Source organism: Eurosta solidaginis, unplaced genomic scaffold (genome assembly GCF_040869045.1).
Source record: "Eurosta solidaginis isolate ZX-2024a unplaced genomic scaffold, ASM4086904v1 ctg00001458.1, whole genome shotgun sequence".
Taxonomy (NCBI): Eukaryota; Metazoa; Arthropoda; class Insecta; order Diptera; family Tephritidae; genus Eurosta; species Eurosta solidaginis.
In genome coordinates, this window is record NW_027137137.1 from 1 (window position 1) to 144179 (window position 144179).

General features: G+C 32.9%; 2 protein-coding genes, 26 non-coding genes and 11 pseudogenes across 28 annotated transcripts; 26 read left to right on the forward strand and 13 right to left on the reverse strand.

Annotated features, from left to right (window-relative positions):
* The first annotated feature begins 333 nt into the window (after positions 1–333).
* Positions 334–452, forward strand: LOC137236221 (5S ribosomal RNA). The gene has a single exon (XR_010948317.1). It is a non-coding gene; the product is annotated as a 5S ribosomal RNA (ribosomal RNA).
* A 3813-nt stretch (positions 453–4265) lies between these two features.
* Positions 4266–10130, reverse strand: LOC137236191 (uncharacterized; annotated as a pseudogene).
* On the forward strand, positions 5787–5905 carry LOC137236195 (5S ribosomal RNA). The gene has a single exon (XR_010948291.1). It is a non-coding gene; the product is annotated as a 5S ribosomal RNA (ribosomal RNA).
* Positions 10131–11240: 1110 nt separating the features above from the next.
* On the forward strand, positions 11241–11359 carry LOC137236206 (5S ribosomal RNA). Its single transcript, XR_010948302.1, has one exon. It is a non-coding gene; the product is annotated as a 5S ribosomal RNA (ribosomal RNA).
* Positions 11360–15173: 3814 nt separating this feature from the next.
* LOC137236190 (uncharacterized) lies at positions 15174–21038 on the reverse strand (annotated as a pseudogene).
* Positions 16695–16813, forward strand: LOC137236217 (5S ribosomal RNA). Its single transcript, XR_010948313.1, has one exon. It is a non-coding gene; the product is annotated as a 5S ribosomal RNA (ribosomal RNA).
* Positions 21039–22148: 1110 nt separating the features above from the next.
* LOC137236222 (5S ribosomal RNA) lies at positions 22149–22267 on the forward strand. The gene has a single exon (XR_010948318.1). It is a non-coding gene; the product is annotated as a 5S ribosomal RNA (ribosomal RNA).
* Positions 22268–26081: 3814 nt separating this feature from the next.
* Positions 26082–31946, reverse strand: LOC137236189 (uncharacterized; annotated as a pseudogene).
* Positions 27603–27721, forward strand: LOC137236223 (5S ribosomal RNA). The gene has a single exon (XR_010948319.1). It is a non-coding gene; the product is annotated as a 5S ribosomal RNA (ribosomal RNA).
* Positions 31947–33045: 1099 nt separating the features above from the next.
* LOC137236196 (5S ribosomal RNA) lies at positions 33046–33164 on the forward strand. The gene has a single exon (XR_010948292.1). It is a non-coding gene; the product is annotated as a 5S ribosomal RNA (ribosomal RNA).
* A 3813-nt stretch (positions 33165–36977) lies between these two features.
* On the reverse strand, positions 36978–42847 carry LOC137236186 (uncharacterized; annotated as a pseudogene).
* LOC137236197 (5S ribosomal RNA) lies at positions 38499–38617 on the forward strand. Its single transcript, XR_010948293.1, has one exon. It is a non-coding gene; the product is annotated as a 5S ribosomal RNA (ribosomal RNA).
* Positions 42848–43957: 1110 nt separating the features above from the next.
* On the forward strand, positions 43958–44076 carry LOC137236198 (5S ribosomal RNA). Its single transcript, XR_010948294.1, has one exon. It is a non-coding gene; the product is annotated as a 5S ribosomal RNA (ribosomal RNA).
* A 3807-nt stretch (positions 44077–47883) lies between these two features.
* LOC137236185 (uncharacterized) lies at positions 47884–53758 on the reverse strand (annotated as a pseudogene).
* On the forward strand, positions 49405–49523 carry LOC137236199 (5S ribosomal RNA). Its single transcript, XR_010948295.1, has one exon. It is a non-coding gene; the product is annotated as a 5S ribosomal RNA (ribosomal RNA).
* Positions 53759–54867: 1109 nt separating the features above from the next.
* Positions 54868–54986, forward strand: LOC137236200 (5S ribosomal RNA). Its single transcript, XR_010948296.1, has one exon. It is a non-coding gene; the product is annotated as a 5S ribosomal RNA (ribosomal RNA).
* A 3822-nt stretch (positions 54987–58808) lies between these two features.
* On the reverse strand, positions 58809–64680 carry LOC137236184 (uncharacterized; annotated as a pseudogene).
* LOC137236201 (5S ribosomal RNA) lies at positions 60329–60447 on the forward strand. The gene has a single exon (XR_010948297.1). It is a non-coding gene; the product is annotated as a 5S ribosomal RNA (ribosomal RNA).
* A 1109-nt stretch (positions 64681–65789) lies between the features above and the next one.
* On the forward strand, positions 65790–65908 carry LOC137236202 (5S ribosomal RNA). Its single transcript, XR_010948298.1, has one exon. It is a non-coding gene; the product is annotated as a 5S ribosomal RNA (ribosomal RNA).
* A 3822-nt stretch (positions 65909–69730) lies between these two features.
* LOC137236183 (uncharacterized) lies at positions 69731–75602 on the reverse strand (annotated as a pseudogene).
* Positions 71251–71369, forward strand: LOC137236203 (5S ribosomal RNA). Its single transcript, XR_010948299.1, has one exon. It is a non-coding gene; the product is annotated as a 5S ribosomal RNA (ribosomal RNA).
* A 1109-nt stretch (positions 75603–76711) lies between the features above and the next one.
* LOC137236204 (5S ribosomal RNA) lies at positions 76712–76830 on the forward strand. Its single transcript, XR_010948300.1, has one exon. It is a non-coding gene; the product is annotated as a 5S ribosomal RNA (ribosomal RNA).
* A 3821-nt stretch (positions 76831–80651) lies between these two features.
* On the reverse strand, positions 80652–86528 carry LOC137236194 (uncharacterized). The gene is made up of 3 exons (XM_067758806.1): positions 86130–86528; positions 81260–81290; positions 80652–81064 (listed from the first exon to the last, which is right to left on the reverse strand). The coding sequence occupies exons 1-3, from the start codon at positions 86526–86528 to the stop codon at positions 80652–80654; spliced, it is 843 nt and encodes a 280-aa protein (XP_067614907.1).
* LOC137236205 (5S ribosomal RNA) lies at positions 82176–82294 on the forward strand. The gene has a single exon (XR_010948301.1). It is a non-coding gene; the product is annotated as a 5S ribosomal RNA (ribosomal RNA).
* A 1109-nt stretch (positions 86529–87637) lies between the features above and the next one.
* Positions 87638–87756, forward strand: LOC137236207 (5S ribosomal RNA). Its single transcript, XR_010948303.1, has one exon. It is a non-coding gene; the product is annotated as a 5S ribosomal RNA (ribosomal RNA).
* A 3826-nt stretch (positions 87757–91582) lies between these two features.
* Positions 91583–97454, reverse strand: LOC137236182 (uncharacterized; annotated as a pseudogene).
* Positions 93103–93221, forward strand: LOC137236208 (5S ribosomal RNA). The gene has a single exon (XR_010948304.1). It is a non-coding gene; the product is annotated as a 5S ribosomal RNA (ribosomal RNA).
* A 1109-nt stretch (positions 97455–98563) lies between the features above and the next one.
* LOC137236209 (5S ribosomal RNA) lies at positions 98564–98682 on the forward strand. Its single transcript, XR_010948305.1, has one exon. It is a non-coding gene; the product is annotated as a 5S ribosomal RNA (ribosomal RNA).
* Positions 98683–102504: 3822 nt separating this feature from the next.
* Positions 102505–108375, reverse strand: LOC137236187 (uncharacterized; annotated as a pseudogene).
* Positions 104025–104143, forward strand: LOC137236210 (5S ribosomal RNA). Its single transcript, XR_010948306.1, has one exon. It is a non-coding gene; the product is annotated as a 5S ribosomal RNA (ribosomal RNA).
* A 1113-nt stretch (positions 108376–109488) lies between the features above and the next one.
* Positions 109489–109607, forward strand: LOC137236211 (5S ribosomal RNA). The gene has a single exon (XR_010948307.1). It is a non-coding gene; the product is annotated as a 5S ribosomal RNA (ribosomal RNA).
* Positions 109608–115713: 6106 nt separating this feature from the next.
* Positions 115714–123870, reverse strand: LOC137236181 (uncharacterized). Its single transcript, XM_067758803.1, has 3 exons — positions 123472–123870; positions 120846–121587; positions 115714–116126 (listed from the first exon to the last, which is right to left on the reverse strand). Exons 1-3 carry the CDS (start codon positions 123868–123870, stop codon positions 115714–115716), a joined length of 1554 nt encoding a protein of 517 aa, XP_067614904.1.
* Positions 117234–117352, forward strand: LOC137236212 (5S ribosomal RNA). Its single transcript, XR_010948308.1, has one exon. It is a non-coding gene; the product is annotated as a 5S ribosomal RNA (ribosomal RNA).
* Positions 123871–124979: 1109 nt separating the features above from the next.
* On the forward strand, positions 124980–125098 carry LOC137236213 (5S ribosomal RNA). Its single transcript, XR_010948309.1, has one exon. It is a non-coding gene; the product is annotated as a 5S ribosomal RNA (ribosomal RNA).
* A 3822-nt stretch (positions 125099–128920) lies between these two features.
* On the reverse strand, positions 128921–134776 carry LOC137236188 (uncharacterized; annotated as a pseudogene).
* On the forward strand, positions 130441–130559 carry LOC137236214 (5S ribosomal RNA). The gene has a single exon (XR_010948310.1). It is a non-coding gene; the product is annotated as a 5S ribosomal RNA (ribosomal RNA).
* A 1109-nt stretch (positions 134777–135885) lies between the features above and the next one.
* LOC137236215 (5S ribosomal RNA) lies at positions 135886–136004 on the forward strand. Its single transcript, XR_010948311.1, has one exon. It is a non-coding gene; the product is annotated as a 5S ribosomal RNA (ribosomal RNA).
* A 3803-nt stretch (positions 136005–139807) lies between these two features.
* LOC137236192 (uncharacterized) overlaps positions 139808–144179 on the reverse strand; it is a 5853-nt pseudogene continuing 1481 nt past the window's right edge.
* LOC137236216 (5S ribosomal RNA) lies at positions 141328–141446 on the forward strand. Its single transcript, XR_010948312.1, has one exon. It is a non-coding gene; the product is annotated as a 5S ribosomal RNA (ribosomal RNA).

Consider the following 144179-nt stretch of genomic DNA (forward strand, 5'->3'; position numbering starts at 1 on the left):
TATGTAGTATGTATGTATGAATGTTCGTTTACACTAAGTAGCATACGTATGTATGCATAATGAAAACTCATGCAAATGAATATACCCCGACACAAGCCAAGCGATATAAATATGTGTATAATAGCAGGCTTATTTTACAAAAAGTGCATAAGTTCATTTTTGTAAAAAATCGGATTTAAGTAGCAAAAGTATCTGAATACACTAAACTATAAAGTATATAACAAAATTTACTTAAGTCGACTTATATCATTTAAAAAAAAAAGGACAAATTCACAACTGCAAGTATACACATTAAAGTAGCCATGCTTATACCGATTTAGGCAAACAAAATTTGCCAACGACCATACCACGCTGAATACATCGGTTCTCGTCCGATCTCCGAAATTAAGCAGCGTCGGGCGCGGTTAGTACTTAGATGGGGGACCGCTTGGGAACACCGCGTGTTGTTGGCATATCCAACTTTTTCTTTTATTTTATGTATATATGTACATCGATTTTTTTTTTTTTTAATTAAATTGCATTTAATTGAATAAATACTTGGAATACAATTTAAAATTTCTATAGACTCAATGGAAAAATTTCATACGCGCGCATACATTTACGTGCATAATAATATTAGTTATAATTTGTTACCATATCAATTATTGATTTAAAGCTTATAAGCATTCATCATATTAAATTCAAAAGGAATCTACGTAGTACAAATTCATACTCATCCACCTAGTATAGTACTTAAAATGGACTCTGATGTCCGATTATGTTCAAATATGTATATTACAATCATATTGATAATTAATAAGCATTTAATGAGAATTTTTTTTTGAATGTCATGAAATGTCATTTAAATATACATACATATAAGTTGTAGACATCCAATATCAATAATCAATTCAGACTAAAATTCAAAACTTTAGATGCCTTCAAGTGAAGCCACATAGAGTTACTCTAGTGTTGCAATAGAAACATTTAAATATTTTTTAAAATAAAATATTGTTATTAAAACTTAACGAAGATAAGTTTTTTTGATTTCTAATATAATATATTTTATATATTTGAATGAAAATTTTGATTAGTACAAATATATTTTAAGAAAATTCACTTTATTGAGAAAAAATTCGATTTTATCAGTACAAAGTTTTGATTAAAATCCCTGACACTCCGAAAATATGAAATTCATCAATTTAAATGAACTCATATATTAAACTAGCACATTTCAGCTATCTAATTTTATATGAATATTTGCAATACCTTTAATATCTGAATTTTAATTAATTTATTAAAATGAAAAGTTTATCAAATGTAAATGGTACGTAGCACTGAAATGGGAATATTTGTCATCCATCTTTTCGCTGCGCTTCTCAAATTTTAAACAGAGTATCGTTTTCTTTGCGCTCGTATAAAAAAGTATAAATAGTGAGTTTGTGCTTTGTGTGCTTAATATTGATATATTTTCAAGTGTTAATAAACGTTTAAATAAAATAATTAAGTGAAGATGTCTGACACAATCGCTGTTGCAAATGTTAGCTCACCAGTAGCTGCTTCTGCTGCTGTTGCTGAGAAGAAAGTTGCTGCTAAAAAAGCAACTAAACCCAAAAAACCATCGGTTGCTCCCACTCATCCACCAACTCAACAAATGGTAGATGCATCCATTAAGAATTTGAAGGAACGTGGTGGCTCATCACTTTTGGCAATTAAGAAATATATTAGTGCAACATATAAATGTGACGCCCAAAAATTGGCACCATTTATTAAGCGCTATTTGAAATCGGCTGTTACTAGTGGAAAATTGATTCAAACCAAAGGAAAGGGGGCATCTGGTTCATTTAAATTATCAGCTGCAGCCACTAAATCTAGTGATGGTAAGTCAAAATCTGTGAAATCGGTTGATAAATCAAAAGCCAAAAAAGATAGTGCAACATTAAAGAAAAAATCGTCGAGTGGTGTCAAAAAGGCAAGTGGTGAGAAAAAAGTGAAAAAAGCTGTTGCCACTAAGAAAACCGCCGAAAAAAAGAAAAGTGAGAAATCTAAGGCTAAAGACGCAAAAAAGACTGGCGCCGTTAAAGCCAAACCAACCAAGTCGAAATCTGCCAGCGCTAAGCCAAAGGCAACAAAAGCAACTGCTGCCAAACCAAAAAAGGCTGCAACTAAAAAGCCAACCACAAAAAAGGCATCAGCTAAAAAATAAATATGCTGCGTTTTTTGTGATAATTTACAAGGACACAACATTCATTAATGTTGAATTATCAATAAGCCCTTTTCAGGGCTACAAAATATACAAACAAAAAGATCAAAAATTTATTCAATTAATTATTTACCCAATACGTCTGACTAAACGCTTCTACAGTTTTGCTTCGCCATAATACTTGAGTATAAGTATAAAAAAATTTCAATTGCGCCCTAGCTAGCGTGCTGACCAATTTCGAAATTGATGTTTCAATTGCAAAACAAAATTAAAAATTTTCATCGACTTAGAAATTTCATATCTCTTTGTTAATTTATATTTTGTGGCCCTGAAAAGGGCCTTTTTGTTAACATTTTTCACTTTTATGCATATTTTCCTCAGTCGCACAAATTACTTGGAGCTTGTGTATTTGGTAACAGCCTTAGTACCCTCACTGACGGCATGCTTAGCCAATTCACCAGGCAACAATAGGCGTACGGCAGTTTGAATTTCGCGACTAGTAATTGTTGAACGTTTATTGTAATGAGCTAAACGTGATGCTTCAGCAGCAATACGTTCAAAAATGTCATTAACAAAACTGTTCATGATACTCATGGCTTTCGACGATATACCAGTATCAGGATGCACTTGTTTCAACACTTTATAAATGTAGATGGCATAACTTTCCTTCCTCTTACGCTTCTTCTTCTTGTCGTTTTTAGTAATATTCTTCTGAGCCTTTCCGGCCTTCTTAGCTGCTTTACCACTAGTTTTAGGAGGCATATTTAATTTTCACAAAATCACTTCACTATCACTAACACTTTTTAATATTTTCTAAGTGTTAAAATGCACACCTTTAAGTATATTTTTTCCGACAAACCATTCAAGCTATTCGTAACGATTCGTTAAAAATTGCTGGCAATAATTTGATAACATGCGATTGGGGTAGCTCAATGTACAAACGAAAAAGTATATAAGCGCAGCACAATTTGTGTTTAGGGAATAAAGTGTCAAAGCTATTCAGCTAGTGTGTGTATTTGTGAAAAAGTGTATTAAGTGAAATATATAACAACAATGTCTGGTCGCGGTAAAGGTGGTAAAGTAAAGGGAAAGGCAAAGTCACGTTCAAACCGTGCTGGCCTTCAATTTCCTGTCGGTCGTATTCATCGTTTGTTACGTAAAGGCAATTATGCTGAACGTGTTGGTGCCGGTGCTCCAGTATATTTAGCTGCTGTTATGGAATATTTGGCAGCTGAAGTTCTTGAATTGGCTGGTAATGCTGCACGTGATAATAAAAAAACTAGAATTATTCCACGTCATTTACAATTGGCTATTCGTAACGATGAAGAATTGAATAAACTATTGTCTGGAGTTACCATAGCTCAAGGTGGTGTTTTACCAAATATTCAAGCTGTACTTTTGCCAAAGAAGACCGAAAAGAAAGCATAAGTGATGTAATCGTCGATTTATATTCTTACGACGCCATATTTAAAACCGTCCTTTTCAGGACGACAAAATATATATACAAAGAGATTAATTATATTGTCATATATATGTATTTATCTATTTTAAAACAATTTTTTGAAAGAAAAATTTAAAAGAGCATAAGTAAACTTTTAGAAATTTTTTTTTTTTAACGAAATCTGCGTTAACAACTACTTCAATTAATAAAATAGTGTTTGAAAATGTTCATAAAAAAGTTGACTTATATCATTTTCCAGAAAAAAAAACAGCAACATTAAAAAAGTACAGTATGCGCGCATACTACATATTGTATGTATATATGTACGTATGTTTGCATGAGCATCTCGACAAAGGCGCAAAAAGTTGTGGCTTGTATTCATACGTACCAAAGGTACAACCGTGCATACATACATACATATGTGTTTAGCAAATAAATGTGTATATACTCGTGAGTAGGTATACACACCATATTAAGGGTAAAACTACAGCTGCTACTATCAAAGATAGCAAGAATACGAATTTTCATTTTATTATTATAAAAATTGATAGTTGCTTCAGTTATTTTTGATCTTTGTTGTTTAAAAAATTTGTGGTCCTGAAAAGGACCGTTTATAATGTTTATTTTTATTAAAATATGGAATTAAGCACGTTCACCACGTATACGTCTAGCCAATTGAATATCTTTTGGCATAATTGTGACACGTTTTGCATGAATGGCACACAAATTTGTATCCTCGAACAAACCAACTAAATATGCTTCACTTGCTTCTTGTAATGCCATCACAGCTGAACTCTGGAAACGTAAATCAGTTTTAAAATCTTGAGCAATTTCACGTACCAAACGTTGGAATGGCAATTTACGAATCAACAGTTCGGTACTCTTCTGATAACGACGAATTTCACGCAAAGCGACTGTACCGGGACGATAACGATGCGGTTTCTTCACTCCACCAGTTGCCGGCGCACTTTTGCGAGCAGCTTTAGTGGCCAACTGTTTACGTGGCGCTTTACCACCAGTCGATTTACGGGCTGTTTGCTTTGTACGAGCCATTTCTCACTTTTATTTTTCACAATTTAAAATAAACACTGATCACTGAACACTTCACTTAATAAACCTAGTGCTGACATGTGTGAAAATACATATAATAAAATACATAAAAACGTTTCATATGTTCATTTTTTTAGGGTTGCAATATTGTGCGAGTTAAAATGAGATAGAAATATTTATGGCACATAATGGTAGCTCACTCAATGTTGTGGATTTTTGTATAAATAGCAGCTACTTTCGGTAAACCAGCTATTAGTTGTGAAGTGAAGTGATCAAGTGAAGTGTTCTTGTGAAAGCTAAAAAAAGTGCTAAATAGAAAAAATGACTGGTCGTGGCAAAGGTGGAAAAGGATTAGGTAAAGGTGGCGCCAAACGTCATCGCAAAGTTTTACGTGATAACATCCAAGGTATCACAAAGCCAGCTATTCGACGTTTAGCACGTCGTGGTGGCGTAAAACGTATATCTGGTTTAATATATGAAGAAACTCGTGGTGTTCTAAAAGTATTTTTAGAAAATGTTATCCGTGATGCAGTCACATATACTGAACATGCTAAAAGGAAAACAGTTACGGCTATGGATGTTGTATATGCATTGAAGAGGCAAGGTCGTACATTGTATGGTTTCGGCGGTTAAATTCATTTTTACGGACATATTAAAACAAAATAAATACCCATTCAAACAAACGGTCCTTTTCAGGACCACAATATTTTTTAACAAAGATTTCAAAATTTCTCTAATACAATACATAAAAGAAAGATATATTATTAAGATGTACATGCATATGTAGTATGTATGTATGAATGTTCGTTTACACTAAGTAGCATACGTATGTATGCATAATGAAAACTCATGCAAATGAATATACCCCGACACAAGCCAAGCGATATAAATATGTGTATAATAGCAGGCTTATTTTACAAAAAGTGCATAAGTTCATTTTTGTAAAAAATCGGATTTAAGTAGCAAAAGTATCTGAATACACTAAACTATAAAGTATATAACAAAATTTACTTAAGTCGACTTATATCATTTAAAAAAAAAAGGACAAATTCACAACTGCAAGTATACACATTAAAGTAGCCATGCTTATACCGATTTAGGCAAACAAAATTTGCCAACGACCATACCACGCTGAATACATCGGTTCTCGTCCGATCACCGAAATTAAGCAGCGTCGGGCGCGGTTAGTACTTAGATGGGGGACCGCTTGGGAACACCGCGTGTTGTTGGCATATCCAACTTTTTCTTTTATTTTATGTATATATGTACATCGATTTTTTTTTTTTTTAATTAAATTGCATTTAATTGAATAAATACTTGGAATACAATTTAAAATTTCTATAGACTCAATGGAAAAATTTCATACGCGCGCATACATTTACGTGCATAATAATATTAGTTATAATTTGTTACCATATCAATTATTGATTTAAAGCTTATAAGCATTCATCATATTAAATTCAAAAGGAATCTACGTAGTACAAATTCATACTCATCCACCTAGTATAGTACTTAAAATGGACTCTGATGTCCGATTATGTTCAAATATGTATATTACAATCATATTGATAATTAATAAGCATTTAATGAGAATTTTTTTTTGAATGTCATGAAATGTCATTTAAATATACATACATATAAGTTGTAGACATCCAATATCAATAATCAATTCAGACTAAAATTCAAAACTTTAGATGCCTTCAAGTGAAGCCACATAGAGTTACTCTAGTGTTGCAATAGAAACATTTAAATATTTTTTAAAATAAAATATTGTTATTAAAACTTAACGAAGATAAGTTTTTTTGATTTCTAATATAATATATTTTATATATTTGAATGAAAATTTTGATTAGTACAAATATATTTTAAGAAAATTCACTTTATTGAGAAAAAATTCGATTTTATCAGTACAAAGTTTTGATTAAAATCCCTGACACTCCGAAAATATGAAATTCATCAATTTAAATGAACTCATATATTAAACTAGCACATTTCAGCTATCTAATTTTATATGAATATTTGCAATACCTTTAATATCTGAATTTTAATTAATTTATTAAAATGAAAAGTTTATCAAATGTAAATGGTACGTAGCACTGAAATGGGAATATTTGTCATCCATCTTTTCGCTGCGCTTCTCAAATTTTAAACAGAGTATCGTTTTCTTTGCGCTCGTATAAAAAAGTATAAATAGTGAGTTTGTGCTTTGTGTGCTTAATATTGATATATTTTCAAGTGTTAATAAACGTTTAAATAAAATAATTAAGTGAAGATGTCTGACACAATCGCTGTTGCAAATGTTAGCTCACCAGTAGCTGCTTCTGCTGCTGTTGCTGAGAAGAAAGTTGCTGCTAAAAAAGCAACTAAACCCAAAAAACCATCGGTTGCTCCCACTCATCCACCAACTCAACAAATGGTAGATGCATCCATTAAGAATTTGAAGGAACGTGGTGGCTCATCACTTTTGGCAATTAAGAAATATATTAGTGCAACATATAAATGTGACGCCCAAAAATTGGCACCATTTATTAAGCGCTATTTGAAATCGGCTGTTACTAGTGGAAAATTGATTCAAACCAAAGGAAAGGGGGCATCTGGTTCATTTAAATTATCAGCTGCAGCCACTAAATCTAGTGATGGTAAGTCAAAATCTGTGAAATCGGTTGATAAATCAAAAGCCAAAAAAGATAGTGCAACATTAAAGAAAAAATCGTCGAGTGGTGTCAAAAAGGCAAGTGGTGAGAAAAAAGTGAAAAAAGCTGTTGCCACTAAGAAAACCGCCGAAAAAAAGAAAAGTGAGAAATCTAAGGCTAAAGACGCAAAAAAGACTGGCGCCGTTAAAGCCAAACCAACCAAGTCGAAATCTGCCAGCGCTAAGCCAAAGGCAACAAAAGCAACTGCTGCCAAACCAAAAAAGGCTGCAACTAAAAAGCCAACCACAAAAAAGGCATCAGCTAAAAAATAAATATGCTGCGTTTTTTGTGATAATTTACAAGGACACAACATTCATTAATGTTGAATTATCAATAAGCCCTTTTCAGGGCTACAAAATATACAAACAAAAAGATCAAAAATTTATTCAATTAATTATTTACCCAATACGTCTGACTAAACGCTTCTACAGTTTTGCTTCGCCATAATACTTGAGTATAAGTATAAAAAAATTTCAATTGCGCCCTAGCTAGCGTGCTGACCAATTTCGAAATTGATGTTTCAATTGCAAAACAAAATTAAAAATTTTCATCGACTTAGAAATTTCATATCTCTTTGTTAATTTATATTTTGTGGCCCTGAAAAGGGCCTTTTTGTTAACATTTTTCACTTTTATGCATATTTTCCTCAGTCGCACAAATTACTTGGAGCTTGTGTATTTGGTAACAGCCTTAGTACCCTCACTGACGGCATGCTTAGCCAATTCACCAGGCAACAATAGGCGTACGGCAGTTTGAATTTCGCGACTAGTAATTGTTGAACGTTTATTGTAATGAGCTAAACGTGATGCTTCAGCAGCAATACGTTCAAAAATGTCATTAACAAAACTGTTCATGATACTCATGGCTTTCGACGATATACCAGTATCAGGATGCACTTGTTTCAACACTTTATAAATGTAGATGGCATAACTTTCCTTCCTCTTACGCTTCTTCTTCTTGTCGTTTTTAGTAATATTCTTCTGAGCCTTTCCGGCCTTCTTAGCTGCTTTACCACTAGTTTTAGGAGGCATATTTAATTTTCACAAAATCACTTCACTATCACTAACACTTTTTAATATTTTCTAAGTGTTAAAATGCACACCTTTAAGTATATTTTTTCCGACAAACCATTCAAGCTATTCGTAACGATTCGTTAAAAATTGCTGGCAATAATTTGATAACATGCGATTGGGGTAGCTCAATGTACAAACGAAAAAGTATATAAGCGCAGCACAATTTGTGTTTAGGGAATAAAGTGTCCAAGCTATTCAGCTAGTGTGTGTATTTGTGAAAAAGTGTATTAAGTGAAATATATAACAACAATGTCTGGTCGTGGTAAAGGTGGTAAAGTAAAGGGAAAGGCAAAGTCACGTTCAAACCGTGCTGGCCTTCAATTTCCTGTCGGTCGTATTCATCGTTTGTTACGTAAAGGCAATTATGCTGAACGTGTTGGTGCCGGTGCTCCAGTATATTTAGCTGCTGTTATGGAATATTTGGCAGCTGAAGTTCTTGAATTGGCTGGTAATGCTGCACGTGATAATAAAAAAACTAGAATTATTCCACGTCATTTACAATTGGCTATTCGTAACGATGAAGAATTGAATAAACTATTGTCTGGAGTTACCATAGCTCAAGGTGGTGTTTTACCAAATATTCAAGCTGTACTTTTGCCAAAGAAGACCGAAAAGAAAGCATAAGTGATGTAATCGTCGATTTATATTCTTACGACGCCATATTTAAAACCGTCCTTTTCAGGACGACAAAATATATATACAAAGAGATTAATTATATTGTCATATATATGTATTTATCTATTTTAAAACAATTTTTTGAAAGAAAAATTTAAAAGAGCATAAGTAAACTTTTAGAAATTTTTTTTTTTTAACGAAATCTGCGTTAACAACTACTTCAATTAATAAAATAGTGTTTGAAAATGTTCATAAAAAAGTTGACTTATATCATTTTCCAGAAAAAAAAAACAGCAACATTAAAAAAGTACAGTATGCGCGCATACTACATATTGTATGTATATATGTACGTATGTTTGCATGAGCATCTCGACAAAGGCGCAAAAAGTTGTGGCTTGTATTCATACGTACCAAAGGTACAACCGTGCATACATACATACATATGTGTTTAGCAAATAAATGTGTATATACTCGTGAGTAGGTATACACACCATATTAAGGGTAAAACTACAGCTGCTACTATCAAAGATAGCAAGAATACGAATTTTCATTTTATTATTATAAAAATTGATAGTTGCTTCAGTTATTTTTGATCTTTGTTGTTTAAAAAATTTGTGGTCCTGAAAAGGACCGTTTATAATGTTTATTTTTATTAAAATATGGAATTAAGCACGTTCACCACGTATACGTCTAGCCAATTGAATATCTTTTGGCATAATTGTGACACGTTTTGCATGAATGGCACACAAATTTGTATCCTCGAACAAACCAACTAAATATGCTTCACTTGCTTCTTGTAATGCCATCACAGCTGAACTCTGGAAACGTAAATCAGTTTTAAAATCTTGAGCAATTTCACGTACCAAACGTTGGAATGGCAATTTACGAATCAACAGTTCGGTACTCTTCTGATAACGACGAATTTCACGCAAAGCGACTGTACCGGGACGATAACGATGCGGTTTTTTAACTCCACCAGTTGCCGGCGCACTTTTGCGAGCAGCTTTAGTGGCCAACTGTTTACGTGGCGCTTTACCACCAGTCGATTTACGGGCTGTTTGCTTTGTACGAGCCATTTCTCACTTTTATTTTTCACAATTTAAAATAAACACTGATCACTGAACACTTCACTTAATAAACCTAGTGCTGACATGTGTGAAAATACATATAATAAAATACATAAAAACGTTTCATATGTTCATTTTTTTAGGGTTGCAATATTGTGCGAGTTAAAATGAGATAGAAATATTTATGGCACATAATGGTAGCTCACTCAATGTTGTGGATTTTTGTATAAATAGCAGCTACTTTCGGTAAACCAGCTATTAGTTGTGAAGTGAAGTGATCAAGTGAAGTGTTCTTGTGAAAGCTAAAAAAAGTGCTAAATAGAAAAAATGACTGGTCGTGGCAAAGGTGGAAAAGGATTAGGTAAAGGTGGCGCCAAACGTCATCGCAAAGTTTTACGTGATAACATCCAAGGTATCACAAAGCCAGCTATTCGACGTTTAGCACGTCGTGGTGGCGTAAAACGTATATCTGGTTTAATATATGAAGAAACTCGTGGTGTTCTAAAAGTATTTTTAGAAAATGTTATCCGTGATGCAGTCACATATACTGAACATGCTAAAAGGAAAACAGTTACGGCTATGGATGTTGTATATGCATTGAAGAGGCAAGGTCGTACATTGTATGGTTTCGGCGGTTAAATTCATTTTTACGGACATATTAAAACAAAATAAATACCCATTCAAACAAACGGTCCTTTTCAGGACCACAATATTTTTTAACAAAGATTTCAAAATTTCTCTAATACAATACATAAAAGAAAGATATATTATTAAGATGTACATGCATATGTAGTATGTATGTATGAATGTTCGTTTACACTAAGTAGCATACGTATGTATGCATAATGAAAACTCATGCAAATGAATATACCCCGACACAAGCCAAGCGATATAAATATGTGTATAATAGCAGGCTTATTTTACAAAAAGTGCATAAGTTCATTTTTGTAAAAAATCGGATTTAAGTAGCAAAAGTATCTGAATACACTAAACTATAAAGTATATAACAAAATTTACTTAAGTCGACTTATATCATTTAAAAAAAAAAGGACAAATTCACAACTGCAAGTATACACATTAAAGTAGCCATGCTTATACCGATTTAGGCAAACAAAATTTGCCAACGACCATACCACGCTGAATACATCGGTTCTCGTCCGATCACCGAAATTAAGCAGCGTCGGGCGCGGTTAGTACTTAGATGGGGGACCGCTTGGGAACACCGCGTGTTGTTGGCATATCCAACTTTTTCTTTTATTTTATGTATATATGTACATCGATTTTTTTTTTTTTTAATTAAATTGCATTTAATTGAATAAATACTTGGAATACAATTTAAAATTTCTATAGACTCAATGGAAAAATTTCATACGCGCGCATACATTTACGTGCATAATAATATTAGTTATAATTTGTTACCATATCAATTATTGATTTAAAGCTTATAAGCATTCATCATATTAAATTCAAAAGGAATCTACGTAGTACAAATTCATACTCATCCACCTAGTATAGTACTTAAAATGGACTCTGATGTCCGATTATGTTCAAATATGTATATTACAATCATATTGATAATTAATAAGCATTTAATGAGAATTTTTTTTTGAATGTCATGAAATGTCATTTAAATATACATACATATAAGTTGTAGACATCCAATATCAATAATCAATTCAGACTAAAATTCAAAACTTTAGATGCCTTCAAGTGAAGCCACATAGAGTTACTCTAGTGTTGCAATAGAAACATTTAAATATTTTTTAAAATAAAATATTGTTATTAAAACTTAACGAAGATAAGTTTTTTTGATTTCTAATATAATATATTTTATATATTTGAATGAAAATTTTGATTAGTACAAATATATTTTAAGAAAATTCACTTTATTGAGAAAAAATTCGATTTTATCAGTACAAAGTTTTGATTAAAATCCCTGACACTCCGAAAATATGAAATTCATCAATTTAAATGAACTCATATATTAAACTAGCACATTTCAGCTATCTAATTTTATATGAATATTTGCAATACCTTTAATATCTGAATTTTAATTAATTTATTAAAATGAAAAGTTTATCAAATGTAAATGGTACGTAGCACTGAAATGGGAATATTTGTCATCCATCTTTTCGCTGCGCTTCTCAAATTTTAAACAGAGTATCGTTTTCTTTGCGCTCGTATAAAAAAGTATAAATAGTGAGTTTGTGCTTTGTGTGCTTAATATTGATATATTTTCAAGTGTTAATAAACGTTTAAATAAAATAATTAAGTGAAGATGTCTGACACAATCGCTGTTGCAAATGTTAGCTCACCAGTAGCTGCTTCTACTGCTGTTGCTGAGAAGAAAGTTGCTGCTAAAAAAGCAACTAAACCCAAAAAACCATCGGTTGCTCCCACTCATCCACCAACTCAACAAATGGTAGATGCATCCATTAAGAATTTGAAGGAACGTGGTGGCTCATCACTTTTGGCAATTAAGAAATATATTAGTGCAACATATAAATGTGACGCCCAAAAATTGGCACCATTTATTAAGCGCTATTTGAAATCGGCTGTTACTAGTGGAAAATTGATTCAAACCAAAGGAAAGGGGGCATCTGGTTCATTTAAATTATCAGCTGCAGCCACTAAATCTAGTGATGGTAAGTCAAAATCTGTGAAATCGGTTGATAAATCAAAAGCCAAAAAAGATAGTGCAACATTAAAGAAAAAATCGTCGAGTGGTGTCAAAAAGGCAAGTGGTGAGAAAAAAGTGAAAAAAGCTGTTGCCACTAAGAAAACCGCCGATAAAAAGAAAAGTGAGAAATCTAAGGCTAAAGACGCAAAAAAGACTGGCGCCGTTAAAGCCAAACCAACCAAGTCGAAATCTGCCAGCGCTAAGCCAAAGGCAACAAAAGCAACTGCTGCCAAACCAAAAAAGGCTGCAACTAAAAAGCCAACCACAAAAAAGGCATCAGCTAAAAAATAAATATGCTGCGTTTTTTGTGATAATTTACAAGGACACAACATTCATTAATGTTGAATTATCAATAAGCCCTTTTCAGGGCTACAAAATATACAAACAAAAAGATCAAAAATTTATTCAATTAATTATTTACCCAATACGTCTGACTAAACGCTTCTACAGTTTTGCTTCGCCATAATACTTGAGTATAAGTATAAAAAAATTTCAATTGCGCCCTAGCTAGCGTGCTGACCAATTTCGAAATTGATGTTTCAATTGCAAAACAAAATTAAAAATTTTCATCGACTTAGAAATTTCATATCTCTTTGTTAATTTATATTTTGTGGCCCTGAAAAGGGCCTTTTTGTTAACATTTTTCACTTTTATGCATATTTTCCTCAGTCGCACAAATTACTTGGAGCTTGTGTATTTGGTAACAGCCTTAGTACCCTCACTGACGGCATGCTTAGCCAATTCACCAGGCAACAATAGGCGTACGGCAGTTTGAATTTCGCGACTAGTAATTGTTGAACGTTTATTGTAATGAGCTAAACGTGATGCTTCAGCAGCAATACGTTCAAAAATGTCATTAACAAAACTGTTCATGATACTCATGGCTTTCGACGATATACCAGTATCAGGATGCACTTGTTTCAACACTTTATAAATGTAGATGGCATAACTTTCCTTCCTCTTACGCTTCTTCTTCTTGTCGTTTTTAGTAATATTCTTCTGAGCCTTTCCGGCCTTCTTAGCTGCTTTACCACTAGTTTTAGGAGGCATATTTAATTTTCACAAAATCACTTCACTATCACTAACACTTTTTAATATTTTCTAAGTGTTAAAATGCACACCTTTAAGTATATTTTTTCCGACAAACCATTCAAGCTATTCGTAACGATTCGTTAAAAATTGCTGGCAATAATTTGATAACATGCGATTGGGGTAGCTCAATGTACAAACGAAAAAGTATATAAGCGCAGCACAATTTGTGTTTAGGGAATAAAGTGTCCAAGCTATTCAGCTAGTGTGTGTATTTGTGAAAAAGTGTATTAAGTGAAATATATAACAACAATGTCTGGTCGTGGTAAAGGTGGTAAAGTAAAGGGAAAGGCAAAGTCACGTTCAAACCGTGCTGGCCTTCAATTTCCTGTCGGTCGTATTCATCGTTTGTTACGTAAAGGCAATTATGCTGAACGTGTTGGTGCCGGTGCTCCAGTATATTTAGCTGCTGTTATGGAATATTTGGCAGCTGAAGTTCTTGAATTGGCTGGTAATGCTGCACGTGATAATAAAAAAACTAGAATTATTCCACGTCATTTACAATTGGCTATTCGTAACGATGAAGAATTGAATAAACTATTGTCTGGAGTTACCATAGCTCAAGGTGGTGTTTTACCAAATATTCAAGCTGTACTTTTGCCAAAGAAGACCGAAAAGAAAGCATAAGTGATGTAATCGTCGATTTATATTCTTACGACGCCATATTTAAAACCGTCCTTTTCAGGACGACAAAATATATATACAAAGAGATTAATTATATTGTCATATATATGTATTTATCTATTTTAAAACAATTTTTTGAAAGAAAAATTTAAAAGAGCATAAGTAAACTTTTAGAAATTTTTTTTTTTTAACGAAATCTGCGTTAACAACTACTTCAATTAATAAAATAGTGTTTGAAAATGTTCATAAAAAAGTTGACTTATATCATTTTCCAGAAAAAAAAAACAGCAACATTAAAAAAGTACAGTATGCGCGCATACTACATATTGTATGTATATATGTACGTATGTTTGCATGAGCATCTCGACAAAGGCGCAAAAAGTTGTGGCTTGTATTCATACGTACCAAAGGTACAACCGTGCATACATACATACATATGTGTTTAGCAAATAAATGTGTATATACTCGTGAGTAGGTATACACACCATATTAAGGGTAAAACTACAGCTGCTACTATCAAAGATAGCAAGAATACGAATTTTCATTTTATTATTATAAAAATTGATAGTTGCTTCAGTTATTTTTGATCTTTGTTGTTTAAAAAATTTGTGGTCCTGAAAAGGACCGTTTATAATGTTTATTTTTATTAAAATATGGAATTAAGCACGTTCACCACGTATACGTCTAGCCAATTGAATATCTTTTGGCATAATTGTGACACGTTTTGCATGAATGGCACACAAATTTGTATCCTCGAACAAACCAACTAAATATGCTTCACTTGCTTCTTGTAATGCCATCACAGCTGAACTCTGGAAACGTAAATCAGTTTTAAAATCTTGAGCAATTTCACGTACCAAACGTTGGAATGGCAATTTACGAATCAACAGTTCGGTACTCTTCTGATAACGACGAATTTCACGCAAAGCGACTGTACCGGGACGATAACGATGCGGTTTCTTCACTCCACCAGTTGCCGGCGCACTTTTGCGAGCAGCTTTAGTGGCCAACTGTTTACGTGGCGCTTTACCACCAGTCGATTTACGGGCTGTTTGCTTTGTACGAGCCATTTCTCACTTTTATTTTTCACAATTTAAAATAAACACTGATCACTGAACACTTCACTTAATAAACCTAGTGCTGACATGTGTGAAAATACATATAATAAAATACATAAAAACGTTTCATATGTTCATTTTTTTAGGGTTGCAATATTGTGCGAGTTAAAATGAGATAGAAATATTTATGGCACATAATGGTAGCTCACTCAATGTTGTGGATTTTTGTATAAATAGCAGCTACTTTCGGTAAACCAGCTATTAGTTGTGAAGTGAAGTGATCAAGTGAAGTGTTCTTGTGAAAGCTAAAAAAAGTGCTAAATAGAAAAAATGACTGGTCGTGGCAAAGGTGGAAAAGGATTAGGTAAAGGTGGCGCCAAACGTCATCGCAAAGTTTTACGTGATAACATCCAAGGTATCACAAAGCCAGCTATTCGACGTTTAGCACGTCGTGGTGGCGTAAAACGTATATCTGGTTTAATATATGAAGAAACTCGTGGTGTTCTAAAAGTATTTTTAGAAAATGTTATCCGTGATGCAGTCACATATACTGAACATGCTAAAAGGAAAACAGTTACGGCTATGGATGTTGTATATGCATTGAAGAGGCAAGGTCGTACATTGTATGGTTTCGGCGGTTAAATTCATTTTTACGGACATATTAAAACAAAATAAATACCCATTCAAACAAACGGTCCTTTTCAGGACCACAATATTTTTTAACAAAGATTTCAAAATTTCTCTAATACAATACATAAAAGAAAGATATATTATTAAGATGTACATGCATATGTAGTATGTATGTATGAATGTTCGTTTACACTAAGTAGCATACGTATGTATGCATAATGAAAACTCATGCAAATGAATATACCCCGACACAAGCCAAGCGATATAAATATGTGTATAATAGCAGGCTTATTTTACAAAAAGTGCATAAGTTCATTTTTGTAAAAAATCGGATTTAAGTAGCAAAAGTATCTGAATACACTAAACTATAAAGTATATAACAAAATTTACTTAAGTCGACTTATATCATTTAAAAAAAAAAGGACAAATTCACAACTGCAAGTATACACATTAAAGTAGCCATGCTTATACCGATTTAGGCAAACAAAATTTGCCAACGACCATACCACGCTGAATACATCGGTTCTCGTCCGATCACCGAAATTAAGCAGCGTCGGGCGCGGTTAGTACTTAGATGGGGGACCGCTTGGGAACACCGCGTGTTGTTGGCATATCCAACTTTTTCTTTTATTTTATGTATATATGTACATCGATTTTTTTTTTTTTTAATTAAATTGCATTTAATTGAATAAATACTTGGAATACAATTTAAAATTTCTATAGACTCAATGGAAAAATTTCATACGCGCGCATACATTTACGTGCATAATAATATTAGTTATAATTTGTTACCATATCAATTATTGATTTAAAGCTTATAAGCATTCATCATATTAAATTCAAAAGGAATCTACGTAGTACAAATTCATACTCATCCACCTAGTATAGTACTTAAAATGGACTCTGATGTCCGATTATGTTCAAATATGTATATTACAATCATATTGATAATTAATAAGCATTTAATGAGAATTTTTTTTTGAATGTCATGAAATGTCATTTAAATATACATACATATAAGTTGTAGACATCCAATATCAATAATCAATTCAGACTAAAATTCAAAACTTTAGATGCCTTCAAGTGAAGCCACATAGAGTTACTCTAGTGTTGCAATAGAAACATTTAAATATTTTTTAAAATAAAATATTGTTATTAAAACTTAACGAAGATAAGTTTTTTTGATTTCTAATATAATATATTTTATATATTTGAATGAAAATTTTGATTAGTACAAATATATTTTAAGAAAATTCACTTTATTGAGAAAAAATTCGATTTTATCAGTACAAAGTTTTGATTAAAATCCCTGACACTCCGAAAATATGAAATTCATCAATTTAAATGAACTCATATATTAAACTAGCACATTTCAGCTATCTAATTTTATATGAATATTTGCAATACCTTTAATATCTGAATTTTAATTAATTTATTAAAATGAAAAGTTTATCAAATGTAAATGGTACGTAGCACTGAAATGGGAATATTTGTCATCCATCTTTTCGCTGCGCTTCTCAAATTTTAAACAGAGTATCGTTTTCTTTGCGCTCGTATAAAAAAGTATAAATAGTGAGTTTGTGCTTTGTGTGCTTAATATTGATATATTTTCAAGTGTTAATAAACGTTTAAATAAAATAATTAAGTGAAGATGTCTGACACAATCGCTGTTGCAAATGTTAGCTCACCAGTAGCTGCTTCTACTGCTGTTGCTGAGAAGAAAGTTGCTGCTAAAAAAGCAACTAAACCCAAAAAACCATCGGTTGCTCCCACTCATCCACCAACTCAACAAATGGTAGATGCATCCATTAAGAATTTGAAGGAACGTGGTGGCTCATCACTTTTGGCAATTAAGAAATATATTAGTGCAACATATAAATGTGACGCCCAAAAATTGGCACCATTTATTAAGCGCTATTTGAAATCGGCTGTTACTAGTGGAAAATTGATTCAAACCAAAGGAAAGGGGGCATCTGGTTCATTTAAATTATCAGCTGCAGCCACTAAATCTAGTGATGGTAAGTCAAAATCTGTGAAATCGGTTGATAAATCAAAAGCCAAAAAAGATAGTGCAACATTAAAGAAAAAATCGTCGAGTGGTGTCAAAAAGGCAAGTGGTGAGAAAAAAGTGAAAAAAGCTGTTGCCACTAAGAAAACCGCCGAAAAAAAGAAAAGTGAGAAATCTAAGGCTAAAGACGCAAAAAAGACTGGCGCCGTTAAAGCCAAACCAACCAAGTCGAAATCTGCCAGCGCTAAGCCAAAGGCAACAAAAGCAACTGCTGCCAAACCAAAAAAGGCTGCAACTAAAAAGCCAACCACAAAAAAGGCATCAGCTAAAAAATAAATATGCTGCGTTTTTTGTGATAATTTACAAGGACACAACATTCATTAATGTTGAATTATCAATAAGCCCTTTTCAGGGCTACAAAATATACAAACAAAAAGATCAAAAATTTATTCAATTAATTATTTACCCAATACGTCTGACTAAACGCTTCTACAGTTTTGCTTCGCCATAATACTTGAGTATAAGTATAAAAAAATTTCAATTGCGCCCTAGCTAGCGTGCTGACCAATTTCGAAATTGATGTTTCAATTGCAAAACAAAATTAAAAATTTTCATCGACTTAGAAATTTCATATCTCTTTGTTAATTTATATTTTGTGGCCCTGAAAAGGGCCTTTTTGTTAACATTTTTCACTTTTATGCATATTTTCCTCAGTCGCACAAATTACTTGGAGCTTGTGTATTTGGTAACAGCCTTAGTACCCTCACTGACGGCATGCTTAGCCAATTCACCAGGCAACAATAGGCGTACGGCAGTTTGAATTTCGCGACTAGTAATTGTTGAACGTTTATTGTAATGAGCTAAACGTGATGCTTCAGCAGCAATACGTTCAAAAATGTCATTAACAAAACTGTTCATGATACTCATGGCTTTCGACGATATACCAGTATCAGGATGCACTTGTTTCAACACTTTATAAATGTAGATGGCATAACTTTCCTTCCTCTTACGCTTCTTCTTCTTGTCGTTTTTAGTAATATTCTTCTGAGCCTTTCCGGCCTTCTTAGCTGCTTTACCACTAGTTTTAGGAGGCATATTTAATTTTCACAAAATCACTTCACTATCACTAACACTTTTTAATATTTTCTAAGTGTTAAAATGCACACCTTTAAGTATATTTTTTCCGACAAACCATTCAAGCTATTCGTAACGATTCGTTAAAAATTGCTGGCAATAATTTGATAACATGCGATTGGGGTAGCTCAATGTACAAACGAAAAAGTATATAAGCGCAGCACAATTTGTGTTTAGGGAATAAAGTGTCCAAGCTATTCAGCTAGTGTGTGTATTTGTGAAAAAGTGTATTAAGTGAAATATATAACAACAATGTCTGGTCGTGGTAAAGGTGGTAAAGTAAAGGGAAAGGCAAAGTCACGTTCAAACCGTGCTGGCCTTCAATTTCCTGTCGGTCGTATTCATCGTTTGTTACGTAAAGGCAATTATGCTGAACGTGTTGGTGCCGGTGCTCCAGTATATTTAGCTGCTGTTATGGAATATTTGGCAGCTGAAGTTCTTGAATTGGCTGGTAATGCTGCACGTGATAATAAAAAAACTAGAATTATTCCACGTCATTTACAATTGGCTATTCGTAACGATGAAGAATTGAATAAACTATTGTCTGGAGTTACCATAGCTCAAGGTGGTGTTTTACCAAATATTCAAGCTGTACTTTTGCCAAAGAAGACCGAAAAGAAAGCATAAGTGATGTAATCGTCGATTTATATTCTTACGACGCCATATTTAAAACCGTCCTTTTCAGGACGACAAAATATATATACAAAGAGATTAATTATATTGTCATATATATGTATTTATCTATTTTAAAACAATTTTTTGAAAGAAAAATTTAAAAGAGCATAAGTAAACTTTTAGAAATTTTTTTTTTTTAACGAAATCTGCGTTAACAACTACTTCAATTAATAAAATAGTGTTTGAAAATGTTCATAAAAAAGTTGACTTATATCATTTTCCAGAAAAAAAAAACAGCAACATTAAAAAAGTACAGTATGCGCGCATACTACATATTGTATGTATATATGTACGTATGTTTGCATGAGCATCTCGACAAAGGCGCAAAAAGTTGTGGCTTGTATTCATACGTACCAAAGGTACAACCGTGCATACATACATACATATGTGTTTAGCAAATAAATGTGTATATACTCGTGAGTAGGTATACACACCATATTAAGGGTAAAACTACAGCTGCTACTATCAAAGATAGCAAGAATACGAATTTTCATTTTATTATTATAAAAATTGATAGTTGCTTCAGTTATTTTTGATCTTTGTTGTTTAAAAAATTTGTGGTCCTGAAAAGGACCGTTTATAATGTTTATTTTTATTAAAATATGGAATTAAGCACGTTCACCACGTATACGTCTAGCCAATTGAATATCTTTTGGCATAATTGTGACACGTTTTGCATGAATGGCACACAAATTTGTATCCTCGAACAAACCAACTAAATATGCTTCACTTGCTTCTTGTAATGCCATCACAGCTGAACTCTGGAAACGTAAATCAGTTTTAAAATCTTGAGCAATTTCACGTACCAAACGTTGGAATGGCAATTTACGAATCAACAGTTCGGTACTCTTCTGATAACGACGAATTTCACGCAAAGCGACTGTACCGGGACGATAACGATGCGGTTTCTTCACTCCACCAGTTGCCGGCGCACTTTTGCGAGCAGCTTTAGTGGCCAACTGTTTACGTGGCGCTTTACCACCAGTCGATTTACGGGCTGTTTGCTTTGTACGAGCCATTTCTCACTTTTATTTTTCACAATTTAAAATAAACACTGATCACTGAACACTTCACTTAATAAACCTAGTGCTGACATGTGTGAAAATACATATAATAAAATACATAAAAACGTTTCATATGTTCATTTTTTTAGGGTTGCAATATTGTGCGAGTTAAAATGAGATAGAAATATTTATGGCACATAATGGTAGCTCACTCAATGTTGTGGATTTTTGTATAAATAGCAGCTACTTTCGGTAAACCAGCTATTAGTTGTGAAGTGAAGTGATCAAGTGAAGTGTTCTTGTGAAAGCTAAAAAAAGTGCTAAATAGAAAAAATGACTGGTCGTGGCAAAGGTGGAAAAGGATTAGGTAAAGGTGGCGCCAAACGTCATCGCAAAGTTTTACGTGATAACATCCAAGGTATCACAAAGCCAGCTATTCGACGTTTAGCACGTCGTGGTGGCGTAAAACGTATATCTGGTTTAATATATGAAGAAACTCGTGGTGTTCTAAAAGTATTTTTAGAAAATGTTATCCGTGATGCAGTCACATATACTGAACATGCTAAAAGGAAAACAGTTACGGCTATGGATGTTGTATATGCATTGAAGAGGCAAGGTCGTACATTGTATGGTTTCGGCGGTTAAATTCATTTTTACGGACATATTAAAACAAAATAAATACCCATTCAAACAAACGGTCCTTTTCAGGACCACAATATTTTTTAACAAAGATTTCAAAATTTCTCTAATACAATACATAAAAGAAAGATATATTATTAAGATGTACATGCATATGTAGTATGTATGTATGAATGTTCGTTTACACTAAGTAGCATACGTATGTATGCATAATGAAAACTCATGCAAATGAATATACCCCGACACAAGCCAAGCGATATAAATATGTGTATAATAGCAGGCTTATTTTACAAAAAGTGCATAAGTTCATTTTTGTAAAAAATCGGATTTAAGTAGCAAAAGTATCTGAATACACTAAACTATAAAGTATATAACAAAATTTACTTAAGTCGACTTATATCATTTAAAAAAAAAAGGACAAATTCACAACTGCAAGTATACACATTAAAGTAGCCATGCTTATACCGATTTAGGCAAACAAAATTTGCCAACGACCATACCACGCTGAATACATCGGTTCTCGTCCGATCACCGAAATTAAGCAGCGTCGGGCGCGGTTAGTACTTAGATGGGGGACCGCTTGGGAACACCGCGTGTTGTTGGCATATCCAACTTTTTCTTTTATTTTATGTATATATGTACATCGATTTTTTTTTTTTTTAATTAAATTGCATTTAATTGAATAAATACTTGGAATACAATTTAAAATTTCTATAGACTCAATGGAAAAATTTCATACGCGCGCATACATTTACGTGCATAATAATATTAGTTATAATTTGTTACCATATCAATTATTGATTTAAAGCTTATAAGCATTCATCATATTAAATTCAAAAGGAATCTACGTAGTACAAATTCATACTCATCCACCTAGTATAGTACTTAAAATGGACTCTGATGTCCGATTATGTTCAAATATGTATATTACAATCATATTGATAATTAATAAGCATTTAATGAGAATTTTTTTTTGAATGTCATGAAATGTCATTTAAATATACATACATATAAGTTGTAGACATCCAATATCAATAATCAATTCAGACTAAAATTCAAAACTTTAGATGCCTTCAAGTGAAGCCACATAGAGTTACTCTAGTGTTGCAATAGAAACATTTAAATATTTTTTAAAATAAAATATTGTTATTAAAACTTAACGAAGATAAGTTTTTTTGATTTCTAATATAATATATTTTATATATTTGAATGAAAATTTTGATTAGTACAAATATATTTTAAGAAAATTCACTTTATTGAGAAAAAATTCGATTTTATCAGTACAAAGTTTTGATTAAAATCCCTGACACTCCGAAAATATGAAATTCATCAATTTAAATGAACTCATATATTAAACTAGCACATTTCAGCTATCTAATTTTATATGAATATTTGCAATACCTTTAATATCTGAATTTTAATTAATTTATTAAAATGAAAAGTTTATCAAATGTAAATGGTACGTAGCACTGAAATGGGAATATTTGTCATCCATCTTTTCGCTGCGCTTCTCAAATTTTAAACAGAGTATCGTTTTCTTTGCGCTCGTATAAAAAAGTATAAATAGTGAGTTTGTGCTTTGTGTGCTTAATATTGATATATTTTCAAGTGTTAATAAACGTTTAAATAAAATAATTAAGTGAAGATGTCTGACACAATCGCTGTTGCAAATGTTAGCTCACCAGTAGCTGCTTCTGCTGCTGTTGCTGAGAAGAAAGTTGCTGCTAAAAAAGCAACTAAACCCAAAAAACCATCGGTTGCTCCCACTCATCCACCAACTCAACAAATGGTAGATGCATCCATTAAGAATTTGAAGGAACGTGGTGGCTCATCACTTTTGGCAATTAAGAAATATATTAGTGCAACATATAAATGTGACGCCCAAAAATTGGCACCATTTATTAAGCGCTATTTGAAATCGGCTGTTACTAGTGGAAAATTGATTCAAACCAAAGGAAAGGGGGCATCTGGTTCATTTAAATTATCAGCTGCAGCCACTAAATCTAGTGATGGTAAGTCAAAATCTGTGAAATCGGTTGATAAATCAAAAGCCAAAAAAGATAGTGCAACATTAAAGAAAAAATCGTCGAGTGGTGTCAAAAAGGCAAGTGGTGAGAAAAAAGTGAAAAAAGCTGTTGCCACTAAGAAAACCGCCGAAAAAAAGAAAAGTGAGAAATCTAAGGCTAAAGACGCAAAAAAGACTGGCGCCGTTAAAGCCAAACCAACCAAGTCGAAATCTGCCAGCGCTAAGCCAAAGGCAACAAAAGCAACTGCTGCCAAACCAAAAAAGGCTGCAACTAAAAAGCCAACCACAAAAAAGGCATCAGCTAAAAAATAAATATGCTGCGTTTTTTGTGATAATTTACAAGGACACAACATTCATTAATGTTGAATTATCAATAAGCCCTTTTCAGGGCTACAAAATATACAAACAAAAAGATCAAAAATTTATTCAATTAATTATTTACCCAATACGTCTGACTAAACGCTTCTACAGTTTTGCTTCGCCATAATACTTGAGTATAAGTATAAAAAAATTTCAATTGCGCCCTAGCTAGCGTGCTGACCAATTTCGAAATTGATGTTTCAATTGCAAAACAAAATTAAAAATTTTCGTCGACTTAGAAATTTCATATCTCTTTGTTAATTTATATTTTGTGGCCCTGAAAAGGGCCTTTTTGTTAACATTTTTCACTTTTATGCATATTTTCCTCAGTCGCACAAATTACTTGGAGCTTGTGTATTTGGTAACAGCCTTAGTACCCTCACTGACGGCATGCTTAGCCAATTCACCAGGCAACAATAGGCGTACGGCAGTTTGAATTTCGCGACTAGTAATTGTTGAACGTTTATTGTAATGAGCTAAACGTGATGCTTCAGCAGCAATACGTTCAAAAATGTCATTAACAAAACTGTTCATGATACTCATGGCTTTCGACGATATACCAGTATCAGGATGCACTTGTTTCAACACTTTATAAATGTAGATGGCATAACTTTCCTTCCTCTTACGCTTCTTCTTCTTGTCGTTTTTAGTAATATTCTTCTGAGCCTTTCCGGCCTTCTTAGCTGCTTTACCACTAGTTTTAGGAGGCATATTTAATTTTCACAAAATCACTTCACTATCACTAACACTTTTTAATATTTTCTAAGTGTTAAAATGCACACCTTTAAGTATATTTTTTCCGACAAACCATTCAAGCTATTCGTAACGATTCGTTAAAAATTGCTGGCAATAATTTGATAACATGCGATTGGGGTAGCTCAATGTACAAACGAAAAAGTATATAAGCGCAGCACAATTTGTGTTTAGGGAATAAAGTGTCCAAGCAATTCAGCTAGTGTGTGTATTTGTGAAAAAGTGTATTAAGTGAAATATATAACAACAATGTCTGGTCGTGGTAAAGGTGGTAAAGTAAAGGGAAAGGCAAAGTCACGTTCAAACCGTGCTGGCCTTCAATTTCCTGTCGGTCGTATTCATCGTTTGTTACGTAAAGGCAATTATGCTGAACGTGTTGGTGCCGGTGCTCCAGTATATTTAGCTGCTGTTATGGAATATTTGGCAGCTGAAGTTCTTGAATTGGCTGGTAATGCTGCACGTGATAATAAAAAAACTAGAATTATTCCACGTCATTTACAATTGGCTATTCGTAACGATGAAGAATTGAATAAACTATTGTCTGGAGTTACCATAGCTCAAGGTGGTGTTTTACCAAATATTCAAGCTGTACTTTTGCCAAAGAAGACCGAAAAGAAAGCATAAGTGATGTAATCGTCGATTTATATTCTTACGACGCCATATTTAAAACCGTCCTTTTCAGGACGACAAAATATATATACAAAGAGATTAATTATATTGTCATATATATGTATTTATCTATTTTAAAACAATTTTTTGAAAGAAAAATTTAAAAGAGCATAAGTAAACTTTTAGAAATTTTTTTTTTTTAACGAAATCTGCGTTAACAACTACTTCAATTAATAAAATAGTGTTTGAAAATGTTCATAAAAAAGTTGACTTATATCATTTTCCAGAAAAAAAAAACAGCAACATTAAAAAAGTACAGTATGCGCGCATACTACATATTGTATGTATATATGTACGTATGTTTGCATGAGCATCTCGACAAAGGCGCAAAAAGTTGTGGCTTGTATTCATACGTACCAAAGGTACAACCGTGCATACATACATACATATGTGTTTAGCAAATAAATGTGTATATACTCGTGAGTAGGTATACACACCATATTAAGGGTAAAACTACAGCTGCTACTATCAAAGATAGCAAGAATACGAATTTTCATTTTATTATTATAAAAATTGATAGTTGCTTCAGTTATTTTTGATCTTTGTTGTTTAAAAAATTTGTGGTCCTGAAAAGGACCGTTTATAATGTTTATTTTTATTAAAATATGGAATTAAGCACGTTCACCACGTATACGTCTAGCCAATTGAATATCTTTTGGCATAATTGTGACACGTTTTGCATGAATGGCACACAAATTTGTATCCTCGAACAAACCAACTAAATATGCTTCACTTGCTTCTTGTAATGCCATCACAGCTGAACTCTGGAAACGTAAATCAGTTTTAAAATCTTGAGCAATTTCACGTACCAAACGTTGGAATGGCAATTTACGAATCAACAGTTCGGTACTCTTCTGATAACGACGAATTTCACGCAAAGCGACTGTACCGGGACGATAACGATGCGGTTTCTTCACTCCACCAGTTGCCGGCGCACTTTTGCGAGCAGCTTTAGTGGCCAACTGTTTACGTGGCGCTTTACCACCAGTCGATTTACGGGCTGTTTGCTTTGTACGAGCCATTTCTCACTTTTATTTTTCACAATTTAAAATAAACACTGATCACTGAACACTTCACTTAATAAACCTAGTGCTGACATGTGTGAAAATACATATAATAAAATACATAAAAACGTTTCATATGTTCATTTTTTTAGGGTTGCAATATTGTGCGAGTTAAAATGAGATAGAAATATTTATGGCACATAATGGTAGCTCACTCAATGTTGTGGATTTTTGTATAAATAGCAGCTACTTTCGGTAAACCAGCTATTAGTTGTGAAGTGAAGTGATCAAGTGAAGTGTTCTTGTGAAAGCTAAAAAAAGTGCTAAATAGAAAAAATGACTGGTCGTGGCAAAGGTGGAAAAGGATTAGGTAAAGGTGGCGCCAAACGTCATCGCAAAGTTTTACGTGATAACATCCAAGGTATCACAAAGCCAGCTATTCGACGTTTAGCACGTCGTGGTGGCGTAAAACGTATATCTGGTTTAATATATGAAGAAACTCGTGGTGTTCTAAAAGTATTTTTAGAAAATGTTATCCGTGATGCAGTCACATATACTGAACATGCTAAAAGGAAAACAGTTACGGCTATGGATGTTGTATATGCATTGAAGAGGCAAGGTCGTACATTGTATGGTTTCGGCGGTTAAATTCATTTTTACGGACATATTAAAACAAAATAAATACCCATTCAAACAAACGGTCCTTTTCAGGACCACAATATTTTTTAACAAAGATTTCAAAATTTCTCTAATACAATACATAAAAGAAAGATATATTATTAAGATGTACATGCATATGTAGTATGTATGTATGAATGTTCGTTTACACTAAGTAGCATACGTATGTATGCATAATGAAAACTCATGCAAATGAATATACCCCGACACAAGCCAAGCGATATAAATATGTGTATAATAGCAGGCTTATTTTACAAAAAGTGCATAAGTTCATTTTTGTAAAAAATCGGATTTAAGTAGCAAAAGTATCTGAATACACTAAACTATAAAGTATATAACAAAATTTACTTAAGTCGACTTATATCATTTAAAAAAAAAAGGACAAATTCACAACTGCAAGTATACACATTAAAGTAGCCATGCTTATACCGATTTAGGCAAACAAAATTTGCCAACGACCATACCACGCTGAATACATCGGTTCTCGTCCGATCACCGAAATTAAGCAGCGTCGGGCGCGGTTAGTACTTAGATGGGGGACCGCTTGGGAACACCGCGTGTTGTTGGCATATCCAACTTTTTCTTTTATTTTATGTATATATGTACATCGATTTTTTTTTTTTTTAATTAAATTGCATTTAATTGAATAAATACTTGGAATACAATTTAAAATTTCTATAGACTCAATGGAAAAATTTCATACGCGCGCATACATTTACGTGCATAATAATATTAGTTATAATTTGTTACCATATCAATTATTGATTTAAAGCTTATAAGCATTCATCATATTAAATTCAAAAGGAATCTACGTAGTACAAATTCATACTCATCCACCTAGTATAGTACTTAAAATGGACTCTGATGTCCGATTATGTTCAAATATGTATATTACAATCATATTGATAATTAATAAGCATTTAATGAGAATTTTTTTTTGAATGTCATGAAATGTCATTTAAATATACATACATATAAGTTGTAGACATCCAATATCAATAATCAATTCAGACTAAAATTCAAAACTTTAGATGCCTTCAAGTGAAGCCACATAGAGTTACTCTAGTGTTGCAATAGAAACATTTAAATATTTTTTAAAATAAAATATTGTTATTAAAACTTAACGAAGATAAGTTTTTTTGATTTCTAATATAATATATTTTATATATTTGAATGAAAATTTTGATTAGTACAAATATATTTTAAGAAAATTCACTTTATTGAGAAAAAATTCGATTTTATCAGTACAAAGTTTTGATTAAAATCCCTGACACTCCGAAAATATGAAATTCATCAATTTAAATGAACTCATATATTAAACTAGCACATTTCAGCTATCTAATTTTATATGAATATTTGCAATACCTTTAATATCTGAATTTTAATTAATTTATTAAAATGAAAAGTTTATCAAATGTAAATGGTACGTAGCACTGAAATGGGAATATTTGTCATCCATCTTTTCGCTGCGCTTCTCAAATTTTAAACAGAGTATCGTTTTCTTTGCGCTCGTATAAAAAAGTATAAATAGTGAGTTTGTGCTTTGTGTGCTTAATATTGATATATTTTCAAGTGTTAATAAACGTTTAAATAAAATAATTAAGTGAAGATGTCTGACACAATCGCTGTTGCAAATGTTAGCTCACCAGTAGCTGCTTCTACTGCTGTTGCTGAGAAGAAAGTTGCTGCTAAAAAAGCAACTAAACCCAAAAAACCATCGGTTGCTCCCACTCATCCACCAACTCAACAAATGGTAGATGCATCAATTAAGAATTTGAAGGAACGTGGTGGCTCATCACTTTTGGCAATTAAGAAATATATTAGTGCAACATATAAATGTGACGCCCAAAAATTGGCACCATTTATTAAGCGCTATTTGAAATCGGCTGTTACTAGTGGAAAATTGATTCAAACCAAAGGAAAGGGGGCATCTGGTTCATTTAAATTATCAGCTGCAGCCACTAAATCTAGTGATGGTAAGTCAAAATCTGTGAAATCGGTTGATAAATCAAAAGCCAAAAAAGATAGTGCAACATTAAAGAAAAAATCGTCGAGTGGTGTCAAAAAGGCAAGTGGTGAGAAAAAAGTGAAAAAAGCTGTTGCCACTAAGAAAACCGCCGAAAAAAAGAAAAGTGAGAAATCTAAGGCTAAAGACGCAAAAAAGACTGGCGCCGTTAAAGCCAAACCAACCAAGTCGAAATCTGCCAGCGCTAAGCCAAAGGCAACAAAAGCAACTGCTGCCAAACCAAAAAAGGCTGCAACTAAAAAGCCAACCACAAAAAAGGCATCAGCTAAAAAATAAATATGCTGCGTTTTTTGTGATAATTTACAAGGACACAACATTCATTAATGTTGAATTATCAATAAGCCCTTTTCAGGGCTACAAAATATACAAACAAAAAGATCAAAAATTTATTCAATTAATTATTTACCCAATACGTCTGACTAAACGCTTCTACAGTTTTGCTTCGCCATAATACTTGAGTATAAGTATAAAAAAATTTCAATTGCGCCCTAGCTAGCGTGCTGACCAATTTCGAAATTGATGTTTCAATTGCAAAACAAAATTAAAAATTTTCATCGACTTAGAAATTTCATATCTCTTTGTTAATTTATATTTTGTGGCCCTGAAAAGGGCCTTTTTGTTAACATTTTTCACTTTTATGCATATTTTCCTCAGTCGCACAAATTACTTGGAGCTTGTGTATTTGGTAACAGCCTTAGTACCCTCACTGACGGCATGCTTAGCCAATTCACCAGGCAACAATAGGCGTACGGCAGTTTGAATTTCGCGACTAGTAATTGTTGAACGTTTATTGTAATGAGCTAAACGTGATGCTTCAGCAGCAATACGTTCAAAAATGTCATTAACAAAACTGTTCATGATACTCATGGCTTTCGACGATATACCAGTATCAGGATGCACTTGTTTCAACACTTTATAAATGTAGATGGCATAACTTTCCTTCCTCTTACGCTTCTTCTTCTTGTCGTTTTTAGTAATATTCTTCTGAGCCTTTCCGGCCTTCTTAGCTGCTTTACCACTAGTTTTAGGAGGCATATTTAATTTTCACAAAATCACTTCACTATCACTAACACTTTTTAATATTTTCTAAGTGTTAAAATGCACACCTTTAAGTATATTTTTTCCGACAAACCATTCAAGCTATTCGTAACGATTCGTTAAAAATTGCTGGCAATAATTTGATAACATGCGATTGGGGTAGCTCAATGTACAAACGAAAAAGTATATAAGCGCAGCACAATTTGTGTTTAGGGAATAAAGTGTCCAAGCTATTCAGCTAGTGTGTGTATTTGTGAAAAAGTGTATTAAGTGAAATATATAACAACAATGTCTGGTCGTGGTAAAGGTGGTAAAGTAAAGGGAAAGGCAAAGTCACGTTCAAACCGTGCTGGCCTTCAATTTCCTGTCGGTCGTATTCATCGTTTGTTACGTAAAGGCAATTATGCTGAACGTGTTGGTGCCGGTGCTCCAGTATATTTAGCTGCTGTTATGGAATATTTGGCAGCTGAAGTTCTTGAATTGGCTGGTAATGCTGCACGTGATAATAAAAAAACTAGAATTATTCCACGTCATTTACAATTGGCTATTCGTAACGATGAAGAATTGAATAAACTATTGTCTGGAGTTACCATAGCTCAAGGTGGTGTTTTACCAAATATTCAAGCTGTACTTTTGCCAAAGAAGACCGAAAAGAAAGCATAAGTGATGTAATCGTCGATTTATATTCTTACGACGCCATATTTAAAACCGTCCTTTTCAGGACGACAAAATATATATACAAAGAGATTAATTATATTGTCATATATATGTATTTATCTATTTTAAAACAATTTTTTGAAAGAAAAATTTAAAAGAGCATAAGTAAACTTTTAGAAATTTTTTTTTTTTAACGAAATCTGCGTTAACAACTACTTCAATTAATAAAATAGTGTTTGAAAATGTTCATAAAAAAGTTGACTTATATCATTTTCCAGAAAAAAAAAACAGCAACATTAAAAAAGTACAGTATGCGCGCATACTACATATTGTATGTATATATGTACGTATGTTTGCATGAGCATCTCGACAAAGGCGCAAAAAGTTGTGGCTTGTATTCATACGTACCAAAGGTACAACCGTGCATACATACATACATATGTGTTTAGCAAATAAATGTGTATATACTCGTGAGTAGGTATACACACCATATTAAGGGTAAAACTACAGCTGCTACTATCAAAGATAGCAAGAATACGAATTTTCATTTTATTATTATAAAAATTGATAGTTGCTTCAGTTATTTTTGATCTTTGTTGTTTAAAAAATTTGTGGTCCTGAAAAGGACCGTTTATAATGTTTATTTTTATTAAAATATGGAATTAAGCACGTTCACCACGTATACGTCTAGCCAATTGAATATCTTTTGGCATAATTGTGACACGTTTTGCATGAATGGCACACAAATTTGTATCCTCGAACAAACCAACTAAATATGCTTCACTTGCTTCTTGTAATGCCATCACAGCTGAACTCTGGAAACGTAAATCAGTTTTAAAATCTTGAGCAATTTCACGTACCAAACGTTGGAATGGCAATTTACGAATCAACAGTTCGGTACTCTTCTGATAACGACGAATTTCACGCAAAGCGACTGTACCGGGACGATAACGATGCGGTTTCTTCACTCCACCAGTTGCCGGCGCACTTTTGCGAGCAGCTTTAGTGGCCAACTGTTTACGTGGCGCTTTACCACCAGTCGATTTACGGGCTGTTTGCTTTGTACGAGCCATTTCTCACTTTTATTTTTCACAATTTAAAATAAACACTGATCACTGAACACTTCACTTAATAAACCTAGTGCTGACATGTGTGAAAATACATATAATAAAATACATAAAAACGTTTCATATGTTCATTTTTTTAGGGTTGCAATATTGTGCGAGTTAAAATGAGATAGAAATATTTATGGCACATAATGGTAGCTCACTCAATGTTGTGGATTTTTGTATAAATAGCAGCTACTTTCGGTAAACCAGCTATTAGTTGTGAAGTGAAGTGATCAAGTGAAGTGTTCTTGTGAAAGCTAAAAAAAGTGCTAAATAGAAAAAATGACTGGTCGTGGCAAAGGTGGAAAAGGATTAGGTAAAGGTGGCGCCAAACGTCATCGCAAAGTTTTACGTGATAACATCCAAGGTATCACAAAGCCAGCTATTCGACGTTTAGCACGTCGTGGTGGCGTAAAACGTATATCTGGTTTAATATATGAAGAAACTCGTGGTGTTCTAAAAGTATTTTTAGAAAATGTTATCCGTGATGCAGTCACATATACTGAACATGCTAAAAGGAAAACAGTTACGGCTATGGATGTTGTATATGCATTGAAGAGGCAAGGTCGTACATTGTATGGTTTCGGCGGTTAAATTCATTTTTACGGACATATTAAAACAAAATAAATACCCATTCAAACAAACGGTCCTTTTCAGGACCACAATATTTTTTAACAAAGATTTCAAAATTTCTCTAATACAATACATAAAAGAAAGATATATTATTAAGATGTACATGCATATGTAGTATGTATGTATGAATGTTCGTTTACACTAAGTAGCATACGTATGTATGCATAATGAAAACTCATGCAAATGAATATACCCCGACACAAGCCAAGCGATATAAATATGTGTATAATAGCAGGCTTATTTTACAAAAAGTGCATAAGTTCATTTTTGTAAAAAATCGGATTTAAGTAGCAAAAGTATCTGAATACACTAAACTATAAAGTATATAACAAAATTTACTTAAGTCGACTTATATCATTTAAAAAAAAAAGGACTGCAAGTATACACATTAAAGTAGCCATGCTTATACCGATTTAGGCAAACAAAATTTGCCAACGACCATACCACGCTGAATACATCGGTTCTCGTCCGATCACCGAAATTAAGCAGCGTCGGGCGCGGTTAGTACTTAGATGGGGGACCGCTTGGGAACACCGCGTGTTGTTGGCATATCCAACTTTTTCTTTTATTTTATGTATATATGTACATCGATTTTTTTTTTTTTTAATTAAATTGCATTTAATTGAATAAATACTTGGAATACAATTTAAAATTTCTATAGACTCAATGGAAAAATTTCATACGCGCGCATACATTTACGTGCATAATAATATTAGTTATAATTTGTTACCATATCAATTATTGATTTAAAGCTTATAAGCATTCATCATATTAAATTCAAAAGGAATCTACGTAGTACAAATTCATACTCATCCACCTAGTATAGTACTTAAAATGGACTCTGATGTCCGATTATGTTCAAATATGTATATTACAATCATATTGATAATTAATAAGCATTTAATGAGAATTTTTTTTTGAATGTCATGAAATGTCATTTAAATATACATACATATAAGTTGTAGACATCCAATATCAATAATCAATTCAGACTAAAATTCAAAACTTTAGATGCCTTCAAGTGAAGCCACATAGAGTTACTCTAGTGTTGCAATAGAAACATTTAAATATTTTTTAAAATAAAATATTGTTATTAAAACTTAACGAAGATAAGTTTTTTTGATTTCTAATATAATATATTTTATATATTTGAATGAAAATTTTGATTAGTACAAATATATTTTAAGAAAATTCACTTTATTGAGAAAAAATTCGATTTTATCAGTACAAAGTTTTGATTAAAATCCCTGACACTCCGAAAATATGAAATTCATCAATTTAAATGAACTCATATATTAAACTAGCACATTTCAGCTATCTAATTTTATATGAATATTTGCAATACCTTTAATATCTGAATTTTAATTAATTTATTAAAATGAAAAGTTTATCAAATGTAAATGGTACGTAGCACTGAAATGGGAATATTTGTCATCCATCTTTTCGCTGCGCTTCTCAAATTTTAAACAGAGTATCGTTTTCTTTGCGCTCGTATAAAAAAGTATAAATAGTGAGTTTGTGCTTTGTGTGCTTAATATTGATATATTTTCAAGTGTTAATAAACGTTTAAATAAAATAATTAAGTGAAGATGTCTGACACAATCGCTGTTGCAAATGTTAGCTCACCAGTAGCTGCTTCTGCTGCTGTTGCTGAGAAGAAAGTTGCTGCTAAAAAAGCAACTAAACCCAAAAAACCATCGGTTGCTCCCACTCATCCACCAACTCAACAAATGGTAGATGCATCCATTAAGAATTTGAAGGAACGTGGTGGCTCATCACTTTTGGCAATTAAGAAATATATTAGTGCAACATATAAATGTGACGCCCAAAAATTGGCACCATTTATTAAGCGCTATTTGAAATCGGCTGTTACTAGTGGAAAATTGATTCAAACCAAAGGAAAGGGGGCATCTGGTTCATTTAAATTATCAGCTGCAGCCACTAAATCTAGTGATGGTAAGTCAAAATCTGTGAAATCGGTTGATAAATCAAAAGCCAAAAAAGATAGTGCAACATTAAAGAAAAAATCGTCGAGTGGTGTCAAAAAGGCAAGTGGTGAGAAAAAAGTGAAAAAAGCTGTTGCCACTAAGAAAACCGCCGAAAAAAAGAAAAGTGAGAAATCTAAGGCTAAAGACGCAAAAAAGACTGGCGCCGTTAAAGCCAAACCAACCAAGTCGAAATCTGCCAGCGCTAAGCCAAAGGCAACAAAAGCAACTGCTGCCAAACCAAAAAAGGCTGCAACTAAAAAGCCAACCACAAAAAAGGCATCAGCTAAAAAATAAATATGCTGCGTTTTTTGTGATAATTTACAAGGACACAACATTCATTAATGTTGAATTATCAATAAGCCCTTTTCAGGGCTACAAAATATACAAACAAAAAGATCAAAAATTTATTCAATTAATTATTTACCCAATACGTCTGACTAAACGCTTCTACAGTTTTGCTTCGCCATAATACTTGAGTATAAGTATAAAAAAATTTCAATTGCGCCCTAGCTAGCGTGCTGACCAATTTCGAAATTGATGTTTCAATTGCAAAACAAAATTAAAAATTTTCATCGACTTAGAAATTTCATATCTCTTTGTTAATTTATATTTTGTGGCCCTGAAAAGGGCCTTTTTGTTAACATTTTTCACTTTTATGCATATTTTCCTCAGTCGCACAAATTACTTGGAGCTTGTGTATTTGGTAACAGCCTTAGTACCCTCACTGACGGCATGCTTAGCCAATTCACCAGGCAACAATAGGCGTACGGCAGTTTGAATTTCGCGACTAGTAATTGTTGAACGTTTATTGTAATGAGCTAAACGTGATGCTTCAGCAGCAATACGTTCAAAAATGTCATTAACAAAACTGTTCATGATACTCATGGCTTTCGACGATATACCAGTATCAGGATGCACTTGTTTCAACACTTTATAAATGTAGATGGCATAACTTTCCTTCCTCTTACGCTTCTTCTTCTTGTCGTTTTTAGTAATATTCTTCTGAGCCTTTCCGGCCTTCTTAGCTGCTTTACCACTAGTTTTAGGAGGCATATTTAATTTTCACAAAATCACTTCACTATCACTAACACTTTTTAATATTTTCTAAGTGTTAAAATGCACACCTTTAAGTATATTTTTTCCGACAAACCATTCAAGCTATTCGTAACGATTCGTTAAAAATTGCTGGCAATAATTTGATAACATGCGATTGGGGTAGCTCAATGTACAAACGAAAAAGTATATAAGCGCAGCACAATTTGTGTTTAGGGAATAAAGTGTCCAAGCTATTCAGCTAGTGTGTGTATTTGTGAAAAAGTGTATTAAGTGAAATATATAACAACAATGTCTGGTCGTGGTAAAGGTGGTAAAGTAAAGGGAAAGGCAAAGTCACGTTCAAACCGTGCTGGCCTTCAATTTCCTGTCGGTCGTATTCATCGTTTGTTACGTAAAGGCAATTATGCTGAACGTGTTGGTGCCGGTGCTCCAGTATATTTAGCTGCTGTTATGGAATATTTGGCAGCTGAAGTTCTTGAATTGGCTGGTAATGCTGCACGTGATAATAAAAAAACTAGAATTATTCCACGTCATTTACAATTGGCTATTCGTAACGATGAAGAATTGAATAAACTATTGTCTGGAGTTACCATAGCTCAAGGTGGTGTTTTACCAAATATTCAAGCTGTACTTTTGCCAAAGAAGACCGAAAAGAAAGCATAAGTGATGTAATCGTCGATTTATATTCTTACGACGCCATATTTAAAACCGTCCTTTTCAGGACGACAAAATATATATACAAAGAGATTAATTATATTGTCATATATATGTATTTATCTATTTTAAAACAATTTTTTGAAAGAAAAATTTAAAAGAGCATAAGTAAACTTTTAGAAATTTTTTTTTTTTAACGAAATCTGCGTTAACAACTACTTCAATTAATAAAATAGTGTTTGAAAATGTTCATAAAAAAGTTGACTTATATCATTTTCCAGAAAAAAAAACAGCAACATTAAAAAAGTACAGTATGCGCGCATACTACATATTGTATGTATATATGTACGTATGTTTGCATGAGCATCTCGACAAAGGCGCAAAAAGTTGTGGCTTGTATTCATACGTACCAAAGGTACAACCGTGCATACATACATACATATGTGTTTAGCAAATAAATGTGTATATACTCGTGAGTAGGTATACACACCATATTAAGGGTAAAACTACAGCTGCTACTATCAAAGATAGCAAGAATACGAATTTTCATTTTATTATTATAAAAATTGATAGTTGCTTCAGTTATTTTTGATCTTTGTTGTTTAAAAAATTTGTGGTCCTGAAAAGGACCGTTTATAATGTTTATTTTTATTAAAATATGGAATTAAGCACGTTCACCACGTATACGTCTAGCCAATTGAATATCTTTTGGCATAATTGTGACACGTTTTGCATGAATGGCACACAAATTTGTATCCTCGAACAAACCAACTAAATATGCTTCACTTGCTTCTTGTAATGCCATCACAGCTGAACTCTGGAAACGTAAATCAGTTTTAAAATCTTGAGCAATTTCACGTACCAAACGTTGGAATGGCAATTTACGAATCAACAGTTCGGTACTCTTCTGATAACGACGAATTTCACGCAAAGCGACTGTACCGGGACGATAACGATGCGGTTTCTTCACTCCACCAGTTGCCGGCGCACTTTTGCGAGCAGCTTTAGTGGCCAACTGTTTACGTGGCGCTTTACCACCAGTCGATTTACGGGCTGTTTGCTTTGTACGAGCCATTTCTCACTTTTATTTTTCACAATTTAAAATAAACACTGATCACTGAACACTTCACTTAATAAACCTAGTGCTGACATGTGTGAAAATACATATAATAAAATACATAAAAACGTTTCATATGTTCATTTTTTTAGGGTTGCAATATTGTGCGAGTTAAAATGAGATAGAAATATTTATGGCACATAATGGTAGCTCACTCAATGTTGTGGATTTTTGTATAAATAGCAGCTACTTTCGGTAAACCAGCTATTAGTTGTGAAGTGAAGTGATCAAGTGAAGTGTTCTTGTGAAAGCTAAAAAAAGTGCTAAATAGAAAAAATGACTGGTCGTGGCAAAGGTGGAAAAGGATTAGGTAAAGGTGGCGCCAAACGTCATCGCAAAGTTTTACGTGATAACATCCAAGGTATCACAAAGCCAGCTATTCGACGTTTAGCACGTCGTGGTGGCGTAAAACGTATATCTGGTTTAATATATGAAGAAACTCGTGGTGTTCTAAAAGTATTTTTAGAAAATGTTATCCGTGATGCAGTCACATATACTGAACATGCTAAAAGGAAAACAGTTACGGCTATGGATGTTGTATATGCATTGAAGAGGCAAGGTCGTACATTGTATGGTTTCGGCGGTTAAATTCATTTTTACGGACATATTAAAACAAAATAAATACCCATTCAAACAAACGGTCCTTTTCAGGACCACAATATTTTTTAACAAAGATTTCAAAATTTCTCTAATACAATACATAAAAGAAAGATATATTATTAAGATGTACATGCATATGTAGTATGTATGTATGAATGTTCGTTTACACTAAGTAGCATACGTATGTATGCATAATGAAAACTCATGCAAATGAATATACCCCGACACAAGCCAAGCGATATAAATATGTGTATAATAGCAGGCTTATTTTACAAAAAGTGCATAAGTTCATTTTTGTAAAAAATCGGATTTAAGTAGCAAAAGTATCTGAATACACTAAACTATAAAGTATATAACAAAATTTACTTAAGTCGACTTATATCATTTAAAAAAAAAAGGACAAATTCACAACTGCAAGTATACACATTAAAGTAGCCATGCTTATACCGATTTAGGCAAACAAAATTTGCCAACGACCATACCACGCTGAATACATCGGTTCTCGTCCGATCACCGAAATTAAGCAGCGTCGGGCGCGGTTAGTACTTAGATGGGGGACCGCTTGGGAACACCGCGTGTTGTTGGCATATCCAACTTTTTCTTTTATTTTATGTATATATGTACATCGATTTTTTTTTTTTTTAATTAAATTGCATTTAATTGAATAAATACTTGGAATACAATTTAAAATTTCTATAGACTCAATGGAAAAATTTCATACGCGCGCATACATTTACGTGCATAATAATATTAGTTATAATTTGTTACCATATCAATTATTGATTTAAAGCTTATAAGCATTCATCATATTAAATTCAAAAGGAATCTACGTAGGAATCTACGTAGTACAAATTCATACTCATCCACCTAGTATAGTACTTAAAATGGACTCTGATGTCCGATTATGTTCAAATATGTATATTACAATCATATTGATAATTAATAAGCATTTAATGAGAATTTTTTTTTGAATGTCATGAAATGTCATTTAAATATACATACATATAAGTTGTAGACATCCAATATCAATAATCAATTCAGACTAAAATTCAAAACTTTAGATGCCTTCAAGTGAAGCCACATAGAGTTACTCTAGTGTTGCAATAGAAACATTTAAATATTTTTTAAAATAAAATATTGTTATTAAAACTTAACGAAGATAAGTTTTTTTGATTTCTAATATAATATATTTTATATATTTGAATGAAAATTTTGATTAGTACAAATATATTTTAAGAAAATTCACTTTATTGAGAAAAAATTCGATTTTATCAGTACAAAGTTTTGATTAAAATCCCTGACACTCCGAAAATATGAAATTCATCAATTTAAATGAACTCATATATTAAACTAGCACATTTCAGCTATCTAATTTTATATGAATATTTGCAATACCTTTAATATCTGAATTTTAATTAATTTATTAAAATGAAAAGTTTATCAAATGTAAATGGTACGTAGCACTGAAATGGGAATATTTGTCATCCATCTTTTCGCTGCGCTTCTCAAATTTTAAACAGAGTATCGTTTTCTTTGCGCTCGTATAAAAAAGTATAAATAGTGAGTTTGTGCTTTGTGTGCTTAATATTGATATATTTTCAAGTGTTAATAAACGTTTAAATAAAATAATTAAGTGAAGATGTCTGACACAATCGCTGTTGCAAATGTTAGCTCACCAGTAGCTGCTTCTACTGCTGTTGCTGAGAAGAAAGTTGCTGCTAAAAAAGCAACTAAACCCAAAAAACCATCGGTTGCTCCCACTCATCCACCAACTCAACAAATGGTAGATGCATCCATTAAGAATTTGAAGGAACGTGGTGGCTCATCACTTTTGGCAATTAAGAAATATATTAGTGCAACATATAAATGTGACGCCCAAAAATTGGCACCATTTATTAAGCGCTATTTGAAATCGGCTGTTACTAGTGGAAAATTGATTCAAACCAAAGGAAAGGGGGCATCTGGTTCATTTAAATTATCAGCTGCAGCCACTAAATCTAGTGATGGTAAGTCAAAATCTGTGAAATCGGTTGATAAATCAAAAGCCAAAAAAGATAGTGCAACATTAAAGAAAAAATCGTCGAGTGGTGTCAAAAAGGCAAGTGGTGAGAAAAAAGTGAAAAAAGCTGTTGCCACTAAGAAAACCGCCGAAAAAAAGAAAAGTGAGAAATCTAAGGCTAAAGACGCAAAAAAGACTGGCGCCGTTAAAGCCAAACCAACCAAGTCGAAATCTGCCAGCGCTAAGCCAAAGGCAACAAAAGCAACTGCTGCCAAACCAAAAAAGGCTGCAACTAAAAAGCCAACCACAAAAAAGGCATCAGCTAAAAAATAAATATGCTGCGTTTTTTGTGATAATTTACAAGGACACAACATTCATTAATGTTGAATTATCAATAAGCCCTTTTCAGGGCTACAAAATATACAAACAAAAAGATTTATTCAATTAATTATTTACCCAATACGTCTGACTAAACGCTTCTACAGTTTTGCTTCGCCATAATACTTGAGTATAAGTATAAAAAAATTTCAATTGCGCCCTAGCTAGCGTGCTGACCAATTTCGAAATTGATGTTTCAATTGCAAAACAAAATTAAAAATTTTCATCGACTTAGAAATTTCATATCTCTTTGTTAATTTATATTTTGTGGCCCTGAAAAGGGCCTTTTTGTTAACATTTTTCACTTTTATGCATATTTTCCTCAGTCGCACAAATTACTTGGAGCTTGTGTATTTGGTAACAGCCTTAGTACCCTCACTGACGGCATGCTTAGCCAATTCACCAGGCAACAATAGGCGTACGGCAGTTTGAATTTCGCGACTAGTAATTGTTGAACGTTTATTGTAATGAGCTAAACGTGATGCTTCAGCAGCAATACGTTCAAAAATGTCATTAACAAAACTGTTCATGATACTCATGGCTTTCGACGATATACCAGTATCAGGATGCACTTGTTTCAACACTTTATAAATGTAGATGGCATAACTTTCCTTCCTCTTACGCTTCTTCTTCTTGTCGTTTTTAGTAATATTCTTCTGAGCCTTTCCGGCCTTCTTAGCTGCTTTACCACTAGTTTTAGGAGGCATATTTAATTTTCACAAAATCACTTCACTATCACTAACACTTTTTAATATTTTCTAAGTGTTAAAATGCACACCTTTAAGTATATTTTTTCCGACAAACCATTCAAGCTATTCGTAACGATTCGTTAAAAATTGCTGGCAATAATTTGATAACATGCGATTGGGGTAGCTCAATGTACAAACGAAAAAGTATATAAGCGCAGCACAATTTGTGTTTAGGGAATAAAGTGTCCAAGCTATTCAGCTAGTGTGTGTATTTGTGAAAAAGTGTATTAAGTGAAATATATAACAACAATGTCTGGTCGTGGTAAAGGTGGTAAAGTAAAGGGAAAGGCAAAGTCACGTTCAAACCGTGCTGGCCTTCAATTTCCTGTCGGTCGTATTCATCGTTTGTTACGTAAAGGCAATTATGCTGAACGTGTTGGTGCCGGTGCTCCAGTATATTTAGCTGCTGTTATGGAATATTTGGCAGCTGAAGTTCTTGAATTGGCTGGTAATGCTGCACGTGATAATAAAAAAACTAGAATTATTCCACGTCATTTACAATTGGCTATTCGTAACGATGAAGAATTGAATAAACTATTGTCTGGAGTTACCATAGCTCAAGGTGGTGTTTTACCAAATATTCAAGCTGTACTTTTGCCAAAGAAGACCGAAAAGAAAGCATAAGTGATGTAATCGTCGATTTATATTCTTACGACGCCATATTTAAAACCGTCCTTTTCAGGACGACAAAATATATATACAAAGAGATTAATTATATTGTCATATATATGTATTTATCTATTTTAAAACAATTTTTTGAAAGAAAAATTTAAAAGAGCATAAGTAAACTTTTAGAAATTTTTTTTTTTTAACGAAATCTGCGTTAACAACTACTTCAATTAATAAAATAGTGTTTGAAAATGTTCATAAAAAAGTTGACTTATATCATTTTCCAGAAAAAAAAAACAGCAACATTAAAAAAGTACAGTATGCGCGCATACTACATATTGTATGTATATATGTACGTATGTTTGCATGAGCATCTCGACAAAGGCGCAAAAAGTTGTGGCTTGTATTCATACGTACCAAAGGTACAACCGTGCATACATACATACATATGTGTTTAGCAAATAAATGTGTATATACTCGTGAGTAGGTATACACACCATATTAAGGGTAAAACTACAGCTGCTACTATCAAAGATAGCAAGAATACGAATTTTCATTTTATTATTATAAAAATTGATAGTTGCTTCAGTTATTTTTGATCTTTGTTGTTTAAAAAATTTGTGGTCCTGAAAAGGACCGTTTATAATGTTTATTTTTATTAAAATATGGAATTAAGCACGTTCACCACGTATACGTCTAGCCAATTGAATATCTTTTGGCATAATTGTGACACGTTTTGCATGAATGGCACACAAATTTGTATCCTCGAACAAACCAACTAAATATGCTTCACTTGCTTCTTGTAATGCCATCACAGCTGAACTCTGGAAACGTAAATCAGTTTTAAAATCTTGAGCAATTTCACGTACCAAACGTTGGAATGGCAATTTACGAATCAACAGTTCGGTACTCTTCTGATAACGACGAATTTCACGCAAAGCGACTGTACCGGGACGATAACGATGCGGTTTCTTCACTCCACCAGTTGCCGGCGCACTTTTGCGAGCAGCTTTAGTGGCCAACTGTTTACGTGGCGCTTTACCACCAGTCGATTTACGGGCTGTTTGCTTTGTACGAGCCATTTCTCACTTTTATTTTTCACAATTTAAAATAAACACTGATCACTGAACACTTCACTTAATAAACCTAGTGCTGACATGTGTGAAAATACATATAATAAAATACATAAAAACGTTTCATATGTTCATTTTTTTAGGGTTGCAATATTGTGCGAGTTAAAATGAGATAGAAATATTTATGGCACATAATGGTAGCTCACTCAATGTTGTGGATTTTTGTATAAATAGCAGCTACTTTCGGTAAACCAGCTATTAGTTGTGAAGTGAAGTGATCAAGTGAAGTGTTCTTGTGAAAGCTAAAAAAAGTGCTAAATAGAAAAAATGACTGGTCGTGGCAAAGGTGGAAAAGGATTAGGTAAAGGTGGCGCCAAACGTCATCGCAAAGTTTTACGTGATAACATCCAAGGTATCACAAAGCCAGCTATTCGACGTTTAGCACGTCGTGGTGGCGTAAAACGTATATCTGGTTTAATATATGAAGAAACTCGTGGTGTTCTAAAAGTATTTTTAGAAAATGTTATCCGTGATGCAGTCACATATACTGAACATGCTAAAAGGAAAACAGTTACGGCTATGGATGTTGTATATGCATTGAAGAGGCAAGGTCGTACATTGTATGGTTTCGGCGGTTAAATTCATTTTTACGGACATATTAAAACAAAATAAATACCCATTCAAACAAACGGTCCTTTTCAGGACCACAATATTTTTTAACAAAGATTTCAAAATTTCTCTAATACAATACATAAAAGAAAGATATATTATTAAGATGTACATGCATATGTAGTATGTATGTATGAATGTTCGTTTACACTAAGTAGCATACGTATGTATGCATAATGAAAACTCATGCAAATGAATATACCCCGACACAAGCCAAGCGATATAAATATGTGTATAATAGCAGGCTTATTTTACAAAAAGTGCATAAGTTCATTTTTGTAAAAAATCGGATTTAAGTAGCAAAAGTATCTGAATACACTAAACTATAAAGTATATAACAAAATTTACTTAAGTCGACTTATATCATTTAAAAAAAAAAGGACAAATTCACAACTGCAAGTATACACATTAAAGTAGCCATGCTTATACCGATTTAGGCAAACAAAATTTGCCAACGACCATACCACGCTGAATACATCGGTTCTCGTCCGATCACCGAAATTAAGCAGCGTCGGGCGCGGTTAGTACTTAGATGGGGGACCGCTTGGGAACACCGCGTGTTGTTGGCATATCCAACTTTTTCTTTTATTTTATGTATATATGTACATCGATTTTTTTTTTTTTTAATTAAATTGCATTTAATTGAATAAATACTTGGAATACAATTTAAAATTTCTATAGACTCAATGGAAAAATTTCATACGCGCGCATACATTTACGTGCATAATAATATTAGTTATAATTTGTTACCATATCAATTATTGATTTAAAGCTTATAAGCATTCATCATATTAAATTCAAAAGGAATCTACGTAGTACAAATTCATACTCATCCACCTAGTATAGTACTTAAAATGGACTCTGATGTCCGATTATGTTCAAATATGTATATTACAATCATATTGATAATTAATAAGCATTTAATGAGAATTTTTTTTTGAATGTCATGAAATGTCATTTAAATATACATACATATAAGTTGTAGACATCCAATATCAATAATCAATTCAGACTAAAATTCAAAACTTTAGATGCCTTCAAGTGAAGCCACATAGAGTTACTCTAGTGTTGCAATAGAAACATTTAAATATTTTTTAAAATAAAATATTGTTATTAAAACTTAACGAAGATAAGTTTTTTTGATTTCTAATATAATATATTTTATATATTTGAATGAAAATTTTGATTAGTACAAATATATTTTAAGAAAATTCACTTTATTGAGAAAAAATTCGATTTTATCAGTACAAAGTTTTGATTAAAATCCCTGACACTCCGAAAATATGAAATTCATCAATTTAAATGAACTCATATATTAAACTAGCACATTTCAGCTATCTAATTTTATATGAATATTTGCAATACCTTTAATATCTGAATTTTAATTAATTTATTAAAATGAAAAGTTTATCAAATGTAAATGGTACGTAGCACTGAAATGGGAATATTTGTCATCCATCTTTTCGCTGCGCTTCTCAAATTTTAAACAGAGTATCGTTTTCTTTGCGCTCGTATAAAAAAGTATAAATAGTGAGTTTGTGCTTTGTGTGCTTAATATTGATATATTTTCAAGTGTTAATAAACGTTTAAATAAAATAATTAAGTGAAGATGTCTGACACAATCGCTGTTGCAAATGTTAGCTCACCAGTAGCTGCTTCTGCTGCTGTTGCTGAGAAGAAAGTTGCTGCTAAAAAAGCAACTAAACCCAAAAAACCATCGGTTGCTCCCACTCATCCACCAACTCAACAAATGGTAGATGCATCCATTAAGAATTTGAAGGAACGTGGTGGCTCATCACTTTTGGCAATTAAGAAATATATTAGTGCAACATATAAATGTGACGCCCAAAAATTGGCACCATTTATTAAGCGCTATTTGAAATCGGCTGTTACTAGTGGAAAATTGATTCAAACCAAAGGAAAGGGGGCATCTGGTTCATTTAAATTATCAGCTGCAGCCACTAAATCTAGTGATGGTAAGTCAAAATCTGTGAAATCGGTTGATAAATCAAAAGCCAAAAAAGATAGTGCAACATTAAAGAAAAAATCGTCGAGTGGTGTCAAAAAGGCAAGTGGTGAGAAAAAAGTGAAAAAAGCTGTTGCCACTAAGAAAACCGCCGAAAAAAAGAAAAGTGAGAAATCTAAGGCTAAAGACGCAAAAAAGACTGGCGCCGTTAAAGCCAAACCAACCAAGTCGAAATCTGCCAGCGCTAAGCCAAAGGCAACAAAAGCAACTGCTGCCAAACCAAAAAAGGCTGCAACTAAAAAGCCAACCACAAAAAAGGCATCAGCTAAAAAATAAATATGCTGCGTTTTTTGTGATAATTTACAAGGACACAACATTCATTAATGTTGAATTATCAATAAGCCCTTTTCAGGGCTACAAAATATACAAACAAAAAGATTTATTCAATTAATTATTTACCCAATACGTCTGACTAAACGCTTCTACAGTTTTGCTTCGCCATAATACTTGAGTATAAGTATAAAAAAATTTCAATTGCGCCCTAGCTAGCGTGCTGACCAATTTCGAAATTGATGTTTCAATTGCAAAACAAAATTAAAAATTTTCATCGACTTAGAAATTTCATATCTCTTTGTTAATTTATATTTTGTGGCCCTGAAAAGGGCCTTTTTGTTAACATTTTTCACTTTTATGCATATTTTCCTCAGTCGCACAAATTACTTGGAGCTTGTGTATTTGGTAACAGCCTTAGTACCCTCACTGACGGCATGCTTAGCCAATTCACCAGGCAACAATAGGCGTACGGCAGTTTGAATTTCGCGACTAGTAATTGTTGAACGTTTATTGTAATGAGCTAAACGTGATGCTTCAGCAGCAATACGTTCAAAAATGTCATTAACAAAACTGTTCATGATACTCATGGCTTTCGACGATATACCAGTATCAGGATGCACTTGTTTCAACACTTTATAAATGTAGATGGCATAACTTTCCTTCCTCTTACGCTTCTTCTTCTTGTCGTTTTTAGTAATATTCTTCTGAGCCTTTCCGGCCTTCTTAGCTGCTTTACCACTAGTTTTAGGAGGCATATTTAATTTTCACAAAATCACTTCACTATCACTAACACTTTTTAATATTTTCTAAGTGTTAAAATGCACACCTTTAAGTATATTTTTTCCGACAAACCATTCAAGCTATTCGTAACGATTCGTTAAAAATTGCTGGCAATAATTTGATAACATGCGATTGGGGTAGCTCAATGTACAAACGAAAAAGTATATAAGCGCAGCACAATTTGTGTTTAGGGAATAAAGTGTCCAAGCTATTCAGCTAGTGTGTGTATTTGTGAAAAAGTGTATTAAGTGAAATATATAACAACAATGTCTGGTCGTGGTAAAGGTGGTAAAGTAAAGGGAAAGGCAAAGTCACGTTCAAACCGTGCTGGCCTTCAATTTCCTGTCGGTCGTATTCATCGTTTGTTACGTAAAGGCAATTATGCTGAACGTGTTGGTGCCGGTGCTCCAGTATATTTAGCTGCTGTTATGGAATATTTGGCAGCTGAAGTTCTTGAATTGGCTGGTAATGCTGCACGTGATAATAAAAAAACTAGAATTATTCCACGTCATTTACAATTGGCTATTCGTAACGATGAAGAATTGAATAAACTATTGTCTGGAGTTACCATAGCTCAAGGTGGTGTTTTACCAAATATTCAAGCTGTACTTTTGCCAAAGAAGACCGAAAAGAAAGCATAAGTGATGTAATCGTCGATTTATATTCTTACGACGCCATATTTAAAACCGTCCTTTTCAGGACGACAAAATATATATACAAAGAGATTAATTATATTGTCATATATATGTATTTATCTATTTTAAAACAATTTTTTGAAAGAAAAATTTAAAAGAGCATAAGTAAACTTTTAGAAATTTTTTTTTTTTAACGAAATCTGCGTTAACAACTACTTCAATTAATAAAATAGTGTTTGAAAATGTTCATAAAAAAGTTGACTTATATCATTTTCCAGAAAAAAAAAACAGCAACATTAAAAAAGTACAGTATGCGCGCATACTACATATTGTATGTATATATGTACGTATGTTTGCATGAGCATCTCGACAAAGGCGCAAAAAGTTGTGGCTTGTATTCATACGTACCAAAGGTACAACCGTGCATACATACATACATATGTGTTTAGCAAATAAATGTGTATATACTCGTGAGTAGGTATACACACCATATTAAGGGTAAAACTACAGCTGCTACTATCAAAGATAGCAAGAATACGAATTTTCATTTTATTATTATAAAAATTGATAGTTGCTTCAGTTATTTTTGATCTTTGTTGTTTAAAAAATTTGTGGTCCTGAAAAGGACCGTTTATAATGTTTATTTTTATTAAAATATGGAATTAAGCACGTTCACCACGTATACGTCTAGCCAATTGAATATCTTTTGGCATAATTGTGACACGTTTTGCATGAATGGCACACAAATTTGTATCCTCGAACAAACCAACTAAATATGCTTCACTTGCTTCTTGTAATGCCATCACAGCTGAACTCTGGAAACGTAAATCAGTTTTAAAATCTTGAGCAATTTCACGTACCAAACGTTGGAATGGCAATTTACGAATCAACAGTTCGGTACTCTTCTGATAACGACGAATTTCACGCAAAGCGACTGTACCGGGACGATAACGATGCGGTTTCTTCACTCCACCAGTTGCCGGCGCACTTTTGCGAGCAGCTTTAGTGGCCAACTGTTTACGTGGCGCTTTACCACCAGTCGATTTACGGGCTGTTTGCTTTGTACGAGCCATTTCTCACTTTTATTTTTCACAATTTAAAATAAACACTGATCACTGAACACTTCACTTAATAAACCTAGTGCTGACATGTGTGAAAATACATATAATAAAATACATAAAAACGTTTCATATGTTCATTTTTTTAGGGTTGCAATATTGTGCGAGTTAAAATGAGATAGAAATATTTATGGCACATAATGGTAGCTCACTCAATGTTGTGGATTTTTGTATAAATAGCAGCTACTTTCGGTAAACCAGCTATTAGTTGTGAAGTGAAGTGATCAAGTGAAGTGTTCTTGTGAAAGCTAAAAAAAGTGCTAAATAGAAAAAATGACTGGTCGTGGCAAAGGTGGAAAAGGATTAGGTAAAGGTGGCGCCAAACGTCATCGCAAAGTTTTACGTGATAACATCCAAGGTATCACAAAGCCAGCTATTCGACGTTTAGCACGTCGTGGTGGCGTAAAACGTATATCTGGTTTAATATATGAAGAAACTCGTGGTGTTCTAAAAGTATTTTTAGAAAATGTTATCCGTGATGCAGTCACATATACTGAACATGCTAAAAGGAAAACAGTTACGGCTATGGATGTTGTATATGCATTGAAGAGGCAAGGTCGTACATTGTATGGTTTCGGCGGTTAAATTCATTTTTACGGACATATTAAAACAAAATAAATACCCATTCAAACAAACGGTCCTTTTCAGGACCACAATATTTTTTAACAAAGATTTCAAAATTTCTCTAATACAATACATAAAAGAAAGATATATTATTAAGATGTACATGCATATGTAGTATGTATGTATGAATGTTCGTTTACACTAAGTAGCATACGTATGTATGCATAATGAAAACTCATGCAAATGAATATACCCCGACACAAGCCAAGCGATATAAATATGTGTATAATAGCAGGCTTATTTTACAAAAAGTGCATAAGTTCATTTTTGTAAAAAATCGGATTTAAGTAGCAAAAGTATCTGAATACACTAAACTATAAAGTATATAACAAAATTTACTTAAGTCGACTTATATCATTTAAAAAAAAAAGGACAAATTCACAACTGCAAGTATACACATTAAAGTAGCCATGCTTATACCGATTTAGGCAAACAAAATTTGCCAACGACCATACCACGCTGAATACATCGGTTCTCGTCCGATCACCGAAATTAAGCAGCGTCGGGCGCGGTTAGTACTTAGATGGGGGACCGCTTGGGAACACCGCGTGTTGTTGGCATATCCAACTTTTTCTTTTATTTTATGTATATATGTACATCGATTTTTTTTTTTTTTAATTAAATTGCATTTAATTGAATAAATACTTGGAATACAATTTAAAATTTCTATAGACTCAATGGAAAAATTTCATACGCGCGCATACATTTACGTGCATAATAATATTAGTTATAATTTGTTACCATATCAATTATTGATTTAAAGCTTATAAGCATTCATCATATTAAATTCAAAAGGAATCTACGTAGTACAAATTCATACTCATCCACCTAGTATAGTACTTAAAATGGACTCTGATGTCCGATTATGTTCAAATATGTATATTACAATCATATTGATAATTAATAAGCATTTAATGAGAATTTTTTTTTGAATGTCATGAAATGTCATTTAAATATACATACATATAAGTTGTAGACATCCAATATCAATAATCAATTCAGACTAAAATTCAAAACTTTAGATGCCTTCAAGTGAAGCCACATAGAGTTACTCTAGTGTTGCAATAGAAACATTTAAATATTTTTTAAAATAAAATATTGTTATTAAAACTTAACGAAGATAAGTTTTTTTGATTTCTAATATAATATATTTTATATATTTGAATGAAAATTTTGATTAGTACAAATATATTTTAAGAAAATTCACTTTATTGAGAAAAAATTCGATTTTATCAGTACAAAGTTTTGATTAAAATCCCTGACACTCCGAAAATATGAAATTCATCAATTTAAATGAACTCATATATTAAACTAGCACATTTCAGCTATCTAATTTTATATGAATATTTGCAATACCTTTAATATCTGAATTTTAATTAATTTATTAAAATGAAAAGTTTATCAAATGTAAATGGTACGTAGCACTGAAATGGGAATATTTGTCATCCATCTTTTCGCTGCGCTTCTCAAATTTTAAACAGAGTATCGTTTTCTTTGCGCTCGTATAAAAAAGTATAAATAGTGAGTTTGTGCTTTGTGTGCTTAATATTGATATATTTTCAAGTGTTAATAAACGTTTAAATAAAATAATTAAGTGAAGATGTCTGACACAATCGCTGTTGCAAATGTTAGCTCACCAGTAGCTGCTTCTGCTGCTGTTGCTGAGAAGAAAGTTGCTGCTAAAAAAGCAACTAAACCCAAAAAACCATCGGTTGCTCCCACTCATCCACCAACTCAACAAATGGTAGATGCATCCATTAAGAATTTGAAGGAACGTGGTGGCTCATCACTTTTGGCAATTAAGAAATATATTAGTGCAACATATAAATGTGACGCCCAAAAATTGGCACCATTTATTAAGCGCTATTTGAAATCGGCTGTTACTAGTGGAAAATTGATTCAAACCAAAGGAAAGGGGGCATCTGGTTCATTTAAATTATCAGCTGCAGCCACTAAATCTAGTGATGGTAAGTCAAAATCTGTGAAATCGGTTGATAAATCAAAAGCCAAAAAAATTAGTGCAACATTAAAGAAAAAATCGTCGAGTGGTGTCAAAAAGGCAAGTGGTGAGAAAAAAGTGAAAAAAGCTGTTGCCACTAAGAAAACCGCCGAAAAAAATAAAAGTGAGAAATCTAAGGCTAAAGACGCAAAAAAGACTGGCGCCGTTAAAGCCAAACCAACCAAGTCGAAATCTGCCAGCGCTAAGCCAAAGGCAACAAAAGCAACTGCTGCCAAACCAAAAAAGGCTGCAACTAAAAAGCCAACCACAAAAAAGGCATCAGCTAAAAAATAAATATGCTGCGTTTTTTGTGATAATTTACAAGGACACAACATTCATTAATGTTGAATTATCAATAAGCCCTTTTCAGGGCTACAAAATATACAAACAAAAAGATCAAAAATTTATTCAATTAATTATTTACCCAATACGTCTGACTAAACGCTTCTACAGTTTTGCTTCGCCATAATACTTGAGTATAAGTATAAAAAAATTTCAATTGCGCCCTAGCTAGCGTGCTGACCAATTTCGAAATTGATGTTTCAATTGCAAAACAAAATTAAAAATTTTCATCGACTTAGAAATTTCATATCTCTTTGTTAATTTATATTTTGTGGCCCTGAAAAGGGCCTTTTTGTTAACATTTTTCACTTTTATGCATATTTTCCTCAGTCGCACAAATTACTTGGAGCTTGTGTATTTGGTAACAGCCTTAGTACCCTCACTGACGGCATGCTTAGCCAATTCACCAGGCAACAATAGGCGTACGGCAGTTTGAATTTCGCGACTAGTAATTGTTGAACGTTTATTGTAATGAGCTAAACGTGATGCTTCAGCAGCAATACGTTCAAAAATGTCATTAACAAAACTGTTCATGATACTCATGGCTTTCGACGATATACCAGTATCAGGATGCACTTGTTTCAACACTTTATAAATGTAGATGGCATAACTTTCCTTCCTCTTACGCTTCTTCTTCTTGTCGTTTTTAGTAATATTCTTCTGAGCCTTTCCGGCCTTCTTAGCTGCTTTACCACTAGTTTTAGGAGGCATATTTAATTTTCACAAAATCACTTCACTATCACTAACACTTTTTAATATTTTCTAAGTGTTAAAATGCACACCTTTAAGTATATTTTTTCCGACAAACCATTCAAGCTATTCGTAACGATTCGTTAAAAATTGCTGGCAATAATTTGATAACATGCGATTGGGGTAGCTCAATGTACAAACGAAAAAGTATATAAGCGCAGCACAATTTGTGTTTAGGGAATAAAGTGTCCAAGCTATTCAGCTAGTGTGTGTATTTGTGAAAAAGTGTATTAAGTGAAATATATAACAACAATGTCTGGTCGCGGTAAAGGTGGTAAAGTAAAGGGAAAGGCAAAGTCACGTTCAAACCGTGCTGGCCTTCAATTTCCTGTCGGTCGTATTCATCGTTTGTTACGTAAAGGCAATTATGCTGAACGTGTTGGTGCCGGTGCTCCAGTATATTTAGCTGCTGTTATGGAATATTTGGCAGCTGAAGTTCTTGAATTGGCTGGTAATGCTGCACGTGATAATAAAAAAACTAGAATTATTCCACGTCATTTACAATTGGCTATTCGTAACGATGAAGAATTGAATAAACTATTGTCTGGAGTTACCATAGCTCAAGGTGGTGTTTTACCAAATATTCAAGCTGTACTTTTGCCAAAGAAGACCGAAAAGAAAGCATAAGTGATGTAATCGTCGATTTATATTCTTACGACGCCATATTTAAAACCGTCCTTTTCAGGACGACAAAATATATATACAAAGAGATTAATTATATTGTCATATATATGTATTTATCTATTTTAAAAAAATTTTTTGAAAGAAAAATTTAAAAGAGCATAAGTAAACTTTTAGAAATTTTTTTTTTTTTAACGAAATCTGCGTTAACAACTACTTCAATTAATAAAATAGTGTTTGAAAATGTTCATAAAAAAGTTGACTTATATCATTTTCCAGAAAAAAAAACTGAGCAACATTAAAAAAGTACAGTATGCGCGCATACTACATATTGTATGTATATATGTACGTATGTTTGCATGAGCATCTCGACAAAGGCGCAAAAAGTTGTGGCTTGTATTCATACGTACCAAAGGTACAAATACACAACCGTGCATACATACATACATATGTGTTTAGCAAATAAATGTGTATATACTCGTGAGTAGGTATACACACCATATTAAGGGTAAAACTACAGCTGCTACTATCAAAGATAGCAAGAATACGAATTTTCATTTTATTATTATAAAAATTGATAGTTGCTTCAGTTATTTTTGATCTTTGTTGTTTAAAAAATTTGTGGTCCTGAAAAGGACCGTTTATAATGTTTATTTTTATTAAAATATGGAATTAAGCACGTTCACCACGTATACGTCTAGCCAATTGAATATCTTTTGGCATAATTGTGACACGTTTTGCATGAATGGCACACAAATTTGTATCCTCGAACAAACCAACTAAATATGCTTCACTTGCTTCTTGTAATGCCATCACAGCTGAACTCTGGAAACGTAAATCAGTTTTAAAATCTTGAGCAATTTCACGTACCAAACGTTGGAATGGCAATTTACGAATCAACAGTTCGGTACTCTTCTGATAACGACGAATTTCACGCAAAGCGACTGTACCGGGACGATAACGATGCGGTTTCTTCACTCCACCAGTTGCCGGCGCACTTTTGCGAGCAGCTTTAGTGGCCAACTGTTTACGTGGCGCTTTACCACCAGTCGATTTACGGGCTGTTTGCTTTGTACGAGCCATTTCTCACTTTTATTTTTCACAATTTAAAATAAACACTGATCACTGAACACTTCACTTAATAAACCTAGTGCTGCCATGTGTGAAAATACATATAATAAAATACATAAAAACGTTTCATATGTTCATTTTTTTAGGGTTGCAATATTGTGCGAGTTAAAATGAGATAGAAATATTTATGGCACATAATGGTAGCTCACTCAATGTTGTGGATTTTTGTATAAATAGCAGCTACTTTCGGTAAACCAGCTATTAGTTGTGAAGTGAAGTGATCAAGTGAAGTGTTCTTGTGAAAGCTAAAAAAAGTGCTAAATAGAAAAAATGACTGGTCGTGGCAAAGGTGGAAAAGGATTAGGTAAAGGTGGCGCCAAACGTCATCGCAAAGTTTTACGTGATAACATCCAAGGTATCACAAAGCCAGCTATTCGACGTTTAGCACGTCGTGGTGGCGTAAAACGTATATCTGGTTTAATATATGAAGAAACTCGTGGTGTTCTAAAAGTATTTTTAGAAAATGTTATCCGTGATGCAGTCACATATACTGAACATGCTAAAAGGAAAACAGTTACGGCTATGGATGTTGTATATGCATTGAAAAGGCAAGGTCGTACATTGTATGGTTTCGGCGGTTAAATTCATTTTTACGGACATATTAAAACAAAATAAATACCCATTCAAACAAACGGTCCTTTTCAGGACCACAATATTTTTTAACAAAGATTTCAAAATTTCTCTAATACAATACATAAAAGAAAGATATGTTATTAAGATGTACATGCATATGTAGTATGTATGTATGAATGTTCGTTTACACTAAGTAGCATACGTATGTATGCATAATGAAAACTCATGCAAATGAATATACCCCGACACAAGCCAAGCGATATAAATATGTGTATAATAGCAGGCTTATTTTACAAAAAGGGCATAAGTTCATTTTTGTAAAAAATCGGATTTAAGTAGCAAAAGTATCTGAATACACTAAACTATAAAGTATATAACAAAATTTACTTAAGTCGACTTATATCATTTAAAAAAAAAGGACAAATTCACAACTGCAAGTATACACATTAAAGTAGCCATGCTTATACCGATTTAGGCAAACAAAATTTGCCAACGACCATACCACGCTGAATACATCGGTTCTCGTCCGATCACCGAAATTAAGCAGCGTCGGGCGCGGTTAGTACTTAGATGGGGGACCGCTTGGGAACACCGCGTGTTGTTGGCATATCCAACTTTTTCTTTTATTTTATGTATATATGTACATAGATTTTTTTTTTTTTAATTAAATTGCATTTAATTGAATAAATACTTGGAATACAATTTAAAATTTCTATAGACTCAATGGAAAAATTTCATACGCGCGCATACATTTACGTGCATAATAATATTAGTTATAATTTGTTACCATATCAATTATTGATTTAAAGCTTATAAGCATTCATCATATTAAATTCAAAAGGAATCTACGTAGTACAAATTCATACTCATCCACCTAGTATAGTACTTAAAATGGACTCTGATGTCCGATTATGTTCAAATATGTATATTACAATCATATTGATAATTAATAAGCATTTAATGAGAATTTTTTTTGAATGTCATGAAATGTCATTTAAATATACATACATATAAGTTGTAGACATCCAATATCAATAATCAATTCAGACTAAAATTCCAAACTTTAGATGCCTTCAAGTGAAACCACATAGAGTTACTCTAGTGTTGCAATAGAAACATTTAAATATTTTTTAAAATAAAATATTGTTGTTAAAACTTAACGAAGATAAGTTTTTTTGATTTCTAATATAATATATTTTATATATTTGAATGACAATTTTGATTAGTACAAATATATTTTAAGAAAATTCACTTTATTGAGAAAAAATTCGATTTTATCAGTACAAAGTTTTGATTAAAATCCCTGACACTCCGAAAATATGAAATTCATCAATTTAAATGAACTCATATATTAAACTAGCACATTTCAGCTATCTAATTTTATATGAATATTTGCAATACCTTTAATATCTGAATTTTAATTAATTTATTAAAATGAAAAGTTTATCAAATGTAAATGGTACGTAGCACTGAAATGGGAATATTTGTCATCCATCTTTTCGCTGCGCTTCTCAAATTTTAAACAGAGTATCGTTTTCTTTGCGCTCGTATAAAAAAGTATAAATAGTGAGTTTGTGCTTTGTGTGCTTAATATTGATATATTTTCAAGTGTTAATAAACGTTTAAATAAAATAATTAAGTGAAGATGTCTGACACAATCGCTGTTGCAAATGTTAGCTCACCAGTAGCTGCTTCTGCTGCTGTTGCTGAGAAGAAAGTTGCTGCTAAAAAAGCAACTAAACCCAAAAAACCATCGGTTGCTCCCACTCATCCACCAACTCAACAAATGGTAGATGCATCCATTAAGAATTTGAAGGAACGTGGTGGCTCATCACTTTTGGCAATTAAGAAATATATTAGTGCAACATATAAATGTGACGCCCAAAAATTGGCACCATTTATTAAGCGCTATTTGAAATCGGCTGTTACTAGTGGAAAATTGATTCAAACCAAAGGAAAGGGGGCATCTGGTTCATTTAAATTATCAGCTGCAGCCACTAAATCTAGTGATGGTAAGTCAAAATCTGTGAAATCGGTTGATAAATCAAAAGCCAAAAAAGATAGTGCAACATTAAAGAAAAAATCGTCGAGTGGTGTCAAAAAGGCAAGTGGTGAGAAAAAAGTGAAAAAAGCTGTTGCCACTAAGAAAACCGCCGAAAAAAAGAAAAGTGAGAAATCTAAGGCTAAAGACGCAAAAAAGACTGGCGCCGTTAAAGCCAAACCAACCAAGTCGAAATCTGCCAGCGCTAAGCCAAAGGCAACAAAAGCAACTGCTGCCAAACCAAAAAAGGCTGCAACTAAAAAGCCAACCACAAAAAAGGCATCAGCTAAAAAATAAATATGCTGCGTTTTTTGTGATAATTTACTAGGACACAACATTCATTAATGTTGAATTATCAATAAGCCCTTTTCAGGGCTACAAAATATACAAACAAAAAGATCAAAAATTTATTCAATTAATTATTTACCCAATACGTCTGACTAAACGCTTCTACAGTTTTGCTTCGCCATAATACTTGAGTATAAGTATAAAAAAATTTCAATTGCGCCCTAGCTAGCGTGCTGACCAATTTCGAAATTGATGTTTCAATTGCAAAACAAAATTAAAAATTTTCATCGACTTAGAAATTTCATATCTCTTTGTTAATTTATATTTTGTGGCCCTGAAAAGGGCCTTTTTGTTAACATTTTTCACTTTTATGCATATTTTCCTCAGTCGCACAAATTACTTGGAGCTTGTGTATTTGGTAACAGCCTTAGTACCCTCACTGACGGCATGCTTAGCCAATTCACCAGGCAACAATAGGCGTACGGCAGTTTGAATTTCGCGACTAGTAATTGTTGAACGTTTATTGTAATGAGCTAAACGTGATGCTTCAGCAGCAATACGTTCAAAAATGTCATTAACAAAACTGTTCATGATACTCATGGCTTTCGACGATATACCAGTATCAGGATGCACTTGTTTCAACACTTTATAAATGTAGATGGCATAACTTTCCTTCCTCTTACGCTTCTTCTTCTTGTCGTTTTTAGTAATATTCTTCTGAGCCTTTCCGGCCTTCTTAGCTGCTTTACCACTAGTTTTAGGAGGCATATTTAATTTTCACAAAATCACTTCACTATCACTAACACTTTTTAATATTTTCTAAGTGTTAAAATGCACACCTTTAAGTATATTTTTTCCGACAAACCATTCAAGCTATTCGTAACTATTCGTTAAAAATTGCCGGCTATAATTTGATAACATGCGATTGGGGTAGCTCAATGTACAAACGAAAAAGTATATAAGCGCAGCACAATTTGTGTTTAGGGAATAAAGTGTCCAAGCTATTCAGCTAGTGTGTGTATTTGTGAAAAAGTGTATTAAGTGAAATATATAACAACAATGTCTGGTCGTGGTAAAGGTGGTAAAGTAAAGGGAAAGGCAAAGTCACGTTCAAACCGTGCTGGCCTTCAATTTCCTGTCGGTCGTATTCATCGTTTGTTACGTAAAGGCAATTATGCTGAACGTGTTGGTGCCGGTGCTCCAGTATATTTAGCTGCTGTTATGGAATATTTGGCAGCTGAAGTTCTTGAATTGGCTGGTAATGCTGCACGTGATAATAAAAAAACTAGAATTATTCCACGTCATTTACAATTGGCTATTCGTAACGATGAAGAATTGAATAAACTATTGTCTGGAGTTACCATAGCTCAAGGTGGTGTTTTACCAAATATTCAAGCTGTACTTTTGCCAAAGAAGACCGAAAAGAAAGCATAAGTGATGTAATCGTCGATTTATATTCTTACGACGCCATATTTAAAACCGTCCTTTTCAGGACGACAAAATATATATACAAAGAGATTAATTATATTGTCATATATATGTATTTATCTATTTTAAAAAAATTTTTTGAAAGAAAAATTTAAAAGAGCATAAGTAAACTTTTAGAAATTTTTTTTTTTTTAACGAAATCTGCGTTAACAACTACTTCAATTAATAAAATAGTGTTTGAAAATGTTCATAAAAAAGTTGACTTATATCATTTTCCAGAAAAAAAAACTGAGCAACATTAAAAAAGTACAGTATGCGCGCATACTACATATTGTATGTATATATGTACGTATGTTTGCATGAGCATCTCGACAAAGGCGCAAAAAGTTGTGGCTTGTATTCATACGTACCAAAGGTACAAATACACAACCGTGCATACATACATACATATGTGTTTAGCAAATAAATGTGTATATACTCGTGAGTAGGTATACACACCATATTAAGGGTAAAACTACAGCTGCTACTATCAAAGATAGCAAGAATACGAATTTTCATTTTATTATTATAAAAATTGATAGTTGCTTCAGTTATTTTTGATCTTTGTTGTTTAAAAAATTTGTGGTCCTGAAAAGGACCGTTTATAATGTTTATTTTTATTAAAATATGGAATTAAGCACGTTCACCACGTATACGTCTAGCCAATTGAATATCTTTTGGCATAATTGTGACACGTTTTGCATGAATGGCACACAAATTTGTATCCTCGAACAAACCAACTAAATATGCTTCACTTGCTTCTTGTAATGCCATCACAGCTGAACTCTGGAAACGTAAATCAGTTTTAAAATCTTGAGCAATTTCACGTACCAAACGTTGGAATGGCAATTTACGAATCAACAGTTCGGTACTCTTCTGATAACGACGAATTTCACGCAAAGCGACTGTACCGGGACGATAACGATGCGGTTTCTTCACTCCACCAGTTGCCGGCGCACTTTTGCGAGCAGCTTTAGTGGCCAACTGTTTACGTGGCGCTTTACCACCAGTCGATTTACGGGCTGTTTGCTTTGTACGAGCCATTTCTCACTTTTATTTTTCACAATTTAAAATAAACACTGATCACTGAACACTTCACTTAATAAACCTAGTGCTGACATGTGTGAAAATACATATAATAAAATACATAAAAACGTTTCATATGTTCATTTTTTTAGGGTTGCAATATTGTGCGAGTTAAAATGAGATAGAAATATTTATGGCACATAATGGTAGCTCACTCAATGTTGTGGATTTTTGTATAAATAGCAGCTACTTTCGGTAAACCAGCTATTAGTTTTGAAGTGAAGTGATCAAGTGAAGTGTTCTTGTGAAAGCTAAAAAAAGTGCTAAATAGAAAAAATGACTGGTCGTGGCAAAGGTGGAAAAGGATTAGGTAAAGGTGGCGCCAAACGTCATCGCAAAGTTTTACGTGATAACATCCAAGGTATCACAAAGCCAGCTATTCGACGTTTAGCACGTCGTGGTGGCGTAAAACGTATATCTGGTTTAATATATGAAGAAACTCGTGGTGTTCTAAAAGTATTTTTAGAAAATGTTATCCGTGATGCAGTCACATATACTGAACATGCTAAAAGGAAAACAGTTACGGCTATGGATGTTGTATATGCATTGAAAAGGCAAGGTCGTACATTGTATGGTTTCGGCGGTTAAATTCATTTTTACGGACATATTAAAACAAAATAAATACCCATTCAAACAAACGGTCCTTTTCAGGACCACAATATTTTTTAACAAAGATTTCAAAATTTCTCTAATACAATACATAAAAGAAAGATATGTTATTAAGATGTACATGCATATGTAGTATGTATGTATGAATGTTCGTTTACACTAAGTAGCATACGTATGTATGCATAATGAAAACTCATGCAAATGAATATACCCCGACACAAGCCAAGCGATATAAATATGTGTATAATAGCAGGCTTATTTTACAAAAAGGGCATAAGTTCATTTTTGTAAAAAATCGGATTTAAGTAGCAAAAGTATCTGAATACACTAAACTATAAAGTATATAACAAAATTTACTTAAGTCGACTTATATCATTTAAAAAAAAAGGACAAATTCACAACTGCAAGTATACACATTAAAGTAGCCATGCTTATACCGATTTAGGCAAACAAAATTTGCCAACGACCATACCACGCTGAATACATCGGTTCTCGTCCGATCACCGAAATTAAGCAGCGTCGGGCGCGGTTAGTACTTAGATGGGGGACCGCTTGGGAACACCGCGTGTTGTTGGCATATCCAACTTTTTCTTTTATTTTATGTATATATGTACATAGATTTTTTTTTTTTTAATTAAATTGCATTTAATTGAATAAATACTTGGAATACAATTTAAAATTTCTATAGACTCAATGGAAAAATTTCATACGCGCGCATACATTTACGTGCATAATAATATTAGTTATAATTTGTTACCATATCAATTATTGATTTAAAGCTTATAAGCATTCATCATATTAAATTCAAAAGGAATCTACGTAGTACAAATTCATACTCATCCACCTAGTATAGTACTTAAAATGGACTCTGATGTCCGATTATGTTCAAATATGTATATTACAATCATATTGATAATTAATAAGCATTTAATGAGAATTTTTTTTGAATGTCATGAAATGTCATTTAAATATACATACATATAAGTTGTAGACATCCAATATCAATAATCAATTCAGACTAAAATTCCAAACTTTAGATACCTTCAAGTGAAACCACATAGAGTTACTCTAGTGTTGCAATAGAAACATTTAAATATTTTTTAAAATAAAATATTGTTATTAAAACTTAACGAAGATAAGTTTTTTTGATTTCTAATATAATATATTTTATATATTTGAATGACAATTTTGATTAGTACAAATATATTTTAAGAAAATTCACTTTATTGAGAAAAAATTCGATTTTATCAGTACAAAGTTTTGATTAAAATCCCTGACACTCCGAAAATATGAAATTCATCAATTTAAATGAACTCATATATTAAACTAGCACATTTCAGCTATCTAATTTTATATGAATATTTGCAATACCTTTAATATCTGAATTTTAATTAATTTATTAAAATGAAAAGTTTATCAAATGTAAATGGTACGTAGCACTGAAATGGGAATATTTGTCATCCATCTTTTCGCTGCGCTTCTCAAATTTTAAACAGAGTATCGTTTTCTTTGCGCTCGTATAAAAAAGTATAAATAGTGAGTTTGTGCTTTGTGTGCTTAATATTGATATATTTTCAAGTGTTAATAAACGTTTAAATAAAATAATTAAGTGAAGATGTCTGACACAATCGCTGTTGCAAATGTTAGCTCACCAGTAGCTGCTTCTGCTGCTGTTGCTGAGAAGAAAGTTGCTGCTAAAAAAGCAACTAAACCCAAAAAACCATCGGTTGCTCCCACTCATCCACCAACTCAACAAATGGTAGATGCATCCATTAAGAATTTGAAGGAACGTGGTGGCTCATCACTTTTGGCAATTAAGAAATATATTAGTGCAACATATAAATGTGACGCCCAAAAATTGGCACCATTTATTAAGCGCTATTTGAAATCGGCTGTTACTAGTGGAAAATTGATTCAAACCAAAGGAAAGGGGGCATCTGGTTCATTTAAATTATCAGCTGCAGCCACTAAATCTAGTGATGGTAAGTCAAAATCTGTGAAATCGGTTGATAAATCAAAAGCCAAAAAAGATAGTGCAACATTAAAGAAAAAATCGTCGAGTGGTGTCAAAAAGGCAAGTGGTGAGAAAAAAGTGAAAAAAGCTGTTGCCACTAAGAAAACCGCCGAAAAAAAGAAAAGTGAGAAATCTAAGGCTAAAGACGCAAAAAAGACTGGCGCCGTTAAAGCCAAACCAACCAAGTCGAAATCTGCCAGCGCTAAGCCAAAGGCAACAAAAGCAACTGCTGCCAAACCAAAAAAGGCTGCAACTAAAAAGCCAACCACAAAAAAGGCATCAGCTAAAAAATAAATATGCTGCGTTTTTTGTGATAATTTACTAGGACACAACATTCATTAATGTTGAATTATCAATAAGCCCTTTTCAGGGCTACAAAATATACAAACAAAAAGATCAAAAATTTATTCAATTAATTATTTACCCAATACGTCTGACTAAACGCTTCTACAGTTTTGCTTCGCCATAATACTTGAGTATAAGTATAAAAAAATTTCAATTGCGCCCTAGCTAGCGTGCTGACCAATTTCGAAATTGATGTTTCAATTGCAAAACAAAATTAAAAATTTTCATCGACTTAGAAATTTCATATCTCTTTGTTAATTTATATTTTGTGGCCCTGAAAAGGGCCTTTTTGTTAACATTTTTCACTTTTATGCATATTTTCCTCAGTCGCACAAATTACTTGGAGCTTGTGTATTTGGTAACAGCCTTAGTACCCTCACTGACGGCATGCTTAGCCAATTCACCAGGCAACAATAGGCGTACGGCAGTTTGAATTTCGCGACTAGTAATTGTTGAACGTTTATTGTAATGAGCTAAACGTGATGCTTCAGCAGCAATACGTTCAAAAATGTCATTAACAAAACTGTTCATGATACTCATGGCTTTCGACGATATACCAGTATCAGGATGCACTTGTTTCAACACTTTATAAATGTAGATGGCATAACTTTCCTTCCTCTTACGCTTCTTCTTCTTGTCGTTTTTAGTAATATTCTTCTGAGCCTTTCCGGCCTTCTTAGCTGCTTTACCACTAGTTTTAGGAGGCATATTTAATTTTCACAAAATCACTTCACTATCACTAACACTTTTTAATATTTTCTAAGTGTTAAAATGCACACCTTTAAGTATATTTTTTCCGACAAACCATTCAAGCTATTCGTAACTATTCGTTAAAAATTGCCGGCTATAATTTGATAACATGCGATTGGGGTAGCTCAATGTACAAACGAAAAAGTATATAAGCGCAGCACAATTTGTGTTTAGGGAATAAAGTGTCCAAGCTATTCAGCTAGTGTGTGTATTTGTGAAAAAGTGTATTAAGTGAAATATATAACAACAATGTCTGGTCGTGGTAAAGGTGGTAAAGTAAAGGGAAAGGCAAAGTCACGTTCAAACCGTGCTGGCCTTCAATTTCCTGTCGGTCGTATTCATCGTTTGTTACGTAAAGGCAATTATGCTGAACGTGTTGGTGCCGGTGCTCCAGTATATTTAGCTGCTGTTATGGAATATTTGGCAGCTGAAGTTCTTGAATTGGCTGGTAATGCTGCACGTGATAATAAAAAAACTAGAATTATTCCACGTCATTTACAATTGGCTATTCGTAACGATGAAGAATTGAATAAACTATTGTCTGGAGTTACCATAGCTCAAGGTGGTGTTTTACCAAATATTCAAGCTGTACTTTTGCCAAAGAAGACCGAAAAGAAAGCATAAGTGATGTAATCGTCGATTTATATTCTTACGACGCCATATTTAAAACCGTCCTTTTCAGGACGACAAAATATATATACAAAGAGATTAATTATATTGTCATATATATGTATTTATCTATTTTAAAAAAATTTTTTGAAAGAAAAATTTAAAAGAGCATAAGTAAACTTTTAGAAATTTTTTTTTTTTTAACGAAATCTGCGTTAACAACTACTTCAATTAATAAAATAGTGTTTGAAAATGTTCATAAAAAAGTTGACTTATATCATTTTCCAGAAAAAAAAACTGAGCAACATTAAAAAAGTACAGTATGCGCGCATACTACATATTGTATGTATATATGTACGTATGTTTGCATGAGCATCTCGACAAAGGCGCAAAAAGTTGTGGCTTGTATTCATACGTACCAAAGGTACAAATACACAACCGTGCATACATACATACATATGTGTTTAGCAAATAAATGTGTATATACTCGTGAGTAGGTATACACACCATATTAAGGGTAAAACTACAGCTGCTACTATCAAAGATAGCAAGAATACGAATTTTCATTTTATTATTATAAAAATTGATAGTTGCTTCAGTTATTTTTGATCTTTGTTGTTTAAAAAATTTGTGGTCCTGAAAAGGACCGTTTATAATGTTTATTTTTATTAAAATATGGAATTAAGCACGTTCACCACGTATACGTCTAGCCAATTGAATATCTTTTGGCATAATTGTGACACGTTTTGCATGAATGGCACACAAATTTGTATCCTCGAACAAACCAACTAAATATGCTTCACTTGCTTCTTGTAATGCCATCACAGCTGAACTCTGGAAACGTAAATCAGTTTTAAAATCTTGAGCAATTTCACGTACCAAACGTTGGAATGGCAATTTACGAATCAACAGTTCGGTACTCTTCTGATAACGACGAATTTCACGCAAAGCGACTGTACCGGGACGATAACGATGCGGTTTCTTCACTCCACCAGTTGCCGGCGCACTTTTGCGAGCAGCTTTAGTGGCCAACTGTTTACGTGGCGCTTTACCACCAGTCGATTTACGGGCTGTTTGCTTTGTACGAGCCATTTCTCACTTTTATTTTTCACAATTTAAAATAAACACTGATCACTGAACACTTCACTTAATAAACCTAGTGCTGCCATGTGTGAAAATACATATAATAAAATACATAAAAACGTTTCATATGTTCATTTTTTTAGGGTTGCAATATTGTGCGAGTTAAAATGAGATAGAAATATTTATGGCACATAATGGTAGCTCACTCAATGTTGTGGATTTTTGTATAAATAGCAGCTACTTTCGGTAAACCAGCTATTAGTTGTGAAGTGAAGTGATCAAGTGAAGTGTTCTTGTGAAAGCTAAAAAAAGTGCTAAATAGAAAAAATGACTGGTCGTGGCAAAGGTGGAAAAGGATTAGGTAAAGGTGGCGCCAAACGTCATCGCAAAGTTTTACGTGATAACATTCAAGGTATCACAAAGCCAGCTATTCGACGTTTAGCACGTCGTGGTGGCGTAAAACGTATATCTGGTTTAATATATGAAGAAACTCGTGGTGTTCTAAAAGTATTTTTAGAAAATGTTATCCGTGATGCAGTCACATATACTGAACATGCTAAAAGGAAAACAGTTACGGCTATGGATGTTGTATATGCATTGAAAAGGCAAGGTCGTACATTGTATGGTTTCGGCGGTTAAATTCATTTTTACGGACATATTAAAACAAAATAAATACCCATTCAAACAAACGGTCCTTTTCAGGACCACAATATTTTTTAACAAAGATTTCAAAATTTCTCTAATACAATACATAAAAGAAAGATATGTTATTAAGATGTACATGCATATGTAGTATGTATGTATGAATGTTCGTTTACACTAAGTAGCATACGTATGTATGCATAATGAAAACTCATGCAAATGAATATACCCCGACACAAGCCAAGCGATATAAATATGTGTATAATAGCAGGCTTATTTTACAAAAAGGGCATAAGTTCATTTTTGTAAAAAATCGGATTTAAGTAGCAAAAGTATCTGAATACACTAAACTATAAAGTATATAACAAAATTTACTTAAGTCGACTTATATCATTTAAAAAAAAAGGACAAATTCACAACTGCAAGTATACACATTAAAGTAGCCATGCTTATACCGATTTAGGCAAACAAAATTTGCCAACGACCATACCACGCTGAATACATCGGTTCTCGTCCGATCACCGAAATTAAGCAGCGTCGGGCGCGGTTAGTACTTAGATGGGGGACCGCTTGGGAACACCGCGTGTTGTTGGCATATCCAACTTTTTCTTTTATTTTATGTATATATGTACATAGATTTTTTTTTTTTTAATTAAATTGCATTTAATTGAATAAATACTTGGAATACAATTTAAAATTTCTATAGACTCAATGGAAAAATTTCATACGCGCGCATACATTTACGTGCATAATAATATTAGTTATAATTTGTTACCATATCAATTATTGATTTAAAGCTTATAAGCATTCATCATATTAAATTCAAAAGGAATCTACGTAGTACAAATTCATACTCATCCACCTAGTATAGTACTTAAAATGGACTCTGATGTCCGATTATGTTCAAATATGTATATTACAATCATATTGATAATTAATAAGCATTTAATGAGAATTTTTTTTGAATGTCATGAAATGTCATTTAAATATACATACATATAAGTTGTAGACATCCAATATCAATAATCAATTCAGACTAAAATTCCAAACTTTAGATGCCTTCAAGTGAAACCACATAGAGTTACTCTAGTGTTGCAATAGAAACATTTAAATATTTTTTAAAATAAAATATTGTTGTTAAAACTTAACGAAGATAAGTTTTTTTGATTTCTAATATAATATATTTTATATATTTGAATGACAATTTTGATTAGTACAAATATATTTTAAGAAAATTCACTTTATTGAGAAAAAATTCGATTTTATCAGTACAAAGTTTTGATTAAAATCCCTGACACTCCGAAAATATGAAATTCATCAATTTAAATGAACTCATATATTAAACTAGCACATTTCAGCTATCTAATTTTATATGAATATTTGCAATACCTTTAATATCTGAATTTTAATTAATTTATTAAAATGAAAAGTTTATCAAATGTAAATGGTACGTAGCACTGAAATGGGAATATTTGTCATCCATCTTTTCGCTGCGCTTCTCAAATTTTAAACAGAGTATCGTTTTCTTTGCGCTCGTATAAAAAAGTATAAATAGTGAGTTTGTGCTTTGTGTGCTTAATATTGATATATTTTCAAGTGTTAATAAACGTTTAAATAAAATAATTAAGTGAAGATGTCTGACACAATCGCTGTTGCAAATGTTAGCTCACCAGTAGCTGCTTCTGCTGCTGTTGCTGAGAAGAAAGTTGCTGCTAAAAAAGCAACTAAACCCAAAAAACCATCGGTTGCTCCCACTCATCCACCAACTCAACAAATGGTAGATGCATCCATTAAGAATTTGAAGGAACGTGGTGGCTCATCACTTTTGGCAATTAAGAAATATATTAGTGCAACATATAAATGTGACGCCCAAAAATTGGCACCATTTATTAAGCGCTATTTGAAATCGGCTGTTACTAGTGGAAAATTGATTCAAACCAAAGGAAAGGGGGCATCTGGTTCATTTAAATTATCAGCTGCAGCCACTAAATCTAGTGATGGTAAGTCAAAATCTGTGAAATCGGTTGATAAATCAAAAGCCAAAAAAGATAGTGCAACATTAAAGAAAAAATCGTCGAGTGGTGTCAAAAAGGCAAGTGGTGAGAAAAAAGTGAAAAAAGCTGTTGCCACTAAGAAAACCGCCGAAAAAAAGAAAAGTGAGAAATCTAAGGCTAAAGACGCAAAAAAGACTGGCGCCGTTAAAGCCAAACCAACCAAGTCGAAATCTGCCAGCGCTAAGCCAAAGGCAACAAAAGCAACTGCTGCCAAACCAAAAAAGGCTGCAACTAAAAAGCCAACCACAAAAAAGGCATCAGCTAAAAAATAAATATGCTGCGTTTTTTGTGATAATTTACTAGGACACAACATTCATTAATGTTGAATTATCAATAAGCCCTTTTCAGGGCTACAAAATATACAAACAAAAAGATCAAAAATTTATTCAATTAATTATTTACCCAATACGTCTGACTAAACGCTTCTACAGTTTTGCTTCGCCATAATACTTGAGTATAAGTATAAAAAAATTTCAATTGCGCCCTAGCTAGCGTGCTGACCAATTTCGAAATTGATGTTTCAATTGCAAAACAAAATTAAAAATTTTCATCGACTTAGAAATTTCATATCTCTTTGTTAATTTATATTTTGTGGCCCTGAAAAGGGCCTTTTTGTTAACATTTTTCACTTTTATGCATATTTTCCTCAGTCGCACAAATTACTTGGAGCTTGTGTATTTGGTAACAGCCTTAGTACCCTCACTGACGGCATGCTTAGCCAATTCACCAGGCAACAATAGGCGTACGGCAGTTTGAATTTCGCGACTAGTAATTGTTGAACGTTTATTGTAATGAGCTAAACGTGATGCTTCAGCAGCAATACGTTCAAAAATGTCATTAACAAAACTGTTCATGATACTCATGGCTTTCGACGATATACCAGTATCAGGATGCACTTGTTTCAACACTTTATAAATGTAGATGGCATAACTTTCCTTCCTCTTACGCTTCTTCTTCTTGTCGTTTTTAGTAATATTCTTCTGAGCCTTTCCGGCCTTCTTAGCTGCTTTACCACTAGTTTTAGGAGGCATATTTAATTTTCACAAAATCACTTCACTATCACTAACACTTTTTAATATTTTCTAAGTGTTAAAATGCACACCTTTAAGTATATTTTTTCCGACAAACCATTCAAGCTATTCGTAACTATTCGTTAAAAATTGCCGGCTATAATTTGATAACATGCGATTGGGGTAGCTCAATGTACAAACGAAAAAGTATATAAGCGCAGCACAATTTGTGTTTAGGGAATAAAGTGTCCAAGCTATTCAGCTAGTGTGTGTATTTGTGAAAAAGTGTATTAAGTGAAATATATAACAACAATGTCTGGTCGTGGTAAAGGTGGTAAAGTAAAGGGAAAGGCAAAGTCACGTTCAAACCGTGCTGGCCTTCAATTTCCTGTCGGTCGTATTCATCGTTTGTTACGTAAAGGCAATTATGCTGAACGTGTTGGTGCCGGTGCTCCAGTATATTTAGCTGCTGTTATGGAATATTTGGCAGCTGAAGTTCTTGAATTGGCTGGTAATGCTGCACGTGATAATAAAAAAACTAGAATTATTCCACGTCATTTACAATTGGCTATTCGTAACGATGAAGAATTGAATAAACTATTGTCTGGAGTTACCATAGCTCAAGGTGGTGTTTTACCAAATATTCAAGCTGTACTTTTGCCAAAGAAGACCGAAAAGAAAGCATAAGTGATGTAATCGTCGATTTATATTCTTACGACGCCATATTTAAAACCGTCCTTTTCAGGACGACAAAATATATATACAAAGAGATTAATTATATTGTCATATATATGTATTTATCTATTTTAAAAAAATTTTTTGAAAGAAAAATTTAAAAGAGCATAAGTAAACTTTTAGAAATTTTTTTTTTTTTAACGAAATCTGCGTTAACAACTACTTCAATTAATAAAATAGTGTTTGAAAATGTTCATAAAAAAGTTGACTTATATCATTTTCCAGAAAAAAAAACTGAGCAACATTAAAAAAGTACAGTATGCGCGCATACTACATATTGTATGTATATATGTACGTATGTTTGCATGAGCATCTCGACAAAGGCGCAAAAAGTTGTGGCTTGTATTCATACGTACCAAAGGTACAAATACACAACCGTGCATACATACATACATATGTGTTTAGCAAATAAATGTGTATATACTCGTGAGTAGGTATACACACCATATTAAGGGTAAAACTACAGCTGCTACTATCAAAGATAGCAAGAATACGAATTTTCATTTTATTATTATAAAAATTGATAGTTGCTTCAGTTATTTTTGATCTTTGTTGTTTAAAAAATTTGTGGTCCTGAAAAGGACCGTTTATAATGTTTATTTTTATTAAAATATGGAATTAAGCACGTTCACCACGTATACGTCTAGCCAATTGAATATCTTTTGGCATAATTGTGACACGTTTTGCATGAATGGCACACAAATTTGTATCCTCGAACAAACCAACTAAATATGCTTCACTTGCTTCTTGTAATGCCATCACAGCTGAACTCTGGAAACGTAAATCAGTTTTAAAATCTTGAGCAATTTCACGTACCAAACGTTGGAATGGCAATTTACGAATCAACAGTTCGGTACTCTTCTGATAACGACGAATTTCACGCAAAGCGACTGTACCGGGACGATAACGATGCGGTTTCTTCACTCCACCAGTTGCCGGCGCACTTTTGCGAGCAGCTTTAGTGGCCAACTGTTTACGTGGCGCTTTACCACCAGTCGATTTACGGGCTGTTTGCTTTGTACGAGCCATTTCTCACTTTTATTTTTCACAATTTAAAATAAACACTGATCACTGAACACTTCACTTAATAAACCTAGTGCTGACATGTGTGAAAATACATATAATAAAATACATAAAAACGTTTCATATGTTCATTTTTTTAGGGTTGCAATATTGTGCGAGTTAAAATGAGATAGAAATATTTATGGCACATAATGGTAGCTCACTCAATGTTGTGGATTTTTGTATAAATAGCAGCTACTTTCGGTAAACCAGCTATTAGTTGTGAAGTGAAGTGATCAAGTGAAGTGTTCTTGTGAAAGCTAAAAAAAGTGCTAAATAGAAAAAATGACTGGTCGTGGCAAAGGTGGAAAAGGATTAGGTAAAGGTGGCGCCAAACGTCATCGCAAAGTTTTACGTGATAACATCCAAGGTATCACAAAGCCAGCTATTCGACGTTTAGCACGTCGTGGTGGCGTAAAACGTATATCTGGTTTAATATATGAAGAAACTCGTGGTGTTCTAAAAGTATTTTTAGAAAATGTTATCCGTGATGCAGTCACATATACTGAACATGCTAAAAGGAAAACAGTTACGGCTATGGATGTTGTATATGCATTGAAAAGGCAAGGTCGTACATTGTATGGTTTCGGCGGTTAAATTCATTTTTACGGACATATTAAAACAAAATAAATACCCATTCAAACAAACGGTCCTTTTCAGGACCACAATATTTTTTAACAAAGATTTCAAAATTTCTCTAATACAATACATAAAAGAAAGATATGTTATTAAGATGTACATGCATATGTAGTATGTATGTATGAATGTTCGTTTACACTAAGTAGCATACGTATGTATGCATAATGAAAACTCATGCAAATGAATATACCCCGACACAAGCCAAGCGATATAAATATGTGTATAATAGCAGGCTTATTTTACAAAAAGGGCATAAGTTCATTTTTGTAAAAAATCGGATTTAAGTAGCAAAAGTATCTGAATACACTAAACTATAAAGTATATAACAAAATTTACTTAAGTCGACTTATATCATTTAAAAAAAAAGGACAAATTCACAACTGCAAGTATACACATTAAAGTAGCCATGCTTATACCGATTTAGGCAAACAAAATTTGCCAACGACCATACCACGCTGAATACATCGGTTCTCGTCCGATCACCGAAATTAAGCAGCGTCGGGCGCGGTTAGTACTTAGATGGGGGACCGCTTGGGAACACCGCGTGTTGTTGGCATATCCAACTTTTTCTTTTATTTTATGTATATATGTACATAGATTTTTTTTTTTTTAATTAAATTGCATTTAATTGAATAAATACTTGGAATACAATTTAAAATTTCTATAGACTCAATGGAAAAATTTCATACGCGCGCATACATTTACGTGCATAATAATATTAGTTATAATTTGTTACCATATCAATTATTGATTTAAAGCTTATAAGCATTCATCATATTAAATTCAAAAGGAATCTACGTAGTACAAATTCATACTCATCCACCTAGTATAGTACTTAAAATGGACTCTGATGTCCGATTATGTTCAAATATGTATATTACAATCATATTGATAATTAATAAGCATTTAATGAGAATTTTTTTTGAATGTCATGAAATGTCATTTAAATATACATACATATAAGTTGTAGACATCCAATATCAATAATCAATTCAGACTAAAATTCCAAACTTTAGATACCTTCAAGTGAAACCACATAGAGTTACTCTAGTGTTGCAATAGAAACATTTAAATATTTTTTAAAATAAAATATTGTTATTAAAACTTAACGAAGATAAGTTTTTTTGATTTTTAATATAATATATTTTATATATTTGAATGACAATTTTGATTAGTACAAATATATTTTAAGAAAATTCACTTTATTGAGAAAAAATTCGATTTTATCAGTACAAAGTTTTGATTAAAATCCCTGACACTCCGAAAATATGAAATTCATCAATTTAAATGAACTCATATATTAAACTAGCACATTTCAGCTATCTAATTTTATATGAATATTTGCAATACCTTTAATATCTGAATTTTAATTAATTTATTAAAATGAAAAGTTTATCAAATGTAAATGGTACGTAGCACTGAAATGGGAATATTTGTCATCCATCTTTTCGCTGCGCTTCTCAAATTTTAAACAGAGTATCGTTTTCTTTGCGCTCGTATAAAAAAGTATAAATAGTGAGTTTGTGCTTTGTGTGCTTAATATTGATATATTTTCAAGTGTTAATAAACGTTTAAATAAAATAATTAAGTGAAGATGTCTGACACAATCGCTGTTGCAAATGTTAGCTCACCAGTAGCTGCTTCTGCTGCTGTTGCTGAGAAGAAAGTTGCTGCTAAAAAAGCAACTAAACCCAAAAAACCATCGGTTGCTCCCACTCATCCACCAACTCAACAAATGGTAGATGCATCCATTAAGAATTTGAAGGAACGTGGTGGCTCATCACTTTTGGCAATTAAGAAATATATTAGTGCAACATATAAATGTGACGCCCAAAAATTGGCACCATTTATTAAGCGCTATTTGAAATCGGCTGTTACTAGTGGAAAATTGATTCAAACCAAAGGAAAGGGGGCATCTGGTTCATTTAAATTATCAGCTGCAGCCACTAAATCTAGTGATGGTAAGTCAAAATCTGTGAAATCGGTTGATAAATCAAAAGCCAAAAAAGATAGTGCAACATTAAAGAAAAAATCGTCGAGTGGTGTCAAAAAGGCAAGTGGTGAGAAAAAAGTGAAAAAAGCTGTTGCCACTAAGAAAACCGCCGAAAAAAAGAAAAGTGAGAAATCTAAGGCTAAAGACGCAAAAAAGACTGGCGCCGTTAAAGCCAAACCAACCAAGTCGAAATCTGCCAGCGCTAAGCCAAAGGCAACAAAAGCAACTGCTGCCAAACCAAAAAAGGCTGCAACTAAAAAGCCAACCACAAAAAAGGCATCAGCTAAAAAATAAATATGCTGCGTTTTTTGTGATAATTTACAAGGACACAACATTCATTAATGTTGAATTATCAATAAGCCCTTTTCAGGGCTACAAAATATACAAACAAAAAGATCAAAAATTTATTCAATTAATTATTTACCCAATACGTCTGACTAAACGCTTCTACAGTTTTGCTTCGCCATAATACTTGAGTATAAGTATAAAAAAATTTCAATTGCGCCCTAGCTAGCGTGCTGACCAATTTCGAAATTGATGTTTCAATTGCAAAACAAAATTAAAAATTTTCATCGACTTAGAAATTTCATATCTCTTTGTTAATTTATATTTTGTGGCCCTGAAAAGGGCCTTTTTGTTAACATTTTTCACTTTTATGCATATTTTCCTCAGTCGCACAAATTACTTGGAGCTTGTGTATTTGGTAACAGCCTTAGTACCCTCACTGACGGCATGCTTAGCCAATTCACCAGGCAACAATAGGCGTACGGCAGTTTGAATTTCGCGACTAGTAATTGTTGAACGTTTATTGTAATGAGCTAAACGTGATGCTTCAGCAGCAATACGTTCAAAAATGTCATTAACAAAACTGTTCATGATACTCATGGCTTTCGACGATATACCAGTATCAGGATGCACTTGTTTCAACACTTTATAAATGTAGATGGCATAACTTTCCTTCCTCTTACGCTTCTTCTTCTTGTCGTTTTTAGTAATATTCTTCTGAGCCTTTCCGGCCTTCTTAGCTGCTTTACCACTAGTTTTAGGAGGCATATTTAATTTTCACAAAATCACTTCACTATCACTAACACTTTTTAATATTTTCTAAGTGTTAAAATGCACACCTTTAAGTATATTTTTTCCGACAAACCATTCAAGCTATTCGTAACGATTCGTTAAAAATTGCCGGCTATAATTTGATAACATGCGATTGGGGTAGCTCAATGTACAAACGAAAAAGTATATAAGCGCAGCACAATTTGTGTTTAGGGAATAAAGTGTCCAAGCTATTCAGCTAGTGTGTGTATTTGTGAAAAAGTGTATTAAGTGAAATATATAACAACAATGTCTGGTCGTGGTAAAGGTGGTAAAGTAAAGGGAAAGGCAAAGTCACGTTCAAACCGTGCTGGCCTTCAATTTCCTGTCGGTCGTATTCATCGTTTGTTACGTAAAGGCAATTATGCTGAACGTGTTGGTGCCGGTGCTCCAGTATATTTAGCTGCTGTTATGGAATATTTGGCAGCTGAAGTTCTTGAATTGGCTGGTAATGCTGCACGTGATAATAAAAAAACTAGAATTATTCCACGTCATTTACAATTGGCTATTCGTAACGATGAAGAATTGAATAAACTATTGTCTGGAGTTACCATAGCTCAAGGTGGTGTTTTACCAAATATTCAAGCTGTACTTTTGCCAAAGAAGACCGAAAAGAAAGCATAAGTGATGTAATCGTCGATTTATATTCTTACGACGCCATATTTAAAACCGTCCTTTTCAGGACGACAAAATATATATACAAAGAGATTAATTATATTGTCATATATATGTATTTATCTATTTTAAAAAAATTTTTTGAAAGAAAAATTTAAAAGAGCATAAGTAAACTTTTAGAAATTTTTTTTTTTTTAACGAAATCTGCGTTAACAACTACTTCAATTAATAAAATAGTGTTTGAAAATGTTCATAAAAAAGTTGACTTATATCATTTTCCAGAAAAAAAAACTGAGCAACATTAAAAAAGTACAGTATGCGCGCATACTACATATTGTATGTATATATGTACGTATGTTTGCATGAGCATCTCGACAAAGGCGCAAAAAGTTGTGGCTTGTATTCATACGTACCAAAGGTACAAATACACAACCGTGCATACATACATACATATGTGTTTAGCAAATAAATGTGTATATACTCGTGAGTAGGTATACACACCATATTAAGGGTAAAACTACAGCTGCTACTATCAAAGATAGCAAGAATACGAATTTTCATTTTATTATTATAAAAATTGATAGTTGCTTCAGTTATTTTTGATCTTTGTTGTTTAAAAAATTTGTGGTCCTGAAAAGGACCGTTTATAATGTTTATTTTTATTAAAATATGGAATTAAGCACGTTCACCACGTATACGTCTAGCCAATTGAATATCTTTTGGCATAATTGTGACACGTTTTGCATGAATGGCACACAAATTTGTATCCTCGAACAAACCAACTAAATATGCTTCACTTGCTTCTTGTAATGCCATCACAGCTGAACTCTGGAAACGTAAATCAGTTTTAAAATCTTGAGCAATTTCACGTACCAAACGTTGGAATGGCAATTTACGAATCAACAGTTCGGTACTCTTCTGATAACGACGAATTTCACGCAAAGCGACTGTACCGGGACGATAACGATGCGGTTTCTTCACTCCACCAGTTGCCGGCGCACTTTTGCGAGCAGCTTTAGTGGCCAACTGTTTACGTGGCGCTTTACCACCAGTCGATTTACGGGCTGTTTGCTTTGTACGAGCCATTTCTCACTTTTATTTTTCACAATTTAAAATAAACACTGATCACTGAACACTTCACTTAATAAACCTAGTGCTGCCATGTGTGAAAATACATATAATAAAATACATAAAAACGTTTCATATGTTCATTTTTTTAGGGTTGCAATATTGTGCGAGTTAAAATGAGATAGAAATATTTATGGCACATAATGGTAGCTCACTCAATGTTGTGGATTTTTGTATAAATAGCAGCTACTTTCGGTAAACCAGCTATTAGTTGTGAAGTGAAGTGATCAAGTGAAGTGTTCTTGTGAAAGCTAAAAAAAGTGCTAAATAGAAAAAATGACTGGTCGTGGCAAAGGTGGAAAAGGATTAGGTAAAGGTGGCGCCAAACGTCATCGCAAAGTTTTACGTGATAACATCCAAGGTATCACAAAGCCAGCTATTCGACGTTTAGCACGTCGTGGTGGCGTAAAACGTATATCTGGTTTAATATATGAAGAAACTCGTGGTGTTCTAAAAGTATTTTTAGAAAATGTTATCCGTGATGCAGTCACATATACTGAACATGCTAAAAGGAAAACAGTTACGGCTATGGATGTTGTATATGCATTGAAAAGGCAAGGTCGTACATTGTATGGTTTCGGCGGTTAAATTCATTTTTACGGACATATTAAAACAAAATAAATACCCATTCAAACAAACGGTCCTTTTCAGGACCACAATATTTTTTAACAAAGATTTCAAAATTTCTCTAATACAATACATAAAAGAAAGATATGTTATTAAGATGTACATGCATATGTAGTATGTATGTATGAATGTTCGTTTACACTAAGTAGCATACGTATGTATGCATAATGAAAACTCATGCAAATGAATATACCCCGACACAAGCCAAGCGATATAAATATGTGTATAATAGCAGGCTTATTTTACAAAAAGGGCATAAGTTCATTTTTGTAAAAAATCGGATTTAAGTAGCAAAAGTATCTGAATACACTAAACTATAAAGTATATAACAAAATTTACTTAAGTCGACTTATATCATTTAAAAAAAAAGGACAAATTCACAACTGCAAGTATACACATTAAAGTAGCCATGCTTATACCGATTTAGGCAAACAAAATTTGCCAACGACCATACCACGCTGAATACATCGGTTCTCGTCCGATCACCGAAATTAAGCAGCGTCGGGCGCGGTTAGTACTTAGATGGGGGACCGCTTGGGAACACCGCGTGTTGTTGGCATATCCAACTTTTTCTTTTATTTTATGTATATATGTACATAGATTTTTTTTTTTTTTAATTAAATTGCATTTAATTGAATAAATACTTGGAATACAATTTAAAATTTCTATAGACTCAATGGAAAAATTTCATACGCGCGCATACATTTACGTGCATAATAATATTAGTTATAATTTGTTACCATATCAATTATTGATTTAAAGCTTATAAGCATTCATCATATTAAATTCAAAAGGAATCTACGTAGTACAAATTCATACTCATCCACCTAGTATAGTACTTAAAATGGACTCTGATGTCCGATTATGTTCAAATATGTATATTACAATCATATTGATAATTAATAAGCATTTAATGAGAATTTTTTTTGAATGTCATGAAATGTCATTTAAATATACATACATATAAGTTGTAGACATCCAATATCAATAATCAATTCAGACTAAAATTCCAAACTTTAGATGCCTTCAAGTGAAACCACATAGAGTTACTCTAGTGTTGCAATAGAAACATTTAAATATTTTTTAAAATAAAATATTGTTGTTAAAACTTAACGAAGATAAGTTTTTTTGATTTCTAATATAATATATTTTATATATTTGAATGACAATTTTGATTAGTACAAATATATTTTAAGAAAATTCACTTTATTGAGAAAAAATTCGATTTTATCAGTACAAAGTTTTGATTAAAATCCCTGACACTCCGAAAATATGAAATTCATCAATTTAAATGAACTCATATATTAAACTAGCACATTTCAGCTATCTAATTTTATATGAATATTTGCAATACCTTTAATATCTGAATTTTAATTAATTTATTAAAATGAAAAGTTTATCAAATGTAAATGGTACGTAGCACTGAAATGGGAATATTTGTCATCCATCTTTTCGCTGCGCTTCTCAAATTTTAAACAGAGTATCGTTTTCTTTGCGCTCGTATAAAAAAGTATAAATAGTGAGTTTGTGCTTTGTGTGCTTAATATTGATATATTTTCAAGTGTTAATAAACGTTTAAATAAAATAATTAAGTGAAGATGTCTGACACAATCGCTGTTGCAAATGTTAGCTCACCAGTAGCTGCTTCTGCTGCTGTTGCTGAGAAGAAAGTTGCTGCTAAAAAAGCAACTAAACCCAAAAAACCATCGGTTGCTCCCACTCATCCACCAACTCAACAAATGGTAGATGCATCCATTAAGAATTTGAAGGAACGTGGTGGCTCATCACTTTTGGCAATTAAGAAATATATTAGTGCAACATATAAATGTGACGCCCAAAAATTGGCACCATTTATTAAGCGCTATTTGAAATCGGCTGTTACTAGTGGAAAATTGATTCAAACCAAAGGAAAGGGGGCATCTGGTTCATTTAAATTATCAGCTGCAGCCACTAAATCTAGTGATGGTAAGTCAAAATCTGTGAAATCGGTTGATAAATCAAAAGCCAAAAAAGATAGTGCAACATTAAAGAAAAAATCGTCGAGTGGTGTCAAAAAGGCAAGTGGTGAGAAAAAAGTGAAAAAAGCTGTTGCCACTAAGAAAACCGCCGAAAAAAAGAAAAGTGAGAAATCTAAGGCTAAAGACGCAAAAAAGACTGGCGCCGTTAAAGCCAAACCAACCAAGTCGAAATCTGCCAGCGCTAAGCCAAAGGCAACAAAAGCAACTGCTGCCAAACCAAAAAAGGCTGCAACTAAAAAGCCAACCACAAAAAAGGCATCAGCTAAAAAATAAATATGCTGCGTTTTTTGTGATAATTTACAAGGACACAACATTCATTAATGTTGAATTATCAATAAGCCCTTTTCAGGGCTACAAAATATACAAACAAAAAGATCAAAAATTTATTCAATTAATTATTTACCCAATACGTCTGACTAAACGCTTCTACAGTTTTGCTTCGCCATAATACTTGAGTATAAGTATAAAAAAATTTCAATTGCGCCCTAGCTAGCGTGCTGACCAATTTCGAAATTGATGTTTCAATTGCAAAACAAAATTAAAAATTTTCATCGACTTAGAAATTTCATATCTCTTTGTTAATTTATATTTTGTGGCCCTGAAAAGGGCCTTTTTGTTAACATTTTTCACTTTTATGCATATTTTCCTCAGTCGCACAAATTACTTGGAGCTTGTGTATTTGGTAACAGCCTTAGTACCCTCACTGACGGCATGCTTAGCCAATTCACCAGGCAACAATAGGCGTACGGCAGTTTGAATTTCGCGACTAGTAATTGTTGAACGTTTATTGTAATGAGCTAAACGTGATGCTTCAGCAGCAATACGTTCAAAAATGTCATTAACAAAACTGTTCATGATACTCATGGCTTTCGACGATATACCAGTATCAGGATGCACTTGTTTCAACACTTTATAAATGTAGATGGCATAACTTTCCTTCCTCTTACGCTTCTTCTTCTTGTCGTTTTTAGTAATATTCTTCTGAGCCTTTCCGGCCTTCTTAGCTGCTTTACCACTAGTTTTAGGAGGCATATTTAATTTTCACAAAATCACTTCACTATCACTAACACTTTTTAATATTTTCGAAGTGTTAAAATGCACACCTTTAAGTATATTTTTTCCGACAAACCATTCAAGCTATTCGTAACGATTCGTTAAAAATTGCCGGCAATAATTTGATAACATGCGATTGGGGTAGCTCAATGTACAAACGAAAAAGTATATAAGCGCAGCACAATTTGTGTTTAGGGAATAAAGTGTCCAAGCTATTCAGCTAGTGTGTGTATTTGTGAAAAAGTGTATTAAGTGAAATATATAACAACAATGTCTGGTCGTGGTAAAGGTGGTAAAGTAAAGGGAAAGGCAAAGTCACGTTCAAACCGTGCTGGCCTTCAATTTCCTGTCGGTCGTATTCATCGTTTGTTACGTAAAGGCAATTATGCTGAACGTGTTGGTGCCGGTGCTCCAGTATATTTAGCTGCTGTTATGGAATATTTGGCGGCTGAAGTTCTTGAATTGGCTGGTAATGCTGCACGTGATAATAAAAAAACTAGAATTATTCCACGTCATTTACAATTGGCTATTCGTAACGATGAAGAATTGAATAAACTATTGTCTGGAGTTACCATAGCTCAAGGTGGTGTTTTACCAAATATTCAAGCTGTACTTTTGCCAAAGAAGACCGAAAAGAAAGCATAAGTGATGTAATCGTCGATTTATATTCTTACGACGCCATATTTAAAACCGTCCTTTTCAGGACGACAAAATATATATACAAAGAGATTAATTATATTGTCATATATATGTATTTATCTATTTTAAAAAAATTTTTTGAAAGAAAAATTTAAAAGAGCATAAGTAAACTTAGAAATTTTTTTTTTTTTTAACGAAATCTGCGTTAACAACTACTTCAATTAATAAAATAGTGTTTGAAAATGTTCATAAAAAAGTTGACTTATATCATTTTCCAGAAAAAAAACTGAGCAACATTAAAAAAGTACAGTATGCGCGCATACTACATATTGTATGTATATATGTACGTATGTTTGCATGAGCATCTCGACAAAGGCGCAAAAAGTTGTGGCTTGTATTCATACGTACCAAAGGTACAAATACACAACCGTGCATACATACATACATATGTGTTTAGCAAATAAATGTGTATATACTCGTGAGTAGGTATACACACCATATTAAGGGTAAAACTACAGCTGCTACTATCAAAGATAGCAAGAATACGAATTTTCATTTTATTATTATAAAAATTGATAGTTGCTTCAGTTATTTTTGATCTTTGTTGTTTAAAAAATTTGTGGTCCTGAAAAGGACCGTTTATAATGTTTATTTTTATTAAAATATGGAATTAAGCACGTTCACCACGTATACGTCTAGCCAATTGAATATCTTTTGGCATAATTGTGACACGTTTTGCATGAATGGCACACAAATTTGTATCCTCGAACAAACCAACTAAATATGCTTCACTTGCTTCTTGTAATGCCATCACAGCTGAACTCTGGAAACGTAAATCAGTTTTAAAATCTTGAGCAATTTCACGTACCAAACGTTGGAATGGCAATTTACGAATCAACAGTTCGGTACTCTTCTGATAACGACGAATTTCACGCAAAGCGACTGTACCGGGACGATAACGATGCGGTTTCTTCACTCCACCAGTTGCCGGCGCACTTTTGCGAGCAGCTTTAGTGGCCAACTGTTTACGTGGCGCTTTACCACCAGTCGATTTACGGGCTGTTTGCTTTGTACGAGCCATTTCTCACTTTTATTTTTCACAATTTAAAATAAACACTGATCACTGAACACTTCACTTAATAAACCTAGTGCTGACATGTGTGAAAATACATATAATAAAATACATAAAAACGTTTCATATGTTAATTTTTTTAGGGTTGCAATATTGTGCGAGTTAAAATGAGATAGAAATATTTATGGCACATAATGGTAGCTCACTCAATGTTGTGGATTTTTGTATAAATAGCAGCTACTTTCGGTAAACCAGCTATTAGTTGTGAAGTGAAGTGATCAAATGAAGTGTTCTTGTGAAAGCTAAAAAAAGTGCTAAATAGAAAAAATGACTGGTCGTGGCAAAGGTGGAAAAGGATTAGGTAAAGGTGGCGCCAAACGTCATCGCAAAGTTTTACGTGATAACATCCAAGGTATCACAAAGCCAGCTATTCGACGTTTAGCACGTCGTGGTGGCGTAAAACGTATATCTGGTTTAATATATGAAGAAACTCGTGGTGTTCTAAAAGTATTTTTAGAAAATGTTATCCGTGATGCAGTCACATATACTGAACATGCTAAAAGGAAAACAGTTACGGCTATGGATGTTGTATATGCATTGAAAAGGCAAGGTCGTACATTGTATGGTTTCGGCGGTTAAATTCATTTTTACGGACATATTAAAACAAAATAAATACCCATTCAAACAAACGGTCCTTTTCAGGACCACAATATTTTTTAACAAAGATTTCAAAATTTCTCTAATACAATACATAAAAGAAAGATATGTTATTAAGATGTACATGCATATGTAGTATGTATGTATGTATGAATGTTCGTTTACACTAAGTAGCATACGTATGTATGCATAATGAAAACTCATGCAAATGAATATACCCCGACACAAGCCAAGCGATATAAATATGTGTATAATAGCAGGCTTATTTTACAAAAAGGGCATAAGTTCATTTTTGTAAAAAATCGGATTTAAGTAGCAAAAGTATCTGAATACACTAAACTATAAAGTATATAACAAAATTTACTTAAGTCGACTTATATCATTTAAAAAAAAAGGACAAATTCACAACTGCAAGTATACACATTAAAGTAGCCATGCTTATACCGATTTAGGCAAACAAAATTTGCCAACGACCATACCACGCTGAATACATCGGTTCTCGTCCGATCACCGAAATTAAGCAGCGTCGGGCGCGGTTAGTACTTAGATGGGGGACCGCTTGGGAACACCGCGTGTTGTTGGCATATCCAACTTTTTCTTTTATTTTATGTATATATGTACATAGATTTTTTTTTTTTTTAATTAAATTGCATTTAATTGAATAAATACTTGGAATACAATTTAAAATTTCTATAGACTCAATGGAAAAATTTCATACGCGCGCATACATTTACGTGCATAATAATATTAGTTATAATTTGTTACCATATCAATTATTGATTTAAAGCTTATAAGCATTCATCATATTAAATTCAAAAGGAATCTACGTAGTACAAATTCATACTCATCCACCTAGTATAGTACTTAAAATGGACTCTGATGTCCGATTATGTTCAAATATGTATATTACAATCATATTGATAATTAATAAGCATTTAATGAGAATTTTTTTTGAATGTCATGAAATGTCATTTAAATATACATACATATAAGTTGTAGACATCCAATATCAATAATCAATTCAGACTAAAATTCCAAACTTTAGATGCCTTCAAGTGAAACCACATAGAGTTACTCTAGTGTTGCAATAGAAACATTTAAATATTTTTTAAAATAAAATATTGTTGTTAAAACTTAACGAAGATAAGTTTTTTTGATTTCTAATATAATATATTTTATATATTTGAATGACAATTTTGATTAGTACAAATATATTTTAAGAAAATTCACTTTATTGAGAAAAAATTCGATTTTATCAGTACAAAGTTTTGATTAAAATCCCTGACACTCCGAAAATATGAAATTCATCAATTTAAATGAACTCATATATTAAACTAGCACATTTCAGCTATCTAATTTTATATGAATATTTGCAATACCTTTAATATCTGAATTTTAATTAATTTATTAAAATGAAAAGTTTATCAAATGTAAATGGTACGTAGCACTGAAATGGGAATATTTGTCATCCATCTTTTCGCTGCGCTTCTCAAATTTTAAACAGAGTATCGTTTTCTTTGCGCTCGTATAAAAAAGTATAAATAGTGAGTTTGTGCTTTGTGTGCTTAATATTGATATATTTTCAAGTGTTAATAAACGTTTAAATAAAATAATTAAGTGAAGATGTCTGACACAATCGCTGTTGCAAATGTTAGCTCACCAGTAGCTGCTTCTGCTGCTGTTGCTGAGAAGAAAGTTGCTGCTAAAAAAGCAACTAAACCCAAAAAACCATCGGTTGCTCCCACTCATCCACCAACTCAACAAATGGTAGATGCATCCATTAAGAATTTGAAGGAACGTGGTGGCTCATCACTTTTGGCAATTAAGAAATATATTAGTGCAACATATAAATGTGACGCCCAAAAATTGGCACCATTTATTAAGCGCTATTTGAAATCGGCTGTTACTAGTGGAAAATTGATTCAAACCAAAGGAAAGGGGGCATCTGGTTCATTTAAATTATCAGCTGCAGCCACTAAATCTAGTGATGGTAAGTCAAAATCTGTGAAATCGGTTGATAAATCAAAAGCCAAAAAAGATAGTGCAACATTAAAGAAAAAATCGTCGAGTGGTGTCAAAAAGGCAAGTGGTGAGAAAAAAGTGAAAAAAGCTGTTGCCACTAAGAAAACCGCCGAAAAAAAGAAAAGTGAGAAATCTAAGGCTAAAGACGCAAAAAAGACTGGCGCCGTTAAAGCCAAACCAACCAAGTCGAAATCTGCCAGCGCTAAGCCAAAGGCAACAAAAGCAACTGCTGCCAAACCAAAAAAGGCTGCAACTAAAAAGCCAACCACAAAAAAGGCATCAGCTAAAAAATAAATATGCTGCGTTTTTTGTGATAATTTACAAGGACACAACATTCATTAATGTTGAATTATCAATAAGCCCTTTTCAGGGCTACAAAATATACAAACAAAAAGATCAAAAATTTATTCAATTAATTATTTACCCAATACGTCTGACTAAACGCTTCTACAGTTTTGCTTCGCCATAATACTTGAGTATAAGTATAAAAAAATTTCAATTGCGCCCTAGCTAGCGTGCTGACCAATTTCGAAATTGATGTTTCAATTGCAAAACAAAATTAAAAATTTTCATCGACTTAGAAATTTCATATCTCTTTGTTAATTTATATTTTGTGGCCCTGAAAAGGGCCTTTTTGTTAACATTTTTCACTTTTATGCATATTTTCCTCAGTCGCACAAATTACTTGGAGCTTGTGTATTTGGTAACAGCCTTAGTACCCTCACTGACGGCATGCTTAGCCAATTCACCAGGCAACAATAGGCGTACGGCAGTTTGAATTTCGCGACTAGTAATTGTTGAACGTTTATTGTAATGAGCTAAACGTGATGCTTCAGCAGCAATACGTTCAAAAATGTCATTAACAAAACTGTTCATGATACTCATGGCTTTCGACGATATACCAGTATCAGGATGCACTTGTTTCAACACTTTATAAATGTAGATGGCATAACTTTCCTTCCTCTTACGCTTCTTCTTCTTGTCGTTTTTAGTAATATTCTTCTGAGCCTTTCCGGCCTTCTTAGCTGCTTTACCACTAGTTTTAGGAGGCATATTTAATTTTCACAAAATCACTTCACTATCACTAACACTTTTTAATATTTTCTAAGTGTTAAAATGCACACCTTTAAGTATATTTTTTCCGACAAACCATTCAAGCTATTCGTAACGATTCGTTAAAAATTGCCGGCTATAATTTGATAACATGCGATTGGGGTAGCTCAATGTACAAACGAAAAAGTATATAAGCGCAGCACAATTTGTGTTTAGGGAATAAAGTGTCCAAGCTATTCAGCTAGTGTGTGTATTTGTGAAAAAGTGTATTAAGTGAAATATATAACAACAATGTCTGGTCGTGGTAAAGGTGGTAAAGTAAAGGGAAAGGCAAAGTCACGTTCAAACCGTGCTGGCCTTCAATTTCCTGTCGGTCGTATTCATCGTTTGTTACGTAAAGGCAATTATGCTGAACGTGTTGGTGCCGGTGCTCCAGTATATTTAGCTGCTGTTATGGAATATTTGGCAGCTGAAGTTCTTGAATTGGCTGGTAATGCTGCACGTGATAATAAAAAAACTAGAATTATTCCACGTCATTTACAATTGGCTATTCGTAACGATGAAGAATTGAATAAACTATTGTCTGGAGTTACCATAGCTCAAGGTGGTGTTTTGCCAAATATTCAAGCTGTACTTTTGCCAAAGAAGACCGAAAAGAAAGCATAAGTGATGTAATCGTCGATTTATATTCTTACGACGCCATATTTAAAACCGTCCTTTTCAGGACGACAAAATATATATACAAAGAGATTAATTATATTGTCATATATATGTATTTATCTATTTTAAAAAAATTTTTTGAAAGAAAAATTTAAAAGAGCATAAGTAAACTTTTAGAAATTTTTTTTTTTTTAACGAAATCTGCGTTAACAACTACTTCAATTAATAAAATAGTGTTTGAAAATGTTCATAAAAAAGTTGACTTATATCATTTTCCAGAAAAAAAAACTGAGCAACATTAAAAAAGTACAGTATGCGCGCATACTACATATTGTATGTATATATGTACGTATGTTTGCATGAGCATCTCGACAAAGGCGCAAAAAGTTGTGGCTTGTATTCATACGTACCAAAGGTACAAATACACAACCGTGCATACATACATACATATGTGTTTAGCAAATAAATGTGTATATACTCGTGAGTAGGTATACACACCATATTAAGGGTAAAACTACAGCTGCTACTATCAAAGATAGCAAGAATACGAATTTTCATTTTATTATTATAAAAATTGATAGTTGCTTCAGTTATTTTTGATCTTTGTTGTTTAAAAAATTTGTGGTCCTGAAAAGGACCGTTTATAATGTTTATTTTTATTAAAATATGGAATTAAGCACGTTCACCACGTATACGTCTAGCCAATTGAATATCTTTTGGCATAATTGTGACACGTTTTGCATGAATGGCACACAAATTTGTATCCTCGAACAAACCAACTAAATATGCTTCACTTGCTTCTTGTAATGCCATCACAGCTGAACTCTGGAAACGTAAATCAGTTTTAAAATCTTGAGCAATTTCACGTACCAAACGTTGGAATGGCAATTTACGAATCAACAGTTCGGTACTCTTCTGATAACGACGAATTTCACGCAAAGCGACTGTACCGGGACGATAACGATGCGGTTTCTTCACTCCACCAGTTGCCGGCGCACTTTTGCGAGCAGCTTTAGTGGCCAACTGTTTACGTGGCGCTTTACCACCAGTCGATTTACGGGCTGTTTGCTTTGTACGAGCCATTTCTCACTTTTATTTTTCACAATTTAAAATAAACACTGATCACTGAACACTTCACTTAATAAACCTAGTGCTGACATGTGTGAAAATACATATAATAAAATACATAAAAACGTTTCATATGTTCATTTTTTTAGGGTTGCAATATTGTGCGAGTTAAAATGAGATAGAAATATTTATGGCACATAATGGTAGCTCACTCAATGTTGTGGATTTTTGTATAAATAGCAGCTACTTTCGGTAAACCAGCTATTAGTTGTGAAGTGAAGTGATCAAATGAAGTGTTCTTGTGAAAGCTAAAAAAAGTGCTAAATAGAAAAAATGACTGGTCGTGGCAAAGGTGGAAAAGGATTAGGTAAAGGTGGCGCCAAACGTCATCGCAAAGTTTTACGTGATAACATCCAAGGTATCACAAAGCCAGCTATTCGACGTTTAGCACGTCGTGGTGGCGTAAAACGTATATCTGGTTTAATATATGAAGAAACTCGTGGTGTTCTAAAAGTATTTTTAGAAAATGTTATCCGTGATGCAGTCACATATACTGAACATGCTAAAAGGAAAACAGTTACGGCTATGGATGTTGTATATGCATTGAAAAGGCAAGGTCGTACATTGTATGGTTTCGGCGGTTAAATTCATTTTTACGGACATATTAAAACAAAATAAATACCCATTCAAACAAACGGTCCTTTTCAGGACCACAATATTTTTTAACAAAGATTTCAAAATTTCTCTAATACAATACATAAAAGAAAGATATGTTATTAAGATGTACATGCATATGTAGTATGTATGTATGAATGTTCGTTTACACTAAGTAGCATACGTATGTATGCATAATGAAAACTCATGCAAATGAATATACCCCGACACAAGCCAAGCGATATAAATATGTGTATAATAGCAGGCTTATTTTACAAAAAGGGCATAAGTTCATTTTTGTAAAAAATCGGATTTAAGTAGCAAAAGTATCTGAATACACTAAACTATAAAGTATATAACAAAATTTACTTAAGTCGACTTATATCATTTAAAAAAAAAGGACAAATTCACAACTGCAAGTATACACATTAAAGTAGCCATGCTTATACCGATTTAGGCAAACAAAATTTGCCAACGACCATACCACGCTGAATACATCGGTTCTCGTCCGATCACCGAAATTAAGCAGCGTCGGGCGCGGTTAGTACTTAGATGGGGGACCGCTTGGGAACACCGCGTGTTGTTGGCATATCCAACTTTTTCTTTTATTTTATGTATATATGTACATAGATTTTTTTTTTTTTAATTAAATTGCATTTAATTGAATAAATACTTGGAATACAATTTAAAATTTCTATAGACTCAATGGAAAAATTTCATACGCGCGCATACATTTACGTGCATAATAATATTAGTTATAATTTGTTACCATATCAATTATTGATTTAAAGCTTATAAGCATTCATCATATTAAATTCAAAAGGAATCTACGTAGTACAAATTCATACTCATCCACCTAGTATAGTACTTAAAATGGACTCTGATGTCCGATTATGTTCAAATATGTATATTACAATCATATTGATAATTAATAAGCATTTAATGAGAATTTTTTTTGAATGTCATGAAATGTCATTTAAATATACATACATATAAGTTGTAGACATCCAATATCAATAATCAATTCAGACTAAAATTCCAAACTTTAGATGCCTTCAAGTGAAACCACATAGAGTTACTCTAGTGTTGCAATAGAAACATTTAAATATTTTTTAAAATAAAATATTGTTGTTAAAACTTAACGAAGATAAGTTTTTTTGATTTCTAATATAATATATTTTATATATTTGAATGACAATTTTGATTAGTACAAATATATTTTAAGAAAATTCACTTTATTGAGAAAAAATTCGATTTTATCAGTACAAAGTTTTGATTAAAATCCCTGACACTCCGAAAATATGAAATTCATCAATTTAAATGAACTCATATATTAAACTAGCACATTTCAGCTATCTAATTTTATATGAATATTTGCAATACCTTTAATATCTGAATTTTAATTAATTTATTAAAATGAAAAGTTTATCAAATGTAAATGGTACGTAGCACTGAAATGGGAATATTTGTCATCCATCTTTTCGCTGCGCTTCTCAAATTTTAAACAGAGTATCATTTTCTTTGCGCTCGTATAAAAAAGTATAAATAGTGAGTTTGTGCTTTGTGTGCTTAATATTGATATATTTTCAAGTGTTAATAAACGTTTAAATAAAATAATTAAGTGAAGATGTCTGACACAATCGCTGTTGCAAATGTTAGCTCACCAGTAGCTGCTTCTGCTGCTGTTGCTGAGAAGAAAGTTGCTGCTAAAAAAGCAACTAAACCCAAAAAACCATCGGTTGCTCCCACTCATCCACCAACTCAACAAATGGTAGATGCATCCATTAAGAATTTGAAGGAACGTGGTGGCTCATCACTTTTGGCAATTAAGAAATATATTAGTGCAACATATAAATGTGACGCCCAAAAATTGGCACCATTTATTAAGCGCTATTTGAAATCGGCTGTTACTAGTGGAAAATTGATTCAAACCAAAGGAAAGGGGGCATCTGGTTCATTTAAATTATCAGCTGCAGCCACTAAATCTAGTGATGGTAAGTCAAAATCTGTGAAATCGGTTGATAAATCAAAAGCCAAAAAAGATAGTGCAACATTAAAGAAAAAATCGTCGAGTGGTGTCAAAAAGGCAAGTGGTGAGAAAAAAGTGAAAAAAGCTGTTGCCACTAAGAAAACCGCCGAAAAAAAGAAAAGTGAGAAATCTAAGGCTAAAGACGCAAAAAAGACTGGCGCCGTTAAAGCCAAACCAACCAAGTCGAAATCTGCCAGCGCTAAGCCAAAGGCAACAAAAGCAACTGCTGCCAAACCAAAAAAGGCTGCAACTAAAAAGCCAACCACAAAAAAGGCATCAGCTAAAAAATAAATATGCTGCGTTTTTTGTGATAATTTACTAGGACACAACATTCATTAATGTTGAATTATCAATAAGCCCTTTTCAGGGCTACAAAATATACAAACAAAAAGATCAAAAATTTATTCAATTAATTATTTACCCAATACGTCTGACTAAACGCTTCTACAGTTTTGCTTCGCCATAATACTTGAGTATAAGTATAAAAAAATTTCAATTGCGCCCTAGCTAGCGTGCTGACCAATTTCGAAATTGATGTTTCAATTGCAAAACAAAATTAAAAATTTTCATCGACTTAGAAATTTCATATCTCTTTGTTAATTTATATTTTGTGGCCCTGAAAAGGGCCTTTTTGTTAACATTTTTCACTTGTATGCATATTTTCCTCAGTCGCACAAATTACTTGGAGCTTGTGTATTTGGTAACAGCCTTAGTACCCTCACTGACGGCATGCTTAGCCAATTCACCAGGCAACAATAGGCGTACGGCAGTTTGAATTTCGCGACTAGTAATTGTTGAACGTTTATTGTAATGAGCTAAACGTGATGCTTCAGCAGCAATACGTTCAAAAATGTCATTAACAAAACTGTTCATGATACTCATGGCTTTCGACGATATACCAGTATCAGGATGCACTTGTTTCAACACTTTATAAATGTAGATGGCATAACTTTCCTTCCTCTTACGCTTCTTCTTCTTGTCGTTTTTAGTAATATTCTTCTGAGCCTTTCCGGCCTTCTTAGCTGCTTTACCACTAGTTTTAGGAGGCATATTTAATTTTCACAAAATCACTTCACTATCACTAACACTTTTTAATATTTTCTAAGTGTTAAAATGCACACCTTTAAGTATATTTTTTCCGACAAACCATTCAAGCTATTCGTAACTATTCGTTAAAAATTGCCGGCAATAATTTGATAACATGCGATTGGGGTAGCTCAATGTACAAACGAAAAAGTATATAAGCGCAGCACAATTTGTGTTTAGGGAATAAAGTGTCCAAGCTATTCAGCTAGTGTGTGTATTTGTGAAAAAGTGTATTAAGTGAAATATATAACAACAATGTCTGGTCGTGGTAAAGGTGGTAAAGTAAAGGGAAAGGCAAAGTCACGTTCAAACCGTGCTGGCCTTCAATTTCCTGTCGGTCGTATTCATCGTTTGTTACGTAAAGGCAATTATGCTGAACGTGTTGGTGCCGGTGCTCCAGTATATTTAGCTGCTGTTATGGAATATTTGGCAGCTGAAGTTCTTGAATTGGCTGGTAATGCTGCACGTGATAATAAAAAAACTAGAATTATTCCACGTCATTTACAATTGGCTATTCGTAACGATGAAGAATTGAATAAACTATTGTCTGGAGTTACCATAGCTCAAGGTGGTGTTTTACCAAATATTCAAGCTGTACTTTTGCCAAAGAAGACCGAAAAGAAAGCATAAGTGATGTAATCGTCGATTTATATTCTTACGACGCCATATTTAAAACCGTCCTTTTCAGGACGACAAAATATATATACAAAGAGATTAATTATATTGTCATATATATGTATTTATCTATTTTAAAAAAATTTTTTGAAAGAAAAATTTAAAAGAGCATAAGTAAACTTTTAGAAATTTTTTTTTTTTTAACGAAATCTGCGTTAACAACTACTTCAATTAATAAAATAGTGTTTGAAAATGTTCATAAAAAAGTTGACTTATATCATTTTCCAGAAAAAAAAACTGAGCAACATTAAAAAAGTACAGTATGCGCGCATACTACATATTGTATGTATATATGTACGTATGTTTGCATGAGCATCTCGACAAAGGCGCAAAAAGTTGTGGCTTGTATTCATACGTACCAAAGGTACAAATACACAACCGTGCATACATACATACATACATATGTGTTTAGCAAATAAATGTGTATATACTCGTGAGTAGGTATACACACCATATTAAGGGTAAAACTACAGCTGCTACTATCAAAGATAGCAAGAATACGAATTTTCATTTTATTATTATAAAAATTGATAGTTGCTTCAGTTATTTTTGATCTTTGTTGTTTAAAAAATTTGTGGTCCTGAAAAGGACCGTTTATAATGTTTATTTTTATTAAAATATGGAATTAAGCACGTTCACCACGTATACGTCTAGCCAATTGAATATCTTTTGGCATAATTGTGACACGTTTTGCATGAATGGCACACAAATTTGTATCCTCGAACAAACCAACTAAATATGCTTCACTTGCTTCTTGTAATGCCATCACAGCTGAACTCTGGAAACGTAAATCAGTTTTAAAATCTTGAGCAATTTCACGTACCAAACGTTGGAATGGCAATTTACGAATCAACAGTTCGGTACTCTTCTGATAACGACGAATTTCACGCAAAGCGACTGTACCGGGACGATAACGATGCGGTTTCTTCACTCCACCAGTTGCCGGCGCACTTTTGCGAGCAGCTTTAGTGGCCAACTGTTTACGTGGCGCTTTACCACCAGTCGATTTACGGGCTGTTTGCTTTGTACGAGCCATTTCTCACTTTTATTTTTCACAATTTAAAATAAACACTGATCACTGAACACTTCACTTAATAAACCTAGTGCTGCCATGTGTGAAAATACATATAATAAAATACATAAAAACGTTTCATATGTTCATTTTTTTAGGGTTGCAATATTGTGCGAGTTAAAATGAGATAGAAATATTTATGGCACATAATGGTAGCTCACTCAATGTTGTGGATTTTTGTATAAATAGCAGCTACTTTCGGTAAACCAGCTATTAGTTGTGAAGTGAAGTGATCAAGTGAAGTGTTCTTGTGAAAGCTAAAAAAAGTGCTAAATAGAAAAAATGACTGGTCGTGGCAAAGGTGGAAAAGGATTAGGTAAAGGTGGCGCCAAACGTCATCGCAAAGTTTTACGTGATAACATTCAAGGTATCACAAAGCCAGCTATTCGACGTTTAGCACGTCGTGGTGGCGTAAAACGTATATCTGGTTTAATATATGAAGAAACTCGTGGTGTTCTAAAAGTATTTTTAGAAAATGTTATCCGTGATGCAGTCACATATACTGAACATGCTAAAAGGAAAACAGTTACGGCTATGGATGTTGTATATGCATTGAAAAGGCAAGGTCGTACATTGTATGGTTTCGGCGGTTAAATTCATTTTTACGGACATATTAAAACAAAATAAATACCCATTCAAACAAACGGTCCTTTTCAGGACCACAATATTTTTTAACAAAGATTTCAAAATTTCTCTAATACAATACATAAAAGAAAGATATGTTATTAAGATGTACATGCATATGTAGTATGTATGTATGAATGTTCGTTTACACTAAGTAGCATACGTATGTATGCATAATGAAAACTCATGCAAATGAATATACCCCGACACAAGCCAAGCGATATAAATATGTGTATAATAGCAGGCTTATTTTACAAAAAGGGCATAAGTTCATTTTTGTAAAAAATCGGATTTAAGTAGCAAAAGTATCTGAATACACTAAACTATAAAGTATATAACAAAATTTACTTAAGTCGACTTATATCATTTAAAAAAAAAGGACAAATTCACAACTGCAAGTATACACATTAAAGTAGCCATGCTTATACCGATTTAGGCAAACAAAATTTGCCAACGACCATACCACGCTGAATACATCGGTTCTCGTCCGATCACCGAAATTAAGCAGCGTCGGGCGCGGTTAGTACTTAGATGGGGGACCGCTTGGGAACACCGCGTGTTGTTGGCATATCCAACTTTTTCTTTTATTTTATGTATATATGTACATAGATTTTTTTTTTTTTAATTAAATTGCATTTAATTGAATAAATACTTGGAATACAATTTAAAATTTCTATAGACTCAATGGAAAAATTTCATACGCGCGCATACATTTACGTGCATAATAATATTAGTTATAATTTGTTACCATATCAATTATTGATTTAAAGCTTATAAGCATTCATCATATTAAATTCAAAAGGAATCTACGTAGTACAAATTCATACTCATCCACCTAGTATAGTACTTAAAATGGACTCTGATGTCCGATTATGTTCAAATATGTATATTACAATCATATTGATAATTAATAAGCATTTAATGAGAATTTTTTTTGAATGTCATGAAATGTCATTTAAATATACATACATATAAGTTGTAGACATCCAATATCAATAATCAATTCAGACTAAAATTCCAAACTTTAGATGCCTTCAAGTGAAACCACATAGAGTTACTCTAGTGTTGCAATAGAAACATTTAAATATTTTTTAAAATAAAATATTGTTGTTAAAACTTAACGAAGATAAGTTTTTTTGATTTCTAATATAATATATTTTATATATTTGAATGACAATTTTGATTAGTACAAATATATTTTAAGAAAATTCACTTTATTGAGAAAAAATTCGATTTTATCAGTACAAAGTTTTGATTAAAATCCCTGACACTCCGAAAATATGAAATTCATCAATTTAAATGAACTCATATATTAAACTAGCACATTTCAGCTATCTAATTTTATATGAATATTTGCAATACCTTTAATATCTGAATTTTAATTAATTTATTAAAATGAAAAGTTTATCAAATGTAAATGGTACGTAGCACTGAAATGGGAATATTTGTCATCCATCTTTTCGCTGCGCTTCTCAAATTTTAAACAGAGTATCGTTTTCTTTGCGCTCGTATAAAAAAGTATAAATAGTGAGTTTGTGCTTTGTGTGCTTAATATTGATATATTTTCAAGTGTTAATAAACGTTTAAATAAAATAATTAAGTGAAGATGTCTGACACAATCGCTGTTGCAAATGTTAGCTCACCAGTAGCTGCTTCTGCTGCTGTTGCTGAGAAGAAAGTTGCTGCTAAAAAAGCAACTAAACCCAAAAAACCATCGGTTGCTCCCACTCATCCACCAACTCAACAAATGGTAGATGCATCCATTAAGAATTTGAAGGAACGTGGTGGCTCATCACTTTTGGCAATTAAGAAATATATTAGTGCAACATATAAATGTGACGCCCAAAAATTGGCACCATTTATTAAGCGCTATTTGAAATCGGCTGTTACTAGTGGAAAATTGATTCAAACCAAAGGAAAGGGGGCATCTGGTTCATTTAAATTATCAGCTGCAGCCACTAAATCTAGTGATGGTAAGTCAAAATCTGTGAAATCGGTTGATAAATCAAAAGCCAAAAAAGATAGTGCAACATTAAAGAAAAAATCGTCGAGTGGTGTCAAAAAGGCAAGTGGTGAGAAAAAAGTGAAAAAAGCTGTTGCCACTAAGAAAACCGCCGAAAAAAAGAAAAGTGAGAAATCTAAGGCTAAAGACGCAAAAAAGACTGGCGCCGTTAAAGCCAAACCAACCAAGTCGAAATCTGCCAGCGCTAAGCCAAAGGCAACAAAAGCAACTGCTGCCAAACCAAAAAAGGCTGCAACTAAAAAGCCAACCACAAAAAAGGCATCAGCTAAAAAATAAATATGCTGCGTTTTTTGTGATAATTTACTAGGACACAACATTCATTAATGTTGAATTATCAATAAGCCCTTTTCAGGGCTACAAAATATACAAACAAAAAGATCAAAAATTTATTCAATTAATTATTTACCCAATACGTCTGACTAAACGCTTCTACAGTTTTGCTTCGCCATAATACTTGAGTATAAGTATAAAAAAATTTCAATTGCGCCCTAGCTAGCGTGCTGACCAATTTCGAAATTGATGTTTCAATTGCAAAACAAAATTAAAAATTTTCATCGACTTAGAAATTTCATATCTCTTTGTTAATTTATATTTTGTGGCCCTGAAAAGGGCCTTTTTGTTAACATTTTTCACTTTTATGCATATTTTCCTCAGTCGCACAAATTACTTGGAGCTTGTGTATTTGGTAACAGCCTTAGTACCCTCACTGACGGCATGCTTAGCCAATTCACCAGGCAACAATAGGCGTACGGCAGTTTGAATTTCGCGACTAGTAATTGTTGAACGTTTATTGTAATGAGCTAAACGTGATGCTTCAGCAGCAATACGTTCAAAAATGTCATTAACAAAACTGTTCATGATACTCATGGCTTTCGACGATATACCAGTATCAGGATGCACTTGTTTCAACACTTTATAAATGTAGATGGCATAACTTTCCTTCCTCTTACGCTTCTTCTTCTTGTCGTTTTTAGTAATATTCTTCTGAGCCTTTCCGGCCTTCTTAGCTGCTTTACCACTAGTTTTAGGAGGCATATTTAATTTTCACAAAATCACTTCACTATCACTAACACTTTTTAATATTTTCTAAGTGTTAAAATGCACACCTTTAAGTATATTTTTTCCGACAAACCATTCAAGCTATTCGTAACTATTCGTTAAAAATTGCCGGCTATAATTTGATAACATGCGATTGGGGTAGCTCAATGTACAAACGAAAAAGTATATAAGCGCAGCACAATTTGTGTTTAGGGAATAAAGTGTCCAAGCTATTCAGCTAGTGTGTGTATTTGTGAAAAAGTGTATTAAGTGAAATATATAACAACAATGTCTGGTCGTGGTAAAGGTGGTAAAGTAAAGGGAAAGGCAAAGTCACGTTCAAACCGTGCTGGCCTTCAATTTCCTGTCGGTCGTATTCATCGTTTGTTACGTAAAGGCAATTATGCTGAACGTGTTGGTGCCGGTGCTCCAGTATATTTAGCTGCTGTTATGGAATATTTGGCAGCTGAAGTTCTTGAATTGGCTGGTAATGCTGCACGTGATAATAAAAAAACTAGAATTATTCCACGTCATTTACAATTGGCTATTCGTAACGATGAAGAATTGAATAAACTATTGTCTGGAGTTACCATAGCTCAAGGTGGTGTTTTACCAAATATTCAAGCTGTACTTTTGCCAAAGAAGACCGAAAAGAAAGCATAAGTGATGTAATCGTCGATTTATATTCTTACGACGCCATATTTAAAACCGTCCTTTTCAGGACGACAAAATATATATACAAAGAGATTAATTATATTGTCATATATATGTATTTATCTATTTTAAAAAAATTTTTTGAAAGAAAAATTTAAAAGAGCATAAGTAAACTTTTAGAAATTTTTTTTTTTTTAACGAAATCTGCGTTAACAACTACTTCAATTAATAAAATAGTGTTTGAAAATGTTCATAAAAAAGTTGACTTATATCATTTTCCAGAAAAAAAAACTGAGCAACATTAAAAAAGTACAGTATGCGCGCATACTACATATTGTATGTATATATGTACGTATGTTTGCATGAGCATCTCGACAAAGGCGCAAAAAGTTGTGGCTTGTATTCATACGTACCAAAGGTACAAATACACAACCGTGCATACATACATACATATGTGTTTAGCAAATAAATGTGTATATACTCGTGAGTAGGTATACACACCATATTAAGGGTAAAACTACAGCTGCTACTATCAAAGATAGCAAGAATACGAATTTTCATTTTATTATTATAAAAATTGATAGTTGCTTCAGTTATTTTTGATCTTTGTTGTTTAAAAAATTTGTGGTCCTGAAAAGGACCGTTTATAATGTTTATTTTTATTAAAATATGGAATTAAGCACGTTCACCACGTATACGTCTAGCCAATTGAATATCTTTTGGCATAATTGTGACACGTTTTGCATGAATGGCACACAAATTTGTATCCTCGAACAAACCAACTAAATATGCTTCACTTGCTTCTTGTAATGCCATCACAGCTGAACTCTGGAAACGTAAATCAGTTTTAAAATCTTGAGCAATTTCACGTACCAAACGTTGGAATGGCAATTTACGAATCAACAGTTCGGTACTCTTCTGATAACGACGAATTTCACGCAAAGCGACTGTACCGGGACGATAACGATGCGGTTTCTTCACTCCACCAGTTGCCGGCGCACTTTTGCGAGCAGCTTTAGTGGCCAACTGTTTACGTGGCGCTTTACCACCAGTCGATTTACGGGCTGTTTGCTTTGTACGAGCCATTTCTCACTTTTATTTTTCACAATTTAAAATAAACACTGATCACTGAACACTTCACTTAATAAACCTAGTGCTGCCATGTGTGAAAATACATATAATAAAATACATAAAAACGTTTCATATGTTCATTTTTTTAGGGTTGCAATATTGTGCGAGTTAAAATGAGATAGAAATATTTATGGCACATAATGGTAGCTCACTCAATGTTGTGGATTTTTGTATAAATAGCAGCTACTTTCGGTAAACCAGCTATTAGTTGTGAAGTGAAGTGATCAAGTGAAGTGTTCTTGTGAAAGCTAAAAAAAGTGCTAAATAGAAAAAATGACTGGTCGTGGCAAAGGTGGAAAAGGATTAGGTAAAGGTGGCGCCAAACGTCATCGCAAAGTTTTACGTGATAACATTCAAGGTATCACAAAGCCAGCTATTCGACGTTTAGCACGTCGTGGTGGCGTAAAACGTATATCTGGTTTAATATATGAAGAAACTCGTGGTGTTCTAAAAGTATTTTTAGAAAATGTTATCCGTGATGCAGTCACATATACTGAACATGCTAAAAGGAAAACAGTTACGGCTATGGATGTTGTATATGCATTGAAAAGGCAAGGTCGTACATTGTATGGTTTCGGCGGTTAAATTCATTTTTACGGACATATTAAAACAAAATAAATACCCATTCAAACAAACGGTCCTTTTCAGGACCACAATATTTTTTAACAAAGATTTCAAAATTTCTCTAATACAATACATAAAAGAAAGATATGTTATTAAGATGTACATGCATATGTAGTATGTATGTATGAATGTTCGTTTACACTAAGTAGCATACGTATGTATGCATAATGAAAACTCATGCAAATGAATATACCCCGACACAAGCCAAGCGATATAAATATGTGTATAATAGCAGGCTTATTTTACAAAAAGGGCATAAGTTCATTTTTGTAAAAAATCGGATTTAAGTAGCAAAAGTATCTGAATACACTAAACTATAAAGTATATAACAAAATTTACTTAAGTCGACTTATATCATTTAAAAAAAAAGGACAAATTCACAACTGCAAGTATACACATTAAAGTAGCCATGCTTATACCGATTTAGGCAAACAAAATTTGCCAACGACCATACCACGCTGAATACATCGGTTCTCGTCCGATCACCGAAATTAAGCAGCGTCGGGCGCGGTTAGTACTTAGATGGGGGACCGCTTGGGAACACCGCGTGTTGTTGGCATATCCAACTTTTTCTTTTATTTTATGTATATATGTACATAGATTTTTTTTTTTTTAATTAAATTGCATTTAATTGAATAAATACTTGGAATACAATTTAAAATTTCTATAGACTCAATGGAAAAATTTCATACGCGCGCATACATTTACGTGCATAATAATATTAGTTATAATTTGTTACCATATCAATTATTGATTTAAAGCTTATAAGCATTCATCATATTAAATTCAAAAGGAATCTACGTAGTACAAATTCATACTCATCCACCTAGTATAGTACTTAAAATGGACTCTGATGTCCGATTATGTTCAAATATGTATATTACAATCATATTGATAATTAATAAGCATTTAATGAGAATTTTTTTTGAATGTCATGAAATGTCATTTAAATATACATACATATAAGTTGTAGACATCCAATATCAATAATCAATTCAGACTAAAATTCCAAACTTTAGATGCCTTCAAGTGAAACCACATAGAGTTACTCTAGTGTTGCAATAGAAACATTTAAATATTTTTTAAAATAAAATATTGTTGTTAAAACTTAACGAAGATAAGTTTTTTTGATTTCTAATATAATATATTTTATATATTTGAATGACAATTTTGATTAGTACAAATATATTTTAAGAAAATTCACTTTATTGAGAAAAAATTCGATTTTATCAGTACAAAGTTTTGATTAAAATCCCTGACACTCCGAAAATATGAAATTCATCAATTTAAATGAACTCATATATTAAACTAGCACATTTCAGCTATCTAATTTTATATGAATATTTGCAATACCTTTAATATCTGAATTTTAATTAATTTATTAAAATGAAAAGTTTATCAAATGTAAATGGTACGTAGCACTGAAATGGGAATATTTGTCATCCATCTTTTCGCTGCGCTTCTCAAATTTTAAACAGAGTATCGTTTTCTTTGCGCTCGTATAAAAAAGTATAAATAGTGAGTTTGTGCTTTGTGTGCTTAATATTGATATATTTTCAAGTGTTAATAAACGTTTAAATAAAATAATTAAGTGAAGATGTCTGACACAATCGCTGTTGCAAATGTTAGCTCACCAGTAGCTGCTTCTGCTGCTGTTGCTGAGAAGAAAGTTGCTGCTAAAAAAGCAACTAAACCCAAAAAACCATCGGTTGCTCCCACTCATCCACCAACTCAACAAATGGTAGATGCATCCATTAAGAATTTGAAGGAACGTGGTGGCTCATCACTTTTGGCAATTAAGAAATATATTAGTGCAACATATAAATGTGACGCCCAAAAATTGGCACCATTTATTAAGCGCTATTTGAAATCGGCTGTTACTAGTGGAAAATTGATTCAAACCAAAGGAAAGGGGGCATCTGGTTCATTTAAATTATCAGCTGCAGCCACTAAATCTAGTGATGGTAAGTCAAAATCTGTGAAATCGGTTGATAAATCAAAAGCCAAAAAAGATAGTGCAACATTAAAGAAAAAATCGTCGAGTGGTGTCAAAAAGGCAAGTGGTGAGAAAAAAGTGAAAAAAGCTGTTGCCACTAAGAAAACCGCCGAAAAAAAGAAAAGTGAGAAATCTAAGGCTAAAGACGCAAAAAAGACTGGCGCCGTTAAAGCCAAACCAACCAAGTCGAAATCTGCCAGCGCTAAGCCAAAGGCAACAAAAGCAACTGCTGCCAAACCAAAAAAGGCTGCAACTAAAAAGCCAACCACAAAAAAGGCATCAGCTAAAAAATAAATATGCTGCGTTTTTTGTGATAATTTACTAGGACACAACATTCATTAATGTTGAATTATCAATAAGCCCTTTTCAGGGCTACAAAATATACAAACAAAAAGATCAAAAATTTATTCAATTAATTATTTACCCAATACGTCTGACTAAACGCTTCTACAGTTTTGCTTCGCCATAATACTTGAGTATAAGTATAAAAAAATTTCAATTGCGCCCTAGCTAGCGTGCTGACCAATTTCGAAATTGATGTTTCAATTGCAAAACAAAATTAAAAATTTTCATCGACTTAGAAATTTCATATCTCTTTGTTAATTTATATTTTGTGGCCCTGAAAAGGGCCTTTTTGTTAACATTTTTCACTTTTATGCATATTTTCCTCAGTCGCACAAATTACTTGGAGCTTGTGTATTTGGTAACAGCCTTAGTACCCTCACTGACGGCATGCTTAGCCAATTCACCAGGCAACAATAGGCGTACGGCAGTTTGAATTTCGCGACTAGTAATTGTTGAACGTTTATTGTAATGAGCTAAACGTGATGCTTCAGCAGCAATACGTTCAAAAATGTCATTAACAAAACTGTTCATGATACTCATGGCTTTCGACGATATACCAGTATCAGGATGCACTTGTTTCAACACTTTATAAATGTAGATGGCATAACTTTCCTTCCTCTTACGCTTCTTCTTCTTGTCGTTTTTAGTAATATTCTTCTGAGCCTTTCCGGCCTTCTTAGCTGCTTTACCACTAGTTTTAGGAGGCATATTTAATTTTCACAAAATCACTTCACTATCACTAACACTTTTTAATATTTTCTAAGTGTTAAAATGCACACCTTTAAGTATATTTTTTCCGACAAACCATTCAAGCTATTCGTAACTATTCGTTAAAAATTGCCGGCTATAATTTGATAACATGCGATTGGGGTAGCTCAATGTACAAACGAAAAAGTATATAAGCGCAGCACAATTTGTGTTTAGGGAATAAAGTGTCCAAGCTATTCAGCTAGTGTGTGTATTTGTGAAAAAGTGTATTAAGTGAAATATATAACAACAATGTCTGGTCGTGGTAAAGGTGGTAAAGTAAAGGGAAAGGCAAAGTCACGTTCAAACCGTGCTGGCCTTCAATTTCCTGTCGGTCGTATTCATCGTTTGTTACGTAAAGGCAATTATGCTGAACGTGTTGGTGCCGGTGCTCCAGTATATTTAGCTGCTGTTATGGAATATTTGGCAGCTGAAGTTCTTGAATTGGCTGGTAATGCTGCACGTGATAATAAAAAAACTAGAATTATTCCACGTCATTTACAATTGGCTATTCGTAACGATGAAGAATTGAATAAACTATTGTCTGGAGTTACCATAGCTCAAGGTGGTGTTTTACCAAATATTCAAGCTGTACTTTTGCCAAAGAAGACCGAAAAGAAAGCATAAGTGATGTAATCGTCGATTTATATTCTTACGACGCCATATTTAAAACCGTCCTTTTCAGGACGACAAAATATATATACAAAGAGATTAATTATATTGTCATATATATGTATTTATCTATTTTAAAAAAATTTTTTGAAAGAAAAATTTAAAAGAGCATAAGTAAACTTTTAGAAATTTTTTTTTTTTTAACGAAATCTGCGTTAACAACTACTTCAATTAATAAAATAGTGTTTGAAAATGTTCATAAAAAAGTTGACTTATATCATTTTCCAGAAAAAAAAACTGAGCAACATTAAAAAAGTACAGTATGCGCGCATACTACATATTGTATGTATATATGTACGTATGTTTGCATGAGCATCTCGACAAAGGCGCAAAAAGTTGTGGCTTGTATTCATACGTACCAAAGGTACAAATACACAACCGTGCATACATACATACATATGTGTTTAGCAAATAAATATGTATATACTCGTGAGTAGGTATACACACCATATTAAGGGTAAAACTACAGCTGCTACTATCAAAGATAGCAAGAATACGAATTTTCATTTTATTATTATAAAAATTGATAGTTGCTTCAGTTATTTTTGATCTTTGTTGTTTAAAAAATTTGTGGTCCTGAAAAGGACCGTTTATAATGTTTATTTTTATTAAAATATGGAATTAAGCACGTTCACCACGTATACGTCTAGCCAATTGAATATCTTTTGGCATAATTGTGACACGTTTTGCATGAATGGCACACAAATTTGTATCCTCGAACAAACCAACTAAATATGCTTCACTTGCTTCTTGTAATGCCATCACAGCTGAACTCTGGAAACGTAAATCAGTTTTAAAATCTTGAGCAATTTCACGTACCAAACGTTGGAATGGCAATTTACGAATCAACAGTTCGGTACTCTTCTGATAACGACGAATTTCACGCAAAGCGACTGTACCGGGACGATAACGATGCGGTTTCTTCACTCCACCAGTTGCCGGCGCACTTTTGCGAGCAGCTTTAGTGGCCAACTGTTTACGTGGCGCTTTACCACCAGTCGATTTACGGGCTGTTTGCTTTGTACGAGCCATTTCTCACTTTTATTTTTCACAATTTAAAATAAACACTGATCACTGAACACTTCACTTAATAAACCTAGTGCTGACATGTGTGAAAATACATATAATAAAATACATAAAAACGTTTCATATGTTCATTTTTTTAGGGTTGCAATATTGTGCGAGTTAAAATGAGATAGAAATATTTATGGCACATAATGGTAGCTCACTCAATGTTGTGGATTTTTGTATAAATAGCAGCTACTTTCGGTAAACCAGCTATTAGTTGTGAAGTGAAGTGATCAAGTGAAGTGTTCTTGTGAAAGCTAAAAAAAGTGCTAAATAGAAAAAATGACTGGTCGTGGCAAAGGTGGAAAAGGATTAGGTAAAGGTGGCGCCAAACGTCATCGCAAAGTTTTACGTGATAACATCCAAGGTATCACAAAGCCAGCTATTCGACGTTTAGCACGTCGTGGTGGCGTAAAACGTATATCTGGTTTAATATATGAAGAAACTCGTGGTGTTCTAAAAGTATTTTTAGAAAATGTTATCCGTGATGCAGTCACATATACTGAACATGCTAAAAGGAAAACAGTTACGGCTATGGATGTTGTATATGCATTGAAAAGGCAAGGTCGTACATTGTATGGTTTCGGCGGTTAAATTCATTTTTACGGACATATTAAAACAAAATAAATACCCATTCAAACAAACGGTCCTTTTCAGGACCACAATATTTTTTAACAAAGATTTCAAAATTTCTCTAATACAATACATAAAAGAAAGATATGTTATTAAGATGTACATGCATATGTAGTATGTATGTATGAATGTTCGTTTACACTAAGTAGCATACGTATGTATGCATAATGAAAACTCATGCAAATGAATATACCCCGACACAAGCCAAGCGATATAAATATGTGTATAATAGCAGGCTTATTTTACAAAAAGGGCATAAGTTCATTTTTGTAAAAAATCGGATTTAAGTAGCAAAAGTATCTGAATACACTAAACTATAAAGTATATAACAAAATTTACTTAAGTCGACTTATATCATTTAAAAAAAAAGGACAAATTCACAACTGCAAGTATACACATTAAAGTAGCCATGCTTATACCGATTTAGGCAAACAAAATTTGCCAACGACCATACCACGCTGAATACATCGGTTCTCGTCCGATCACCGAAATTAAGCAGCGTCGGGCGCGGTTAGTACTTAGATGGGGGACCGCTTGGGAACACCGCGTGTTGTTGGCATATCCAACTTTTTCTTTTATTTTATGTATATATGTATATAGATTTTTTTTTTTTAATTAAATTGCATTTAATTGAATAAATACTTGGAATACAATTTAAAATTTCTATAGACTCAATGGAAAAATTTCATACGCGCGCATACATTTACGTGCATAATAATATTAGTTATAATTTGTTACCATATCAATTATTGATTTAAAGCTTATAAGCATTCATCATATTAAATTCAAAAGGAATCTACGTAGTACAAATTCATACTCATCCACCTAGTATAGTACTTAAAATGGACTCTGATGTCCGATTATGTTCAAATATGTATATTACAATCATATTGATAATTAATAAGCATTTAATGAGAATTTTTTTTGAATGTCATGAAATGTCATTTAAATATACATACATATAAGTTGTAGACATCCAATATCAATAATCAATTCAGACTAAAATTCCAAACTTTAGATGCCTTCAAGTGAAACCACATAGAGTTACTCTAGTGTTGCAATAGAAACATTTAAATATTTTTTAAAATAAAATATTGTTGTTAAAACTTAACGAAGATAAGTTTTTTTGATTTCTAATATAATATATTTTATATATTTGAATGAAAATTTTGATTAGTACAAATATATTTTAAGAAAATTCACTTTATTGAGAAAAAATTCGATTTTATCAGTACAAAGTTTTGATTAAAATCCCTGACACTCCGAAAATATGAAATTCATCAATTTAAATGAACTCATATATTAAACTAGCACATTTCAGCTATCTAATTTTATATGAATATTTGCAATACCTTTAATATCTGAATTTTAATTAATTTATTAAAATGAAAAGTTTATCAAATGTAAATGGTACGTAGCACTGAAATGGGAATATTTGTCATCCATCTTTTCGCTGCGCTTCTCAAATTTTAAACAGAGTATCGTTTTCTTTGCGCTCGTATAAAAAAGTATAAATAGTGAGTTTGTGCTTTGTGTGCTTAATATTGATATATTTTCAAGTGTTAATAAACGTTTAAATAAAATAATTAAGTGAAGATGTCTGACACAATCGCTGTTGCAAATGTTAGCTCACCAGTAGCTGCTTCTGCTGCTGTTGCTGAGAAGAAAGTTGCTGCTAAAAAAGCAACTAAACCCAAAAAACCATCGGTTGCTCCCACTCATCCACCAACTCAACAAATGGTAGATGCATCCATTAAGAATTTGAAGGAACGTGGTGGCTCATCACTTTTGGCAATTAAGAAATATATTAGTGCAACATATAAATGTGACGCCCAAAAATTGGCACCATTTATTAAGCGCTATTTGAAATCGGCTGTTACTAGTGGAAAATTGATTCAAACCAAAGGAAAGGGGGCATCTGGTTCATTTAAATTATCAGCTGCAGCCACTAAATCTAGTGATGGTAAGTCAAAATCTGTGAAATCGGTTGATAAATCAAAAGCCAAAAAAGATAGTGCAACATTAAAGAAAAAATCGTCGAGTGGTGCCAAAAAGGCAAGTGGTGAGAAAAAAGTGAAAAAAGCTGTTGCCACTAAGAAAACCGCCGAAAAAAAGAAAAGTGAGAAATCTAAGGCTAAAGACGCAAAAAAGACTGGCGCCGTTAAAGCCAAACCAACCAAGTCGAAATCTGCCAGCGCTAAGCCAAAGGCAACAAAAGCAACTGCTGCCAAACCAAAAAAGGCTGCAACTAAAAAGCCAACCACAAAAAAGGCATCAGCTAAAAAATAAATATGCTGCGTTTTTTGTGATAATTTACAAGGACACAACATTCATTAATGTTGAATTATCAATAAGCCCTTTTCAGGGCTACAAAATATACAAACAAAAAGATCAAAAATGTATTCAATTAATTATTTACCCAATACGTCTGACTAAACGCTTCTACAGTTTTGCTTCGCCATAATACTTGAGTATAAGTATAAAAAAATTTCAATTGCGCCCTAGCTAGCGTGCTGACCAATTTCGAAATTGATGTTTCAATTGCAAAACAAAATTAAAAATTTTCATCGACTTAGAAATTTCATATCTCTTTGTTAATTTATATTTTGTGGCCCTGAAAAGGGCCTTTTTGTTAACATTTTTCACTTTTATGCATATTTTCCTCAGTCGCACAAATTACTTGGAGCTTGTGTATTTGGTAACAGCCTTAGTACCCTCACTGACGGCATGCTTAGCCAATTCACCAGGCAACAATAGGCGTACGGCAGTTTGAATTTCGCGACTAGTAATTGTTGAACGTTTATTGTAATGAGCTAAACGTGATGCTTCAGCAGCAATACGTTCAAAAATGTCATTAACAAAACTGTTCATGATACTCATGGCTTTCGACGATATACCAGTATCAGGATGCACTTGTTTCAACACTTTATAAATGTAGATGGCATAACTTTCCTTCCTCTTACGCTTCTTCTTCTTGTCGTTTTTAGTAATATTCTTCTGAGCCTTTCCGGCCTTCTTAGCTGCTTTACCACTAGTTTTAGGAGGCATATTTAATTTTCACAAAATCACTTCACTATCACTAACACTTTTTAATATTTTCTAAGTGTTAAAATGCACACCTTTAAGTATATTTTTTCCGACAAACCATTCAAGCTATTCGTAACTATTCGTTAAAAATTGCCGGCTATAATTTGATAACATGCGATTGGGGTAGCTCAATGTACAAACGAAAAAGTATATAAGCGCAGCACAATTTGTGTTTAGGGAATAAAGTGTCCAAGCTATTCAGCTAGTGTGTGTATTTGTGAAAAAGTGTATTAAGTGAAATATATAACAACAATGTCTGGTCGTGGTAAAGGTGGTAAAGTAAAGGGAAAGGCAAAGTCACGTTCAAACCGTGCTGGCCTTCAATTTCCTGTCGGTCGTATTCATCGTTTGTTACGTAAAGGCAATTATGCTGAACGTGTTGGTGCCGGTGCTCCAGTATATTTAGCTGCTGTTATGGAATATTTGGCAGCTGAAGTTCTTGAATTGGCTGGTAATGCTGCACGTGATAATAAAAAAACTAGAATTATTCCACGTCATTTACAATTGGCTATTCGTAACGATGAAGAATTGAATAAACTATTGTCTGGAGTTACCATAGCTCAAGGTGGTGTTTTACCAAATATTCAAGCTGTACTTTTGCCAAAGAAGACCGAAAAGAAAGCATAAGTGATGTAATCGTCGATTTATATTCTTACGACGCCATATTTAAAACCGTCCTTTTCAGGACGACAAAATATATATACAAAGAGATTAATTATATTGTCATATATATGTATTTATCTATTTTAAAAAAATTTTTTGAAAGAAAAATTTAAAAGAGCATAAGTAAACTTTTAGAAATTTTTTTTTTTTTAACGAAATCTGCGTTAACAACTACTTCAATTAATAAAATAGTGTTTGAAAATGTTCATAAAAAAGTTGACTTATATCATTTTCCAGAAAAAAAAACTGAGCAACATTAAAAAAGTACAGTATGCGCGCATACTACATATTGTATGTATATATGTACGTATGTTTGCATGAGCATCTCGACAAAGGCGCAAAAAGTTGTGGCTTGTATTCATACGTACCAAAGGTACAAATACACAACCGTGCATACATACATACATATGTGTTTAGCAAATAAATGTGTATATACTCGTGAGTAGGTATACACACCATATTAAGGGTAAAACTACAGCTGCTACTATCAAAGATAGCAAGAATACGAATTTTCATTTTATTATTATAAAAATTGATAGTTGCTTCAGTTATTTTTGATCTTTGTTGTTTAAAAAATTTGTGGTCCTGAAAAGGACCGTTTATAATGTTTATTTTTATTAAAATATGGAATTAAGCACGTTCACCACGTATACGTCTAGCCAATTGAATATCTTTTGGCATAATTGTGACACGTTTTGCATGAATGGCACACAAATTTGTATCCTCGAACAAACCAACTAAATATGCTTCACTTGCTTCTTGTAATGCCATCACAGCTGAACTCTGGAAACGTAAATCAGTTTTAAAATCTTGAGCAATTTCACGTACCAAACGTTGGAATGGCAATTTACGAATCAACAGTTCGGTACTCTTCTGATAACGACGAATTTCACGCAAAGCGACTGTACCGGGACGATAACGATGCGGTTTCTTCACTCCACCAGTTGCCGGCGCACTTTTGCGAGCAGCTTTAGTGGCCAACTGTTTACGTGGCGCTTTACCACCAGTCGATTTACGGGCTGTTTGCTTTGTACGAGCCATTTCTCACTTTTATTTTTCACAATTTAAAATAAACACTGATCACTGAACACTTCACATAATAAACCTAGTGCTGACATGTGTGAAAATACATATAATAAAATACATAAAAACGTTTCATATGTTCATTTTTTTAGGGTTGCAATATTGTGCGAGTTAAAATGAGATAGAAATATTTATGGCACATAATGGTAGCTCACTCAATGTTGTGGATTTTTGTATAAATAGCAGCTACTTTCGGTAAACCAGCTATTAGTTGTGAAGTGAAGTGATCAAATGAAGTGTTCTTGTGAAAGCTAAAAAAAGTGCTAAATAGAAAAAATGACTGGTCGTGGCAAAGGTGGAAAAGGATTAGGTAAAGGTGGCGCCAAACGTCATCGCAAAGTTTTACGTGATAACATCCAAGGTATCACAAAGCCAGCTATTCGACGTTTAGCACGTCGTGGTGGCGTAAAACGTATATCTGGTTTAATATATGAAGAAACTCGTGGTGTTCTAAAAGTATTTTTAGAAAATGTTATCCGTGATGCAGTCACATATACTGAACATGCTAAAAGGAAAACAGTTACGGCTATGGATGTTGTATATGCATTGAAAAGGCAAGGTCGTACATTGTATGGTTTCGGCGGTTAAATTCATTTTTACGGACATATTAAAACAAAATAAATACCCATTCAAACAAACGGTCCTTTTCAGGACCACAATATTTTTTAACAAAGATTTCAAAATTTCTCTAATACAATACATAAAAGAAAGATATGTTATTAAGATGTACATGCATATGTAGTATGTATGTATGTATGAATGTTCGTTTACACTAAGTAGCATACGTATGTATGCATAATGAAAACTCATGCAAATGAATATACCCCGACACAAGCCAAGCGATATAAATATGTGTATAATAGCAGGCTTATTTTACAAAAAGGGCATAAGTTCATTTTTGTAAAAAATCGGATTTAAGTAGCAAAAGTATCTGAATACACTAAACTATAAAGTATATAACAAAATTTACTTAAGTCGACTTATATCATTTAAAAAAAAAGGACAAATTCACAACTGCAAGTATACACATTAAAGTAGCCATGCTTATACCGATTTAGGCAAACAAAATTTGCCAACGACCATACCACGCTGAATACATCGGTTCTCGTCCGATCACCGAAATTAAGCAGCGTCGGGCGCGGTTAGTACTTAGATGGGGGACCGCTTGGGAACACCGCGTGTTGTTGGCATATCCAACTTTTTCTTTTATTTTATGTATATATGTATATAGATTTTTTTTTTTAATTAAATTGCATTTAATTGAATAAATACTTGGAATACAATTTAAAATTTCTATAGACTCAATGGAAAAATTTCATACGCGCGCATACATTTACGTGCATAATAATATTAGTTATAATTTGTTACCATATCAATTATTGATTTAAAGCTTATAAGCATTCATCATATTAAATTCAAAAGGAATCTACGTAGTACAAATTCATACTCATCCACCTAGTATAGTACTTAAAATGGACTCTGATGTCCGATTATGTTCAAATATGTATATTACAATCATATTGATAATTAATAAGCATTTAATGAGAATTTTTTTTGAATGTCATGAAATGTCATTTAAATATACATACATATAAGTTGTAGACATCCAATATCAATAATCAATTCAGACTAAAATTCCAAACTTTAGATGCCTTCAAGTGAAACCACATAGAGTTACTCTAGTGTTGCAATAGAAACATTTAAATATTTTTTAAAATAAAATATTGTTGTTAAAACTTAACGAAGATAAGTTTTTTTGATTTCTAATATAATATATTTTATATATTTGAATGAAAATTTTGATTAGTACAAATATATTTTAAGAAAATTCACTTTATTGAGAAAAAATTCGATTTTATCAGTACAAAGTTTTGATTAAAATCCCTGACACTCCGAAAATATGAAATTCATCAATTTAAATGAACTCATATATTAAACTAGCACATTTCAGCTATCTAATTTTATATGAATATTTGCAATACCTTTAATATCTGAATTTTAATTAATTTATTAAAATGAAAAGTTTATCAAATGTAAATGGTACGTAGCACTGAAATGGGAATATTTGTCATCCATCTTTTCGCTGCGCTTCTCAAATTTTAAACAGAGTATCGTTTTCTTTGCGCTCGTATAAAAAAGTATAAATAGTGAGTTTGTGCTTTGTGTGCTTAATATTGATATATTTTGAAGTGTTAATAAACGTTTAAATAAAATAATTAAGTGAAGATGTCTGACACAATCGCTGTTGCAAATGTTAGCTCACCAGTAGCTGCTTCTGCTGCTGTTGCTGAGAAGAAAGTTGCTGCTAAAAAAGCAACTAAACCCAAAAAACCATCGGTTGCTCCCACTCATCCACCAACTCAACAAATGGTAGATGCATCCATTAAGAATTTGAAGGAACGTGGTGGCTCATCACTTTTGGCAATTAAGAAATATATTAGTGCAACATATAAATGTGACGCCCAAAAGTTGGCACCATTTATTAAGCGCTATTTGAAATCGGCTGTTACTAGTGGAAAATTGATTCAAACCAAAGGAAAGGGGGCATCTGGTTCATTTAAATTATCAGCTGCAGCCACTAAATCTAGTGATGGTAAGTCAAAATCTGTGAAATCGGTTGATAAATCAAAAGCCAAAAAAGATAGTGCAACATTAAAGAAAAAATCGTCGAGTGGTGCCAAAAAGGCAAGTGGTGAGAAAAAAGTGAAAAAAGCTGTTGCCACTAAGAAAACCGCCGAAAAAAAGAAAAGTGAGAAATCTAAGGCTAAAGACGCAAAAAAGACTGGCGCCGTTAAAGCCAAACCAACCAAGTCGAAATCTGCCAGCGCTAAGCCAAAGGCAACAAAAGCAACTGCTGCCAAACCAAAAAAGGCTGCAACTAAAAAGCCAACCACAAAAAAGGCATCAGCTAAAAAATAAATATGCTGCGTTTTTTGTGATAATTTACAAGGACACAACATTCATTAATGTTGAATTATCAATAAGCCCTTTTCAGGGCTACAAAATATACAAACAAAAAGATCAAAAATGTATTCAATTAATTATTTACCCAATACGTCTGACTAAACGCTTCTACAGTTTTGCTTCGCCATAATACTTGAGTATAAGTATAAAAAAATTTCAATTGCGCCCTAGCTAGCGTGCTGACCAATTTCGAAATTGATGTTTCAATTGCAAAACAAAATTAAAAATTTTCATCGACTTAGAAATTTCATATCTCTTTGTTAATTTATATTTTGTGGCCCTGAAAAGGGCCTTTTTGTTAACATTTTTCACTTTTATGCATATTTTCCTCAGTCGCACAAATTACTTGGAGCTTGTGTATTTGGTAACAGCCTTAGTACCCTCACTGACGGCATGCTTAGCCAATTCACCAGGCAACAATAGGCGTACGGCAGTTTGAATTTCGCGACTAGTAATTGTTGAACGTTTATTGTAATGAGCTAAACGTGATGCTTCAGCAGCAATACGTTCAAAAATGTCATTAACAAAACTGTTCATGATACTCATGGCTTTCGACGATATACCAGTATCAGGATGCACTTGTTTCAACACTTTATAAATGTAGATGGCATAACTTTCCTTCCTCTTACGCTTCTTCTTCTTGTCGTTTTTAGTAATATTCTTCTGAGCCTTTCCGGCCTTCTTAGCTGCTTTACCACTAGTTTTAGGAGGCATATTTAATTTTCACAAAATCACTTCACTATCACTAACACTTTTTAATATTTTCTAAGTGTCAAAAGTGTCAAAACATTTTTTATTCATCATTAATTCATAAATACATTTGTTGATATCTTATATTCTATACATGTGTTTCTTAACGTATTAATACTTATCTAAGAGTGCTCATAGCTAAATCTAAGGTTTTATAACAGTATTGTTTTGGAATATTCTTTGAATATTAACTAAGTCTGTATTTATCCAGAAAAAGCTAAAAAAAACTGGATTTTAATTTTATATTTATTTATATCTTAAAACTAACTTAAAGCTAACAAGAAAGGATAGACAGAAATATATTTACAAAAGACTTAGATCTAATGAGGTTACAAACATTTTTTATTTAAGTTGAAAATCATTTTGATTGATATTATATACATAGTTTGCAAGATTCAATGAATTTATTCTTCTGTGATAGAATAGTAATTTCTTATCTATAAACAGAACATTCTTTTCATATAATATTTTTATGTGAATTGGTGACATAAATCGTCCCTCAAAGGGGAATGTTATGGTGTTTTCTTTCAACAAATATTTATCAATTAGTTTATTCTTACAATTTTTTAAGTTATTTACGCACTTTAAAGCATTTTTCACCATAAATTGATCAATTCTTTCCAATTTACATTTTTCATACAGAGTTTTATTTGAAATATATCGTCTAAAATCCTGCCTGAATGGCCTACGACTGGTATTAGTACAAACTCTAAGGATTTGTCTTTCAAATTTACGTAATCTCTCCATTTGGCTTGAAGAGATTCCAAACCAAATAGGAAATGCGTAAGCTATAATTGGTCTTATTAATTGCTTGTAACAATTGATTTTGATTTTGCCGCTCAAATCCTTTGCTCTTTTTAAAAATGATATGTACATGAAAAATATCTTCTTGGCCTTTGCTAGAATAAAATCTACATGACGAATGAATTTGAAGGTTTCATCGATGATCACACCCAAATATTTAATACTTTTTTCGTATTTTACAGTTGTATTGCCAATGGTAATGGTTGGTATGTATTGACGTGCCGAGCGATATATTCTCTTTTTTAGCCCTTTGACTGCAGTACAAATACATTTGTTTGGATTAATCTTAAGTTTCCACATTTTAAAATAATCTGTCAATTTTCTTATATAGTCATTTATCTCCTCACTAGCATTTGCTAGATTGGCTTTCGATGACAATATAAGAATATCGTCAGCATAAACGATTACAGATAGACCCTCGTTGGGATCTGGTAAATCAGCCATGAATATGTTAAACAACACAGGACCTAACAGCGACCCCTGCGGTACTCCTGCCACTATATCTTTATCAATGGAGTTTTCATTTTTATTGTATACAAAAAAAGATCTTCCTGTTAGATAGTCATATATTATTCGGCAGATGTTTTTATTAAATCCGAACATTTTGTACATTTTAAAAACTACTCCTTCAATCCATGTTGTATCAAAAGCTTTTTCAAGGTCTAAACTAACTAAGATTGTCGCTTTTCTCTTTTCTAGGTTCGCAGTTACCGTGTCAGATAATATGGTTAGCGCTTGATTAGTGCCTAGTCCGCATCGAAAACCAAACTGGAAGTCCTTCAGCGTATCCTTATCAAGAATGTGTTCTTTAATTTTATCCAGTAGTAAACCTTCTATTAATTTACTAAGATTAGAAAGTAGTGAGATCGGCCTGTAACTTTTCAGATCGTTTGCACCACATTTTGGCTTTAGAATAGGAATCATTTTTGCACATTTCCATCTTGCAGGAAAGTAGCCAAGATTATAACAATGATTAAAAAGAATCGCCACAAATTTCCAAAATGACGGACAAGTTTTGCGTAATATGAAATTGGGTACTCCATCTTCCCCGCTACTCTTTTTGTTGTTTTTCCTCCATAATAGGAATTCAATTTCTTTATGTGAAATAAACTGTTTATAATCTTCTTTTAGCTCAGATATATCATTTTCGTTTATGGAAGATAAACCATCTGCAGAGAATGTGTCATTAAAATTAAAAAACGGAATGTATCCTCTAATTCCTTCAATTTCATTAACTACATATTCAGTGTGATTAGTAGAGCCCATATTAACATTTTGATGATGAATTTTTTCGAAACGATCAGCTAATTTATTAATTTTATCAAAATTAGTCTCTAATAAGCACCCGCCTTCATCAACTAGAGGAGGTAGGTCGCTATGTCGTTTAATACCACTAAGTTGCTTAACCCTTCTATATGTATGGTTATTCATTTTCATATTTTTAAATAGGTTTGCCCAATACTCATCTTCGTGAATCGTTAGCAACTCTGAAATTTTCTAAGTGTTAAAATGCACACCTTTAAGTATATTTTTTCCGACAAACCATTCAAGCTATTCGTAACGATTCGTTAAAAATTGCCGGCTATAATTTGATAACATGCGATTGGGGTAGCTCAATGTACAAACGAAAAAGTATATAAGCGCAGCACAATTTGTGTTTAGGGAATAAAGTGTCCAAGCTATTCAGCTAGTGTGTGTATTTGTGAAAAAGTGTATTAAGTGAAATATATAACAACAATGTCTGGTCGTGGTAAAGGTGGTAAAGTAAAGGGAAAGGCAAAGTCACGTTCAAACCGTGCTGGCCTTCAATTTCCTGTCGGTCGTATTCATCGTTTGTTACGTAAAGGCAATTATGCTGAACGTGTTGGTGCCGGTGCTCCAGTATATTTAGCTGCTGTTATGGAATATTTGGCAGCTGAAGTTCTTGAATTGGCTGGTAATGCTGCACGTGATAATAAAAAAACTAGAATTATTCCACGTCATTTACAATTGGCTATTCGTAACGATGAAGAATTGAATAAACTATTGTCTGGAGTTACCATAGCTCAAGGTGGTGTTTTACCAAATATTCAAGCTGTACTTTTGCCAAAGAAGACCGAAAAGAAAGCATAAGTGATGTAATCGTCGATTTATATTCTTACGACGCCATATTTAAAACCGTCCTTTTCAGGACGACAAAATATATATACAAAGAGATTAATTATATTGTCATATATATGTATTTATCTATTTTAAAAAAATTTTTTGAAAGAAAAATTTAAAAGAGCATAAGTAAACTTTTAGAAATTTTTTTTTTTTTAACGAAATCTGCGTTAACAACTACTTCAATTAATAAAATAGTGTTTGAAAATGTTCATAAAAAAGTTGACTTATATCATTTTCCAGAAAAAAAAACTGAGCAACATTAAAAAAGTACAGTATGCGCGCATACTACATATTGTATGTATATATGTACGTATGTTTGCATGAGCATCTCGACAAAGGCGCAAAAAGTTGTGGCTTGTATTCATACGTACCAAAGGTACAAATACACAACCGTGCATACATACATACATATGTGTTTAGCAAATAAATGTGTATATACTCGTGAGTAGGTATACACACCATATTAAGGGTAAAACTACAGCTGCTACTATCAAAGATAGCAAGAATACGAATTTTCATTTTATTATTATAAAAATTGATAGTTGCTTCAGTTATTTTTGATCTTTGTTGTTTAAAAAATTTGTGGTCCTGAAAAGGACCGTTTATAATGTTTATTTTTATTAAAATATGGAATTAAGCACGTTCACCACGTATACGTCTAGCCAATTGAATATCTTTTGGCATAATTGTGACACGTTTTGCATGAATGGCACACAAATTTGTATCCTCGAACAAACCAACTAAATATGCTTCACTTGCTTCTTGTAATGCCATCACAGCTGAACTCTGGAAACGTAAATCAGTTTTAAAATCTTGAGCAATTTCACGTACCAAACGTTGGAATGGCAATTTACGAATCAACAGTTCGGTACTCTTCTGATAACGACGAATTTCACGCAAAGCGACTGTACCGGGACGATAACGATGCGGTTTCTTCACTCCACCAGTTGCCGGCGCACTTTTGCGAGCAGCTTTAGTGGCCAACTGTTTACGTGGCGCTTTACCACCAGTCGATTTACGGGCTGTTTGCTTTGTACGAGCCATTTCTCACTTTTATTTTTCACAATTTAAAATAAACACTGATCACTGAACACTTCACTTAATAAACCTAGTGCTGACATGTGTGAAAATACATATAATAAAATACATAAAAACGTTTCATATGTTCATTTTTTTAGGGTTGCAATATTGTGCGAGTTAAAATGAGATAGAAATATTTATGGCACATAATGGTAGCTCACTCAATGTTGTGGATTTTTGTATAAATAGCAGCTACTTTCGGTAAACCAGCTATTAGTTGTGAAGTGAAGTGATCAAGTGAAGTGTTCTTGTGAAAGCTAAAAAAAGTGCTAAATAGAAAAAATGACTGGTCGTGGCAAAGGTGGAAAAGGATTAGGTAAAGGTGGCGCCAAACGTCATCGCAAAGTTTTACGTGATAACATCCAAGGTATCACAAAGCCAGCTATTCGACGTTTAGCACGTCGTGGTGGCGTAAAACGTATATCTGGTTTAATATATGAAGAAACTCGTGGTGTTCTAAAAGTATTTTTAGAAAATGTTATCCGTGATGCAGTCACATATACTGAACATGCTAAAAGGAAAACAGTTACGGCTATGGATGTTGTATATGCATTGAAAAGGCAAGGTCGTACATTGTATGGTTTCGGCGGTTAAATTCATTTTTACGGACATATTAAAACAAAATAAATACCCATTCAAACAAACGGTCCTTTTCAGGACCACAATATTTTTTAACAAAGATTTCAAAATTTCTCTAATACAATACATAAAAGAAAGATATGTTATTAAGATGTACATGCATATGTAGTATGTATGTATGAATGTTCGTTTACACTAAGTAGCATACGTATGTATGCATAATGAAAACTCATGCAAATGAATATACCCCGACACAAGCCAAGCGATATAAATATGTGTATAATAGCAGGCTTATTTTACAAAAAGGGCATAAGTTCATTTTTGTAAAAAATCGGATTTAAGTAGCAAAAGTATCTGAATACACTAAACTATAAAGTATATAACAAAATTTACTTAAGTCGACTTATATCATTTAAAAAAAAAGGACAAATTCACAACTGCAAGTATACACATTAAAGTAGCCATGCTTATACCGATTTAGGCAAACAAAATTTGCCAACGACCATACCACGCTGAATACATCGGTTCTCGTCCGATCACCGAAATTAAGCAGCGTCGGGCGCGGTTAGTACTTAGATGGGGGACCGCTTGGGAACACCGCGTGTTGTTGGCATATCCAACTTTTTCTTTTATTTTATGTATATATGTATATAGATTTTTTTTTTTTAATTAAATTGCATTTAATTGAATAAATACTTGGAATACAATTTAAAATTTCTATAGACTCAATGGAAAAATTTCATACGCGCGCATACATTTACGTGCATAATAATATTAGTTATAATTTGTTACCATATCAATTATTGATTTAAAGCTTATAAGCATTCATCATATTAAATTCAAAAGGAATCTACGTAGTACAAATTCATACTCATCCACCTAGTATAGTACTTAAAATGGACTCTGATGTCCGATTATGTTCAAATATGTATATTACAATCATATTGATAATTAATAAGCATTTAATGAGAATTTTTTTTGAATGTCATGAAATGTCATTTAAATATACATACATATAAGTTGTAGACATCCAATATCAATAATCAATTCAGACTAAAATTCCAAACTTTAGATGCCTTCAAGTGAAACCACATAGAGTTACTCTAGTGTTGCAATAGAAACATTTAAATATTTTTTAAAATAAAATATTGTTGTTAAAACTTAACGAAGATAAGTTTTTTTGATTTCTAATATAATATATTTTATATATTTGAATGAAAATTTTGATTAGTACAAATATATTTTAAGAAAATTCACTTTATTGAGAAAAAATTCGATTTTATCAGTACAAAGTTTTGATTAAAATCCCTGACACTCCGAAAATATGAAATTCATCAATTTAAATGAACTCATATATTAAACTAGCACATTTCAGCTATCTAATTTTATATGAATATTTGCAATACCTTTAATATCTGAATTTTAATTAATTTATTAAAATGAAAAGTTTATCAAATGTAAATGGTACGTAGCACTGAAATGGGAATATTTGTCATCCATCTTTTCGCTGCGCTTCTCAAATTTTAAACAGAGTATCGTTTTCTTTGCGCTCGTATAAAAAAGTATAAATAGTGAGTTTGTGCTTTGTGTGCTTAATATTGATATATTTTGAAGTGTTAATAAACGTTTAAATAAAATAATTAAGTGAAGATGTCTGACACAATCGCTGTTGCAAATGTTAGCTCACCAGTAGCTGCTTCTGCTGCTGTTGCTGAGAAGAAAGTTGCTGCTAAAAAAGCAACTAAACCCAAAAAACCATCGGTTGCTCCCACTCATCCACCAACTCAACAAATGGTAGATGCATCCATTAAGAATTTGAAGGAACGTGGTGGCTCATCACTTTTGGCAATTAAGAAATATATTAGTGCAACATATAAATGTGACGCCCAAAAATTGGCACCATTTATTAAGCGCTATTTGAAATCGGCTGTTACTAGTGGAAAATTGATTCAAACCAAAGGAAAGGGGGCATCTGGTTCATTTAAATTATCAGCTGCAGCCACTAAATCTAGTGATGGTAAGTCAAAATCTGTGAAATCGGTTGATAAATCAAAAGCCAAAAAAGATAGTGCAACATTAAAGAAAAAATCGTCGAGTGGTGCCAAAAAGGCAAGTGGTGAGAAAAAAGTGAAAAAAGCTGTTGCCACTAAGAAAACCGCCGAAAAAAAGAAAAGTGAGAAATCTAAGGCTAAAGACGCAAAAAAGACTGGCGCCGTTAAAGCCAAACCAACCAAGTCGAAATCTGCCAGCGCTAAGCCAAAGGCAACAAAAGCAACTGCTGCCAAACCAAAAAAGGCTGCAACTAAAAAGCCAACCACAAAAAAGGCATCAGCTAAAAAATAAATATGCTGCGTTTTTTGTGATAATTTACAAGGACACAACATTCATTAATGTTGAATTATCAATAAGCCCTTTTCAGGGCTACAAAATATACAAACAAAAAGATCAAAAATGTATTCAATTAATTATTTACCCAATACGTCTGACTAAACGCTTCTACAGTTTTGCTTCGCCATAATACTTGAGTATAAGTATAAAAAAATTTCAATTGCGCCCTAGCTAGCGTGCTGACCAATTTCGAAATTGATGTTTCAATTGCAAAACAAAATTAAAAATTTTCATCGACTTAGAAATTTCATATCTCTTTGTTAATTTATATTTTGTGGCCCTGAAAAGGGCCTTTTTGTTAACATTTTTCACTTTTATGCATATTTTCCTCAGTCGCACAAATTACTTGGAGCTTGTGTATTTGGTAACAGCCTTAGTACCCTCACTGACGGCATGCTTAGCCAATTCACCAGGCAACAATAGGCGTACGGCAGTTTGAATTTCGCGACTAGTAATTGTTGAACGTTTATTGTAATGAGCTAAACGTGATGCTTCAGCAGCAATACGTTCAAAAATGTCATTAACAAAACTGTTCATGATACTCATGGCTTTCGACGATATACCAGTATCAGGATGCACTTGTTTCAACACTTTATAAATGTAGATGGCATAACTTTCCTTCCTCTTACGCTTCTTCTTCTTGTCGTTTTTAGTAATATTCTTCTGAGCCTTTCCGGCCTTCTTAGCTGCTTTACCACTAGTTTTAGGAGGCATATTTAATTTTCACAAAATCACTTCACTATCACTAACACTTTTTAATATTTTCTAAGTGTCAAAAGTGTCAAAACATTTTTTATTCATCATTAATTCATAAATACATTTGTTGATATCTTATATTCTATACATGTGTTTCTTAACGTATTAATACTTATCTAAGAGTGCTCATAGCTAAATCTAAGGTTTTATAACAGTATTGTTTTGGAATATTCTTTGAATATTAACTAAGTCTGTATTTATCCAGAAAAAGCTAAAAAAAACTGGATTTTAATTTTATATTTATTTATATCTTAAAACTAACTTAAAGCTAACAAGAAAGGATAGACAGAAATATATTTACAAAAGACTTAGATCTAATGAGGTTACAAACATTTTTTATTTAAGTTGAAAATCATTTTGATTGATATTATATACATAGTTTGCAAGATTCAATGAATTTATTCTTCTGTGATAGAATAGTAATTTCTTATCTATAAACAGAACATTCTTTTCATATAATATTTTTATGTGAATTGGTGACATAAATCGTCCCTCAAAGGGGAATGTTATGGTGTTTTCTTTCAACAAATATTTATCAATTAGTTTATTCTTACAATTTTTTAAGTTATTTACGCACTTTAAAGCATTTTTCACCATAAATTGATCAATTCTTTCCAATTTACATTTTTCATACAGAGTTTTATTTGAAATATATCGTCTAAAATCCTGCCTGAATGGCCTACGACTGGTATTAGTACAAACTCTAAGGATTTGTCTTTCAAATTTACGTAATCTCTCCATTTGGCTTGAAGAGATTCCAAACCAAATAGGAAATGCGTAAGCTATAATTGGTCTTATTAATTGCTTGTAACAATTGATTTTGATTTTGCCGCTCAAATCCTTTGCTCTTTTTAAAAATGATATGTACATGAAAAATATCTTCTTGGCCTTTGCTAGAATAAAATCTACATGACGAATGAATTTGAAGGTTTCATCGATGATCACACCCAAATATTTAATACTTTTTTCGTATTTTACAGTTGTATTGCCAATGGTAATGGTTGGTATGTATTGACGTGCCGAGCGATATATTCTCTTTTTTAGCCCTTTGACTGCAGTACAAACACATTTGTTTGGATTAATCTTAAGTTTCCACATTTTAAAATAATCTGTCAATTTTCTTATATAGTCATTTATCTCCTCACTAGCATTTGCTAGATTGGCTTTCGATGACAATATAAGAATATCGTCAGCATAAACGATTACAGATAGACCCTCGTTGGGATCTGGTAAATCAGCCATGAATATGTTAAACAACACAGGACCTAACAGCGACCCCTGCGGTACTCCTGCCACTATATCTTTATCAATGGAGTTTTCATTTTTATTGTATACAAAAAAAGATCTTCCTGTTAGATAGTCATATATTATTCGGCAGATGTTTTTATTAAATCCGAACATTTTGTACATTTTAAAAACTACTCCTTCAATCCATGTTGTATCAAAAGCTTTTTCAAGGTCTAAACTAACTAAGATTGTCGCTTTTCTCTTTTCTAGGTTCGCAGTTACCGTGTCAGATAATATGGTTAGCGCTTGATTAGTGCCTAGTCCGCATCGAAAACCAAACTGGAAGTCCTTCAGCGTATCCTTATCAAGAATGTGTTCTTTAATTTTATCCAGTAGTAAACCTTCTATTAATTTACTAAGATTAGAAAGTAGTGAGATCGGCCTGTAACTTTTCAGATCGTTTGCACCACATTTTGGCTTTAGAATAGGAATCATTTTTGCACATTTCCATCTTGCAGGAAAGTAGCCAAGATTATAACAATGATTAAAAAGAATCGCCACAAATTTCCAAAATGACGGACAAGTTTTGCGTAATATGAAATTGGGTACTCCATCTTCCCCGCTACTCTTTTTGTTGTTTTTCCTCCATAATAGGAATTCAATTTCTTTATGTGAAATAAACTGTTTATAATCTTCTTTTAGCTCAGATATATCATTTTCGTTTATGGAAGATAAACCATCTGCAGAGAATGTGTCATTAAAATTAAAAAACGGAATGTATCCTCTAATTCCTTCAATTTCATTAACTACATATTCAGTGTGATTAGTAGAGCCCATATTAACATTTTGATGATGAATTTTTTCGAAACGATCAGCTAATTTATTAATTTTATCAAAATTAGTCTCTAATAAGCACCCGCCTTCATCAACTAGAGGAGGTAGGTCGCTATGTCGTTTAATACCACTAAGTTGCTTAACCCTTCTATATGTATGGTTATTCATTTTCATATTTTTAAATAGGTTTGCCCAATACTCATCTTCGTGAATCGTTAGCAACTCTGAAATTTTCTAAGTGTTAAAATGCACACCTTTAAGTATATTTTTTCCGACAAACCATTCAAGCTATTCGTAACGATTCGTTAAAAATTGCCGGCTATAATTTGATAACATGCGATTGGGGTAGCTCAATGTACAAACGAAAAAGTATATAAGCGCAGCACAATTTGTGTTTAGGGAATAAAGTGTCCAAGCTATTCAGCTAGTGTGTGTATTTGTGAAAAAGTGTATTAAGTGAAATATATAACAACAATGTCTGGTCGTGGTAAAGGTGGTAAAGTAAAGGGAAAGGCAAAGTCACGTTCAAACCGTGCTGGCCTTCAATTTCCTGTCGGTCGTATTCATCGTTTGTTACGTAAAGGCAATTATGCTGAACGTGTTGGTGCCGGTGCTCCAGTATATTTAGCTGCTGTTATGGAATATTTGGCAGCTGAAGTTCTTGAATTGGCTGGTAATGCTGCACGTGATAATAAAAAAACTAGAATTATTCCACGTCATTTACAATTGGCTATTCGTAACGATGAAGAATTGAATAAACTATTGTCTGGAGTTACCATAGCTCAAGGTGGTGTTTTACCAAATATTCAAGCTGTACTTTTGCCAAAGAAGACCGAAAAGAAAGCATAAGTGATGTAATCGTCGATTTATATTCTTACGACGCCATATTTAAAACCGTCCTTTTCAGGACGACAAAATATATATACAAAGAGATTAATTATATTGTCATATATATGTATTTATCTATTTTAAAAAAATTTTTTGAAAGAAAAATTTAAAAGAGCATAAGTAAACTTTTAGAAATTTTTTTTTTTTTAACGAAATCTGCGTTAACAACTACTTCAATTAATAAAATAGTGTTTGAAAATGTTCATAAAAAAGTTGACTTATATCATTTTCCAGAAAAAAAAACTGAGCAACATTAAAAAAGTACAGTATGCGCGCATACTACATATTGTATGTATATATGTACGTATGTTTGCATGAGCATCTCGACAAAGGCGCAAAAAGTTGTGGCTTGTATTCATACGTACCAAAGGTACAAATACACAACCGTGCATACATACATACATATGTGTTTAGCAAATAAATGTGTATATACTCGTGAGTAGGTATACACACCATATTAAGGGTAAAACTACAGCTGCTACTATCAAAGATAGCAAGAATACGAATTTTCATTTTATTATTATAAAAATTGATAGTTGCTTCAGTTATTTTTGATCTTTGTTGTTTAAAAAATTTGTGGTCCTGAAAAGGACCGTTTATAATGTTTATTTTTATTAAAATATGGAATTAAGCACGTTCACCACGTATACGTCTAGCCAATTGAATATCTTTTGGCATAATTGTGACACGTTTTGCATGAATGGCACACAAATTTGTATCCTCGAACAAACCAACTAAATATGCTTCACTTGCTTCTTGTAATGCCATCACAGCTGAACTCTGGAAACGTAAATCAGTTTTAAAATCTTGAGCAATTTCACGTACCAAACGTTGGAATGGCAATTTACGAATCAACAGTTCGGTACTCTTCTGATAACGACGAATTTCACGCAAAGCGACTGTACCGGGACGATAACGATGCGGTTTCTTCACTCCACCAGTTGCCGGCGCACTTTTGCGAGCAGCTTTAGTGGCCAACTGTTTACGTGGCGCTTTACCACCAGTCGATTTACGGGCTGTTTGCTTTGTACGAGCCATTTCTCACTTTTATTTTTCACAATTTAAAATAAACACTGATCACTGAACACTTCACTTAATAAACCTAGTGCTGACATGTGTGAAAATACATATAATAAAATACATAAAAACGTTTCATATGTTCATTTTTTTAGGGTTGCAATATTGTGCGAGTTAAAATGAGATAGAAATATTTATGGCACATAATGGTAGCTCACTCAATGTTGTGGATTTTTGTATAAATAGCAGCTGCTTTCGGTAAACCAGCTATTAGTTGTGAAGTGAAGTGATCAAGTGAAGTGTTCTTGTGAAAGCTAAAAAAAGTGCTAAATAGAAAAAATGACTGGTCGTGGCAAAGGTGGAAAAGGATTAGGTAAAGGTGGCGCCAAACGTCATCGCAAAGTTTTACGTGATAACATCCAAGGTATCACAAAGCCAGCTATTCGACGTTTAGCACGTCGTGGTGGCGTAAAACGTATATCTGGTTTAATATATGAAGAAACTCGTGGTGTTCTAAAAGTATTTTTAGAAAATGTTATCCGTGATGCAGTCACATATACTGAACATGCTAAAAGGAAAACAGTTACGGCTATGGATGTTGTATATGCATTGAAAAGGCAAGGTCGTACATTGTATGGTTTCGGCGGTTAAATTCATTTTTACGGACATATTAAAACAAAATAAATACCCATTCAAACAAACGGTCCTTTTCAGGACCACAATATTTTTTAACAAAGATTTCAAAATTTCTCTAATACAATACATAAAAGAAAGATATGTTATTAAGATGTACATGCATATGTAGTATGTATGTATGAATGTTCGTTTACACTAAGTAGCATACGTATGTATGCATAATGAAAACTCATGCAAATGAATATACCCCGACACAAGCCAAGCGATATAAATATGTGTATAATAGCAGGCTTATTTTACAAAAAGGGCATAAGTTCATTTTTGTAAAAAATCGGATTTAAGTAGCAAAAGTATCTGAATACACTAAACTATAAAGTATATAACAAAATTTACTTAAGTCGACTTATATCATTTAAAAAAAAAGGACAAATTCACAACTGCAAGTATACACATTAAAGTAGCCATGCTTATACCGATTTAGGCAAACAAAATTTGCCAACGACCATACCACGCTGAATACATCGGTTCTCGTCCGATCACCGAAATTAAGCAGCGTCGGGCGCGGTTAGTACTTAGATGGGGGACCGCTTGGGAACACCGCGTGTTGTTGGCATATCCAACTTTTTCTTTTATTTTATGTATATATGTACATAGATTTTTTTTTTTTTAATTAAATTGCATTTAATTGAATAAATACTTGGAATACAATTTAAAATTTCTATAGACTCAATGGAAAAATTTCATACGCGCGCATACATTTACGTGCATAATAATATTAGTTATAATTTGTTACCATATCAATTATTGATTTAAAGCTTATAAGCATTCATCATATTAAATTCAAAAGGAATCTACGTAGTACAAATTCATACTCATCCACCTAGTATAGTACTTAAAATGGACTCTGATGTCCGATTATGTTCAAATATGTATATTACAATCATATTGATAATTAATAAGCATTTAATGAGAATTTTTTTTGAATGTCATGAAATGTCATTTAAATATACATACATATAAGTTGTAGACATCCAATATCAATAATCAATTCAGACTAAAATTCCAAACTTTAGATGCCTTCAAGTGAAACCACATAGAGTTACTCTAGTGTTGCAATAGAAACATTTAAATATTTTTTAAAATAAAATATTGTTGTTAAAACTTAACGAAGATAAGTTTTTTTGATTTCTAATATAATATATTTTATATATTTGAATGACAATTTTGATTAGTACAAATATATTTTAAGAAAATTCACTTTATTGAGAAAAAATTCGATTTTATCAGTACAAAGTTTTGATTAAAATCCCTGACACTCCGAAAATATGAAATTCATCAATTTAAATGAACTCATATATTAAACTAGCACATTTCAGCTATCTAATTTTATATGAATATTTGCAATACCTTTAATATCTGAATTTTAATTAATTTATTAAAATGAAAAGTTTATCAAATGTAAATGGTACGTAGCACTGAAATGGGAATATTTGTCATCCATCTTTTCGCTGCGCTTCTCAAATTTTAAACAGAGTATCGTTTTCTTTGCGCTCGTATAAAAAAGTATAAATAGTGAGTTTGTGCTTTGTGTGCTTAATATTGATATATTTTGAAGTGTTAATAAACGTTTAAATAAAATAATTAAGTGAAGATGTCTGACACAATCGCTGTTGCAAATGTTAGCTCACCAGTAGCTGCTTCTGCTGCTGTTGCTGAGAAGAAAGTTGCTGCTAAAAAAGCAACTAAACCCAAAAAACCATCGGTTGCTCCCACTCATCCACCAACTCAACAAATGGTAGATGCATCCATTAAGAATTTGAAGGAACGTGGTGGCTCATCACTTTTGGCAATTAAGAAATATATTAGTGCAACATATAAATGTGACGCCCAAAAATTGGCACCATTTATTAAGCGCTATTTGAAATCGGCTGTTACTAGTGGAAAATTGATTCAAACCAAAGGAAAGGGGGCATCTGGTTCATTTAAATTATCAGCTGCAGCCACTAAATCTAGTGATGGTAAGTCAAAATCTGTGAAATCGGTTGATAAATCAAAAGCCAAAAAAGATAGTGCAACATTAAAGAAAAAATCGTCGAGTGGTGTCAAAAAGGCAAGTGGTGAGAAAAAAGTGAAAAAAGCTGTTGCCACTAAGAAAACCGCCGAAAAAAAGAAAAGTGAGAAATCTAAGGCTAAAGACGCAAAAAAGACTGGCGCCGTTAAAGCCAAACCAACCAAGTCGAAATCTGCCAGCGCTAAGCCAAAGGCAACAAAAGCAACTGCTGCCAAACCAAAAAAGGCTGCAACTAAAAAGCCAACCACAAAAAAGGCATCAGCTAAAAAATAAATATGCTGCGTTTTTTGTGATAATTTACAAGGACACAACATTCATTAATGTTGAATTATCAATAAGCCCTTTTCAGGGCTACAAAATATACAAACAAAAAGATCAAAAATTTATTCAATTAATTATTTACCCAATACGTCTGACTAAACGCTTCTACAGTTTTGCTTCGCCATAATACTTGAGTATAAGTATAAAAAAATTTCAATTGCGCCCTAGCTAGCGTGCTGACCAATTTCGAAATTGATGTTTCAATTGCAAAACAAAATTAAAAATTTTCATCGACTTAGAAATTTCATATCTCTTTGTTAATTTATATTTTGTGGCCCTGAAAAGGGCCTTTTTGTTAACATTTTTCACTTTTATGCATATTTTCCTCAGTCGCACAAATTACTTGGAGCTTGTGTATTTGGTAACAGCCTTAGTACCCTCACTGACGGCATGCTTAGCCAATTCACCAGGCAACAATAGGCGTACGGCAGTTTGAATTTCGCGACTAGTAATTGTTGAACGTTTATTGTAATGAGCTAAACGTGATGCTTCAGCAGCAATACGTTCAAAAATGTCATTAACAAAACTGTTCATGATACTCATGGCTTTCGACGATATACCAGTATCAGGATGCACTTGTTTCAACACTTTATAAATGTAGATGGCATAACTTTCCTTCCTCTTACGCTTCTTCTTCTTGTCGTTTTTAGTAATATTCTTCTGAGCCTTTCCGGCCTTCTTAGCTGCTTTACCACTAGTTTTAGGAGGCATATTTAATTTTCACAAAATCACTTCACTATCACTAACACTTTTTAATATTTTCTAAGTGTTAAAATGCACACCTTTAAGTATATTTTTTCCGACAAACCATTCAAGCTATTCGTAACGATTCGTTAAAAATTGCCGGCTATAATTTGATAACATGCGATTGGGGTAGCTCAATGTACAAACGAAAAAGTATATAAGCGCAGCACAATTTGTGTTTAGGGAATAAAGTGTCCAAGCTATTCAGCTAGTGTGTGTATTTGTGAAAAAGTGTATTAAGTGAAATATATAACAACAATGTCTGGTCGTGGTAAAGGTGGTAAAGTAAAGGGAAAGGCAAAGTCACGTTCAAACCGTGCTGGCCTTCAATTTCCTGTCGGTCGTATTCATCGTTTGTTACGTAAAGGCAATTATGCTGAACGTGTTGGTGCCGGTGCTCCAGTATATTTAGCTGCTGTTATGGAATATTTGGCGGCTGAAGTTCTTGAATTGGCTGGTAATGCTGCACGTGATAATAAAAAAACTAGAATTATTCCACGTCATTTACAATTGGCTATTCGTAACGATGAAGAATTGAATAAACTATTGTCTGGAGTTACCATAGCTCAAGGTGGTGTTTTACCAAATATTCAAGCTGTACTTTTGCCAAAGAAGACCGAAAAGAAAGCATAAGTGATGTAATCGTCGATTTATATTCTTACGACGCCATATTTAAAACCGTCCTTTTCAGGACGACAAAATATATATACAAAGAGATTAATTATATTGTCATATATATGTATTTATCTATTTTAAAAAAATTTTTTGAAAGAAAAATTTAAAAGAGCATAAGTAAACTTTTAGAAATTTTTTTTTTTTTAACGAAATCTGCGTTAACAACTACTTCAATTAATAAAATAGTGTTTGAAAATGTTCATAAAAAAGTTGACTTATATCATTTTCCAGAAAAAAAAACTGAGCAACATTAAAAAAGTACAGTATGCGCGCATACTACATATTGTATGTATATATGTACGTATGTTTGCATGAGCATCTCGACAAAGGCGCAAAAAGTTGTGGCTTGTATTCATACGTACCAAAGGTACAAATACACAACCGTGCATACATACATACATATGTGTTTAGCAAATAAATGTGTATATACTCGTGAGTAGGTATACACACCATATTAAGGGTAAAACTACAGCTGCTACTATCAAAGATAGCAAGAATACGAATTTTCATTTTATTATTATAAAAATTGATAGTTGCTTCAGTTATTTTTGATCTTTGTTGTTTAAAAAATTTGTGGTCCTGAAAAGGACCGTTTATAATGTTTATTTTTATTAAAATATGGAATTAAGCACGTTCACCACGTATACGTCTAGCCAATTGAATATCTTTTGGCATAATTGTGACACGTTTTGCATGAATGGCACACAAATTTGTATCCTCGAACAAACCAACTAAATATGCTTCACTTGCTTCTTGTAATGCCATCACAGCTGAACTCTGGAAACGTAAATCAGTTTTAAAATCTTGAGCAATTTCACGTACCAAACGTTGGAATGGCAATTTACGAATCAACAGTTCGGTACTCTTCTGATAACGACGAATTTCACGCAAAGCGACTGTACCGGGACGATAACGATGCGGTTTCTTCACTCCACCAGTTGCCGGCGCACTTTTGCGAGCAGCTTTAGTGGCCAACTGTTTACGTGGCGCTTTACCACCAGTCGATTTACGGGCTGTTTGCTTTGTACGAGCCATTTCTCACTTTTATTTTTCACAATTTAAAATAAACACTGATCACTGAACACTTCACTTAATAAACCTAGTGCTGACATGTGTGAAAATACATATAATAAAATACATAAAAACGTTTCATATGTTCATTTTTTTAGGGTTGCAATATTGTGCGAGTTAAAATGAGATAGAAATATTTATGGCACATAATGGTAGCTCACTCAATGTTGTGGATTTTTGTATAAATAGCAGCTACTTTCGGTAAACCAGCTATTAGTTGTGAAGTGAAGTGATCAAGTGAAGTGTTCTTGTGAAAGCTAAAAAAAGTGCTAAATAGAAAAAATGACTGGTCGTGGCAAAGGTGGAAAAGGATTAGGTAAAGGTGGCGCCAAACGTCATCGCAAAGTTTTACGTGATAACATCCAAGGTATCACAAAGCCAGCTATTCGACGTTTAGCACGTCGTGGTGGCGTAAAACGTATATCTGGTTTAATATATGAAGAAACTCGTGGTGTTCTAAAAGTATTTTTAGAAAATGTTATCCGTGATGCAGTCACATATACTGAACATGCTAAAAGGAAAACAGTTACGGCTATGGATGTTGTATATGCATTGAAAAGGCAAGGTCGTACATTGTATGGTTTCGGCGGTTAAATTCATTTTTACGGACATATTAAAACAAAATAAATACCCATTCAAACAAACGGTCCTTTTCAGGACCACAATATTTTTTAACAAAGATTTCAAAATTTCTCTAATACAATACATAAAAGAAAGATATGTTATTAAGATGTACATGCATATGTAGTATGTATGTATGAATGTTCGTTTACACTAAGTAGCATACGTATGTATGCATAATGAAAACTCATGCAAATGAATATACCCCGACACAAGCCAAGCGATATAAATATGTGTATAATAGCAGGCTTATTTTACAAAAAGGGCATAAGTTCATTTTTGTAAAAAATCGGATTTAAGTAGCAAAAGTATCTGAATACACTAAACTATAAAGTATATAACAAAATTTACTTAAGTCGACTTATATCATTTAAAAAAAAAGGACAAATTCACAACTGCAAGTATACACATTAAAGTAGCCATGCTTATACCGATTTAGGCAAACAAAATTTGCCAACGACCATACCACGCTGAATACATCGGTTCTCGTCCGATCACCGAAATTAAGCAGCGTCGGGCGCGGTTAGTACTTAGATGGGGGACCGCTTGGGAACACCGCGTGTTGTTGGCATATCCAACTTTTTCTTTTATTTTATGTATATATGTACATAGATTTTTTTTTTTTTAATTAAATTGCATTTAATTGAATAAATACTTGGAATACAATTTAAAATTTCTATAGACTCAATGGAAAAATTTCATACGCGCGCATACATTTACGTGCATAATAATATTAGTTATAATTTGTTACCATATCAATTATTGATTTAAAGCTTATAAGCATTCATCATATTAAATTCAAAAGGAATCTACGTAGTACAAATTCATACTCATCCACCTAGTATAGTACTTAAAATGGACTCTGATGTCCGATTATGTTCAAATATGTATATTACAATCATATTGATAATTAATAAGCATTTAATGAGAATTTTTTTTGAATGTCATGAAATGTCATTTAAATATACATACATATAAGTTGTAGACATCCAATATCAATAATCAATTCAGACTAAAATTCCAAACTTTAGATGCCTTCAAGTGAAACCACATAGAGTTACTCTAGTGTTGCAATAGAAACATTTAAATATTTTTTAAAATAAAATATTGTTGTTAAAACTTAACGAAGATAAGTTTTTTTGATTTCTAATATAATATATTTTATATATTTGAATGACAATTTTGATTAGTACAAATATATTTTAAGAAAATTCACTTTATTGAGAAAAAATTCGATTTTATCAGTACAAAGTTTTGATTAAAATCCCTGACACTCCGAAAATATGAAATTCATCAATTTAAATGAACTCATATATTAAACTAGCACATTTCAGCTATCTAATTTTATATGAATATTTGCAATACCTTTAATATCTGAATTTTAATTAATTTATTAAAATGAAAAGTTTATCAAATGTAAATGGTACGTAGCACTGAAATGGGAATATTTGTCATCCATCTTTTCGCTGCGCTTCTCAAATTTTAAACAGAGTATCGTTTTCTTTGCGCTCGTATAAAAAAGTATAAATAGTGAGTTTGTGCTTTGTGTGCTTAATATTGATATATTTTCAAGTGTTAATAAACGTTTAAATAAAATAATTAAGTGAAGATGTCTGACACAATCGCTGTTGCAAATGTTAGCTCACCAGTAGCTGCTTCTGCTGCTGTTGCTGAGAAGAAAGTTGCTGCTAAAAAAGCAACTAAACCCAAAAAACCATCGGTTGCTCCCACTCATCCACCAACTCAACAAATGGTAGATGCATCCATTAAGAATTTGAAGGAACGTGGTGGCTCATCACTTTTGGCAATTAAGAAATATATTAGTGCAACATATAAATGTGACGCCCAAAAATTGGCACCATTTATTAAGCGCTATTTGAAATCGGCTGTTACTAGTGGAAAATTGATTCAAACCAAAGGAAAGGGGGCATCTGGTTCATTTAAATTATCAGCTGCAGCCACTAAATCTAGTGATGGTAAGTCAAAATCTGTGAAATCGGTTGATAAATCAAAAGCCAAAAAAGATAGTGCAACATTAAAGAAAAAATCGTCGAGTGGTGTCAAAAAGGCAAGTGGTGAGAAAAAAGTGAAAAAAGCTGTTGCCATTAAGAAAACCGCCGAAAAAAAGAAAAGTGAGAAATCTAAGGCTAAAGACGCAAAAAAGACTGGCGCCGTTAAAGCCAAACCAACCAAGTCGAAATCTGCCAGCGCTAAGCCAAAGGCAACAAAAGCAACTGCTGCCAAACCAAAAAAGGCTGCAACTAAAAAGCCAACCACAAAAAAGGCATCAGCTAAAAAATAAATATGCTGCGTTTTTTGTGATAATTTACAAGGACACAACATTCATTAATGTTGAATTATCAATAAGCCCTTTTCAGGGCTACAAAATATACAAACAAAAAGATCAAAAATTTATTCAATTAATTATTTACCCAATACGTCTGACTAAACGCTTCTACAGTTTTGCTTCGCCATAATACTTGAGTATAAGTATAAAAAAATTTCAATTGCGCCCTAGCTAGCGTGCTGACCAATTTCGAAATTGATGTTTCAATTGCAAAACAAAATTAAAAATTTTCATCGACTTAGAAATTTCATATCTCTTTGTTAATTTATATTTTGTGGCCCTGAAAAGGGCCTTTTTGTTAACATTTTTCACTTTTATGCATATTTTCCTCAGTCGCACAAATTACTTGGAGCTTGTGTATTTGGTAACAGCCTTAGTACCCTCACTGACGGCATGCTTAGCCAATTCACCAGGCAACAATAGGCGTACGGCAGTTTGAATTTCGCGACTAGTAATTGTTGAACGTTTATTGTAATGAGCTAAACGTGATGCTTCAGCAGCAATACGTTCAAAAATGTCATTAACAAAACTGTTCATGATACTCATGGCTTTCGACGATATACCAGTATCAGGATGCACTTGTTTCAACACTTTATAAATGTAGATGGCATAACTTTCCTTCCTCTTACGCTTCTTCTTCTTGTCGTTTTTAGTAATATTCTTCTGAGCCTTTCCGGCCTTCTTAGCTGCTTTACCACTAGTTTTAGGAGGCATATTTAATTTTCACAAAATCACTTCACTATCACTAACACTTTTTAATATTTTCTAAGTGTTAAAATGCACACCTTTAAGTATATTTTTTCCGACAAACCATTCAAGCTATTCGTAACGATTCGTTAAAAATTGCCGGCTATAATTTGATAACATGCGATTGGGGTAGCTCAATGTACAAACGAAAAAGTATATAAGCGCAGCACAATTTGTGTTTAGGGAATAAAGTGTCCAAGCTATTCAGCTAGTGTGTGTATTTGTGAAAAAGTGTATTAAGTGAAATATATAACAACAATGTCTGGTCGTGGTAAAGGTGGTAAAGTAAAGGGAAAGGCAAAGTCACGTTCAAACCGTGCTGGCCTTCAATTTCCTGTCGGTCGTATTCATCGTTTGTTACGTAAAGGCAATTATGCTGAACGTGTTGGTGCCGGTGCTCCAGTATATTTAGCTGCTGTTATGGAATATTTGGCAGCTGAAGTTCTTGAATTGGCTGGTAATGCTGCACGTGATAATAAAAAAACTAGAATTATTCCACGTCATTTACAATTGGCTATTCGTAACGATGAAGAATTGAATAAACTATTGTCTGGAGTTACCATAGCTCAAGGTGGTGTTTTACCAAATATTCAAGCTGTACTTTTGCCAAAGAAGACCGAAAAGAAAGCATAAGTGATGTAATCGTCGATTTATATTCTTACGACGCCATATTTAAAACCGTCCTTTTCAGGACGACAAAATATATATACAAAGAGATTAATTATATTGTCATATATATGTATTTATCTATTTTAAAAAAATTTAAAAGAGCATAAGTAAACTTTTAGAAATTTTTTTTTTTTTAACGAAATCTGCGTTAACAACTACTTCAATTAATAAAATAGTGTTTGAAAATGTTCATAAAAAAGTTGACTTATATCATTTTCCAGAAAAAAAAACTGAGCAACATTAAAAAAGTACAGTATGCGCGCATACTACATATTGTATGTATATATGTACGTATGTTTGCATGAGCATCTCGACAAAGGCGCAAAAAGTTGTGGCTTGTATTCATACGTACCAAAGGTACAAATACACAACCGTGCATACATACATACATATGTGTTTAGCAAATAAATGTGTATATACTCGTGAGTAGGTATACACACCATATTAAGGGTAAAACTACAGCTGCTACTATCAAAGATAGCAAGAATACGAATTTTCATTTTATTATTATAAAAATTGATAGTTGCTTCAGTTATTTTTGATCTTTGTTGTTTAAAAAATTTGTGGTCCTGAAAAGGACCGTTTATAATGTTTATTTTTATTAAAATATGGAATTAAGCACGTTCACCACGTATACGTCTAGCCAATTGAATATCTTTTGGCATAATTGTGACACGTTTTGCATGAATGGCACACAAATTTGTATCCTCGAACAAACCAACTAAATATGCTTCACTTGCTTCTTGTAATGCCATCACAGCTGAACTCTGGAAACGTAAATCAGTTTTAAAATCTTGAGCAATTTCACGTACCAAACGTTGGAATGGCAATTTACGAATCAACAGTTCGGTACTCTTCTGATAACGACGAATTTCACGCAAAGCGACTGTACCGGGACGATAACGATGCGGTTTCTTCACTCCACCAGTTGCCGGCGCACTTTTGCGAGCAGCTTTAGTGGCCAACTGTTTACGTGGCGCTTTACCACCAGTCGATTTACGGGCTGTTTGCTTTGTACGAGCCATTTCTCACTTTTATTTTTCACAATTTAAAATAAACACTGATCACTGAACACTTCACTTAATAAACCTAGTGCTGACATGTGTGAAAATACATATAATAAAATACATAAAAACGTTTCATATGTTCATTTTTTTAGGGTTGCAATATTGTGCGAGTTAAAATGAGATAGAAATATTTATGGCACATAATGGTAGCTCACTCAATGTTGTGGATTTTTGTATAAATAGCAGCTACTTTCGGTAAACCAGCTATTAGTTGTGAAGTGAAGTGATCAAGTGAAGTGTTCTTGTGAAAGCTAAAAAAAGTGCTAAATAGAAAAAATGACTGGTCGTGGCAAAGGTGGAAAAGGATTAGGTAAAGGTGGCGCCAAACGTCATCGCAAAGTTTTACGTGATAACATCCAAGGTATCACAAAGCCAGCTATTCGACGTTTAGCACGTCGTGGTGGCGTAAAACGTATATCTGGTTTAATATATGAAGAAACTCGTGGTGTTCTAAAAGTATTTTCAGAAAATGTTATCCGTGATGCAGTCACATATACTGAACATGCTAAAAGGAAAACAGTTACGGCTATGGATGTTGTATATGCATTGAAAAGGCAAGGTCGTACATTGTATGGTTTCGGCGGTTAAATTCATTTTTACGGACATATTAAAACAAAATAAATACCCATTCAAACAAACGGTCCTTTTCAGGACCACAATATTTTTTAACAAAGATTTCAAAATTTCTCTAATACAATACATAAAAGAAAGATATGTTATTAAGATGTACATGCATATGTAGTATGTATGTATGAATGTTCGTTTACACTAAGTAGCATACGTATGTATGCATAATGAAAACTCATGCAAATGAATATACCCCGACACAAGCCAAGCGATATAAATATGTGTATAATAGCAGGCTTATTTTACAAAAAGGGCATAAGTTCATTTTTGTAAAAAATCGGATTTAAGTAGCAAAAGTATCTGAATACACTAAACTATAAAGTATATAACAAAATTTACTTAAGTCGACTTATATCATTTAAAAAAAAAGGACAAATTCACAACTGCAAGTATACACATTAAAGTAGCCATGCTTATACCGATTTAGGCAAACAAAATTTGCCAACGACCATACCACGCTGAATACATCGGTTCTCGTCCGATCACCGAAATTAAGCAGCGTCGGGCGCGGTTAGTACTTAGATGGGGGACCGCTTGGGAACACCGCGTGTTGTTGGCATATCCAACTTTTTCTTTTATTTTATGTATATATGTACATAGATTTTTTTTTTTTTAATTAAATTGCATTTAATTGAATAAATACTTGGAATACAATTTAAAATTTCTATAGACTCAATGGAAAAATTTCATACGCGCGCATACATTTACGTGCATAATAATATTAGTTATAATTTGTTACCATATCAATTATTGATTTAAAGCTTATAAGCATTCATCATATTAAATTCAAAAGGAATCTACGTAGTACAAATTCATACTCATCCACCTAGTATAGTACTTAAAATGGACTCTGATGTCCGATTATGTTCAAATATGTATATTACAATCATATTGATAATTAATAAGCATTTAATGAGAATTTTTTTTGAATGTCATGAAATGTCATTTAAATATACATACATATAAGTTGTAGACATCCAATATCAATAATCAATTCAGACTAAAATTCCAAACTTTAGATGCCTTCAAGTGAAACCACATAGAGTTACTCTAGTGTTGCAATAGAAACATTTAAATATTTTTTAAAATAAAATATTGTTGTTAAAACTTAACGAAGATAAGTTTTTTTGATTTCTAATATAATATATTTTATATATTTGAATGAAAATTTTGATTAGTACAAATATATTTTAAGAAAATTCACTTTATTGAGAAAAAATTCGATTTTATCAGTACAAAGTTTTGATTAAAATCCCTGACACTCCGAAAATATGAAATTCATCAATTTAAATGAACTCATATATTAAACTAGCACATTTCAGCTATCTAATTTTATATGAATATTTGCAATACCTTTAATATCTGAATTTTAATTAATTTATTAAAATGAAAAGTTTATCAAATGTAAATGGTACTTAGCACTGAAATGGGAATATTTGTCATCCATCTTTTCGCTGCGCTTCTCAAATTTTAAACAGAGTATCGTTTTCTTTGCGCTCGTATAAAAAAGTATAAATAGTGAGTTTGTGCTTTGTGTGCTTAATATTGATATATTTTCAAGTGTTAATAAACGTTTAAATAAAATAATTAAGTGAAGATGTCTGACACAATCGCTGTTGCAAATGTTAGCTCACCAGTAGCTGCTTCTGCTGCTGTTGCTGAGAGAAAGTTGCTGCTAAAAAAGCAACTAAACCCAAAAAACCATCGGTTGCTCCCACTCATCCACCAACTCAACAAATGGTAGATGCATCCATTAAGAATTTGAAGGAACGTGGTGGCTCATCACTTTTGGCAATTAAGAAATATATTAGTGCAACATATAAATGTGACGCCCAAAAATTGGCACCATTTATTAAGCGCTATTTGAAATCGGCTGTTACTAGTGGAAAATTGATTCAAACCAAAGGAAAGGGGGCATCTGGTTCATTTAAATTATCAGCTGCAGCCACTAAATCTAGTGATGGTAAGTCAAAATCTGTGAAATCGGTTGATAAATCAAAAGCCAAAAAAGATAGTGCAACATTAAAGAAAAAATCGTCGAGTGGTGAGAAAAAAGTGAAAAAAGCTGTTGCCACTAAGAAAACCGCCGAAAAAAAGAAAAGTGAGAAATCTAAGGCTAAAGACGCAAAAAAGACTGGCGCCGTTAAAGCCAAACCAACCAAGTCGAAATCTGCCAGCGCTAAGCCAAAGGCAACAAAAGCAACTGCTGCCAAACCAAAAAAGGCTGCAACTAAAAAGCCAACCACAAAAAAGGCATCAGCTAAAAAATAAATATGCTGCGTTTTTTGTGATAATTTACAAGGACACAACATTCATTAATGTTGAATTATCAATAAGCCCTTTTCAGGGCTACAAAATATACAAACAAAAAGATCAAAAATTTATTCAATTAATTATTTACCCAATACGTCTGACTAAACGCTTCTACAGTTTTGCTTCGCCATAATACTTGAGTATAAGTATAAAAAAATTTCAATTGCGCCCTAGCTAGCGTGCTGACCAATTTCGAAATTGATGTTTCAATTGCAAAACAAAATTAAAAATTTTCATCGACTTAGAAATTTCATATCTCTTTGTTAATTTATATTTTGTGGCCCTGAAAAGGGCCTTTTTGTTAACATTTTTCACTTTTATGCATATTTTCCTCAGTCGCACAAATTACTTGGAGCTTGTGTATTTGGTAACAGCCTTAGTACCCTCACTGACGGCATGCTTAGCCAATTCACCAGGCAACAATAGGCGTACGGCAGTTTGAATTTCGCGACTAGTAATTGTTGAACGTTTATTGTAATGAGCTAAACGTGATGCTTCAGCAGCAATACGTTCAAAAATGTCATTAACAAAACTGTTCATGATACTCATGGCTTTCGACGATATACCAGTATCAGGATGCACTTGTTTCAACACTTTATAAATGTAGATGGCATAACTTTCCTTCCTCTTACGCTTCTTCTTCTTGTCGTTTTTAGTAATATTCTTCTGAGCCTTTCCGGCCTTCTTAGCTGCTTTACCACTAGTTTTAGGAGGCATATTTAATTTTCACAAAATCACTTCACTATCACTAACACTTTTTAATATTTTCTAAGTGTTAAAATGCACACCTTTAAGTATATTTTTTCCGACAAACCATTCAAGCTATTCGTAACGATTCGTTAAAAATTGCCGGCTATAATTTGATAACATGCGATTGGGGTAGCTCAATGTACAAACGAAAAAGTATATAAGCGCAGCACAATTTGTGTTTAGGGAATAAAGTGTCCAAGCTATTCAGCTAGTGTGTGTATTTGTGAAAAAGTGTATTAAGTGAAATATATAACAACAATGTCTGGTCGTGGTAAAGGTGGTAAAGTAAAGGGAAAGGCAAAGTCACGTTCAAACCGTGCTGGCCTTCAATTTCCTGTCGGTCGTATTCATCGTTTGTTACGTAAAGGCAATTATGCTGAACGTGTTGGTGCCGGTGCTCCAGTATATTTAGCTGCTGTTATGGAATATTTGGCAGCTGAAGTTCTTGAATTGGCTGGTAATGCTGCACGTGATAATAAAAAAACTAGAATTATTCCACGTCATTTACAATTGGCTATTCGTAACGATGAAGAATTGAATAAACTATTGTCTGGAGTTACCATAGCTCAAGGTGGTGTTTTACCAAATATTCAAGCTGTACTTTTGCCAAAGAAGACCGAAAAGAAAGCATAAGTGATGTAATCGTCGATTTATATTCTTACGACGCCATATTTAAAACCGTCCTTTTCAGGACGACAAAATATATATACAAAGAGATTAATTATATTGTCATATATATGTATTTATCTATTTTAAAAAAATTTTTTGAAAGAAAAATTTAAAAGAGCATAAGTAAACTTTTAGAAATTTTTTTTTTTTTAACGAAATCTGCGTTAACAACTACTTCAATTAATAAAATAGTGTTTGAAAATGTTCATAAAAAAGTTGACTTATATCATTTTCCAGAAAAAAAAACTGAGCAACATTAAAAAAGTACAGTATGCGCGCATACTACATATTGTATGTATATATGTACGTATGTTTGCATGAGCATCTCGACAAAGGCGCAAAAAGTTGTGGCTTGTATTCATACGTACCAAAGGTACAAATACACAACCGTGCATACATACATACATATGTGTTTAGCAAATAAATGTGTATATACTCGTGAGTAGGTATACACACCATATTAAGGGTAAAACTACAGCTGCTACTATCAAAGATAGCAAGAATACGAATTTTCATTTTATTATTATAAAAATTGATAGTTGCTTCAGTTATTTTTGATCTTTGTTGTTTAAAAAATTTGTGGTCCTGAAAAGGACCGTTTATAATGTTTATTTTTATTAAAATATGGAATTAAGCACGTTCACCACGTATACGTCTAGCCAATTGAATATCTTTTGGCATAATTGTGACACGTTTTGCATGAATGGCACACAAATTTGTATCCTCGAACAAACCAACTAAATATGCTTCACTTGCTTCTTGTAATGCCATCACAGCTGAACTCTGGAAACGTAAATCAGTTTTAAAATCTTGAGCAATTTCACGTACCAAACGTTGGAATGGCAATTTACGAATCAACAGTTCGGTACTCTTCTGATAACGACGAATTTCACGCAAAGCGACTGTACCGGGACGATAACGATGCGGTTTCTTCACTCCACCAGTTGCCGGCGCACTTTTGCGAGCAGCTTTAGTGGCCAACTGTTTACGTGGCGCTTTACCACCAGTCGATTTACGGGCTGTTTGCTTTGTACGAGCCATTTCTCACTTTTATTTTTCACAATTTAAAATAAACACTGATCACTGAACACTTCACTTAATAAACCTAGTGCTGACATGTGTGAAAATACATATAATAAAATACATAAAAACGTTTCATATGTTCATTTTTTTAGGGTTGCAATATTGTGCGAGTTAAAATGAGATAGAAATATTTATGGCACATAATGGTAGCTCACTCAATGTTGTGGATTTTTGTATAAATAGCAGCTACTTTCGGTAAACCAGCTATTAGTTGTGAAGTGAAGTGATCAAGTGAAGTGTTCTTGTGAAAGCTAAAAAAAGTGCTAAATAGAAAAAATGACTGGTCGTGGCAAAGGTGGAAAAGGATTAGGTAAAGGTGGCGCCAAACGTCATCGCAAAGTTTTACGTGATAACATCCAAGGTATCACAAAGCCAGCTATTCGACGTTTAGCACGTCGTGGTGGCGTAAAACGTATATCTGGTTTAATATATGAAGAAACTCGTGGTGTTCTAAAAGTATTTTTAGAAAATGTTATCCGTGATGCAGTCACATATACTGAACATGCTAAAAGGAAAACAGTTACGGCTATGGATGTTGTATATGCATTGAAAAGGCAAGGTCGTACATTGTATGGTTTCGGCGGTTAAATTCATTTTTACGGACATATTAAAACAAAATAAATACCCATTCAAACAAACGGTCCTTTTCAGGACCACAATATTTTTTAACAAAGATTTCAAAATTTCTCTAATACAATACATAAAAGAAAGATATGTTATTAAGATGTACATGCATATGTAGTATGTATGTATGAATGTTCGTTTACACTAAGTAGCATACGTATGTATGCATAATGAAAACTCATGCAAATGAATATACCCCGACACAAGCCAAGCGATATAAATATGTGTATAATAGCAGGCTTATTTTACAAAAAGGGCATAAGTTCATTTTTGTAAAAAATCGGATTTAAGTAGCAAAAGTATCTGAATACACTAAACTATAAAGTATATAACAAAATTTACTTAAGTCGACTTATATCATTTAAAAAAAAAGGACAAATTCACAACTGCAAGTATACACATTAAAGTAGCCATGCTTATACCGATTTAGGCAAACAAAATTTGCCAACGACCATACCACGCTGAATACATCGGTTCTCGTCCGATCACCGAAATTAAGCAGCGTCGGGCGCGGTTAGTACTTAGATGGGGGACCGCTTGGGAACACCGCGTGTTGTTGGCATATCCAACTTTTTCTTTTATTTTATGTATATATGTACATAGATTTTTTTTTTTTTAATTAAATTGCATTTAATTGAATAAATACTTGGAATACAATTTAAAATTTCTATAGACTCAATGGAAAAATTTCATACGCGCGCATACATTTACGTGCATAATAATATTAGTTATAATTTGTTACCATATCAATTATTGATTTAAAGCTTATAAGCATTCATCATATTAAATTCAAAAGGAATCTACGTAGTACAAATTCATACTCATCCACCTAGTATAGTACTTAAAATGGACTCTGATGTCCGATTATGTTCAAATATGTATATTACAATCATATTGATAATTAATAAGCATTTAATGAGAATTTTTTTTGAATGTCATGAAATGTCATTTAAATATACATACATATAAGTTGTAGACATCCAATATCAATAATCAATTCAGACTAAAATTCCAAACTTTAGATGCCTTCAAGTGAAACCACATAGAGTTACTCTAGTGTTGCAATAGAAACATTTAAATATTTTTTAAAATAAAATATTGTTGTTAAAACTTAACGAAGATAAGTTTTTTTGATTTCTAATATAATATATTTTATATATTTGAATGAAAATTTTGATTAGTACAAATATATTTTAAGAAAATTCACTTTATTGAGAAAAAATTCGATTTTATCAGTACAAAGTTTTGATTAAAATCCCTGACACTCCGAAAATATGAAATTCATCAATTTAAATGAACTCATATATTAAACTAGCACATTTCAGCTATCTAATTTTATATGAATATTTGCAATACCTTTAATATCTGAATTTTAATTAATTTATTAAAATGAAAAGTTTATCAAATGTAAATGGTACGTAGCACTGAAATGGGAATATTTGTCATCCATCTTTTCGCTGCGCTTCTCAAATTTTAAACAGAGTATCGTTTTCTTTGCGCTCGCATAAAAAAGTATAAATAGTGAGTTTGTGCTTTGTGTGCTTAATATTGATATATTTTCAAGTGTTAATAAACGTTTAAATAAAATAATTAAGTGAAGATGTCTGACACAATCGCTGTTGCAAATGTTAGCTCACCAGTAGCTGCTTCTGCTGCTGTTGCTGAGAGAAAGTTGCTGCTAAAAAAGCAACTAAACCCAAAAAACCATCGGTTGCTCCCACTCATCCACCAACTCAACAAATGGTAGATGCATCCATTAAGAATTTGAAGGAACGTGGTGGCTCATCACTTTTGGCAATTAAGAAATATATTAGTGCAACATATAAATGTGACGCCCAAAAATTGGCACCATTTATTAAGCGCTATTTGAAATCGGCTGTTACTAGTGGAAAATTGATTCAAACCAAAGGAAAGGGGGCATCTGGTTCATTTAAATTATCAGCTGCAGCCACTAAATCTAGTGATGGTAAGTCAAAATCTGTGAAATCGGTTGATAAATCAAAAGCCAAAAAAGATAGTGCAACATTAAAGAAAAAATCGTCGAGTGGTGAGAAAAAAGTGAAAAAAGCTGTTGCCACTAAGAAAACCGCCGAAAAAAAGAAAAGTGAGAAATCTAAGGCTAAAGACGCAAAAAAGACTGGCGCCGTTAAAGCCAAACCAACCAAGTCGAAATCTGCCAGCGCTAAGCCAAAGGCAACAAAAGCAACTGCTGCCAAACCAAAAAAGGCTGCAACTAAAAAGCCAACCACAAAAAAGGCATCAGCTAAAAAATAAATATGCTGCGTTTTTTGTGATAATTTACAAGGACACAACATTCATTAATGTTGAATTATCAATAAGCCCTTTTCAGGGCTACAAAATATACAAACAAAAAGATCAAAAATTTATTCAATTAATTATTTACCCAATACGTCTGACTAAACGCTTCTACAGTTTTGCTTCGCCATAATACTTGAGTATAAGTATAAAAAAATTTCAATTGCGCCCTAGCTAGCGTGCTGACCAATTTCGAAATTGATGTTTCAATTGCAAAACAAAATTAAAAATTTTCATCGACTTAGAAATTTCATATCTCTTTGTTAATTTATATTTTGTGGCCCTGAAAAGGGCCTTTTTGTTAACATTTTTCACTTTTATGCATATTTTCCTCAGTCGCACAAATTACTTGGAGCTTGTGTATTTGGTAACAGCCTTAGTACCCTCACTGACGGCATGCTTAGCCAATTCACCAGGCAACAATAGGCGTACGGCAGTTTGAATTTCGCGACTAGTAATTGTTGAACGTTTATTGTAATGAGCTAAACGTGATGCTTCAGCAGCAATACGTTCAAAAATGTCATTAACAAAACTGTTCATGATACTCATGGCTTTCGACGATATACCAGTATCAGGATGCACTTGTTTCAACACTTTATAAATGTAGATGGCATAACTTTCCTTCCTCTTACGCTTCTTCTTCTTGTCGTTTTTAGTAATATTCTTCTGAGCCTTTCCGGCCTTCTTAGCTGCTTTACCACTAGTTTTAGGAGGCATATTTAATTTTCACAAAATCACTTCACTATCACTAACACTTTTTAATATTTTCTAAGTGTTAAAATGCACACCTTTAAGTATATTTTTTCCGACAAACCATTCAAGCTATTCGTAACGATTCGTTAAAAATTGCCGGCTATAATTTGATAACATGCGATTGGGGTAGCTCAATGTACAAACGAAAAAGTATATAAGCGCAGCACAATTTGTGTTTAGGGAATAAAGTGTCCAAGCTATTCAGCTAGTGTGTGTATTTGTGAAA

Coding starts and splice junctions, on each gene's coding strand:
- LOC137236194 (XM_067758806.1), bottom strand. CDS start 86,528: ATGGCTCGTACAAAGCAAACAGCCCGTAAATCGACTGGTGGTAAAGCG. Junction 81,291..86,129: donor TGGCTAGACGTATACGTGGT/GAACGTGCTTAA, acceptor TACCGAAAGTAG/CTGCTATTTATACAAAAATC. Junction 81,065..81,259: donor ACAAAAATCCACAACATTGA/GTGAGCTACCAT, acceptor AATAAAAGTGAG/AAATGGCTCGTACAAAGCAA.
- LOC137236181 (XM_067758803.1), bottom strand. CDS start 123,870: ATGGCTCGTACAAAGCAAACAGCCCGTAAATCGACTGGTGGTAAAGCG. Junction 121,588..123,471: donor TGGCTAGACGTATACGTGGT/GAACGTGCTTAA, acceptor CCTATTCTAAAG/CCAAAATGTGGTGCAAACGA. Junction 116,127..120,845: donor AACTGTAAAATACGAAAAAA/GTATTAAATATT, acceptor AATAAAAGTGAG/AAATGGCTCGTACAAAGCAA.